The sequence below is a fragment of the Sphaerodactylus townsendi genome, linkage group LG12, assembly GCF_021028975.2.
Source record: "Sphaerodactylus townsendi isolate TG3544 linkage group LG12, MPM_Stown_v2.3, whole genome shotgun sequence".
Lineage (NCBI taxonomy): Eukaryota > Metazoa > Chordata > Lepidosauria > Squamata > Sphaerodactylidae > Sphaerodactylus > Sphaerodactylus townsendi.
The window spans coordinates 39,106,579-39,220,521 of NC_059436.1; the positions used below are offsets into that span (position 1 = coordinate 39,106,579).

A 113,943-nucleotide genomic window follows, 5' to 3' on the forward strand; every position below is an offset into this window, starting at 1 on the left:
CTTTAAAAGCAAGTTAGCTGGCCTTGCTCACTGGCCTTTGAGTGCTGCAAAAATTCAGATTGAGAATGCTGTGTCCTTTTTTTCTGACTGCCTTTTAACAGCTAATAGGATCTCTTCAACTGAAACTGTCCCTTGTGTGTGAAGCAGGGATGAAATGTTTCACTGGAAGACTTCCTGTCACTTGTGTAGTTAGGTTCAGTAACGTTCATAGGAAAACAAATGTTAATTTGTGTTCAGGTTTGTTTCCGACTTCTGTTGTTACTATTTATTTTCCAGATGCTGCACCCACTGCATACTGTTATACTTGGATCATCTCTTATACTGAAGGGCTAATTTCACTTAGGCCCCTTCCACACATGCAGGATAATGCCCTTTCAATCCACTTTCAGTGCACTTTGCAGCTGGATTTTACTGTGCGGAATACCAAAATCCACTTGCAAACAATTGTGAAAGTGGATTGAAAATGCATTATTCTGCATGTGCGGAAGGGGCCACAGTTTATATTCAGGAGACCAAAGCTCACAGGGCAAAAAGTCTTTGCACTTTTATACCCTTGCAATAGCGCATCTGTATTCCTCTGCTGTGGCAGCTGCCCATGCCAGCAGGAGAGGAATGAGGAACTGTAATCTGTCAATGAGCAAATTTTGTGCTCCTTTGGAAAACCACCATATGTATGCATGTAAATTGTCACCCTGAAAGGATGTTTTCCCACCTTAATATTGGAAAACTCTGCAAATATAATGTCTGGACTTCCTAAAACATATCATCTTTTCTAAATGCCCCTCTCCAATTTCCCACCACTTGGTGTGAATGGGGATTGTGCCCATAGCATTGCAAAGAAATCGACCATTCCGACAGGAAGCGTGCTTTGTGGTGGATTTTTCCAAGTCAACACATTTCTCCTCTAGTATCCTTAACCAAGTAATTGCGAATTAGGAAGGAAGAATACTCTACCCTCTCATACAAGATTACAGAGCGAGACAGACCTCAGAGCTTTTGTTAAAGGCCTGCCCACGAGAAGTGCTTTTAATGTGTGTAGAAATGCCGGCTGAAGAGAAAATAGAGAAACAGAGTTTAAATGAAGGGCAACCACGTATCCTTCAAGGTTGTCCTTGTTCACCTGATTATGCCTGTAATAAATAAACATTGAGTCTTTGTAGTCATCCCCGCAGGGTCGTCGCTAAGGAATAGGCGAGACGCGGAGGAGGTTTCATCTGGTGGAGAGCGTCAGCAACAGGAAGCGCGGGATTTCGTGATCCTGACAACTCTGCCCTGTGCTGGTCTCTGGCACCTTTTATTAGGGTTTCATTGTGGGCGTGTAAAGGAGGTGGGTAGGGATGTGAGCGGGGAGGCCGAGGAGACCTGGGAAGATCATCATGTGATGCATGATCTCACCACAATGCGTGCTTGGAGAGGAGCGTAAGCGTCTAAGCCTAATCCTCACCTGGGGGCAAGCCCATTGTCCCTGCGCCCGGTGACTGCGCCAGACAGTTCATGACCCGTGACTCATAGGGGGGGGATGAGTAGAGTGCGGTCGCGACCAGAAAGGTACGTAGGTCCGTTGGCGTTCCAACGTTCTACCACGGTGCTGCTGGGTCAGTAGTGCGTTACTACATCTCCTCCTTTTTTACATTTTAGAAGGGGGACCGAAATGCTAAGGGGTGATTTAAAGGGACGCTTGTCTCCTCCGCCGTCTGGTCCAGAGACTGGCCGAGCTGGCAATGTAACATTAGAACTTGGTTGCTGAGTAAGCAGAAGTGGGAGGAACTTCTTACACACGTTACACGAGCAATATTAGACACACATTGAACGAAGACGAAGATCCGATAGCAGAGGCACACAATTAAACCAATGCAGGAGCTGCACAATAGCACTCCTTACCATCCTCCCGGCAGCCAGCTCCAGAAGGCTGACCCACCAATGGGAGCAATACATACATTATTTCAGATTGGATGCAGCTTTCTTGCAACTCCGCGCCCTTTCATATGCGGTCAACAGGAATTATCAGAGAGATTAAAGCAACACATATTATGTACATTCTCACAGCCCTGGTGATGCAATAACAATAAATAATCAATGTGCACGATTATCTAAGAATTGCGGCAGCGAAGTTCCTGCTGCTTCGGAGGCCAGGGCATCCAGAGCAATGGAGGTGGAGTTGATGGACTTCGCATGAGACACAGGCCAGCCGGCCAATAGTCTTGGTGTTACAGGAAACAGAATCGGGGACTCCCACAAGGGAAGTTGCGAGGGAAACACACTCATAGAGCCGCAGCGTAAGCTCCGGCACGACGAAATTACGAAGGGCGGAGGCTGATGGCTGATACAGGCTTCCGGGGGAGTGAAGCCTGAGGCGGAACGATGGTGAGGCGGTAGCAGAGAGTTCCGGCGAAGACATACGAAGCGGAAATGCGGCAGCAACATAAATGTTTACTTAACTACAAAAATTAAGGCCGCAATAACTTCAGCAATAGTTGGTTCACAGTAAGCTTAATAAAAAACTGTGGCTAAGCGATACGCAAACTGGATGATGTATGCGGAAGGAAGGCAACCGGTGGTTGCATAATTTGATAATGCATGGCTCTTGCTGTTTGACTACCAAAGCTACGGAAGCGATGGCGTTAGAGTCCATGGAGTTCTCAAGAGCGTAGGGAGAAGCTACTGATAGTCTTTAGCATTGCGGGTTCAGTGATTCTGCGAAACAAGGTTGTGAGAGAAGAAGTGTTCCAACAATATTCAAGCGGCTGAGAACAGCTGGCGGAGTTCCAAGGGTTAATCTATCAGGAATGTCCCTGGCTGCAGCTCCAGAAAGCATCAGCCAGGGAGGCGGCAGAGAGGGAGAGAGAATATGGGTTGGCAGGTGAGGAGCAGCAACAGCGTGGCATCAGCCTCTGAGCCACAGCTGGCCCAGGCTGCCCGTTCCCCCCTGGGGGGGGGTGGCCCCAGCGGGGGCTGGGATCCTTGTGGAAGAATGGGTGTGCTGGCTCCAGAGAGATCCCTCCCACATCTTGCGGCCCAGGCTGGGGGGCAATCCGGGCCCCTCTCGACAGAGGCGGCTGGAGTTGGATCACTCCAGGGAGGCCCGCTCCATTTCCGGGATGGGGCTGGCCTGGCAGGGCGAGCTGGACCCCTGTATGGAAGAGAAAAACAAGCAACGCTTTTCCCCCAGGGGTTTTGCGCGCTGGCTGGGTTAGTAGATGACAATAGAGGGCCTGAGCCCTGAGTGGGGGGGGGGGGGGCGAGCAATTTTTTGAATGATTGATAGAGAACGATACTTTGGATATGGTCTGCTGGATGTGACCTTGATTGGGTCGATAGGGGGGGGGGACTACTCCCCTTTCTTTGCGTTTGTTTTAGCCAAGCTTTGGATTAGGAGCGGTTGGCTACATTCCGACAACGATCACTTGCAACATTCAAGGCGTTAAAGAAGATACAAGGCAGGGAAGTGCCCGAAGGCTTAGGAGAAGGGAGAGGTCCTTATCCAGGTCCGGGATGTTTGTTTGTAAAAACAATCCTAATCACCGTCCCCAAGGTGTGGGTTTTTTTTGCAAAGCAACTTAAACAATTCACAATTATAGTCATATCGTATTATAGCATCTATAGGAAAGATGTATAGAAGATGCAAAGAAAACAGTTCCTGGAAGCTTGAGTTTTGATCACCACGAGAGCAACTTGAAACCCTTTCCAAATCCTAGGTGTTGAGGTGGTGGAATGGCCCCATTTGAGAGAATGCGAAGGGGTACGTAGAAGAAAAGGAGGGGGGGGGGTTTGGAAGTTAACTCTACCTGCAGCACCTGTAATGAGACTTCCTGGCCAGTTTGAACTTGCTTCCTACCTTCACAGCGGAGGCTGTGTAAGGTAGGTGTGGCTGAGAGAGCCCCCAGGCACTGGCGAGCTAGCCCGGGAGGGCACTCAGCAGAAAATAATGGGAGAACGCGAATAATTCACGAGCCACCTGAAGCCTGTTCTTTCACGCCAATGTGGCAGTGTAGGCTCCAGGTAGACAAAGGAAAAAGTTCTCAAAAAAAAACTTGAAGAAGAATTTTGAGGGTTAAAACTAAAATGGAGGTGGCTTGAGGCAGAATGGGTGACACCTTTCAAACATTGGCACATATAATCAAAAGAAGAGAAACTTTAAATTGAAACATAAGAGCATAGCTTAGAGGCAATGGGGAAAATTCCTCTCATGAGGGGAAGGGCGTTAGGAGTCCCTTTTAAAAGGGCAAGACACACAAGGCCTATACATAAGCATACATGAGCATATATAATGTAATGGGGAGGGATTACTAACTTTGACTCAAGATCTTGCTCTCTCTCTCTTGCTGAAGATGGTTTTCTTGTGAGAACTTGTTTTTAACAAAATGACTCAAATCATAGTTGGGATTTCTGTGAGAACATTTTATCAATATAAGCGAGGGGGGTGAAAAAAAGGAAGTGGGAGTTAGTCCCTTGTCTTAATTCCATAGGAAGTGTTTCCAAACTGGATCATTTTCATTGAACAGACAATTGAGAACAAACCTAAGAGGAAATAACATGAGTTTAAACCTCCAGACTAGACCCGTAGGGAGGAGGTGTCGGGAGTTCCTCGTGTTGCTGTGGAAAGAAAAAGATTAGGAGTGGGGTCGATAGGAGAAGTGCTTGAAGCCTTTGTCCTCTACTTGGCGTGGTTCCAAACTAGCTCAAACAGGGTCCTAGAGGCAGGCACGTGTGGAATCTCTATGAGAATGGCTGCACCCAAGCTTCAGTACCATCTGGGTCTCGCAGAGGCGGCTCCTCCTCCAGGCTGGGGGGATCCCTGCTCCTTCTGAGGTACTGGCAATTTTGCTGTTACTGGGTGCTTTGAGCTTAGGGCCCTGCACGTGCTCAGAAGGCCATGAAAATCTGGCTTGAACCTTCACGGCTGGAGGGGGCCAAGGGGGCTTCCTCTTTATGAAGGACTCTAGGCTTAAGGCCATCGTGCGAACGTCTTTTCCTCTCCATGCCTCATTGTCCTGTATGTAGGCATTCTGAGGAGGGTTCAAAGCGGCAGTCCTCTTGGTTAGTGAGGCCGGACGGAGACTATAGTGCCAAGATGTTGGTGTTTTCTTCCGTCAACATTCCTTCCGGCTGCAAATCAGTGGTTTTTGCAGGGATTGTTTTGAAATCGCGGCGCCATTCTGTGGCACTGGCGGAGTACATGGTGATTTCCAGAAATAGCACGAGCGAGCAGAGCTGGAAGTGGAAAGGCATGAAGGAAGAGCAGCGAACAGCGAGATTTAGATCGGCTGAGCTTAGATTAGATTCAAGTGAAGGCATAGAGGCAGGAGGACGAGGAGGAAAGGCAGGCGTGAACACCGCATGAGGAAGGTTAGGCATCATCTTTCGTCAGGGTTTCCGGCCTCCGCAGATGAGTGATTAATATCTGCCAGAAGTTTTTTGAAACCAGCGCCATTCTACGATGGCGCTGACGCGAGTCGCGGTGGCTCCAGAAAATGAGGGAGGAAGCGGAGCGGAAAAGCGGAGCGAGAGGAGGAGGCGGCCGGGCCGCTGAGTGCGAAGCGGAGAGAGTTTGAAGGAGCTGAGGAAGCAAGTGAGGCAGAAGGAGGACAGGCGTCCAAATTAGTGGATAGAGAAAATTCCGGGGGGTGAAAGTGAAGGTGAAAAGATGTCGAAAGGAGAGGCGGCCTGCAGCAAAGGGGCCATAGGTCTGCAGGCTGATGGCGACATAACATTGTCTCCACGTCAGTAACGAGTGACACCGGCGCGCGAGGCTCTGTGCGAAGAGAGTGCGCCCGATGTTTTCCCAATCGCCAAGATTCAATGTCCCCCCCTCGAGGTACCATGGACCTGAGCTTCAATCTCCTCTCCAGCCAATTTCGCGCCAGCTCCCCTCTCTTTATGGGGGCCCTGCCGCATTTCGCATGCGCTTTTAGTTCGTTCGCGTGCTTTGTCCTCGCCCATAGCACAGCTCCCGCCTCACCGGTGTTCACGTCGGACGAGAGAGTGTCCTAGAGGCCTTGGCGGAGGAGTCTCTGGATGTCGCCCGATCCAGAAAGGACGAAGCGATACCGCAGCGGTGGTCCCTGGATGCGCCGATCCAGCGGACCCGGTACCGCTGACCCTTTCCCGAAGCGGCGGTGAGCAGGGTGGAGGTTCGAGGATTCCCGGGTTTCTGGCACCAGCTTATCGAATCATCCCGCGCAGGACCATTCGCTAAGGAATAAGCGAAGACCTTGAGGAGAGTTTCATCTGGTGGAGAGCGTCAGCAACAGGAAGCGCGGGATTTCGTGATCCTGACAACTCTGCCCTGTGCTGGTCTCTGGCACCTTTTATTAGGGTTTCATTGTGGGCGTGTAAAGGAGGTGGGTAGGGAGATGAGCGGGAGGCCGGGGGGCAAGATCATCATAGCGATGCATGATCTCACCTGGCTACGCGTCTTGAGAGAGGCGTAAGCGTCTGAGCCTAATCCTCACCTGGGGGCAAGACCATTGTCCCTGCGCCCGGTGACTGAGCCAGACAGTTCATGACCCGTGACTCATAGGGGGATGAGGAGTGGGGGTGCAGTGCGACCAGAAGGCCGTAGGTCCGTTGGCGTCCCAACGTTCTACCACGGCGCTGCTGGGTCAGCAGTGCATTGCTACAGAGGGATTTTCCATTGCCCCTTACTTAACATCTATCATTTTCTTTAAATTTCCACGGGCCTTCTCAAGAGTGCGCTTTAATGTCTTTCCATTGGCTCTGTTCAGATGGAGATTTCAGTGTTTACCTGCAGAGGTCCAATTTTGTCGTCATAATTCAGGAGCAATTGAAACGGTGGCTCACATTTTACTGCACTGTGAATCTTGTCATGATATTAGAGAACGTTTGATTTTTTTTTCCTTTGCTGACTAGAGTTTTTGGACTTTCAGATGAATTGAAGGTCAAGTGTTTTACTTGAGGATAAAGACAATATTATTTCTTGCACAGTGACTAAGTTTTGTTATTTAGCTAGTAGGGCGCAGAGATCTCTGGTTGATGTCACCAAAGCATAATCTTGTTGATGGTGGATTGATTAATGTTTAGTTGACTTTATTTTTTAAATAAACAGAACTGATCTTTCCAAGAAACATGGTTTGAGAACAATTTTTCTAGGAATCTAAATTCTTCATTAGTACAGGCTCCTCCCTCATTTACCGTGTATAACTTGAGGTTGTCTTCTGTGAGCTCTGTGGCGTAGGGCTCATAGAAAACCTCTTTTTCATGTTAGTGGGGAGGAATGACCACTTGAAGGATGCCAAAAATTAACCAAAACAAGATACATGAACAGATTCGCAAACATGTTCTCGGTTCCTCAAATGTTCCTTGTTAATGACACCTGCAATTTCATCACATCTTTCAAGAAAAGCAGATTTCTTCAGGAGAACAGCTGTACCCCAAATGGCCCCCAACCACTGTGCCAGCTGTTTGCTTAAATTCTACTCCAACCTTGTCCAGAATAAAAGTCCATCCAAACAGAATTATTTCTATGCTGGTTTCTGTGGCAACCCACATACTCAGCCACAGAATTAGATTGCGGGAAGAAAGCAGTTAAAAAAAATCAGCAACTAGTTTTTGTAGGATTTACTAAAAAAGACGTTCACTGCAATTGTTCTTATATTAAACATACCCGGGAGATTCAGGGATGGGTAATGGAAAACTCTTCCATGTGCACAATTAATTCCACCTAGAGTTCTGCAAAGGGTTCTGCTTCTTCCAAGCAAGCAAGCTTTTATAACTGTCCAAAGACTAGAAACACCAGTTTCCATAAGCCGAGTTACTGAGTTTTGCTTAAGCTCTGTGCAACGGAACAGGAAATGAGACAGTCTTAGTCCCAAACAACACATTTAACAAGAGGAAGGAGGGAACTGGAACTGGAACTCAAGACCAAGGGTGCCATCTAAGGTGAGTTACGGCCTTATTTCTCTTTTTCAAATATTTATGTGCTGCCTCTTCAGAGTCCTGCTGAAGGTGACATAAAAAATTAAAATAAGATAAAATCATTAAACTTAAAATTGTTGAAACCAGCAGCTATTTAAAACCCTGCAACAACAACAACAAAAATACACAACAGCCTAGAGCACAAAATGTTTGCCGTCCTAAATGATCCTCATGGCAACCCTTTGGCTAGAAGCAGCTTGTAAAATAATTGTAAAACATCAAATCCCCTTGTTAAAGGGAAATGTTTAGGCCTGACACCTAAAAGAGAGTTGGGCAGGCATAAGGCAAGCTTCAAGGTGAAGGACATTCCTCCGGCAAGGTGCCACCACTGAAAAAGCTCTGTCTCTGCTTGCCACCTGCCTTACCACTGCAGACAGGAGCACATAGATCAGATCTTGTAAGAAGGAACTTCACTAATGGGCTAGACAGACATCAGAGAGCTTGGAAGGGTGTAACTATGCTAAGGATGGATCTGCAAATCATGTGGGGCATGGATGTGTGGAAGTAACCTGGAAATTCCTATTTATTCTGAAGGGAATAGCCCAAATGCATTTGGTCAGCCCTGCTATAGCCACTGCTTAGTCGCTTGCTTTGATCTTACAAAGTCTTCCAAGTCTAGAATGAAGGTGATAAAGAGGCGATCCTCTTGCTAGGTGACTGTTGGTCACCTAGCTCAACAGAGAGAAGACGTGTTGGCCTTGACTGACTGAGTCTTTCTTAGCCCAGAGCACTAAGCCTGCTTAAATGTGGTTTTCATATATGCTTGGAAATGATGTGTTTCACTAACTAAAAGGAGTATAGTGGTTGATGTTTCCTCTTCTGGTCTGTGGCACCCTACTGTTAGCCTTCCCCAACTGGTTGTCCTGCACAAATAGAGAGGGGTATGTGACAGGCACCCCCACTTCTCGGCCCGCTCCCCACTCACCATAAGCCGCGGGGTCACCTCTTGATAAGACACGGGGATCCTGGACGTTCCCCACATCACCAGCGGCCACTGCGCAGCTGCCCTGAATTTGCCGCTCTCCCACCTCCTTGGTGCGCGTCAAATTAGGTCCTCTTCAAAGAGCAACATTTTCCAAAACCCCCCCCCCCCACCCCCCCCCCCCCCCAGCCCCCCCCCCCCCCACCCCCCCCCCCCCCCACCCCCCCCCCCCCCCACCCCCCCCCCCCCCCACCCCCCCCCCCCCCCATCCCCCCTCCCCCCACACCCCCCCCCCCCCCCACCCCCCCCCCCCCCCCCCCCCCCCCCCCCCCACCCCCCCCCCCCCCCACCCCCCCCCCCCCCCACCCCCCCCCCCCCCCACCCCCCCCCCCCCCCACCCCCCCCCCCCCCCACCCCCCCCCCCCCCCACCCCCCCCCCCCCCCACCCCCCCCCCCCCCCACCCCCCCCCCCCCCCACCCCCCCCCCCCCCCACCCCCCCCCCCCCCCACCCCCCCCCCCCCCCACCCCCCCCCCCCCCCACCCCCCCCCCCCCCCACCCCCCCCCCCCCCCACCCCCCCCCCCCCCCACCCCCCCCCCCCCCCACCCCCCCCCCCCCCCACCCCCCCCCCCCCCCACCCCCCCCCCCCCCCACCCCCCCCCCCCCCCACCCCCCCCCCCCCCCACCCCCCCCCCCCCCCACCCCCCCCCCCCCCCACCCCCCCCCCCCCCCACCCCCCCCCCCCCCCACCCCCCCCCCCCCCCACCCCCCCCCCCCCCCACCCCCCCCCCCCCCCACCCCCCCCCCCCCCCACCCCCCCCCCCCCCCACCCCCCCCCCCCCCCACCCCCCCCCCCCCCCACCCCCCCCCCCCCCCACCCCCCCCCCCCCCCACCCCCCCCCCCCCCCACCCCCCCCCCCCCCCACCCCCCCCCCCCCCCACCCCCCCCCCCCCCCACCCCCCCCCCCCCCCACCCCCCCCCCCCCCCACCCCCCCCCCCCCCCACCCCCCCCCCCCCCCACCCCCCCCCCCCCCCACCCCCCCCCCCCCCCACCCCCCCCCCCCCCCACCCCCCCCCCCCCCCACCCCCCCCCCCCCCCACCCCCCCCCCCCCCCACCCCCCCCCCCCCCCACCCCCCCCCCCCCCCACCCCCCCCCCCCCCCACCCCCCCCCCCCCCCACCCCCCCCCCCCCCCACCCCCCCCCCCCCCCACCCCCCCCCCCCCCCACCCCCCCCCCCCCCCACCCCCCCCCCCCCCCACCCCCCCCCCCCCCCACCCCCCCCCCCCCCCACCCCCCCCCCCCCCCACCCCCCCCCCCCCCCACCCCCCCCCCCCCCCACCCCCCCCCCCCCCCACCCCCCCCCCCCCCCACCCCCCCCCCCCCCCACCCCCCCCCCCCCCCACCCCCCCCCCCCCCCACCCCCCCCCCCCCCCACCCCCCCCCCCCCCCACCCCCCCCCCCCCCCACCCCCCCCCCCCCCCACCCCCCCCCCCCCCCACCCCCCCCCCCCCCCACCCCCCCCCCCCCCCACCCCCCCCCCCCCCCACCCCCCCCCCCCCCCACCCCCCCCCCCCCCCACCCCCCCCCCCCCCCACCCCCCCCCCCCCCCACCCCCCCCCCCCCCCACCCCCCCCCCCCCCCACCCCCCCCCCCCCCCACCCCCCCCCCCCCCCACCCCCCCCCCCCCCCACCCCCCCCCCCCCCCACCCCCCCCCCCCCCCACCCCCCCCCCCCCCCACCCCCCCCCCCCCCCACCCCCCCCCCCCCCCACCCCCCCCCCCCCCCACCCCCCCCCCCCCCCACCCCCCCCCCCCCCCACCCCCCCCCCCCCCCACCCCCCCCCCCCCCCACCCCCCCCCCCCCCCACCCCCCCCCCCCCCCACCCCCCCCCCCCCCCACCCCCCCCCCCCCCCACCCCCCCCCCCCCCCACCCCCCCCCCCCCCCACCCCCCCCCCCCCCCACCCCCCCCCCCCCCCACCCCCCCCCCCCCCCACCCCCCCCCCCCCCCACCCCCCCCCCCCCCCACCCCCCCCCCCCCCCACCCCCCCCCCCCCCCACCCCCCCCCCCCCCCACCCCCCCCCCCCCCCACCCCCCCCCCCCCCCACCCCCCCCCCCCCCCACCCCCCCCCCCCCCCACCCCCCCCCCCCCCCACCCCCCCCCCCCCCCACCCCCCCCCCCCCCCACCCCCCCCCCCCCCCACCCCCCCCCCCCCCCACCCCCCCCCCCCCCCACCCCCCCCCCCCCCCACCCCCCCCCCCCCCCACCCCCCCCCCCCCCCACCCCCCCCCCCCCCCACCCCCCCCCCCCCCCACCCCCCCCCCCCCCCACCCCCCCCCCCCCCCACCCCCCCCCCCCCCCACCCCCCCCCCCCCCCACCCCCCCCCCCCCCCACCCCCCCCCCCCCCCACCCCCCCCCCCCCCCACCCCCCCCCCCCCCCACCCCCCCCCCCCCCCACCCCCCCCCCCCCCCACCCCCCCCCCCCCCCACCCCCCCCCCCCCCCACCCCCCCCCCCCCCCACCCCCCCCCCCCCCCACCCCCCCCCCCCCCCACCCCCCCCCCCCCCCACCCCCCCCCCCCCCCACCCCCCCCCCCCCCCACCCCCCCCCCCCCCCACCCCCCCCCCCCCCCACCCCCCCCCCCCCCCACCCCCCCCCCCCCCCACCCCCCCCCCCCCCCACCCCCCCCCCCCCCCACCCCCCCCCCCCCCCACCCCCCCCCCCCCCCACCCCCCCCCCCCCCCACCCCCCCCCCCCCCCACCCCCCCCCCCCCCCACCCCCCCCCCCCCCCACCCCCCCCCCCCCCCACCCCCCCCCCCCCCCACCCCCCCCCCCCCCCACCCCCCCCCCCCCCCACCCCCCCCCCCCCCCACCCCCCCCCCCCCCCACCCCCCCCCCCCCCCACCCCCCCCCCCCCCCACCCCCCCCCCCCCCCACCCCCCCCCCCCCCCACCCCCCCCCCCCCCCACCCCCCCCCCCCCCCACCCCCCCCCCCCCCCACCCCCCCCCCCCCCCACCCCCCCCCCCCCCCACCCCCCCCCCCCCCCACCCCCCCCCCCCCCCACCCCCCCCCCCCCCCACCCCCCCCCCCCCCCACCCCCCCCCCCCCCCACCCCCCCCCCCCCCCACCCCCCCCCCCCCCCACCCCCCCCCCCCCCCACCCCCCCCCCCCCCCACCCCCCCCCCCCCCCACCCCCCCCCCCCCCCACCCCCCCCCCCCCCCACCCCCCCCCCCCCCCACCCCCCCCCCCCCCCACCCCCCCCCCCCCCCACCCCCCCCCCCCCCCACCCCCCCCCCCCCCCACCCCCCCCCCCCCCCACCCCCCCCCCCCCCCACCCCCCCCCCCCCCCACCCCCCCCCCCCCCCACCCCCCCCCCCCCCCACCCCCCCCCCCCCCCACCCCCCCCCCCCCCCACCCCCCCCCCCCCCCACCCCCCCCCCCCCCCACCCCCCCCCCCCCCCACCCCCCCCCCCCCCCACCCCCCCCCCCCCCCACCCCCCCCCCCCCCCACCCCCCCCCCCCCCCACCCCCCCCCCCCCCCACCCCCCCCCCCCCCCACCCCCCCCCCCCCCCACCCCCCCCCCCCCCCACCCCCCCCCCCCCCCACCCCCCCCCCCCCCCACCCCCCCCCCCCCCCACCCCCCCCCCCCCCCACCCCCCCCCCCCCCCACCCCCCCCCCCCCCCACCCCCCCCCCCCCCCACCCCCCCCCCCCCCCACCCCCCCCCCCCCCCACCCCCCCCCCCCCCCACCCCCCCCCCCCCCCACCCCCCCCCCCCCCCACCCCCCCCCCCCCCCACCCCCCCCCCCCCCCACCCCCCCCCCCCCCCACCCCCCCCCCCCCCCACCCCCCCCCCCCCCCACCCCCCCCCCCCCCCACCCCCCCCCCCCCCCACCCCCCCCCCCCCCCACCCCCCCCCCCCCCCACCCCCCCCCCCCCCCACCCCCCCCCCCCCCCACCCCCCCCCCCCCCCACCCCCCCCCCCCCCCACCCCCCCCCCCCCCCACCCCCCCCCCCCCCCACCCCCCCCCCCCCCCACCCCCCCCCCCCCCCACCCCCCCCCCCCCCCACCCCCCCCCCCCCCCACCCCCCCCCCCCCCCACCCCCCCCCCCCCCCACCCCCCCCCCCCCCCACCCCCCCCCCCCCCCACCCCCCCCCCCCCCCACCCCCCCCCCCCCCCACCCCCCCCCCCCCCCACCCCCCCCCCCCCCCACCCCCCCCCCCCCCCACCCCCCCCCCCCCCCACCCCCCCCCCCCCCCACCCCCCCCCCCCCCCACCCCCCCCCCCCCCCACCCCCCCCCCCCCCCACCCCCCCCCCCCCCCACCCCCCCCCCCCCCCACCCCCCCCCCCCCCCACCCCCCCCCCCCCCCACCCCCCCCCCCCCCCACCCCCCCCCCCCCCCACCCCCCCCCCCCCCCACCCCCCCCCCCCCCCACCCCCCCCCCCCCCCACCCCCCCCCCCCCCCACCCCCCCCCCCCCCCACCCCCCCCCCCCCCCACCCCCCCCCCCCCCCACCCCCCCCCCCCCCCACCCCCCCCCCCCCCCACCCCCCCCCCCCCCCACCCCCCCCCCCCCCCACCCCCCCCCCCCCCCACCCCCCCCCCCCCCCACCCCCCCCCCCCCCCACCCCCCCCCCCCCCCACCCCCCCCCCCCCCCACCCCCCCCCCCCCCCACCCCCCCCCCCCCCCACCCCCCCCCCCCCCCACCCCCCCCCCCCCCCACCCCCCCCCCCCCCCACCCCCCCCCCCCCCCACCCCCCCCCCCCCCCACCCCCCCCCCCCCCCACCCCCCCCCCCCCCCACCCCCCCCCCCCCCCACCCCCCCCCCCCCCCACCCCCCCCCCCCCCCACCCCCCCCCCCCCCCACCCCCCCCCCCCCCCACCCCCCCCCCCCCCCACCCCCCCCCCCCCCCACCCCCCCCCCCCCCCACCCCCCCCCCCCCCCACCCCCCCCCCCCCCCACCCCCCCCCCCCCCCACCCCCCCCCCCCCCCACCCCCCCCCCCCCCCACCCCCCCCCCCCCCCACCCCCCCCCCCCCCCACCCCCCCCCCCCCCCACCCCCCCCCCCCCCCACCCCCCCCCCCCCCCACCCCCCCCCCCCCCCACCCCCCCCCCCCCCCACCCCCCCCCCCCCCCACCCCCCCCCCCCCCCACCCCCCCCCCCCCCCACCCCCCCCCCCCCCCACCCCCCCCCCCCCCCACCCCCCCCCCCCCCCACCCCCCCCCCCCCCCACCCCCCCCCCCCCCCACCCCCCCCCCCCCCCACCCCCCCCCCCCCCCACCCCCCCCCCCCCCCACCCCCCCCCCCCCCCACCCCCCCCCCCCCCCACCCCCCCCCCCCCCCACCCCCCCCCCCCCCCACCCCCCCCCCCCCCCACCCCCCCCCCCCCCCACCCCCCCCCCCCCCCACCCCCCCCCCCCCCCACCCCCCCCCCCCCCCACCCCCCCCCCCCCCCACCCCCCCCCCCCCCCACCCCCCCCCCCCCCCACCCCCCCCCCCCCCCACCCCCCCCCCCCCCCACCCCCCCCCCCCCCCACCCCCCCCCCCCCCCACCCCCCCCCCCCCCCACCCCCCCCCCCCCCCACCCCCCCCCCCCCCCACCCCCCCCCCCCCCCACCCCCCCCCCCCCCCACCCCCCCCCCCCCCCACCCCCCCCCCCCCCCACCCCCCCCCCCCCCCACCCCCCCCCCCCCCCACCCCCCCCCCCCCCCACCCCCCCCCCCCCCCACCCCCCCCCCCCCCCACCCCCCCCCCCCCCCACCCCCCCCCCCCCCCACCCCCCCCCCCCCCCACCCCCCCCCCCCCCCACCCCCCCCCCCCCCCACCCCCCCCCCCCCCCACCCCCCCCCCCCCCCACCCCCCCCCCCCCCCACCCCCCCCCCCCCCCACCCCCCCCCCCCCCCACCCCCCCCCCCCCCCACCCCCCCCCCCCCCCACCCCCCCCCCCCCCCACCCCCCCCCCCCCCCACCCCCCCCCCCCCCCACCCCCCCCCCCCCCCACCCCCCCCCCCCCCCACCCCCCCCCCCCCCCACCCCCCCCCCCCCCCACCCCCCCCCCCCCCCACCCCCCCCCCCCCCCACCCCCCCCCCCCCCCACCCCCCCCCCCCCCCACCCCCCCCCCCCCCCACCCCCCCCCCCCCCCACCCCCCCCCCCCCCCACCCCCCCCCCCCCCCACCCCCCCCCCCCCCCACCCCCCCCCCCCCCCACCCCCCCCCCCCCCCACCCCCCCCCCCCCCCACCCCCCCCCCCCCCCACCCCCCCCCCCCCCCACCCCCCCCCCCCCCCACCCCCCCCCCCCCCCACCCCCCCCCCCCCCCACCCCCCCCCCCCCCCACCCCCCCCCCCCCCCACCCCCCCCCCCCCCCACCCCCCCCCCCCCCCACCCCCCCCCCCCCCCACCCCCCCCCCCCCCCACCCCCCCCCCCCCCCACCCCCCCCCCCCCCCACCCCCCCCCCCCCCCACCCCCCCCCCCCCCCACCCCCCCCCCCCCCCACCCCCCCCCCCCCCCACCCCCCCCCCCCCCCACCCCCCCCCCCCCCCACCCCCCCCCCCCCCCACCCCCCCCCCCCCCCACCCCCCCCCCCCCCCACCCCCCCCCCCCCCCACCCCCCCCCCCCCCCACCCCCCCCCCCCCCCACCCCCCCCCCCCCCCACCCCCCCCCCCCCCCACCCCCCCCCCCCCCCACCCCCCCCCCCCCCCACCCCCCCCCCCCCCCACCCCCCCCCCCCCCCACCCCCCCCCCCCCCCACCCCCCCCCCCCCCCACCCCCCCCCCCCCCCACCCCCCCCCCCCCCCACCCCCCCCCCCCCCCACCCCCCCCCCCCCCCACCCCCCCCCCCCCCCACCCCCCCCCCCCCCCACCCCCCCCCCCCCCCACCCCCCCCCCCCCCCACCCCCCCCCCCCCCCACCCCCCCCCCCCCCCACCCCCCCCCCCCCCCACCCCCCCCCCCCCCCACCCCCCCCCCCCCCCACCCCCCCCCCCCCCCACCCCCCCCCCCCCCCACCCCCCCCCCCCCCCACCCCCCCCCCCCCCCACCCCCCCCCCCCCCCACCCCCCCCCCCCCCCACCCCCCCCCCCCCCCACCCCCCCCCCCCCCCACCCCCCCCCCCCCCCACCCCCCCCCCCCCCCACCCCCCCCCCCCCCCACCCCCCCCCCCCCCCACCCCCCCCCCCCCCCACCCCCCCCCCCCCCCACCCCCCCCCCCCCCCACCCCCCCCCCCCCCCACCCCCCCCCCCCCCCACCCCCCCCCCCCCCCACCCCCCCCCCCCCCCACCCCCCCCCCCCCCCACCCCCCCCCCCCCCCACCCCCCCCCCCCCCCACCCCCCCCCCCCCCCACCCCCCCCCCCCCCCACCCCCCCCCCCCCCCACCCCCCCCCCCCCCCACCCCCCCCCCCCCCCACCCCCCCCCCCCCCCACCCCCCCCCCCCCCCACCCCCCCCCCCCCCCACCCCCCCCCCCCCCCACCCCCCCCCCCCCCCACCCCCCCCCCCCCCCACCCCCCCCCCCCCCCACCCCCCCCCCCCCCCACCCCCCCCCCCCCCCACCCCCCCCCCCCCCCACCCCCCCCCCCCCCCACCCCCCCCCCCCCCCACCCCCCCCCCCCCCCACCCCCCCCCCCCCCCACCCCCCCCCCCCCCCACCCCCCCCCCCCCCCACCCCCCCCCCCCCCCACCCCCCCCCCCCCCCACCCCCCCCCCCCCCCACCCCCCCCCCCCCCCACCCCCCCCCCCCCCCACCCCCCCCCCCCCCCACCCCCCCCCCCCCCCACCCCCCCCCCCCCCCACCCCCCCCCCCCCCCACCCCCCCCCCCCCCCACCCCCCCCCCCCCCCACCCCCCCCCCCCCCCACCCCCCCCCCCCCCCACCCCCCCCCCCCCCCACCCCCCCCCCCCCCCACCCCCCCCCCCCCCCACCCCCCCCCCCCCCCACCCCCCCCCCCCCCCACCCCCCCCCCCCCCCACCCCCCCCCCCCCCCACCCCCCCCCCCCCCCACCCCCCCCCCCCCCCACCCCCCCCCCCCCCCACCCCCCCCCCCCCCCACCCCCCCCCCCCCCCACCCCCCCCCCCCCCCACCCCCCCCCCCCCCCACCCCCCCCCCCCCCCACCCCCCCCCCCCCCCACCCCCCCCCCCCCCCACCCCCCCCCCCCCCCACCCCCCCCCCCCCCCACCCCCCCCCCCCCCCACCCCCCCCCCCCCCCACCCCCCCCCCCCCCCACCCCCCCCCCCCCCCACCCCCCCCCCCCCCCACCCCCCCCCCCCCCCACCCCCCCCCCCCCCCACCCCCCCCCCCCCCCACCCCCCCCCCCCCCCACCCCCCCCCCCCCCCACCCCCCCCCCCCCCCACCCCCCCCCCCCCCCACCCCCCCCCCCCCCCACCCCCCCCCCCCCCCACCCCCCCCCCCCCCCACCCCCCCCCCCCCCCACCCCCCCCCCCCCCCACCCCCCCCCCCCCCCACCCCCCCCCCCCCCCACCCCCCCCCCCCCCCACCCCCCCCCCCCCCCACCCCCCCCCCCCCCCACCCCCCCCCCCCCCCACCCCCCCCCCCCCCCACCCCCCCCCCCCCCCACCCCCCCCCCCCCCCACCCCCCCCCCCCCCCACCCCCCCCCCCCCCCACCCCCCCCCCCCCCCACCCCCCCCCCCCCCCACCCCCCCCCCCCCCCACCCCCCCCCCCCCCCACCCCCCCCCCCCCCCACCCCCCCCCCCCCCCACCCCCCCCCCCCCCCACCCCCCCCCCCCCCCACCCCCCCCCCCCCCCACCCCCCCCCCCCCCCACCCCCCCCCCCCCCCACCCCCCCCCCCCCCCACCCCCCCCCCCCCCCACCCCCCCCCCCCCCCACCCCCCCCCCCCCCCACCCCCCCCCCCCCCCACCCCCCCCCCCCCCCACCCCCCCCCCCCCCCACCCCCCCCCCCCCCCACCCCCCCCCCCCCCCACCCCCCCCCCCCCCCACCCCCCCCCCCCCCCACCCCCCCCCCCCCCCACCCCCCCCCCCCCCCACCCCCCCCCCCCCCCACCCCCCCCCCCCCCCACCCCCCCCCCCCCCCACCCCCCCCCCCCCCCACCCCCCCCCCCCCCCACCCCCCCCCCCCCCCACCCCCCCCCCCCCCCACCCCCCCCCCCCCCCACCCCCCCCCCCCCCCACCCCCCCCCCCCCCCACCCCCCCCCCCCCCCACCCCCCCCCCCCCCCACCCCCCCCCCCCCCCACCCCCCCCCCCCCCCACCCCCCCCCCCCCCCACCCCCCCCCCCCCCCACCCCCCCCCCCCCCCACCCCCCCCCCCCCCCACCCCCCCCCCCCCCCACCCCCCCCCCCCCCCACCCCCCCCCCCCCCCACCCCCCCCCCCCCCCACCCCCCCCCCCCCCCACCCCCCCCCCCCCCCACCCCCCCCCCCCCCCACCCCCCCCCCCCCCCACCCCCCCCCCCCCCCACCCCCCCCCCCCCCCACCCCCCCCCCCCCCCACCCCCCCCCCCCCCCACCCCCCCCCCCCCCCACCCCCCCCCCCCCCCACCCCCCCCCCCCCCCACCCCCCCCCCCCCCCACCCCCCCCCCCCCCCACCCCCCCCCCCCCCCACCCCCCCCCCCCCCCACCCCCCCCCCCCCCCACCCCCCCCCCCCCCCACCCCCCCCCCCCCCCACCCCCCCCCCCCCCCACCCCCCCCCCCCCCCACCCCCCCCCCCCCCCACCCCCCCCCCCCCCCACCCCCCCCCCCCCCCACCCCCCCCCCCCCCCACCCCCCCCCCCCCCCACCCCCCCCCCCCCCCACCCCCCCCCCCCCCCACCCCCCCCCCCCCCCACCCCCCCCCCCCCCCACCCCCCCCCCCCCCCACCCCCCCCCCCCCCCACCCCCCCCCCCCCCCACCCCCCCCCCCCCCCACCCCCCCCCCCCCCCACCCCCCCCCCCCCCCACCCCCCCCCCCCCCCACCCCCCCCCCCCCCCACCCCCCCCCCCCCCCACCCCCCCCCCCCCCCACCCCCCCCCCCCCCCACCCCCCCCCCCCCCCACCCCCCCCCCCCCCCACCCCCCCCCCCCCCCACCCCCCCCCCCCCCCACCCCCCCCCCCCCCCACCCCCCCCCCCCCCCACCCCCCCCCCCCCCCACCCCCCCCCCCCCCCACCCCCCCCCCCCCCCACCCATTGTAGTCATCCCCGCAGGGTCGTCGCTAAGGAATAGGCGAGACGCGGAGGAGGTTTCATCTGGTGGAGAGCGTCAGCAACAGGAAGCGCGGGATTTCGTGATCCTGACAACTCTGCCCTGTGCTGGTCTCTGGCACCTTTTATTAGGGTTTCATTGTGGGCGTGTAAAGGAGGTGGGTAGGGAGATGAGCGGGAGACCGGGAGACCTGGAGATCATCATGTGATGCATGATCTCACCTGGCTACGTGCGGAGAGGAGCGTAAGCGTCTGAGCCTAATCCTCACCTGGGGGCAAGACCATTGTCCCTGCGCCCGGTGACTGAGCCAGACAGTTCATGACCCGTGACTCATAGGGGGATGAGGAGTGGGGGTGCGGTGCGACCAGAAGGCCGTAGGTCCGTTGGCGTTCCAACGTTCTACCACGGTGCTGCTGGGTCAGCAGTGCATTACTACAAGTCTTTCTCCAAATCACCTCTCACTTTTGAGTTTTGTAAGAGTTCATTCAGGGGAAGAGAGGGCCTTGACTGGCATGCGAAAGAGCCTCAGTTCCATTTCTAGCATCTCCCCTTGCAAATAAAATAAAATAAGATCCAGTTGCAGATCAGCTGCTGGAGACCTCAGCTGCTTCCACGTGGAAGTTTGGTCTGGCCTGGCCTCCTCGTTGGGGTGAGTTTGGGGTTGAGAGAGGGTTTGACTCCAATGGAGGTCAGTTTCAGGGAGCCGGCTCAAGGCTGACTCACCCTTCCATCCCTTCAAGGTCTGTAAAATGAGTACTCCGCTTGCTGGGGCGAAAGTGTGGATGACTGGAGGAGGCAGTGGCAAACCACCCTGTCAACAAAGCCTGCCTAGTAAATATCGGGATGTACTGTCACCACATGGGTCAGAAATGACCTTTATCTTTTTAGGAATGCAGAGGAGCCAATAGAGTATGTCATTAGGTTGTTAAAACCTTGCTGTATTGTAGCCACCATTCTGTGGGCAGAATGTCCTGTGGGCAGGGAACGACAGCTGGCGGGGGTGATGGATGGTGGCTGAGACAAAGTGTGGAGGAAACATGGAATCCTCTCTGGGTAGAAGGAGCCCTGGAGAGCTGATGGCAGCCAGTACAGAGAAAGTACTGAGCTACCAGGACCAGCAATCTGTCTGGGAATGTCTCAGCTTCGGATTTCATGGGTATTGACATATGTATTCTGTGCCAGATTATATTTCTGGGGATAAACTATGCAAAAGTCCTCAACTTGTATGCCTCCGCATAATTTTGATTCCATTCAGATTTTTAGGGAGCTTTATTTTTAGCATGGACTTGAGCAGGCAAAGAAGGAGCGTGTAACAAATGTTGGGAAGTCAGCAAGAAGAAGAAGAAAAGTTTGGATTTATATCCCCCCCCCCTTTCTCTCCTGCAAGGAGACTCAAAGGGGCTGACAATCTCCTTTCCCTTCATCCCCCCACAACAAACACCCTGTGAGGTAGGTGGGGCTGAGAGAGCTCAGAAGAACTGTGACTAGCCCAAGGTCACCCAGCTGGCGCGTGTTGGAGTACACAGGCTAATCTGAATTCCCCAGATAAGCCTGCACAGCTCAAGCAGCAGAGCAGGGAATCAAACCCAATTCCTCCAGATTAGAATGCACCTGCTCTTAGCCACTATGCCATTGCTGCTCCTTAAAGCAGGATTTCAGGTTTAAGAAGCAGTGTGGCCTAGCATTAGAGTTTTGGATTAACAGTGGGGAGACTCAGGTTCAAATATCCCCTCCGGTTATGAAGCTCACCAGGTAACCTTGGCCCAGACTAATCTATCCTTGCGCTGTGAGAATAAAATGTAGGAGGAGAGAACTGTAGACCCACTCTGAAGGGTTGGATAAAATGTTATAGATTATTTTATTTATTTATTTATTTATTTATTTATTTATAATTGGTTTTATATACCGCCCCTCCCCCGAAGGGCTCTGGGCGGTGAACAACACAATAAAACAATAGTTACAATAAAACCCCATTAAAACAGCAATTAATAATGTTACATTGGCGTCCAATCGTAAAGCGCGGCCGCGGCTTACCCGCAGGCCGCCGTTGCGGGCCGGCCGGGACCCGGCTCAGGCGGCGTTGCCCTGGTCTGGGCGATGGCACGGCCTCAGAGCACGGCCGCGCATGCGCGTCGGCTGGCTCTGGCCGGCTCCGCGCTATCGCGGTACCAGCAGGCCGCGTCATAAGCAGGCGCCAGCAGGCGCTTGCTTATAAGAAGGCGGCCCACGTGGGCGAGCTCAGTCTCGCCCAGGACGCCGGAACGTGAACATCGTCGCTGGATCTCTCAGCCGGGGTGGGTCTTGCTAGGGGACGGGGACGGGGCTTCATCATTGGGCTTCACAACGCCCCCCCCCGGCGCGAGTTGAGGCTGCGGCCTTTTTCTCCGGCAGTGGCCGGGCGGGCCGGTGGCGAGGCCCTGGGGGCTTCCCGGATGGCCTAGCTTTGCGGGGCCTCCACCCCCCAAAAAAGGCCCAGGGTGGCATTTGCGCGGGGGTTCCGGACCGGGCCCCGCTCCCTTCCCGCGACCGCCCCCCCCCGCTGTCCGCGTTTGGCGGCTGGCGGCGCAGCGCCGTTCGCCCGAGCCGCGGGACCTTCAAGCCGCCCCAGGGGGCTTTAGGGCAGCCCATGCCTGGCTGGACACGTCCGGCGGGGACCCTAGGAGGGACCACGAAGTAGGGGGGGTGTGGGAGTTTTTTCCCCCCTGCCTGGCAATCACCGCTCCCGCCCTCAGCCCGTTGACCCAGCAGACGTGGCCCGGTTTGGGGTTGCAGGGGACCTGCTGGATCTTCCAGAGTGGCGCTCTGGGGCAGGGGCCGGATCATCACCCTCCCGCTGGTTTCCACATTAGCGGTGGCCTGTGGCAATATCAAGCTAGGTAGACTGGCGTGAGATTAACCGCGACTTCTTTCTCAATTTTTTCCTCAGGTATTTAGCGCTGCACTGCTTAGCGCAGGGGCTCGCGAGAGTCTTAGGTTGGTGGGTTGAGGGCTCAGGCGCTCCTAGCGGGTTGGTGTCCCCCAACTCAACTCATATTTCCCATTCATTGGCCCGGTTCCCATAACTGGGGAATGGCACCTAAGAAAGGGGAGCAGCATGTGCCCTCCACCAGTGGCCAGGGCACTAGGACTAGTGCCAGGCGCGCCGCGGCCTCCAGGGGTGACCGGCAGCGGGCGGTGGGGGAGGCGGCGTCCCGTAAGGCCAGCCCAAGAGCACGCGGCCCCGCCACGGGGCAGAGCAAGGGGCGCTCCTCCAGCACCACGGCCCGGAATAGGGCCACCCCGGCCCGTTCAGGGCCCAAGAATGCTTCTAAGGCCCAGGGGGCGAAACCTGCATCTAATAGGGGTGCGGCAGGCACGAGCAGGGCCCCTAGTTCTAAGCAAGCTAGGCGCTCAGATGCTGAGCCGTCCCAGCGGCACCCTCCCCAGTCGGGGGCCTGAGATGTCGAGCACAGCCTCATCTTTAGGAATTTGTGCGGACACCTTTAGTCAGTTGGCCCAAAAGGGGCACTGGGGGGCCCTACCCGCAGCCTCAACTGCATCCCACATCGAAGCGGCCCCACAGGCGCTGGTCACAAGACCCCAGCGGGAGCGGGGGAGTAATGCTTCACTTACGGAGTTGTCGAGGAGGAGGGGTCGGGTGGACCTCGTGGGCATTTCTCCGAGTGATGAGTCCGGACGCAGAAGGGGCCGGTCGTTCACCCACCACGCAAGAAGAATCCGAAGTCAGCGGAGGCGTCGGTGCGTCACACCGCCCGGAGACTCTTCGTCTTCATCGAAAGTGAGTATTCCTCGGACGGGGACTCCCTTCATGAGGATGGCGCTTTCTGGGAAAACAGGGCGACCATCCCCATGCTGCCACCTGTCTCAGCAGTCGCAGGGACAAGAGCCTGGGCTTTCCGGAAGGAGCCTCCCCTCCCCCCGCCCCCTTTTCGGGCACCAAAACAGTCAAAAATCCCCCGGGTCGCCATCTCACCAAGAAATTGGAAGGAGAGTGGGCACTCAATGGCTACTACGTGAATGTTTGACTTCATTCTCGCCCAGGGTCCTCCCTGGGATCCACTGGCTCCTCCTCGGCCACTGCCAAAAGGGAAGAGGGTGGACCGGTCGTTTGACAACTTGGCTTTCGGGTTTTGGGGAATACATGGCCTTGATTGTTGCGGCTTACCCGCTGAGGGGCCTGGCAGCTTGGCGACCCACCAGTGTCATCATGTTTTGAGAGCCAGGGTCATCGCGGGTGACCTGGCTGGCGATTTCTTATGATGAAGAGTGCCGCAGGGCAGTGTCACGACACCACCAGTAACATCCGGTTGGACACGATCAATAGCGAGGCCTGGACGACTATGGTCCAGCCCTTCGCGGCGTCCTGCAGAGTCAGGAGTTTCAAAAGGAGGGGCAATTTAGGGTGATGGCCCCCGCCTGGTCTGCTGGGAGTATAACCAGGGCAAGTGCCAGAGACAGAAATGTAAGTTTGAGCACTCATGTGAATCCTGCTTTGGCCCGCACGCCAGCCTGGCGTTTGTCCGAAGCGGGAAGAAGTCACACCTTTCGCGGAGCCCGGCCCCCCATTAACTTTCAGTCCCTTCTGGAAGGGATGGAGGGTCGGGCCTGCCACTCAGCTTTACCCACTTTCCTCGCTTAGCCCCACAGACCTGACCTCGCTACACCATGTCGCTTCTTACCCCCATTAAGATCACCCCATTACGCCGCTTTGCTTGCGACCTATCTGGCAACCGGGCAGTCACCAGCTTTCTTTTGAGCGGTTTTACTCATGGTTTCCTCAAGACCTCCCTTACACGGGCCCTCGTGACGGCAACTGTCTGCGGCAACTTAAAAATCGGCCCGTGACCTGCCCAGAAGTTGTGGCCGCCAAGTTAGCAAAGGAGGTGGTCAGCCGGCAGTATGCTGGCTGGCCCTTTTCCCAACCCAATCCCACTCCCAAACCTCAGGATTCTCCCCTCTGGGGGGTGGTTCCCAAAGAAAACCCGGGGCGAAGTTTGCGTCTTCATGCACACCACCATTTTGTCCCTACCCGCCAGGGGTTCCTCAGTTAACGATTTTATTGACCCCAAGCTCCAGCTCGGTGAGGTATAGCGTCGGCTGGACCAACGCCATCTCTCCTTGATCAGAGGCATGGCCAGCGGGAGCGATGTTGGCGAGAAGTGCTTGACATCCAGTCCGCTTTCCGATTGCATGCCCATTCACCCCAGCGATTTCTGCCTATTGGGCATTATTAAATTCTGACGGTTGCTAAGGTTCATTGACAAAGCCATGCCGATGCGAGCTGCTCAATGAACTAACTATGCGGCCTTCTCGAATGCTTCAGCTCCTTCCTGGAGTGGGCTGCCAAGGGCCCGGCAGCCAGCCCCCCATATCACACACTATCTGGACGCATTTTCTAAGTTAGAGTGGGCCGGGCTGGTTCCCAGCGAAAGTGCCTGGATAGGCTCCATACATTCGCAGGCCCTGGCATCCGAAAGCTGGGGGTCCCTCGCGAGGGGAGAAGACAGAGGGGCCGATCCACCTCTCTAAGCCTTCCTGAAGGGATTAACCTTGATACCGTCGCGAGGGCACGTCCAGCCTGCCCTATGGATAAGGTCAATAACCCTGGCTATTCGCGGTCTTAGCATGACACATGGCGAGCAAGCAGAAATGCACCCTTTAAGGACATACAGTTGTCGTGTTAGCACCTGAACTTCGCTTTGCCGGGTTATCGCCCCTGGCAGGCCTTTCTGTGCCAGATTGGCACAGGCCACACGGGGAGTTAGGGGTCACCACCACTATATCTTCCTCGGTCACCATAAGTATCAAGGCTGACCTGGCGGTGTGGCTAGAGTTCCTCAGGCATTTCAATGGGACTTCTTTATGGCAAGCTAGATTTACACCCGAAGCCACCTCTACAGGTACACTCTGATGCCGCAGGTAGTTCCCGGTTGGGAGTTCATTTCAGGGGCAGGTGGTGCTTCCAGCGCACGGGTGGAGTGGGAGGCTATGGGCCTCCTCCTCCGACCTCACCTTCCTGGAGTTGTTCCCCATTCTGCTCGCCAGTAACCTGTGGGGTTCCCTGACTTCGCGAACCGCGAAGGTGGTGTTCTGGTGTGATAACCCGGCCGTGGTGCTGGTCAATAACCGCCAGTCTTCACGCTTCTGAGCCGGTTATGCTTAATTAACAGGAGGTTCGTGGCGCTTTCCCTTTGCTTTTAACAACATCTCTTTTGTGGCCCAGTTAACGCTTCCAGGAGTCGACAACTAACTGGCGGACGCTTTTTTCTCGCTTTCAGATGGAAAAGTTTTGGCTTTTTTGGCTCCCGGGGCTGATCCACACCCTGACCCCTTCCCACAAGAGCTGTGGGATCTTGGCAACACCTAATTGCTGAGGGAGTGTTAAGTATCGATCGCACTCACACGCTGCTGGCGTGACAAGGAGCCATTAGGGGCCTTCATTTCCTTCCTTCCACCAGGCACAGGATGGGCAATGGGTTGAACCATTATTTGGTGAAACATCACTTCTGCGCTACCTTGCCCATCTCCACTCACAGGGTCGGGCAGCCAAGACCATGCGGCTGCATGTGTCAGCAGTATCCTTTTGCTGTAAGGCCTCGGGCATTAGCGACCCAACCGCCTCCTTCCTGACCAGGCATGCAATCAAAGGATGGGGCAGGGCCGCCCCCAGCAAGCCGGACGGGAGGCGCCCAGTCTCATTGAGCTTGCTGTCCCGCCTGGCGTCAGCCTTGCCCCGCATTTGCTCCTCCGGTTTTGAAGCGGTACTTTTTCGGACCACTTTTAGCCTGGCCTTTTTTGGGGCTTTCCGCCCGGGGGAACTCGTGAGCACGTCACGCAGCAGCTCCAGCTCCAGGCCCCTCCGGGTCGGGGACGTGCAGGTCACGGGCGCCACCCTGGGCATCACGCTGCGCCAGTCCAAAACCGACCAAACGGCCAGAGGGTCCTTTATCACCATGCATGCATCGGCTGCACGGGGTCCCTGCCCAGTGGCTGACACCGTGGCGTACCTCGCTGTTCGCCCCAAGCGGCCTGGTCCTTTACTCTTACATAAGGATGGGTCGTTTTTGTCTCGCTACCAACTTAGGGCAGTCTTCAAGCGCTGCCTGTCTGCTTTGGGAGAGCCACCCTCTTCCTATGGCCTTCATTCCTTCCGAATCGGTGCAGCATCCACACTTGCCGATCTGGGGGTCCCTGACAGCAGGGTCATGGACGTGGGGCGCTGGAGGTCAAGGGCATTCAGGACTTACATCAGGCCTCTTACCCAGGCATGATGCGACCACCTTAGTCACAGGCCCTCATTTCTTTTCTCTTAGTTTCTGCAGGTGCCAGAAAGGTCGTCTGGGTGGTAGGCCACAGTATCGTCTACTGGGCTTCCCAGTACGCTGCGTCGTCAGGCTGGAGTCAGGACCTGGGCCTCCATCGCCACCTGCGCATTTTCTGGTCTGGGTTCAGAGGCATGCGTTGGCATGACAATAAAACCCCATTAAAACAGCAATTAATAATGTTACATTGGCGTCCAATCGTAAAAAACAGAACTTCATAGATTCACCCTGGAAAATAAAACAGAGAAGCGGAGAACCCAGAATGTAAAGGAAAAGGAGGGGGAAAGGGGAGGGGGGGCATCAGCGGCCGGCCCCTCCAAACGCCCGGTGGAACAATTCGGTCTTACAGGCCCTGCGGAACTCTCCAAGATCCCGCAGGGCCCGGATAGCTGGTGGTAAAGTGTTCCACCAGGCAGGGGCCAGGCCGCATCATCGAGGGGCCAGCCGCATCATCGAGGGGCCAGGGACCACCAGTAAATTGGCCTTATCCGATAAGTCGACTGCATTGTCAAGTTCAGATCACTGCAAATGTTCCCCTTTGCGTTGCCGCTTTTCCCCGTCGATGGTGCGGGAGAGAACAGAGGATGGAAATTCATTTATATTCATGCCAGACAATAAAGCCTGCTTCCCAGTGGGGGTGTTCTGTTGTTTCTCCCAAGCAACACAGGAATAATGTTGACTTTCCTGGAAACATCTAACTTTACAAGCTACAATCTTCATTATGAATGCTGACTGGGTTTGAATGCCTGACTTTTGTTTTACAGCTGCAATGAGCTTCGTTTGACTCCAGAGGGGCCCTGTTTGTAGAGGAACGTACAGGATCTTGAGCCAAGTTTCAGGGGGGAGGGGGATTTCAGAGTAGCTGGGAACTGGAAAGCTGCCCAGAGAAGCTGCTGTTAGTCACATGGCCCACAGACCTGGTGCTAATCCTGATAACCGCCCCCCCACCCCTTGCAGAGTATGAACAATTCTGCTTGTTCCTTCTCCGCTGTTGGCTCGCTGCCTTTTCCCCTCAGCCAAGAGGTTTGTGCTTTTAACAGATTTGTGGCAATTATGAACTCTGCCAGGAGCCAGACTAAATGTGATCCATTCATGTGTCTGTCACAGGGGAAGGGTACCCTTTTTAAAGTGGTTTAAAAATGCCATGAGGGACCGATCTGGATCAGGTTCACCGTGTGGCTAGCCAAGGTGCTTCCCACCCCCCACATGCTTTATCAGGTGCCGAAAGGGCTGCCCACACCCATGGTTGTTTCAGCTTTTGAAAAGACATAGAGGGAAGGGTGAAGATTGCCTGGTCCTGCTGCACTGCGGACCCGACTGGGCCTTCACAGCATTCGTAAATGGCCTCTATAAAATGGTGTCAGTGGCTATGGAATGAACCCGTGGCCAGTGTAATGTCCAGTTTGGGCCCATGAGTGAAGACATCCCCCAGTCTCAACTTGCTAAATAACTGGAATCAATCTCTTCTTTTAATCACAGTCCCCTCCAATGCCTTATTTGTGCCCAGGGGGACATATTGGGGTCAAATGTCCCTGGGCTGCGGCCAGTTAGTCACGTGGGGGTGGGAAATTCCCCCCCCCCCGCGCCCCCTCCTCCTTCACCCCAGATTCATACACTAACTTCAAGACCTGGTGCAAAAAAAGTTGTTTGGTCGTGGTGGGGGAGGGCGGCCGCCCATATGGGGGGGGGGGGGAGCTGAAAACTCAGATTTTGCACCAGGCTACGTTTTCCCTAGATATGCCTCTGTGCCAGGGGAATAGTTCTACTGGTGTACCTTACGCATTGGTTGTGCATTCTGACAAAGCCCATCCCTAATATTTATGTAGCAGTTTCTCCTAAATAATTGCTGTTGTGCAGCTTGTTGAAGTACCAGAGCCGGGGCTGCCCAAAGCCGTTTGGTGTTTCTGCCGGAAAAGGCAAACTTTACACAAAAATGGTCCCTTGCACAAATCAAAGTGGGTGTAACGATAATGGCTAGTTTGGGGTGCCTTTTTCCAGGTGCTTACTCCAGCGGGCCAGTGAATTAAAGTTCTTCATAAGCCAGTTTGTTCAATATTGTTGAAATGAGTTTATCACAGTTCTGCAGGCCAAGGAACAGTTTGTCCAAAAGGGATCGAATGTTCATGGAATGACAGAGCTGCACTATGGGATGCTCTTTGTGGGATAAAATTTAACTCCCATTATTTGCCTCAGCGAAAGACAAGAATGGCACAACGCGGGAAGGTCTTCAGTGGAAAGCTAGAACCTTTTCCAGGTATTGCTAGAATACCAGATAGAACCGGCTTCTCTCTCCAGTCTTTGTGTGCTCTTCCCTTTCTCTGATCTGCAGCAGCACGTTTTGGCTGAAATCCAACACACTAATTTCAGGAATGAGGCAACAGTTTATGTTTCCTGCCTGGCTGCAACTCAGCAGGACTTAAATCTGCCTAAAGGGGCAGAGGGTTGGGCACTTTAAACCTTTTCCAGTTTGAAAGGGGAGGGCAGGCTGCATGAATCTAACACTGGAGAGAACAGACTATTCATCAGCAGCACAGGCTATGCAGGGCTTGCCCTCACCATGTTCACCTTTGACTTTCCTTGTGCAGCTTGCTCTCTACTTTGGCCACAGCTCTGCTCTGCTCCTGAGGCACAGCAGACAGAGCACTGTATTCAGTTGGTTGATCCCAAGAAATGAGCAACACCCCTCTACCCTTTCCCCTTCTCCATCAGCCTTGACTAAAGCAACAGCCTTCTGGCTTGATCCTGGTGTGGGCTGGGGGGAGAGGCAGCCCTTACAGCTGGCTTTGTTTCCATACACTGCACCATGGAGTTTATGGAGGAAACGTAGGTGACCGCATCATGCTCACACAAAGCAAGTCTCTCACTTAATGTCCCCTCACAGCTCCCCAAATCCAATTGAAATTGCCTCACAGCAGGGTTTCCTTTTGTGCCAGCTGTCTGCAGTGCCAAGACCTGAAAGGGCCTTTGGGCAGACCTCACAGGTGTATCTAGGGAAAATGTAGCCCGGTGCAAAATCTGAGTCCCCTCCAGTGGTGGGATCCAAAAATTTTAGTAACAGGTTCCCATGGTGGTGGGATTCAAACAGTGGCGTAGCGCCAATGGGGCTGGCTGGGGCACGACAGGGGCGTGGCCAGGCATTCCAGGGGCGGGGCATTGCTGGGCGGGGCTGTGGCAAGGACGCAGCTGCTGCGCCGGTCCTTGGGTGGGAAACGAATGCACGCAGGCGCAGGCTGCCACGCAAGCCGGTGCACCTCCTGCTAGACTGTTTCAAGTTCTGCGCGCTACTGCTGAGGAGTGAAGGAGGGGCGTAACTAAGGCAAAAATCATGTGGCAAAATCACCAATTAGTAACCCCCTCTTGGCACACACAAATAATTAGTAACCTACTCTTGGGAACCTGTGAGAACCTGCTGGATCCCACCTCTGGTCCCCTCCCCCATATGGGTAGCCACCCTCTCCCACCCCGACCAAACAACATTTTTTGCACCAGGTCATCAGGGAAGAAGGAGGGGTGTGGGGGCAATTTTCACCATCCACCCCTCATGACTAAATGGTCTCAGCCTGGGGACATTTAACCCCATATATCCCCCTGGGCAGTACACCCCTGACAGACCTGTATATTGAATATGTGGGGTCTCCCAAGGTTCGCATTGCCCACTTTGAAAGGCAACAGCTCACAGGAAGTATCTTTTGCATCGCCTACAACCTGGTCCTTTCGATGGAGAAGTTGGGGATTGAAACTGGGACTTTTTGCATGCAAAGCAGATGCTCTGCCATTGAGTCACAACTCCTGCCCATCCCTTTAAACACCAACTGCTGCGGGAATCCTTGGTGATGCCTCTGTTTTCTACTGCAAAGGGAAGGGAGGGTGAAACCTCCCTCTGCCCTCCCACACCACAGCACTTAGTGGCCATGCTGGAAGGGGCTGATGGGAATTGCAGTCCATACATCTGGAGTGCCAAAGGTTCGCCACCACGGTTCTATGGCATTATGCCCATTGATATCCCTCCACTCTGCAAAGCTCAAGCTCCACCCCCAAACCTCTAGGTATTTCTGGCAACCCTACGCAAGGGAGGGGTTGGCTTAAAACCTCCCTTGGGTGTTTCACTTTCAGTTAAAAATAGACTGTTCCTGCTTCTGTTTGATGCAGGTTTTCCTACGGCACAATTTCATCCTGACCTGAGGAACAAAGGACAGCCCCCGTGGTACTCCCCCTCCTCCACTTTTACTTTCACAAGCATTTGTGAGGTTGGATAAGCTGATGACTGAGGATTCTAACCCAAAGACCCACAAAGCCTAGTAAAGTAATCCCACTCCACTGACCCTAGTGGATCCTCCTGTCAACCATGCTTGTCTGTTTTGGTCCGAGCAAACCTAGTTCAAACCCAGAAATTCTGGACAATTCAGAAGCTTACTATGTCAGACTGCACAGGGAGGCCATTGAAATTCACAAACACCAGGACAACTTCAATAAGAAAGAAGAGAAGTTAAAAATTAGCAAAGCCTGGCTCCCAGTACTTAAAAAATGGACTGATAACCCCACCTGCAATACAATGCACTCAACCACACCTTTGCATAGCAAGTTCCACCCAAACACTTAATGATTGGTTCCCCACCCTGGGACATGGACAATATACCCCACTAAACTTTCCCTTCTCACTTAGACACAGTGTGAAACAAACTTCCCTCTGTGATACACCTCTGAAGATGCCAGCCACAGATGCAGGTGAAACGTTAGGAACAAAATCCACCAGACCACGGCCACAAAGCCCGGAAAACCCAACCCAACCACTAGTTCAAACAGATTTCCTGCACGGTTGCATACTGGTGTTTAAAGCTGCACACTCACTGGTTGTCTTTTTACCCTTCTGCTCTACATGTTGACAGCAGAAAACGACAGTACAATAGGAGCAGTTCTCTCAACACGTTTAACATGCAGCATTGGTGTCATTTCAGGAAGTTTGGAGCACAGGCGGCAGCGTGAGAAAAAAGCTTTTGCCAGTCAGCAAAAGAGCTGTTAGCCTGTCTTCACTTTAGATCTCTCTTCTCGTGAGTGTTTTTCTTGATTCCAGTCCCACTTCGAGGGAGGGGACTCTGATTGGTGAAGTTTTCTGTTGGAGATTCTTTCCCATTTGTAAGAATGAGTATTCCCTAGACATGACTTTACCATCACTGCTTATTTGTTTTGGATCTCTCCAACCTTGGGAGTTACATAGACATTTTCCTCTTCTGGATAAAAAAGAAAATCAATATTATTTTGGGAGCGGGTCCAGTTGTGATAAGGGTATGAAAAAAAAATCAGCTGCCAATCTCAGTATGAAAGATTGCAGTTTTCCAAACAGAAGTTCTTGATCTTTTCCCTCTGTCTCTCTCTCCCCTCCTCAGTGTTTATGTTGGGTGGTTGGAGGAAGATAAATCGCCATGGCATTGGCCTTTTGTTGGGAAATATTACTTATAAAACAGAGTTAGTGAAATAAGGAGGCAGAGACAGTTGCTTTTTACTGTAATAAAGTTTTCTTACTTACTAAGAATAAGGGTAAGGTAACTTGGGAGATAACACAAGAAATGTCTTACTAACTAACCAGCTCGTCAGCCAGCTTACTGCTTAGACTATCACAGTGATGGCGAACCTATGGCACGGGTGCCAGAGGTGGCACTCAGAGCCTTCTCTGTGGGCACGCACAAACAGAGTCACCTCCACCCACACACAGACAGACACATATCTAGGCTGGCCTGGGCCACTGGGCTCGATTATTAGTATTAAACCTAATACCTAATTTTGGGGAAGTAGTGTAGGTAACCCTGTTAAGCACTGTTAAACCCCACTGATTTTCATGCAAAGAAGAAAAGTGTGATCCTTTACCTGGGAGTAAGCTCGGTTGCTGGCAATGGGGCTTGCTTCTGAGTAAACCCTCCTAGGGTTGTGATTCACCCATTGGAAGAGTTGCACAATTGCTTCAAAGCAAAGCCACCTTCCACCACCAAGCTTACTTCCGAGTAACGCATGTCTTGGAGCCAACCATTTTTTGTTAACTAAAGCCTCAGTATTCAGGTTAAATTGCTGTGTTGGCACTTTGCGATAAATAAGTGGGTTTTGGGTTGCAATTTGGGCACTCGGTTTCGAAAAGGTTCGCCATCACTGGACTATCACATCGCTAACAAAAAACTGCTACTGAGCACGTGCAGAGTGTTACAAAGAATATACATCTAATGCCTATGTGTGCGACTGCATGTATCAGATGCCAGTCAGCTTAACCAATAGGTATCAATTACCTGGTCACGGACTTCTGACCTCACTAACTAATTAGCATGCAACAGTTAACTCCTTCATTGCTGGATTGTGTGACTGGCACTTTCCAAATCCCAGCACCTTTGCATGCATGAAGCCTGGCCTTGATTCCTGGCACTTGCTCTTAAAGGACAGAAGGCCTAGAGAAAGACCCAAAGGGCGACAGCCAGTCAGAGCAAACTCTACTCAGCGAAATGAACCAAAGGACTGACTCAATGTAAAGCAGTTTCATATATTCTACGACACCTGAAAGGTGGGTGGAAACAAATAAATGGAGCAATCAAAGCCAACAGGAAACTGAAAAGTTCTATAGACACAGCAGATGGAAGTGTCCCATTTGGATACGCCAGACTTTGTCACCACGTATAAATCATGCCCTGTTTTCACACTGAAGATCACGCCCAGAACCTTCTCTCCATTACAAGTTCTTGGAGGCAATTTTCAACGCCTTCCACAATTGCTTGGGTTTCTGAAGGAGTGTTAGACATTGACTATTCCATTTTGGGGAGGATCTAGCTGTACCTAATTTTCAGCAACTTGCTCAACTCTGCAGTTTGTGAAGTGTTAATCAATCAGAGAGCGGCTTTGCATATGTGCAGAGTGAATTCCCCTTCTCTGCCAGTAACGACACCCAGTTTGCATCTATGTGAGACTGTGGCCCTTTCCCCATTTACTGTTTGCGGCGCGCTATTCTCAGCGCGAGTGATTTCAGCCACGGGGTTGTGTTCCCCACTGCCCTGCGCTCTGCGCGGGGTCATCAGAAGGTGCCGTTTCTTCAGTGCCAGAAATGACGCGCGCTGAGGGGACGTGAGAGTGGCAGAGTCGGGGCAGCTGCGTTGTCGCCACCTGGACTCGTGGGGAGTGCTGCTGGACCCCGCGCTATTTGGGGAGAGTAGCGCACAGCAACGGTAAGGGGGGAAAGGGCCTGTGGGATGGAAGAACTCCCCCCAGGGTTTACAAGGTTACTATGGGGAGGTTGCAGTCCTAGAATCTCTCATTAGAACCAGTGCAGTCCAAGAGTTTAAGTGTCTGACCAGGACAGGATTGATCCCAACTTTAAATTCACATTCAACCATGAAACCCGAAGGGTAATTTTGAACCAGTCACCAGAGGTGTAGCAAGGGGGGAAAGCGCCTGGTGCACCAGTGCGTCCTCCACCCCTTCCACGTCAACGTCCGTCCCGCCCTGGAACGCCCCCGTCTCGCCTTGGAACGCCCCCGCCACACCCTCGCCATGCCCCCACAGGGTTATGTGCCCGTTGTGTCACGCTCCCCCCCGCTCGCTTGGAGTTACACCTCTGCCAATCACCCTTTCTCATGCTAGCGTGCCTCACAGTTTGTCGTAAGGGTAAAATAGAGTAGGACTGTGCATGCTGCCCTGTGCATGCTGCCCCTGACCCCTTTCAAGGAAAGGCACGGGGGAAGGGGAGAAGGAATGGATTCAACATTATTGGAACTCAACAGAAAAGGTTGTTCTTTGCAAGTTCCATGTAAGCTTTATTAAAGGTTGTTCTTCAAAGCAGCAACGTAACGATACAGTTTGTGGGCAGATCTCAGCTATGGCACAACTATTTGGCTATTTTTTTAAAAAAAACTAAAATCACAAAGGCCACATCTCTGTGCCTTGTGGAAGAAGAGGGCAGTTGTTCTTTGCAGGTAGTGAAGGCACTGGTTTTTGTTTTCAAAGAGAGAAGTACATTTTTTATTTATGCACCTAGCTCTGCCAGAGCCCTCTGCAAAGGATCCGTGTTCCAGTAATCGTCTTCCCAGCCCAGGAACCAGCCAGTGAAGGTAGGTGGTTCATGATTTTGCCGAATGATGGTGATGGGAGTTCTTCTGTCGCGGTTGGCAGGATCAGTCTCGATGTACCTTGTTGCTGTAAAGGTTAAAAAAAAGAGAGTACAGCTCTGATCTGAAGGCCCAACTGTACCCAGTGGCATACTGCCCTAGGGACATGGGGTCACCCATGTCCTTGGGCACACACTTTTTGGACACATGGGGGCACAGAGCATCCCCTCCAACGTGACAGAAGGCATGCGCCCCAGCTGCACACGCCTTAATTGGCAAATACAATAAAAGACCAAGAGAAGAATGTTTATGTTTATGCCAGGATGGTTCTATATATTCATTAGATCATCTTATGTAAGACTGTAAGAGTTTAGACCAGGAAAGAAGGAAGTTAATTAATCCTATTTTAAATAAATATCAAGGTAGAGACAGGAGGACTCTTATTTCCACATTGGTTGCTGGAACTGATATAGGTGTGACATGTGAGGTTGCTAAATTTGCCTGGATAATTTGTAAAAGGTATAAGGAAGGGTTTAGCTTTTGTAATAATATATTTAATAATTTAATTGTTTAGGATTTTGGCTTGTTGGTTTTATTAAGAACATAAGAGCCAGAGTCCATCTAATCCAGCATTCTGCCACTCGCAGTGGCCCACCAGATGCCTTTGGGAGCTCACATGCAGGATGTGAAAACAATGGCCTTCTGCTGCTGCTTCTGCCGCCAAGCACCTGGTCTGCTAAGGCATTTGCAATCTTAGATCAAGGAGGATCAAGATTGGTAGCCGTAGATCGACTTCTCCTCCATAAATCTGTCCAAGCCCCTTTTAAAGCTATCCTGGTTAGTGGCCATCATCACCTCCTGTGGCAACATATTCGAAACACCAATCACCAATTAGTCCTAATTCTTCCCCCCAGCATTTCCCATGTATGCCCCTGGTTCTAGTATTGTGAGAAAGAGAGAAAAATTTCTCTCTGTCAACATTTTCTACCACATGCATAATTTTATAGACTTCAATCATATCCCCCCTCAGACGTTTCCTCTCCAAACTAAAGTCTCCAAACGCTGCAGCCTCTCCTCATAAGGAAGGTGCTCCAATTAACTTAGTACTTAAGTTAATCTGACGTTTCAGTCTATAGTAATTTGTTGGATATTGTTATGATTTCGGTATATGACTGCAAATAAATTTCAATTCAATTCAATACAGAATGTTTAGAAAGCAGATAACAAAACCCTTTTCTCCCTTCCTGGAACTTAGGGACATTCAGTGTTTGTGGGCAGCAGATTCAGGACAAACCCAAAATAAGTGCTTCTTTACACAATGAGATATGCAGTCAGTCCAACTTACCTGATGCCTGAGCTTCGGTCTTTTCCTCTTCCTGGGCATCTTTTCCGATCCACACATAGACCTTTAAAAATAAAAAGGGGATAATGTGATAAGGAGGGCAGAACCCCAAAATATAAAGCAGCTGCAACAAGAAAGTTTGGGACAGTAGCATAAAGAAACACGAACAACTTCAGAACAACTTAAATAATCTGCAGAATCAAGCAGTAGTTTCTCTTGGGCTGAACTATTACAGGCAGCAGGTAAAGGGATGCAGCATGTGAATGTGTCCCGATGAAAAATACTTTTTTAAACACCCGCGCACACACAAAAATTGAATGTTGGGGTGAAGCGTGGACCAAATGCTTCTTCCTAATAGTTTTCTTCATACTAGGAACTATTCTCAGAAGGAGCAGTCAAACATGTTCAAATGTTCAAATTCAAAAAAAGAGCAGAAATGTATAAAATGCTTTGAAGTTATAAGACAGAACAGGAGGTTGCAAAAGACGTCATGTTAAAATGGGCCAGAGATATGGGCCGACAGATATATTTAGAAGAATGGGAGCAGACCTGGAAAAGACATAATATTTTTACATCGGCACTGAACTTAAAAGAAAACTTCGTAAAGATATTTTTAAGATGGTATTATACCCCTATGAGATTGGCTAGAACGGAGAACGGAGAACGGGAGAAAAGAAGGAAACAGATGTTGGAAATGTAACAGGAAAGAAGGTACCTTTATCCACATGTGGTGGGAATGTAAGGAAATAAGGAAATTTTGGGAAATGATCCTGACAGAAATAGATAAGATTTTTAAAACAAAAATTGGAAGAAAACCAGAAGTTGTCCTCTTGGGTTTGTTTAAAAACGATGTGGTTATTAAAAATACCAATCTATTTCTATATATTTTTTTCAACAACACAAGCCTTTATTGGCATATAACCTATTTCTATATTTACTAAAGATCCCCAAGATCGAAATAGAAAGAATCTGGAAATCAAAGGAACTACCAGAGCTTGAGGAATGGGAACAGAAGATAAAGAATATTATGTCAATTGATAGGCTAACCTGGAAGTCGAAAGAAAATCCAGAGAAGTTCGACAAAGTTTGGGAATTTTACTTACAATATTTGGAAAATTAAGAACCGTAGGAATACCCGACTCTTCTCTTTATCTCTCTCTCTTTCTACACTGTTATGACTAACTTAACATTAATGTTATTAAAATAATAACCCAATTGTATTAAATATACTTAGAAGGTAAATATATACTCTCTTCCGTTTTCTTCTCTATATATGATTGATGTTTAAAGAGTTTTGTATTAAAATACTTATGAAATTGCAGGATAAACCTAGTATACCCCCTCGGCTTTGTTTCTCCCATTACCTTTGTCTTCCTCATATCTGATTGAATTTTAAGTTTTAACAGTTAATGAATAGTTAAGGCTAAGTAAAAGAAATTGGTAAAATGCATTATAACATAGATAGTGTTTAGAAAGTTTTAAGGAATATATGTTGTGATAAATTTCTTCTTGTCGTTTTGTTACTACTTGTGGTGTAAGGGAAAAAGTTGTTGAACATGAAAAAAAAATGTTCCAATTCAAGCATCAGGAAGGAGAATTCAAACATGTTCAAATGTTAAGTTTATCACTTCAGATGACTGCATACATCAGAGCAGCAGCCTCAAGCCTCTCTCCTCCTTTGGGTTTCCAAGTCCAATAAAACAGCAAAGTCTTCTTCACTGTAAAAGGCTCAGTCTCTCTGGTGTGAAGCATGAACAGACTTTGCTGTAAAGGATGAGCTACATACCTGGTCCCAGGCGTCCAACAGCATCACATCATCAGTGGCCAAATCATCTTGGGTCAGCTCTCCAGGAACTTCTTCAATCTAAAAGTAATATTTTTAAAAAATATTTAAAGATAGTATATTTAAAGATAATGGGTAATGGGTATGACTCTTTCAAGTGAAACTGAAAGACACTCACATCCTTGGGTTGCTACCATGAAGAAGACCTCATACCTATTAACCAGCAGGCTAGCTATAAGAGGCATAAGGGGGATCCCTAACAAGATCCAGATCCCATCCCCAACAAGATCCCGATCCTCAGATTCTTGAAAGCAGAGCAACATTCCATGGGGTTGACCAACAAGATACTCACAACAAAGCGTCCACTCTTGTTGGAACAGGCAAAGAGCCGAGGTGGATGAGCGTCCATTTTCTTGTCCTTCAGCCGCGGGGAAGTGCGATATGGAGCTCTACCACCCAAAGCTTCCCAGAAGCTGGCTGCAAAATGGAACAGGAGAATCACAAAGGCTTTACCAGCCACGTCGCCACATTGTCTGCAAGAGGGTGGTACGCGCTGTGTGACACAGCTACAATGGGTGGTATGCACTGAGTGTACCAGCCCTTACTGGAAACATTTCTGCGGGGCTGCTTCTGGCAGCCAGGAGGAAGCCACACTGCACCAGTGCTGCTGGTGACAGCCAGTATGGATTCAGCCAGCAGCAATTGTGACGGGCTTGGGGTCTGGCTACAGGTCTGCTGCCAGACCTCCCCTCAGAGGTCTGACCTCTCAGGGTCAGAGATAGCTGAAGGATGGGGGCAGGGGCGGAGTGAGGGGGTACTGCGCCTGGGGCTCCAGAACATAGAAGACTTAGGCCCCTTCCGCACATGCAAAATAATGCGTTTTCAAACCACTTTCACAACTGTTTGCAAGTGGATTTTGCCATTCCGCACAAGCTTCAAAGAGCATTGAAAGCAGTTTGAAAGTGCATTATTTTGCATGTGCAGAATGAGCCTTAGAAAGGGCCACTATGGTTCAGAATACCACTTCTTACCTGGTTCTTGACCCTCAGCAACCTGGGTTGCCCTCACACCCAGGACCTTCAACAGCGCCTGCGCCCCAGACTTCTCGGCATCGCTGGCCCCTTGGCCAGCCCAGAGGTAAGCAGCAGAGGGAGTTTTTAACACAAAGGCATCGTTAGAATTGAGTTCTTTGGCTGCTGGATCCAGCTGCAAAGGAATAAGCACAGTTTGGCATCAGGGTTGACCATGCAGCTTCTTCTTGAAGCGCTGAGCCTTCTCCACAAAGGCATTCAAATGCCTTTGTTTCTTTTCGACTTCCAGAAAGGCAGACACCATTTACAACATATCTAAAATCATTAACCAAATCAACTCTAAAAATAAAAGCTTTCTTGGAGAGAAGCCCACAGAGCAAAAAAAAGTATTCTGGGAATAAATTACAAGTTAATGGGAACAGCTTGATAATTGGTCATTCTTATCAGCAGGAGAAGAGGAATCTCCCAGTAATGTATCTGGATCATGAAGCGCAATCTGACTTGATATACAAGTCCCAGCAAACTTCAACTCATCTAGGGCTGACTGGATGGCAGTTGAAACTCCCTTCAGTATATAACATTAACAAGATTGCCCCTTTGGACTCTACCAATAAATTATACTGACACCTTATGGCAGTGTTGATTGGAGGCAACTATCTGTCAACAGATCAAATGAAATCCAAGCAGATAACCTTTGAAATGCGCTACCAACTCCCTACAATATTTACATTTGGGTTGGTGGAAACTCCAGGGAAGAAGTCCATTTTCAAGGCCAACAGATTACTATGTAATATCTATTTCTCCTCCAAATGTAATATTGCCCTATCAGCTCTGACATTTGCACCATGTGATGGCTGAAAATTTGGCTTGGATTTAGGAGGCCTGGGTTCCAATCCATGTTAGGGCCACAAAGCTGAACTTGGATTAATAATTCTCTTTTGGCCTAGCCTACCTCATGGCATTGTTGTAAAAAAAAAAATGGGGTTGGGCCATCCTAAACTCCTCAGAGGAAGGGTGGGATATATATGCATGGAATAAATGAACAATTTAAAAGTCCTTTACATCTACATCTATGTACCTGTCACTCAAGTCGTACTATGCAATGCGTTACTACACAGTGGATTTTGTAGTCTTGTGTAACAGTTTTCAGGTATACATATTTTGCTCAGATTGCCTATGGCCACGTATACATTGCATTCCTTATTGTGTTCAAAGTGAATTTAGGTAAATATAGTTCCTGTTTTGATTCTATATTCACAGGACCCCAAATCCCATCATGAATGGAATTAAGCTGTAATACTAATTTGCAACCCACCATCAAGAGCTCCTAAGAAAAGCCCACTTAAGGTTGCAATGTCCTGCCAATGAATTCAGGTTTTATGGATCACTTACCTCTACTGCCCTGGTAGCTCCAGAAGTGCTGGACCGGACTTGGAACAGCCGTGTTGCTGCAGGGCTCGTCTGGCCACCTTCTCTGGAAGTGCCACCCTTGTACACAATCAGAGGTTTCCCGCCAAACAAGCTCATGAGATGAGGTGGTTCTTTGCCCTGGACCACTCGTTTCTGTTGAGAAAGAGGCCCAGAATCAAACTATAGAGGAGGAAAAACTTCAGAATTGATCCTCAGTCATGCAAAGAGTAGCCACTGGAACACATCAGACACTAGGCTTCCACAAAAATAAACCAGCAATTCTATGGATCACACTAAGGTCCTTTGGCTTGTCAACCAGTTACAGAATTTCTCATTCTGCTTTTTAACAAATGAGTCGGTTCAATAGAGATTCTCAACCAACTGGTTCTTGATCCTTTTGATTTCTCTAAGAACAGTCCTTCAAAATTCCATCTTGAAGTTCTTTTTCTTGATTTCTGGTGAAACAGGTGCCCAGCTTTCATCCTGTTTTGTTAGTAAACCCGCTCCTTCCAATGATGCTTGTCTATATGCATACTTTACATGCCGCTGCACTGCATAATGGGTTTTGTAGTCTCATGTCTGCCTAAGCAACAGCTCTCAAGATAAATATCCTCAGCTTTTTAAACAGTCTACTGTAGTGCTGTTCTCTTCAGATTTTATTCCTTCTCTAGTTTTGCTACACCTTAGCCTTAAACAACCTGAACAGTGCGAATGAGTCCAATTACCTGTACAGGAGTGCCGCCCAGTTCTTCATCCAGTTGGACACTAAGAAAAGCTGAAGTTGTGATCTCATCTTGGGAAGAATCAGCACCCTGCCTGGAAAAGACAGGATGAAAACTGAGATATAGCCTTCAGGCCTTTCAGAATTATTTATTTATTTATATTTGTTTGATTGTTTGTTTGTTTGTTTGATTTTGTATACCGACTCATCCCCAAAGAGCTCTAGGCAGTTAAAACAATAATAATATACTTATTTAATTTTTTACTACTACTACTACTACTACTACTACTACTACTACTACTACTACTACTACTACTACTAGTAGTAGTAGTAGTAGTAGTAGTAGCAGTGATGATGATGATGATGATGATGATGATGATGATGAAATCTACTACTATTGTCAACATCATCATCATCATCATCATCATCATCATCATCATCATCTCACATGGGGCTAGAAAGATAGGACAGAAAGGTTTGAACTTACAGATGCAACAAAGGGAATCTACTTACCAAGTATAGATGATTTTCCCCTGCTTGTTTCCATGCCTGTAATCATACAAGATGATATAGCTGTCTCCCCCGTAGAACTGGCCGTAATGCGAAGGATCTACGGGCACCTTGGCAGAACCTTCTATTCTCCAGATCTGTATGGGAAAGAGGGAACAGTGTTTCAAGTAAATACAAGAACAGCTTTTTTTCTTACAAAAATGAACTGCTTATTTCCTGAGTTGTAGAAGCAGAACTGGACAGTGAGTGGAATCAAAAGGCAAATCAAGTAGAATCAAAAGGCAAAAACATGATGCTCCATTTCCTCAATCAAAAACAGCGTTCCCAGAGTGCCTGAGGCCCTGACAGGGCAAAAGGAAGGAGCATCCTGCCCTTTAAAATGAACTCGCTCTGCCTAGCATGTGTCACCAGCAAAGCTCTTGCTATGCTAACATCCCATTTTTGTGGTATGTGCTCGCCCACAGTGCCATCCTAAGAGCACACTGAACAGATCTGAGTAGGACTCTGAGTAGACCTGCTCATGATGACACTGCCCTGGATTAGTATCTCCACTGTGCTGTGGAAGTCTGCTGGGTGACCTTGGGTCGGCCACACTTTCTCAGTTTAACCTATCCTGCAGGGTTGTTGTGAGGATAAAATGGAGGAAGAGGAAGAAGAAAAGTTGGATTTATATTCCCCCCTTTCTCTCCTGTAAGGAGACTCAAAGGGGCTGATCCTCTTACAGATCCTCTGAAGATGCCAGCCACAGATGCAGGCGAAACGTCGGGAGAGAATGCTGCTAGAACATGGCCATACAGCCCGGAAACCACACAGCACCCAATCTCCTTTTCCTTCCCCGCTCACAACAAACACCCTGTGTGGTAGGTGGGACTGAGAGAGATCCGAAGAACTGTGACTAGCCCAAGGAGAAGAGAACAGTGTTGTAAGCCACTTTGGATCCCATTGGAGACGAAAGCAGGACATAAATATCAAAATTAAAAGAAGCCGCCGGAGATGGAGAAACGTCTTGAGTTTTTCGACAAATGCTGCACCCCTTGTTGAATTGTGCGTGTGTGTGCAGTTACTGTACTGTCTTTCCAGGATGGTTTTCTGCACTCAGCATTATGCTTTCTGTTGTCTGCTGTTTTCAGCTACAGACTAGAAGCATCTCCCTAAAGTAGAGTTAAACCCTTCTAAGTCCATTGACTTCTATGAACTTAGAAAAGTGTAGCTCTGCTTACAGTTGCACTGTAGGATGTTACAATGGGGCCAGCAAAATGCATAAAGTTTAACTGGAGGATTGGCTAGGAACTGCAGCAACAGAAACACTGCACAACTTTGAAATGTCCTCTGTTTACCCCTTCCCTCCCCACCTCCCGCCCGCCCAAACAGCTTCTTATACTGCTGGCTTAGTTCTCCAGCACAACCATTAGCAATGATGTAGCTCTCTGGACACAGAGCTCTCTGGACACAGAGCACTCCCTGCTCTTTCAATATTTGCTTCATCTTCCCAGAGTGCAAGGGCTGTAATCTAATACCTGTAGCAATCAAACTGTGAGCCTGCCGCTTTCAAATGTCCACGGCTGGTACGACTGGGTCTTAAGAATGGAACCTAGAATATTTGCTTCTTTCTTCCTTCATTTCTAAAATTTTGCAACTTTTGCCTGGTGAAGGGCTCTGTAGAACTCAAAAGCTTGCACAGCATTTTGCGTCATTTGGATTGGCCTCAGTACAAATGATATTACGTTTTGAGGGTGGTCTGGATTTTCCCTGGGCCGATACAGCTGTTTACAACTTTTTTTCCTTGCAAAATAGCCCTGCAGCACCACCTTCCGGGGGAAAATGGTAAAGCCGGTAAAAATGGCTCTCTGACTTTCCTTGGCTGAATATAAAACTTAGCAGAGACATAAACGTCCAGAGCAAAACAAGCTTGGTCATGAGACAGAGGAGTGGGGAATGAAGCCCAGTTCTCCAGATTAGAGTCTACTTGATCTTAACCATTATACCATGCTGGCCCAGCTTTATCTGTTCTGCAAGTATCTCAAATAACTTTGTTCTTTACCCTCTTCCAGCTGAGAAGGTCAGTCAATAAAACTCTGTGGCTTTTCCCAGCCTCTGCTACAAACAGGATATTGGTCTAGATCACAGGTGTCAAACTCACGCCCCTCCAGATGTTATGGACTACAGTTCCCATCATCCCCTGACAGCATGGTGCTGGCAGGGGATGATGGGAACTGTAGTTCGTAACATCTGGAGGGGTGCAAGTTTGACACCTGTGATCTCGATCAGGGGTGAGCAATTGTTTTTTCCATGGGGCCGCATAAGAAACAGAAAATATTGTGGAGGGCCGGGCCAAAAGGCAGGGGGCGAGGCGCTTTTGAAAGCCCTGTAGAAGCTGGCAGCCAAGGCAACCGGCTTCTGCGGGGCTTTCAAAGGCACCTCGCTCCCCAGCAAGGCAGGAGGGCCAGTCAGGGTCATCCGGCAGGCCGGATGTGGCCCGCGGGCCGTATAATACCCAGGTCTGGTCTAGATGGACCATTAGCCTGATCTGGGATGGTTACTCAGAGCAACACTCTTATTATTCTCATTGCGTTGCCTTTCTTAGGATGTGGAATGGTATAGTATAGCCTGATCTTGCTAAGTACTGGGGTCAGTACTTGTATGGGAGACCACTAAGGAAGGCTCTGCTGAGGAAGGCAGTGGCAAACCACCTCTGTTTCAAAAACCACCATGGTACTGATCTTTTCTAAAACAAGCAATCTCAAACACAGTGTGAAAGCGGGCCTCCTTCCGCCTCAGTTACCTGCTTGTTCCCAGAGCCATCATCTTCCATGCCGTGCTGGGCTGCCATAGTTGGCGTGGTGTGCAGTGTGGCAGCATCGAAAGGCACCTTCTCAATCTTGGCCACATGACCAGAGATGTACGCCACTCCCAAGCCCTCCGTCTGGTCCCTTTCCCGCCAATTCTTGAAGAACTGCTTGAATAGGGGAGTCTCCCCACTCTCCGGAAGGACTTGGATCTGAAATAAAGAAAAGAAGTCTGAGCAGGGACGGACTCACCCTGAGCTAATTTCCTAAGTGCTTTGAACAGCTTGCTGATGAGGTGGCATATACATGTTTTAAATGCATAAATAAGTTTTCTCAAACAGATCTGGGGCTAATCAATAAGTAACTGAGTTCTAAGACTGAAAATCCAAACATGTAATGTAATGTAGCTCTAAAAACAACTATGAGAGACACCAACATGGATATGTACCATGGCACTAGAGAAAAGGCACTTAACTCTCCCCACATCTTGCCATTTCTCTGATCTAAAAAGGTCCCCTCATTGAGGGCTGTTTTAAGTTCCCGCAGGGGGAAAAGACTGCTATTGTGCCTTCCGAGGCTGAAAGCAGCAGAAAGCAGCTTTTTTGATTTGGGAAATGGAGCAGAGGAAAGAGTGAAACCCTCCCACCCTCCCCCTAGCATCATGGCCACAGTTCTTGAATCACCCTGCAGCTGATTTTCAAGGTCAAATAAACACATTTTGGCATTCCTGTCATGGAACTCCAATGTCACATGTAACTATGGCTATTAAGTTTATAACCAGCAAGGATGAAGCAATTCAAGGGTACATTGATACTGCAAAGCTAGATGGGTTTTAGACCAATTTAACACTCACAGTCTTCTGCAATTAATCCAAACAACTGACATTTGAGGGGGAGCTGAGATGCGGCTCTGAAACAAAGCTACAATTCCCAGAGACCACTGTGGAGATGGCATAACTGTTAATCAGGTTTAAGTCTGTGGGGCAGACAGACCATGCCTGAGGTGAATTCCAGATGTTCTGGAGAAAGAAAGCATTGGCTTTTGGATAACATGGGGATAAATTCCCACAGAGGTTGATATAATTAAACATTTGAGGGAATGGTCAGATTTAACTCATTGGCCAAACTGTTTTCTGAGGCAGAAGCCTCCATTTTGTGATAAGAACAGAGGAGCCGCCAGGGGTATTGCCCATGACGTAATCTCCAAAATGTTATAAGGGTGAGAGGTCCACAGTCCTTATTCATCTTTCATTATAAAGTCCTTCACATCTTAGCTACTATGGAAGAAGCAACTAGACATGCCCACCACTGTATTTTGTGAGGAGGTAATGAATCATTATCATTTTACGAGCAGGAAATCAAGAAAGAGAGAGAGGAGAATTGCCTCAGAAACACCCTTTACTTGTACTGCTGAGCCAGTCAGTCAGCTAGTAGTATAACAAAGCTAGGCTGCATTAGGAGTCCAATTTCATAGCCCCATGCAGTGTTTCAATTTCAGATGTGCTATTTTACTAAATTAGATTAGAATGTCAAAGGGCATTCATGATGGTTATCTTTACCCAATGTCATCTTCACAACAAACCTGTGAAGTAGGTTAGGCCGAGAGGTCGAAGGTCACCCAGCAGGCTTCATGACTGAGTAGGGATCTGAATGACGATCTAGGCAGATACTCTACCCGCTACACCATATTGACATCTCACTGTCTCTTCCCACCATATTCTTCCTTTAAGAGGGACTTTAGAGATTTCTTAGGAGATTCTCTGTCCACAGTGTTTGTTTAAGCTTAGCTTCAATCTGTAACTGAACTGAAAACTGTAGTTGAACTACAACCAACTTTCCTTTGATCCTCACCTGTGTGTGCCGGGGATAGCCCATCTTGGTGATAAAATCAGAAGCGGTTTTCAGTGCTGCTTTCCTTTCTTCAGCATTGGCGTTTTTTCCTATGGTCAGAACAGGTATGTGAGAATCCTGGCATCTTTTAGGCAATCACAGAATTAGTTGATCAACCACATAAGGGTGAGCCAACTTATTAACTGATCGAATCAGCATACCTTTGAATTCAAACAAAACATTTGTTCTGTGGAAAAAATTGCTTTTAGTCAGAGCAGGCACCATCTTAGAAGAAAGTGTAACAGAATGCAAGAACATAAAAAGAGCCATGCTGGATCAGACCAAGGGCCCACCTAGTTCTGAATTCTGTTCACATAAAGGCCCCACCTAGTTCTGAATTCTGTTCACATAAAGAAACGTCTCATCTAACATGATACCAAAAAAGGGACATGAGAAAGGTTTATAAAATCATGCATGAGGTGGAGACAACGAGAACTTCTTTTCTCTCTCCCTTGCTACAAGTTAGGGTCACTCAATGAATTTGAAGGGTAGTAGATGCAGAACAGACAACAGGAACTAGTTCTCCACTCAAGACACAAATAACACAGGAAACTACTTCCTTAGGATGTAAATCAGGGTGCCTTGCAGAGGTGGCTTTTTAAAAGGATCAGGCAAATCCACGGAAGACTGGTCTACTGATAGCTATTAGGCATGATAACAAAATGAAACCTCCATATACAGAGCAAGTATACACCCATGAAACAGAAAATGAGGATAAGCAATTGAGATGACTATCACTATTGCATACGCAAGCTTCCAGGGGCATCTATCTGGCCGCTACTGTCAACAAAATCCTAAAATAAGACAGATGGTTGCAAGGTCCAGTCTGGCAATGTTAATGTTTATTCACAAAAAGTAACTCTACTAAAACACAAACAGGAAATTCACATCCATGCTCAGTAAAGCACATGCGTACATAGGAAACCATAGGAAACCACAACGCGTACACTCTGGTTCAGCCATACCTTTCCAGACAAAGATCTTTCCATCGGTGCCATGGTCAAGAATAAAGCAGTCATCTGAGTTCAAGGCTGCCTGGGAGAACGGGTTCTCATCGGCCACCAGAGAAACTGCCATAGTCCCTGCGCCATTGGACACCTGTTGACATAATGGCAGAGGAGGCTCTTTTAAGAAGAAGAGGAGGAGGAGGAGTTTGGATTTATATCCCACTTTTCTCAGCAGTGAGGAGTCTCAAAGCAGCTTATGAACTCCCTCCCTTCCTCTCCCCACAATAGACACCTGGTGAGGTAGGTGGGACTGAGAGATTTCTGAAAGAACAGTGAGTAGTCCAAGGTCACGGCTTCATGTGGAAGAGTGAGGAAACAAATCCAGTTCACCAGATAAGAGTCCACCACTCATGTGGAGGTGTGAGGAATCAAACCCGATTCTCAAGATTAAAGTCTACCACTCTTAACTACTACACCACGCTGGCTCTCAACTATTTCAAAAAGATAATCATAACCTTCCTCCACACTGGCAAATTCCTCCCCACTTCCTGCCCCAGACTTTAGCCAATCAGTGAATAGGAGTAATGGCACTCTGCAGAAACTCAGAGATGGGTTTTTTCTATCTCTCTTTGCATTTTCCAAAGGTGACACTCAGAAGTATGCCCTAGAACTGACAGCGATGTCAAATTAAGCCAGAACCTGCCTCATATTTGGAAAGACTTTCTCTGAAAAGCCTTTGATACCATTTCTTTTATGAGACCCTGTTCGCATACCCAGGAGAGTGAGGTGGTAAAATGGACTGAGTAATTTCAGACTTCCATGGCTGAATTCCAGTTCAGAATGCTTCTTTGTGTGGGGCAAAACTCCATGCGATGAGGAACCCAGAACAGCGAGGAGAAAAGTTCTACGCATTCTCTTTGATAGTTATGCTATTTGTGAGGATTTTTCAACATGGGGAACATTTCAAAGTACTACTATTAATAAAAAAATAATGTATATTTTGCTTTTCTTCCCATTGAGGACACAAAGCAGCTTACAAAATTGATCCTCCATTATATCCTTACAACAAGAAGGCAGGTTAAGCTGAGAGAGAATAATGGCCCAAAGTCAACCGCTGGGATTTATGACAGAGTGGGCGTTTGTACCAGGGTCTCTCATACCTGGGATTATAATAAGATACTCTATTGAATGCATATTCTTCCCAATAAACCTATTTCCATGTCCCTCGTGTTGTTTCAGATTTCAGATTGTAAGCTTCTCTGGGAAGGGACCACTTGCCTTTCGTCAAGCGGCATGCATTGATAGCACTATATATACCCAAATTTTAAAAAATGCCCTTATGCACACAATTGGCATTATGTTCATATCATCAAGAGTCAAATTCAACAGGCTCTGGCTAAAAATTGCCAAAGTTGAGTTGGAAGAAATAATAAACTAATGAAGGGCTCTGTTGACTGTTTTCCCAGAATGCACTCTGCTCAGAGCCTATCATGGAGACTCTCAGGCTGCCCTTTGTACCTATCAGTGATAAATCCCCATCCCCACACCAGTATATCTTTCCTATTTGCTTTGGCTGCCCCACCCCCACACCAGTATATCTTTGCTTTGGCGGATACCTTGTACAGCTTGGCCAACCTTCGATTGGATGCATCGGCCTGTACATCATCAGTGGTACCTGCAGGAAGGCTAGGCTTGGGCCCCAAGACCTGAAAGTCCAAGAGCAGGAAGGAAGGAAAGTAAGAATTATCAAACCTGCTGGGTCTTTGCTCTCTGGATGCTCTCACAAAAGATACAATTAAGACCCACATGAGAAAATCAACAGCAAATTCATGTCCAGGGACCAGATGTATGCATGCTGCATCAGAGGCTAACTATGAAAAGTGTTGTGCATGGAGGGGGGCTAAATAACCAACACAGAAACTTTAGGAAAACTTATTTTAGGAAGAATTGATTTTTAAAAGTTGATTCCAGGATGGAGACTTAAGTTGCATTCAGGACATCATGGTAAATTGTGGCTAGATTAAACCGTGGTTTGTAAAACAAGATTTGGTTTTTCTACCAGTTGGAAATAACTCAGAGGCTTAGCGATGTGAGTTGGTAGTAGCAAAATAAAGCAGGAGTCCAGTGACACCTTAAAAGACTGAGGCCCCTTCCGCACACGCAAAATAATGTGTTTTCAAACCACTTTCACAACTGTTTGCAAGTGGATTTTGCCATTCCGCACAGCTTCAAAGAGCATTGAAAGCAGTTTGAAAGTGCATTATTCTGCATGTGCGGAATGAGCCTAACTAAATTATTCCAGCATAATCTTTCAAGATTCAGAGCTCCCTTCATTAGATACATGAAGTATATATTCACAGCAGATGTATTTATACTTAAAATTACAAGCAACAGAATGTTGCAACAAAGTATTGCTTGTAACTTTAAGCCCAAACACTTCTGATATGGAGTTACACTCCAGTACATCTGATAAAGGAAATTCTGACTGATAAAGGAAATTCTGGATTGAGAACTGGGGTGTTACAATCATGTCCCCATTTTCATTTTTTGCAGTTTTGGAAGAGAGCAGGTTTGTAAGGCAGAGATGAGAAGGGACTTGGTCCATTACCTTCAAGTCCTGCCTTCAATTGATCTGTTGGCTGCAATCACTTTCTAAAGACGGGAGGTCGAAGGGACCGTATGGTCCACTTTCACAAGCATAACAAGGCATGTTGCCAGAGAGGAAATGGATGTGTTGCTAGGAGTTATCACAAGCTTTAAAGTGGAAAGTCAATCTTTAGTTCCTGTTTGAGCCAACCTGACTTGGGGACAAACCACACTCTACATGAAAGATCAATGACCTAAAAAGAATATACCGCTACTTAGCTCAGTATTGTGAATCTCCTTTTTGTTTTCCTACTGAAATATGTTGTTGCAATTTTTTTCAAAGAGGTGGCAGTGAATCCTTAACCCTTTCCTTTCTAGCAATTTAAAATCTAAATGGTCTCTTCCAAGCTGCAGGATAAAATGCAGGCGCTTGTAGATCCAATTGGAGGATTTCATTTGGTTGGGGAGAAATGGTTCAACGTTCCCTCCAAAGTACCAACTGCCTAAAAACTGGTCTTCTTCGGCTGCATTTCAGCGAACAAACCTACCAACAACATTTGCGTGATCCACTCACAACTCTTCCATGTAATGGTTTGGCCTCAAAGTTATTTTCATCCACCCATTTATATTATTTCTACAAGGAGCTCAAAGCAGTCTGCGCTCTCATTATAAGAAACCCCTGAAGTAGCTGACAGACAGAAAAGGGCTTGCCCAAGGTCATCCAGCAAGATCTGCAACTGAGCAGATTTTGATTTGAAGCTCCTTTAACCTCCACTAAAATGGCATCGAGTAAATCACACTGGCTTCTGTGTTGAGTTACAGTGCAAAATGAAGATGAGTTTGAAATGAAAATGAAAGCCATGAAGGAATAAACAATGACCTGGAGCATCTCTTCCCTTTCGGCACCTTCATCTGTGACGTAGACACTCGCACGGCCACTTCGCTCGTTGTCCCGGATACCCTTAGCGACCTGCGTGGCCTTCAGCCTTTCAAACCGGTTGCTCTGAGAGCCGCACCACTGATGAATATTCTGTAGGACACAAAGCGAGTTCCAAAGGATGAATGCTGCCACCATGTGAGACAGGAAGACTTGGTTAACACATGATGCAAAGAGTATGTCATTGCCTCAAGAAACACACCCAGCCAAGGAAGACACGTTAAAGCAGTGGGATGATGGAGTCTAATAATCTGTAGCTGGTAAAAGCTCTGGCCAACCCCCATCCCTCCCCTGCACCTGTTTACTCAAAACAGTTATTTGTTGCCTTTCCATAATTCAAGGTAGTCCCCCCCAAATAGCCACATAACTGTCCACCCTAGAAATCAATATATAATAAAGGTTAAAAAAATTGGCCTGACCAGTTGCATATGCTCAAAGCCAACATATGCCTCAAGCTTAGGATGTTTCTTAGATACTTGCTTCAGGCTGGAACATTTTATAGGATGAACTAGAAAGGAATGCCTACTTTGTAAAGAGGTTGGATAGGGTTGCCGATCTCCAGGTGATGCCTGAAGATCTTCTGGAATTACCACTGATCTCCAAATGGCAAAGATCGGATCGCTTGGCTGTTTGGAAGGTGGATTCTACAGAATCACATCCCTGTTGAGCTTCCTCTGCAAATCCTGCCCTTCCCAGACTCCATTCCTAAATCGCTAGCAATTTCCAAACCTGGAATTGGCAACCCTACACTTGCACCGAGCTGTGACTCTGGGTTTTTTGGAAAGCATCAAATGCAGGATGCAAATCTAATTGATGATTGCATTTTTCTAACATTTAGTCATTGTACAGTTGCAAGCAGCCTGTTTGAGTGCCATATCTGATAATAATAATGAAGTGTTTGTCCCGCAGCCTTGCCTTAATTCATGCAGGGTCAGCATCAGGGATTGGCAACCCAGGGCACCTCTTAAGGTCTCTGGGCCTCTAGGCCAAATGCAATGAGTGGTAGTGGAGTAAGCTGCACACAAGGCAATTCTGGTCCATTGCCTCCTTCAGGAACTGCTTGCATTTGGCCTAGAAACTTCCATGATTGTGTGGTGACTGTCTTGTTTCGTTTAGACTGGCCAGCACTTGTGGGGCTGAAAGCATTGGAAGGAAGACACATTCTCCTCTCTCATTTTGCCTCAAAAGAGGGCAGTGGATGGGGCTGTAACTAGAAGAGAAATAAAGCCATGGGGATGGGATGTTCCATGATTGTGGGGGAGAGACATGAGCCATGAATGGAGAGGAAACTGGCAGCAGTTGTAAGGAGGAAAATGTGATGGAAAAACCAACAGAAATTTTGTGTTCCCAAAGCTCCCTGAAAACTTCCAGCCGAACCTGAGTTCAAACTCCAAGATGTTGCTCTGTGCAGAAGCTACAAGAAACTCACACTGCCAAGATCCAAGATGAAGCAATCGCCGGTGTTGAAGCTGTCCCAGTTGACGGGGACTTCCGTGGCTCGTGCCGTTCGCCTGCCTTTGACCTGGAGAAGCCTCTGAACAGTCACTTCATTGGGAACGACATGCCGGAAGCCAGAAGCCACCCCACCAGCCTGGAGAGGTAAAAAGAAAATGCATTAGTTCTCCAACAAGACAAGGAACTTGGATTTGCCTGCCTGAATATCAGCCAGCTCAGATGGAGAGGGCCTTTGATGGCAGAATAACTGGGGATTTGCAGATTCTCACTTTGATGGCTACTTCTTCTGTGAAATAAATGGTCACTGGGTCTTTAAGAGCAAAGTGGATTGAAAGTCTCTTGAACTTTCAGTCCACTTTGCAGCTGGATTTTACTATGCGATATGCAATTCTCTCCATGAGATTGCATTAGCCAAAGTTTTGCAAGATGAAGTGGCAAACAGAACAAAGGATCAAAAAGAAGCACTGACAGCTAACTGGCAAGTAGGTTATCCACCAAATTAACATTTTAAAGCCCCAATAAAAGCAACAATAAAGAAGCAAAGGACAGTTCAATGATATTGTGAAACATCTGTTCAGATAAGCCACTGAAAAAAAATTAGAGTGCTTCCACATACTTTGAGAATGACATGCCAAAACTACACAAAATAAACTGTCAAATACATCCCTAGCAGGGATTTTTGTTAATATTTTTATCTATTATTTTATGCTAGAGCTTTTGAATAAGTCTGTGTACCTCATAAGAACATAAGAAAGAGCCTGCTGGATCAGACCAGAGTCCATCTAGTCCAGCACTCTGCTACTCGCAGTGGCCCACCAGATGCCTTTGGGAGCTCACATGCAGGATGTGAAAGCAATGGCCTTCTGCTGCTGCTGCTCCCGAGTACCTGGTCTGCTCAGGTATTTGCAGTCTCAGATCAAGGAGGATCAAGACCTCCTATGCTGTATATTAATTTTAACTGGACCAATAAAGGTGTCTGGCTGTCTTTTGTCTGTCCACATTGGATTGGGGGCAACTGGCAAATCTCAGCACACACACATGCTCTGTTGCAGACCCTAAATTTGCAGAGGATCTTCAATGGCATTCACATCACTACCAACCCAGATAGTTTGACCAGGCTGGCACTAGTCCAGCATGCTCAGGGATTGGACTAGGTGAGACACAAACACATGGTACCGCCTTATAGACAAAGTGTGTCTGGTTTACTCTGACTGGCAGCAGCTCTCCACGATTTCAGAGAGAGCTTTTTCATGTTACCTGCTACCTGATCTTTTTGACTGGAGATGCCAGAACTTGAACCTGGGGCTTTCAGCATGCAAGGCAAATGCTCTGCCACTGAGCTACTGTCCCTCCCCTAAATCAGATTCTTTCCTGTTTCCTGTCAGTCCTACAGTCCCTAACTGTAAATACCTGGCAATAGAATGTCCCCCACTGAGCAAGACTCCAGTGCACATTTCATTCAACAGGAGTGCATGCAAATGATTGGTTGGTGTTACAGGCCATTTACGCACTTGTCTCCTTCACACTGAGTGTTCATTTGCTTCAGGTTGGATTCTTGGTTACGCACACATTTCTTCCTCTTTAGAATTTAGTGCACTCTCAGATCACAGAAACCTTGCGGCTTCCTAAACCTGTGAAAGTGTGACTTTTTGTCTCTCTTCACGGGGAGAGTGAAGGACAGCAGTATGCATTCAGCTTTCTTCAGGTTTTCCCATTCCTCCCCATCCTTCCCTGCCCACACAGCAGCAGTTCCACCCACTCTTCAGGCCAGCTTTTCAGGAGGATCAAAGGGCTTCTTCTTTTTTTTTCCTATACTGTAGGTCTATCACAGGGGTGACAGACCATTGAAATGGTGGGGGGGGGGAGTGGCAGGCTTCCTGCCCAATTGGAGGTTGCAGAAACAACAAGGAAGCGCGGGGTGGGGTAGTGGGATGGGTTGCGGGCTCGGCTTGGTAGATATTTCCAGTGAAAACAAACAAAAGCAGGAAAACTCCACTGAGGAGCAAATAGCCACAGAGTAAGCACTGCATGCATAAATAGCCGCAGTGTCAATACACTGTATTGTTTTCTGGTTGTTTTACAAGAGCACACTTCTGAAACAAATACAATCAATGTGATTATTCCAAAATAAGAAGATGGCATTGGTAAAAGAGGCAGGGAGAAATGCAGTGGGGATGCATACAGAAACGATCCACATCAGCACATTCACCGTACAGAATCTAATTTCCAAATTGGCTGTGTGAGATCCGAACCAGCTGCCTCCTCCTCTGCCAGCAGCTCAGACCCATATTGCTTCCTTGGACAACTGGAAAATCTCCCCAGCACTCTCCCACTGGATACTGCTTTTCTCTACCCTCTCCATTTCAGCTTATTGAAAATATTTGGACAGGCATTTATGACCTACCATTAGCAAATTAAGCAACAATTATTCAGCCCCCCATAAGAAGACTAGCAAGCCAGTAACTCTGTGCTAAAGAAATACAGGCCCCCTGACCCGAGTGGCACTCACTTTGTACTTGATGCTTGGTTTAAAGTACCCCAGAAAGGTTGAAGACTCGTGTCCTTGCACCTCCCGATGCTGCACTGCCTTGCCGCCAAGGTAATCATCCAACTGGACTGTGAAGATGGCCGCAGATCCGCTCTCATCTTGGCTGCACTGTTCCCCTAGGAATCAGAAAAGAAGGAAACGCAAGAGTCAACAAGACATCAGATCACTGCCAGTCAGACAGACTCAGCAAGATCCACTATTGGTTGTTGTGGGTTCTCTGGGCTGTGTGGCCATGGTCTGGTATATTTGGTAGATCTTGTTCCTAACGTTTCGCCTGCATGTGTGGCTGGCATCTTCAGAAGTCAGACTTCCCTCTGTGATACATCTCTGATGCCAGCCACAGATGCAGGCGAAACATTAGGAACAAGATCTACCAGACCACGGCCACACAGCCAGGAAAACACACAACAACCAGGTGAATCCGGCCGTGAAAGCCTTCAACAATACAAAGATCCACTATGTTTGTATTACCTGAATTTTTCAGCACTTGGATACTTACGAGGCTAATTTGCCCATTTCTTTTGCATGCCATTTGCAAAGGGTTACCTGCATCCACTTTTTTATTTTGCTTGGAGGGTCCTTAGGGACCCTAAATTGGGTGGAAAGTTGGCGTAGGCATGTTTTAAATCAATAAATCACAGAAAACTGTAATTTTACTTTTTTTAAATACAGAAAGCAGGGGACCAAGTTGTAGGAGAATTCCTTCTGTGTAGGGAAGGGGGTGACAAAAAGAAGTACCAGATCTTGCAGCCAGTCCCAATCTTGTAACTGCAATGGAGAGCCAAGCAGCCCCACATCTGCATGACCCTATAGGAGGAGTTTCCCTTACCCAGCCAGAAATGAAGATCGTACTGCAGATTCCCACTGCGCTGCCGGATAGTGTTCAGGACCACGTAGGCATCTCCGGTAAAGAAATCCCCATAAGAGTTTCTTGGAACTGGCACCAGGTCGAACCTCTCGATCCGCCAGATCTGAAGGCCAGGCTCCCTTCCAGCTTTCAGGAATTCGGCGTGCTCCACCATGCTAACGGGCTGAGAGGTGGCAAGGAATGAAAAACAACTCAGTCCGGTTCGCTCTGCACAAGGAGGCCTTTGTACTCTGTTGCTCTTCTATGCTGCCTCCAGGGAAAGATTGCTGGATTTTTCCAGCAACCAATTTCCACCAATGAGAGATGACAAAAGCAGAAATTTGCCCATAAGAAGCTGCTTGCTGGATTGGACCACGTAGTTTAGCATCCTGCTTTCCACAGTGGCCAATCAGAAGGCCTCCAAACCTCCCTCTAATATCTTTCCCTACAACTGGCAGTTAGAAGTATGCTGCCTTTGAGTACTGGAAACCCCATTTAGCAACTGAAGGATCTATGTCTGGTTCTCTTTTTAAAAGTTTGAGGCTATCCCTATGTTCTGCGGCAGAAATAATGACGTTTTTAAAAAGCGGTCTTCTTTTCTAAACTAAAAAGCACCGTATGTTTTAACCTCAATATGTGGAGGATCGATATTTGAGCGGCACGTTGGGGGAAGTGGAGAAGTGCAAGAACCTCAAGGATTTCCAAAGCATATTCTTGTATGGAACAAAAATATGTTAATTACATTTTAAGATAGCCATCCAGTTTCTGCAACAACATATTCACAAATGTACAGGCTGAGCAGATATTAGAAGGGCACAGAAGCAAGTACACAGAAAGCAACTGATTCATGGCGACGTAATTCCAATTTCCAAAATCTCAGATTCAAAACCAGTTATCCCACCACCACACCCCCAGTTCTGCTCCAGCTCAGACTGAGCATGACAGTTTTAGCCTTCATATGTGATTTGGTTCCAAGTACATTGCAAAATGCCTTCGGTCAAACAATAACCCAACCTATGCACATGTATGCAGAGGCGTATCTAGGGAAAATATAGCCTGGTGCAAAATCTGAGTTTTCCGTCCCCATCCCCAGTCTGGGCAGCCGCCCTCCCCCACCACAACCAAACAACGTTTTTTGTACCAGGTCTTGAATTCAGTATATGGACCTGGGGGGGGAGGGGAAAGAGGAAGGATGTGGGGGGGGATTTTCTGTGCCCCACATGACTAAATGGCCACAGCCCGGGGACATTTGATCCCACATGTCCCTCTGGGCAGTACGCCCCTGCACGTATGTGCTGCCAAGTCGCTTCCAACTTATGACAACCTTATGAATTAATGACCTCCAAAACCCCAATTCATTAACAGCCTTGTTCAGTTCTTGTCTACGTTGCATAATAAATCAGCATGACTCTAAGAGCGATTCATAACCATATGTTTACTTATTATTTTTTTTACAATTCTCTTATATAAAATAACATGCAATATATTACTCTCCATAGGAGGAGCTGGAAGCAGCTCTGTTGGCAAACTGTGCTAAATGCTGCCAACACTGATTGAACTTTCCATGCTGGCAGGGAGACAGGGAGGTTACCTAGCAGTGATTTGATGCTATCGACACCCAATTTAATTCCACCAGTTATTTATATTGCAAGCTATATTCGCTGTTGCCAGCTACTGCTAACTCCCTTCAGCTCCTTAAACAAGCCTGTTTCCTAACTCCTCCCTGTGGAGGGGAACAAACTGTCATTAACTCCTAGCTTACAATTCACTCACACAATATAGAAAAGGCTGGATGATAAATGACGAAACAGACACAAGATTAGCAGACACTGCTAATCTTTTGTAACTGGGGACTCTTTCTTGACTAAAGAGTGCTATGTTGTTTATATGCAAGAGAAATCAATGGAGAGTCAGCATGGTGCAATAGTTAGATGAATACTCTTTTTTAACGTAACATGTTTATTCGTACTTATCTTTCCAACACAGAGAAAAATAAAAATTCACCAGGTTACATAGTACTTATTCCACACAGACTCCCAGTTCTTTCTGCACTTAAAAGTAACTCTTAAAAACTTGGGGTTTTTTTAGTGTTTGGCCATTTTGGCTCATTCTGCACATGCAGAATAATGCACTTTCAAACTGCTTTCAGTGCTCTTTGAAGCTGTGCGGAATAGCAAAATCCACCTGCAAGCAGTTGTGAAAGTGGTTTGAAAGTGCATTATTTTGCATGTGCGGAAGGGGCCTAAATTAACTTTTCTCTATTGGTGGTTTTGGAATAATCTCCCTTAAGAGGTTCGCTAGGCACCTACCCTGCATGGCCTTAGGTGCATGGCAAAGACTTTCCTCTTCCCCCAGGCATCTGGTTAGACCTGCTGGATGCCCCCTTTAGGATGCTGCTGGTTGCGGGGGTGTGTGTGTGTGTGTGTGTGTGTGTGTGTTGAGGATTAGGATTGGATTTTTAACTTTTGTGTGTTGGGTTTTTAACAGATGTATTTATTTAATGAGATGCTTTTAATGCTGTAGCAGCCTAGAGATCCTGTGTATAGGTGAGGTATAAATGTAAATAAATAAATAAATAACTTCAAGCAAAATTAGGGAGACCCGGGATCAAATTCTCACTGCGCCACAGAACCTTACTTGGTGACTTTCGACCAGTCACTGTCTCGCAGACTATCCAGGGTTATTGATGTGAGAATGAAACTAAAAGAATGGAGAATAATGTCAGCTGCTTTGGGTGCCCACTTGGGAGAAAAAGTGGGGTATAAGTATCTAAATAAATAAAAATCAGTAACCCATCCTGCTTTTATCCCACCCTTCCTCCTAGAACAGTGGTTCTCAACCTTCCTAACGCCACGACCCTTTCATACAGTTCCTCATGTTGTGGAGACCCCCAACCATAAAATCTAGTGAGGAGGATTTTAGTCCCCTTTTCAAGTAAAAAGGGGAAGTTGCCAAGATCTTAGGGAAGGATCTTTTCCAGGTCATGATCGCTAATGAGAACTTGACCTTCATTTTGTTTGCTAATTGCATTTTATATCACCCTTTCTCAAAGGAGATTTGGGAAAGCAAATTACGCTCTCCTCTCCTTCATTTTATCTTTCCCACAGCCCAGGAAAGTAAATGAAGTTGATACAACTGACTCAAGGTCACCTGGTGAGTTTAGCAGCAGAGTAGGGAGTTAAACCTGGGTCTCCACAGGCCTGGGCCATCTATCTTATCCCCAAACCACGGTACCTGACCATTTTGCTTACTTGCTTGCCCCTCAACTTGCACTGCAGCCTTGCACGGCTTCTAAAAAAAAAAGATCATCAAATCTACTGTGGAGGTAAAAGAGCAGCCTTTGCATAATAATAATAATAATAATAATAATAATAATAATAATAATAATAATAATAATAATAATAATAATAATAATAATAATAAATTAACATCTGTCAAATTCAGAAGGCAGCCCTGCTGGGATCCGCACGAATACTACGCCAATACATTACAACCTCCTAGCTTCTGGGTGAGGCTCGAATTGTAATGAAGGCCAACAACCAGCTAAAGATCTGGCAGCTATGAAATCTATAATAATAATAATAATAATAATAATAATAATAATAATAATAATAATAATAATAATAATAATAATAATAATAGCAGCAGTCTCTGGGTGAGGCTCGAATTGTAATGAAGGCCAACAACCAGCTAAAGATCTGGCAGCTGTGAAATCTACAATAATAATAATAATAGAACCACCTTAGCAGTGATGTAGAGCCTTGTGAACATATACTTTAGGGAAATGATCCTTACAACAAGCCTATGAGGTAGAACAAGTCTTCATATCCCCCTGTTACAGACAGTGGGGCTGAGGCTTGCCAGAGCCATCTAAGAAGGTTGCAATCTACGGATGTAGCTCTCACCGTATTCTCTTAGCCTTCCCACTACACCAGATGTCAAAAACTGTCTCCAGAGAGAGATGGTCACTTACCATGGCAGACAGCACGGCAACAGCCATTACGAGGGAGGCAAATCCCTGGACAGGCATCATGTTCACACCACTTAATCGCACCAATTTTTCTTTATAAAAAACCTCCCACCAAGCTTCCTCTGCACTACAGTTAGCCCAGCTTCCTTCTTGAGCCTGCCTTCACCCGGAGCTGTCAGAGGAAAGAGGGACCGGGAAGATCCTGCGCCTGCCTTTTATCTCCCGTCCCAAGAAGATCTGCAATTCTTGGCAGGGATTCAATCCCAGACACGCCCAACCCCTGCTGAAATGCAACACTGGGGAACGCCTCTGTACAGTCTCTGTTCTTGGAGGAGGCTTCAAGCAGGCCAGAGGCCATTTATGTGGCCGACAGGACCAGCAGGGCGTAAACTAATGCACTGTTATGCTGAGGCAGCAGTCATGCCAAACAGGCACTGCTAGCCAGTACATTCTGTAGCATCACAATACACCTTTGGCAGCAGACCAAAGATTGGGAACCCGGGTCTGTGCCAAGCAGGGTCACATTAAGCTAGTGCAGGGCCTGTAGCATATGTTATAAAGGGGCCCTAAATTTTTAAAAAATACACATAAATATTAAAACATACATTGCTCATTTGCATAGTAAAGTAATTCAGTTTTTTCATTTGCTGTACAGCCAGATAACACAATAAATGTCTGACGCTTCAGTAATACTGCTTCCATGTAGGTTTCAATTTCAAATGTCAAAAGTAAGAAAACCACAATTTAAAAGTTACGTTTTCAACAGGGTTGCTCAGTTGTGAGAATACGGTGAGATGCTGATTTCACCTGACAGCTTGCAAATCCAATCAAACATTTAGTGTGGAGTCCTCGATAATGTGAGACCCATAGAGTATGCCACTTTGGCTATTAGGTGGTGGCAAACAGATGATCCACAAAATAGAAGCAGCAGACCGAAGACGATGCAGAACCTTTCCCGTTTGGTAGTCCTTAAAATTTTTACCTCCAGCTCCAGTCCTCATTCCCCTCCCCCGCCAAGAGTAGCAAGCATGTGTCATAACCTGCCTAGAAGAGGAAGTAACAGATATTTAAGGGATAAGGAGGATACATATCCGGCATGTTTGCCCTATCTCTGCTGCAAATCACCTCTTTGCCAGATGCTTTGCAGCTCAGCAGAGATCGGGTTTTCCAGATGCAGGCCTGCTGCTGCACAGGATTAGAACTTCCTTGGAGAACAAGCTTCAGTTCAAAAGCATACAAAGTTTTGCAAGAACCCGGAGACAATCAAGGCCTAGCAAACTGAGTAGGGCTACAGTTTGCACATCTGAGCAAGGAGACGGCCCTGCCTGTCCAAAGAGTCATATTGTTAAAGGCTAGCCCGAAACATTCCCCATCAAGCTGACAGCACAAGCATCACTCTGAACTTCTGGCTTCTTTGCGCTGGATCCACCATTGCAAAAGATAATAATAATGGGAAAACAGTTAGGAAGGGAACTTAGGTAAAAGATAAAGGTAGCACGGAGTCATTGTTGACCCTTGGGCTGACATCACATCACAACATTTACCAGGCAGACTATGTGTACGAAGTGGTTGGCCATTGCCTTCCCCAGACATCTACACTTCACCCCCAGCGACCTGGGTGCTCATTTTACCGACCTCAGAAGGATGGAAGGCTGAGTCAACCTTGAGCCGGCTACCTGAAACTGACTTCTGTTGGGATCGAACTCAGGTCATAAGCAGATCTTTGGCTGCAGTACTGCAGCTTATCATTCTGCACCAAAGGGCTCTCTAAAAACTAAACTTAACTGGTAAATGAAGTGGCCCTGGAAAATTATTTTCCTTGAACTAGTTTTTCTTTCATTTGAGCATGCATGATACCCTCTGACTAATCAAAAGGTACCTCAGTGGCCACTAATGAGGCAAATAAGGCTGAACTAATGGTGTGGATTATCGTATTTGCATCCACACACATGTAGCTGTGTAGTGCTGGACAGCTGGCTACAAGAGTTTTCTTCTTCAAGGGAAGCTTTGGGGTTCAATTAACTGTGACCTTTCTTCTATGCTCATGGGGGTGTCGTTTCTAGAACACTGTGTTTATCTTGCTCAATTGTTCCCCTCTGAGTTGGCAAAAGTGTTGAAACATAGTTCAAATCAAAAATTGGCCATCGGCGTTTTAAAGACGTTTCGTAATAAGTTAACAAAACAGCCTTGTTCTCAGATTTTCCTTCTTTTCTCCATTTGTGCCTGGATCTTCCTTGGGTTCCTTCCATACACCCCATGGAGACAAAGAATTCATGGGTGGGTCATGACTTGCAAACTAACAGAGACATCTTCCCACAACATATACTATCAAAGGAACAAAATTTGGCATGACAGTCATATACAGCAGCAGAGATGCAACAAGTTTGCCATGTTTGCTGGGGAATACTGCGGTTTATGTTAACCCTGTCTCTCCTATAATTTCTATGCCAAAAGCAGATGTACGTATTTTTAGAACCATCTAAATATATACAGAATTGCACAAGTATTTAGTGTGTCCATCCATATATTTATGGGAATATACATTTATTTATTTATTTATTTATTTATTTATGTTTCAAATTTCTATCCCGCCCCGTCCCCGAAGGGCTCTGGGCGGCGCACAACATATAATGGATACAATCATAAATCAGGATACAAAGTGATGGTTGTTTATAGCTTACCAACTAACTCCCCCAGTTTGTTGCTGGATTACCTACTTTGATGCAATGGAATGTTCACAAACATTCTAATCAACGATGGGGAAGGTGAAGTCATAATTATTGACAAAAAGAGTAGATGCAGTATTGGTAGGCATGATAACTTCTCCTCTCATTTTCTGTTAGTTGCAAGCACAGTGATTGGTTCTCCCTGAAAGGACAACTCCAAATCCTTCTTCAGCTTTCTCAAGCTTATAAAAAACCTGTTGAAACACACATGTCGCTACAGTATTAGATAGTGGAAACTTCCTGGATCATAAAGGTTTCCTGCGGTCATTCCATTGGCAGGTAATCATACCAAGGATGTATAGTTCTCAATAGTCATATCCCACTTGCTGGAATCCAACATCTGGATTTAATAATAAGCTAAAAGTCTTCAGTTGTTTGTTACTAACATTCACCTTTCCTCCAGTTTTTAACAAGGCAGTCTGAGTTTGTAAGATGCTGGCATATTTAAGTAATCCAGTTGCCTAGATGACCTCTCATAATGGTTCAAAACCGTGGCCTTATAAGGGCAGGGCAGGCCTTCCCAAGCCTCTCTTCTGCTCGAGCTATGACTGCTTCTCCTCCCCCCCCCCTCGTTTTTGAACCTTGTAGTGTTGCCCTATTGTTTTTTGGGCTTTGCTGTTCTTTACAGTCATCCATCACAGCCTGGTGGGTTGCGCATGGGGACTGATCCATTTGGGGAGGAACAGCGTGCATGCTGGGCCTCCCCTTTTGGTGGGAGCCTCCATAAGAGGCCTGGGGTGGTAGCAAGCATGTATACCGCATGCCCAAGCGGGGGCTGCTGGTGGCTCGTGCCCAGTGGTGGGATCCAAAAATTTTATTAACAGGTTCTGATGGTGGTGGGATTCAAACAATGGCATCACCGCACACACGCGCCTCCAGTCCCTATTGGGCAGGGAGGTTGCTTTAGTAACCCCTTCTCGGCACTCAGAAAAATTTAATAATCACTTCTAGAGAAGTGGTGAGAACTGGTTGGATCCCACCTCTGCTCGTACCCCCTGGCAGTAAGGGGAGTTCATCCAGAGGCCAGAACTCAGATGACTCCCACTATCTTGCTGCTCCGGGTGTTGGCTTCCCTCCAAGCATCAGGCTGGGGGAAGGTGATTACTGGGGGACAGCAGATGTGCTGCCCAGTGCCGGATCTGTCCCCTATGTTGTGCTTCTGCTTCTTTCAGCCAGCATATCAATAAACAGGCTGTGGCCAAATTTTATTCCACACAAGGTGGTTGTCTGTGTTGTCTTTCTGCACCCTCAAGCTCATTCTCCCCCCCCCCCCCCAGGCGGCAAGGGGTAAGGCCAGTGGTGGGATTAAAATAATTTAACAACCGGTTGTTTACAAGCACCATTTTAGCAAGTGACTCTGCAGAAGTGGTGCGAACCTGATAAATCCCACCACTGGATAGGCCGATTAGTTCTCTGACTAAGCTCATGTGAATCCTGGACAGCTCCCCACAGGAAGGTTTTAGCTCCTCCATCCAGGTTCTGCTGTTGATCTTGGCTGCCTTCCAGAGGAAGAGAAGAAGAGGAACGTGTTGCAAGTCACCAGCACCTTCAGCCGCCATGGAGCTTTCAAGGCAAGGGAGGAGCAGAGGTGGTGGCCCACGGCCTTCTTCTGCACGGCAACCTTGGTCTTGCTTGGTGATTCCCCATCCAAGTACTAATTGTGGCCATCCCTGCTTAGCTCGAGCTAAACTGAGCTATGCAGGCTGAGAGTCTGCTCTAGGCCATTTCCCACAGCTGGCCAAGTGGAGGACAGCACATGGACAGTAAATTTGAAAAACAAACCAGTTAAGCAATATTGTGAAATGATGACGTTCACGTTTTTTAAAAGTAATGAATTACAATACCCTTGAAAAATTTTGCGTAGGGTAATTGTTTTGAGCAATTCTGCTCGTTGGCTTTTATCCTGGAACACCATTTTTTTAAAAAAATGACATTAAAATTAGAGAAAATTCATCAGCAGCTTGACTTTTTTCTGGGTGGCTGAGAGAGGGTTTGATTCCTCTTGGAAATGGTGCAGAGGTAAAGAGTTAAGGTGCCACAGCCTTGACCCAAAATGCCTTCCACAAGGGTATTTAAATGACATGAACAACATGAGGAGATCCAACCACGCACCTCTCCTACTTCATCTAGTTAAGTTCCCCAGGCCAAAGGGCACATTTCATTTCAGTCTCCCACAAACTGCAGTAATATTTTCAGAACTTTGCAGTGATGGGGGGTAGGACTTAAAGGTCTTTTTGCTAAGGCCTCTTCCAGAAGAATCATAGCAAAACCCACTTGAAACTTCATGGTTCCACAATGCATCTGCTAGTTTTTCATGCTGTGAAATGTTACAAAAATTACCTAGGTTTGTTCAATATCCCACTTTTGAAGTACTCTCTCCCAAGCTATCCCATATCCTACCCTCCACCCCAAACATACAGTCCTTTTTCCTTTCCACAACAGGAGGCACATGCTCTGTGAAGCAGGCACACCTCTCTCTCTCTCCCCCCCTTTTTGTTGCCAAGTAACACTCAACTTATGGCAACCCTGTAAGGATTAACAAGGCCGCAGATTTCAGAGGTTGTTTGCCATTGTCTGGTTCTGTCTAATGACCTGGCATTCCTTGGTGGTCTCCAATCCAAACACTGACCAGGATGACCCTGCTAAGCATCCAAGATCTCACCAGTTGGGGCTAGCCTGGTCACCCAGGTCACAGAAAACCATACAATACAGGGTTCAAACTTCAATATCTTGAGAACCTCAGGATTAACAAAAATCGCAGGGCTCCATTGATAAGAAAATAGGGAGAATGCCACTATACTTGATTTGCATGATGCATACATAGCCAAGAGTATAAATTCTGAAAGCCAAGGGATCTTTTAAAGGGGACATGACTTCTGCCAGCATCCTTCCCCCCAAGAGATCAATTGTCTCCCCACCATCTGTCTGGCCAGCTGGAATACCATTTACGACTTGACAACAGGGCAGAGCTGAAATTGCAGAGGCTGAGTAAGCAGAGAAGCTTTTTCATTCCCCTGCCTTAACTACAAAATCTGCTCTTCTCCTGACCTTTCTTCCGAATAATTTCTTCTAGCTCCCTGCAGCCCATACGCCCCAAGAGCCATCTGACAAACAATCCCCAAATGTAAGTGTAATCCAACTGTGGAGCGTGGGTGTCTGCTTAAGGAGGTTGTGCCTCAAACAGCCTTTTGCTGGCTGTGGCTCAAAACTTCAATATGGATAGTATAGCTCAGGGCTAGCCTTGTCTGGTCAGACCTGGGAAGGTATGCAGGGTTGGTACTTGGGTGGGAGACTACCAAGGAAGTCCAGAGCTGCTATGTAGAGAAAGGCAATGGCAAACCACCTCTATACCCCACTTGCCTTGAAAACTCTACAGGGTTGCCACAAGCCAGCTGCAACTTGATAGTACTTTCCACCACAGCTCCTTAGAAGAAGGTACTGGACCTGTGCCTACGAACTTGGCTACCAATGAAAGGCAGCTTTGAAGTTCAGGTCAGACATCAGAATTGGAAGTGGTGTAGTGGTTAAGAGCAGGTGTACTCTAATCTGGAGGAACTGGGTTTGATTCCCCGCTCTGCCGCCTAAGCTGAGGAGGTTTATCTGGGGAATTCAGATTATCCTGTGCACTCCCACACACGCCAGCTGGGTGGCCTTGGGCTACTCACAGTTCTTCTGAGCTCTCTCAGCCTCACAGGGTGTTTGTTGTGAGGGGGGAGGGAAAGGAGTGTGTAAGCTCCTTTGAGCAGTGGTGGGATCCAAAAATTTTAGTAACAGGTTCCCATGGTGGTGGGATTCAAACAGTGGCGTAGTGACAATGGGGCTGGGCGGGGCATGATGGGGGTGGGGCATTAATAATTTCTCAGTTACTGTAAAAAACTCTTACTGAAAAAAAAAAGTTCCTAATTTCCAGCTGGTATCTTTCTGTCCATAATTTAAACTCATTATAGCAAGTCCTATCGTTTACTGCCAACAAAAACAACTACTTCTCCTCTAATTGACTGCCTGTCGAACACTTAATACTTTCAAATACTTAATTTTGTTTCTAGAAATCAAAAGAAGGATACTTTCCTGAAACAAGGAACTTTACCATATTTCTAAAACATGTTTCTAAAACAGCCCAACAGGGAGAATTATCCCATTTTCTACCTTCGCTAACCAGCCACATAGGAAAAAACAGGACTTTATGATTTTTGGACCTAGTGGAAAAGCAGACCTAATTAGTAACCCCCTCTCGGCACACACAAATAATTAGTAACCCACTCTCGGGAACTGGTTAGAACCTGCTGGATCCCACCTCTGCCTTTGAGTCTCCTACAGGAGAGAAAGGGGGGATATAAATCCAACTCTTCTTCTTCTTCTTCTTCTTCTTCTTCTTCTTCTTCTTCTTCTTCTTCTTCTTCTTCTTCTTCTTCTTCTTCTTCTTCTTCTTCTTCTTCTTCTTCTTCTTCTTCTTCTTCTTCTTCTTCTTCTTCTTCTTCTTCTTCTTCTTCTTCTTCTTCTTCTTCTTCTTCTTCTTCTTCTTCTTCTTCTTCTTCTTCGAGATAGAAAAATCATGATACCCTTTGGTTTTCAGTTTGATTTGGAAAATCCACCAGTTGCTATTTGATCTACCTGCTGGGTGGAGTTTGCCCTGTCCTCTGTAGAAGCAACAACAGGGAAAATGGCCGGGTATGGTGGGGGAGGGTTGACCGTGATCAGAGATTTAGGCTGCAAACTTGGTAAATACAAAGGTGCTGTTCTACACTGTTGATGTTACACCTATGGCTTCCAACTTCTTGATTTTGTTTAAGAACAAGGAAACTCCTTGGATCTATATAGATTCCACTGTGATATCAGCCAATCAGTTTTGCTGATAACCCTCAGGGGAATTCCCACAGCAGGAACAGAGACGTTTCAAGAGATGTTGGCTTAAAGACGTGCCCCATGAGACTGAAATCATTGCACTGGAATGGTTGCAGCGATTTTAATTAACTGCTCTGCCAAGTAGCAGCCGCAGCTTCAAAAACAGAAAAAGGCAAATGAATTTCAGAGCAATCCTATGCACAGTTATTCAGTTCTCAGCCCACTTGAATCAATGGGCCTCAACAGGAGTAATTTTGCATAGGATTGCATTGAAATTTTGTTACGGCGAACCACACTGACAGATTTATTATGGCACAATAGCTTCTCATTCACAAACTGCATCTCTCCACGGAGAAGAGAGGGTCACACAACAATGACGTGCAAAAACACCAGTGGTGACATTTCTCGTAAAAAGCACAGAAGCTGAGCACAGCAAGTATTAATACGGTCATCTTAGATTTGCTACTAGTGCAACAGGAAACCATTATTGCGACTGAGGCCTAACTGGACAGCATCATACTTCCTCATACATACTGATTCGGCAAATTTTCAGCTCTGTGGCACAATGTCTAGACCAGAGGTGGGATCCAACTAGTTCTCACCACTTCTCTAGAAGAGGTTACTAATTTTTTCTGAGTGCCGAGAAGGGGTTACTAAAGCAACCTCCCTGCCCAATAGGGACTGGAGGTGCGGGTGTGCAGCGGGGCCACTGTTTGAATCCCACCACCATCGGAACCTGTTATTAAAATTTTTGGATCCCACCACTGGTCTAGACCGACTGAGATGTTCTCCAATTGCATTTCAGAATGTTGCTGTTATTTATGTCAGACTTGTCTCCATTTATCAGATATGTGCAGAAAGACAGCTTGGGTTGTCCTCTGTCAGCAGCAAGGATGACATTGGTGGCATGTGACCTTGCAGTAAGAGGCGCTGATAGGACAGCTCCTTTTTTCAGGCCCTATAATAATAATGTCAATGCAACATGGACATGGAAATCAGTAAAGCAACGTTCTTCCAGAAAGGCACTATTCCTTGGAGAACAAGCAGGAAGCTTACAAGTACATGCTACCATCTCATGATGCCATCCTTTCCCCAAGGAGATCAGGGCAGAATGCCTGTATCTCTTCTCCTACGTTTTATCCTCACAACACTGTGAAGTGGGTTAGGCTGAAGTCGGCCCAGGTCATCTGAGTAGCTTCATGGTCAGATGAAGATTTGAGGACAAGTCTCCTCAGTCCTAGCTTGGTACTCTGATCACTACATATTGCTGGCCACGCGATGCATAAATGTATTGTTTGTACAGTGATTCCAGTCTACAGTGTGCTTCAGAAGAATCAACCAGTAAGGGGAGAGATGGGATCCTGTCCCGAAGAAGTTAAATACAAAATTCAACACTGCATGATGCCATTGCAGGAAAAGCTTATCCCTGGCCCTTTCCCCACTCACCTTAAGCCCCACGCTACTCTCCTCAAGTCGCGCGGGGTCCCCCGGCACTCCACACTACAGGGGCGGCTGCACAACGCAGCCGTCCCGATGCTGCCACTCTCGCGCCCCCTCAGCGCATGGCATCCCTGGTGCTCCTCGAAACGGCACCTTTTGATGACCCCGCGACTATTGCAGAGCACGAAGTCGCGGGGAACCGCTTCCAGACACGCATGTAGAGATGGCCTTGCACGCTGAGAGTAGCGCGCAGCAAAGGGCAGCAAAGATAAGTGGGGAAACGCCCACACTCTTCAAGTGAAATCCACTGGACTTCAAATTGCCTAATTTTGGAGCCCTCATGATCTAAATTTATTTCTGCTTGCATGTAGATTTCCAAGGGGCATCTATTCTGGACCAATTAATGTCTTAAGTTATTGTCTCTTTTAAAAAAACAGACAGTTACTAGAGCTACAGAATGCAATCCAAATATTTTGCAACCCTTGAAACAGGGGTATTTAAAGCAAACAGCTACATCCTGCATGCTCCTGATAGGTAACTCTTCACAATGGAGTGTCATCGATTGCATAGATTGCTAGCCCCTGCTTGAATACAAAGGGGATATAGCTGGAAGAATGAGACCCAACTAACTGAGGTCTGCATCAAAGCCAGTCCAAAATCCTTTGTAGTTTTCAACTGAACATCAGCTTATTTCATTTCTTACATATGTAAGTACTGTCAAGATGCAACTGACTTATAGTCACCCCATAAGGGGTTTTCAAGGCAAGGAAAAAGCAGAGGTAGTTTGCTCTATCTAACAACACAAAGCAATTTAACAGCACTGCCTTCCTCTGCAGATTCTTCCTTGGTAGTCAGTCTCCTATGCAAGCACTGACTCTGCTTAGCTTGCAAGATCAGTCAAGATAGGACTATACCGCACAACCTTTCTTCATTTCATTTTTCAGGATCAGCAAACAGTTCCCGTCAGCATTTGACCAGCAGGGGGCAAACAAACACAATTGGTTTTCATTTTTACAAGGTTGCATAATAACTGCTTTTCCAGACAGAAATAAAACCAGCTCTTGCAAAAGGCAAGAATTTGATGCGTGTATGGGACACCATACTGTGTACTTGTGGCAAATGCTGCCATACATCTTAATGCATGTATCCTAGGCTGATGGAAAACTGTTTTTAAATTCCTTGCATGCAAAAGGCCAGCATGATAAGGGTTCTAGTCCTTCTCCTGAAATGCTAGTATTCTGCATGCAGGGTGCTTGGTATAGAGGAAAATTCAGTCTCATGTGCCCCCATTTGCAATGATGAACTCCAGACAATAAAAGCAAACCACTGGCCACATTCCTCAAGAAGAATTATCAGAGTTAGGAATCGGGTCATCAGATGGAATCTTGTCAGAGCTGAGGACTTCAAAAGTTAATATGCAGTTTATTCTAAAACTTCTTATGCAATAACTGATACATAGGAAGTACCACCAATTCAGTTTCTTGATTAGTATCAGTTCCACTTTAATTCCCTTCTGTGTAAGCAAGACAGTGTTTACCATAAGTGATATCAAAGTTGGATCATAGTTTAAATGGTCTTTCCTGAGATCCTGTAGATCTACAATGGTAGGTTGTTCAGATCGCGGGGAATTTATGGATTAGCTTCTGATGGTACATGTTGGAGATTTGACTTGTATTGGTTCTTCAGCATTGGACGAAACAGTAGGTTGGGAATTTGTTTTATTCCCAAGGGGCTGCTCTGAAGCCAGTGGATATCATTCTTTGCTTTCTAATAGGCTAGTCTTGAGTAGATCCAGCTGTTTGATGATCTGCTTTTGATCCAATTTCGATAGACTCAAAAAGGACTCAAGTGTTTACCATCTGAAATTACATTCATGAAAAATTATTTTTTTTAAAAAAACTGCTTAATTAGTCTTTTGTGGATCAAAGGGTTTTTGTAATTAATCTAACACACACTGGTACCCTAAGATTCTCATATAGGATGAATCGCCATCTAAGACAAAGGAAGTCCTATTGTCTGCTAATGGTTGTGGATGCTTCCTGAATAGGATCTGATTTTTCGGATATGGTTTTCCTGATAGCTCAGCCCAAGTATCCTACAGGAGCTGTAGGAGAGGTTTCTGTAGGAGAGGAGCAGCAGTGGCGTAGGAGGTTAAGATCTTGTGTATCTAATCTGGAGGAACCGGGTTTGATTCTCCGCTCTGCCGCCTGAGCTGTGGAGGCTTATCTGGGGAATTCAGATTAGCCTGTACACTCCCACACACACCAGCTGGGCGACCTTGGGCTAGTCACAGCTTTTCAGAGCTCTCTCAGCCCCACCTACCTCACAGGGTATTTGTTGTGAAGGGGGAAGGGCAAAGAGATTGTAAGCCCCTTTAAGTCTCCTGCAGGAGAGAAAGGGGGGATATAAATCCAAACTCTTCTTCTTCTTCTTCTTCTGCCCTCCCAAGAGGAGAGGAGCAACTGTGAGTGAGCGGATGTGGAAACAGCAATTTTGAGTTTGGGACAGACCAAATGAGAGAAGAAACTATGAGTTGGCTGAAGAGGGCGCACCTCAGAGAGCAGACTGCTTTCCGCTAAAACTACTGTCTTGTGGAGGATCTTCTGTGCTATACTGCATACACCTGGATTCTACTTATGTCTCTTCCCAATTTTTTTTCGCAAAAATACCATGAGTCCCTTCATATCTCCTACAAAGGGAACCAACCACGATCTCACCCCTAGGGGGAAGTAGAACATTAACAATAGCTAGATCAGAAAACCTTAGCTTGACTAATAGAAGATATTTAAAGGGTAGTCTTGTAACCCAGGTTAGAAAGGATTAAAACTTGAACAAAATTGTATTGTCAAAGACTTTCATGGCCGGAATCACTGGGGTGTTGTGTGGTTTCCAGGCTGTATTCTAGCAGCATTTTCTCCTGATGTGTTGCCTGCATCTGTGGCTGGCATCTTCAGAGGATCCGTCAGGAGAAAATGCTACTAGAACACGGCCATACAGCCCGGAAACCATACAACACCCCACTGAACAAAATTCAATTAGGGTTTTTTTAATGATAGTGCAATAACTCTCTTGATTAAGATAACAGATGAAACTTTTTTGATAATTAATGTGTACGTTCCTTGCTTAAAAGTCCTAGCCCTTATTGCAAAATTCTGGTTAACTTTTGATAAATATGTTGAAAATGTGGTGATTAGATATTCACAGATTATTCTCATAGGTGATATGAATGCACGTTTTGGTGCTAGTGACATGTATTTATTGAAATCTAGGTTCGGAGAAGGTTTGGAGAATATCTTTGGATAGAAAATCTGCTTTAGTATCTGATGTACTTTTGCATAACTTAGCAGATGTCTGATTTATACAAGTTCAGCTAAGATCACTGAAGTCTCTGCTGTTTGGTAGGTAAGGCAAATGGATGTTGGGTTAGGTTGCAAAACACAAATTAATATGTATTTGTTCAGGCTTGCTGCAACATCTATTTATATATATATATATATATATATATTCCCTTACAGGGAGCAAAACCTGATAAAGAAGCTGTATCTATGAAATCTCAAATCTACATAGCTGTGAACCTATCATATTTTTATCTCTCTGTCCAACAAGGACTCTGGACAGCATACATCATTATTCCCTCCGTTTCATTCTCACAACAATCTTGTGAGGTAGGTTCGGCTGAGAGAGAGCAACTGGCCCAAACTCACCCATTATGCTGCAATGGTTGAGGAGGCATCTGAACCCAGAACTCCCTAGGAAAGTGAGGCAACAGGTATGCTCATCACTACATGCTCCAGTGATGATTTTCAAGTGTCTATGAGACTTCTCTTACATATACAATTGCTGAGGATCATGATGGAAGCCACTCTGGCACTCTGGTTTAGCCGGTTTATGGATCACGACCTAGGTAAATATCCAAGCCCAACACAAAACGTTCTCTCAGAGACACCCCACCCACTGCCACAGCTGTGAGCTCTGTGAGTCAGCCAACTATACAGCCAGCCATCCCTCTGAATAAATCTATGCAGCACACCCTTCAATTCAGGTCAAAATTCACATCCTACTGAGCAGAGAGACTTGGCATGTGAAAGGTCCTATGTTCAAGGCCCCTCCAGTGACAAGTATCAGAGAGGAGGTGATATGAAATACCCTCTGCCTGAGACCCTGGACAGCAGCTGCCCATCAGAGTAGACAATACTGATTTTGCCGAACCAAGAGTCTGGTTCAATAGAAGGAAGTTTCATGGGTGCCTGAGAAAACTGCCTAGATCAGGATGACAAACTAGCCTCACTACCAAATTTTGGCCCTAAGTAATTTGGTCTTGTTTATCTAGTTCTACTCAGGAAAGCGATATTAGTGGGTTAAATCCTGGGCCGATGAGGGAAGCCATCAATTGGAGGGCTTTTTAAAAAAATCAGTGCATTACAGAAAAGTACCGATCTTTTTAACCACACAAAAATCCCTCTGTTGGTGCCTTAAGGAAATGACAGTCACAAGGGATGGACAGAAGGAAAATCGAGACAGCGTGGGTTGGATTTTCAAAAAAGGACTAGACGGTACACTAAAATGCTTGGGTTGCATTCTTTCCAAAAAGATTGCAGCAGAGCTGGTCTGAGAAGCAACATACAAGGATCGAGAAAACCTGGAAAGTGGTTGATCACAGGACAACGCTCAGCTGATGAACTCTCAAAAAAATCCCAGCGTTCCACTTTGGCAGAAAAGAAAAATATGTGGAATCGGCTCCCTATGCCTCTTCAAGAATGTTTGACTGAGTGAGCAGAGTAAGTGTTTTGAAAACAAAAAGTGCACCTCCCATTTGGCATCTTGCAGGTTTTGTGAGCTGGGAATTCCCTGCTGAAACTTGGGATTCTCAACCATATGGGGGCCCAATTTGGAACCAGAGAGCTATTTGATATGTTAAATAAAACCCAACATGCAGGTTCTCAGTATACCTACATTTCCCAAATGTTTCAAATTGGGGAAATGGTGCAGGAGGAAGATTTAGCCCCCCACTCAACCACATGTCATGCCCCCTTCACATGCCTGGTATTCTTACTTTCAACAGGACCGCAGAGATAAGGGGAGAACCTATTAACACTATTGTGTGTAATTAGGCCGTACAAGCTACTTCACAGCTGCAAGATAATACAGTTCTTAGTGTTTAAGGTAATGTTCTAATACAGTACAACTGCTGTTAAATTAAAGGGAGTCTGAAAATAATCTGTCCTTTCACTGACATATGGACAAAAAAAATATACTTTTAATCAGCAAATGTTTCCACTTGCTGCAACATTGGGCTTGAGACAGCCCTGTTAAAGTAACCCACTCATACAAAGTTAGGCCCCTTCCACATGTGCAGAATAATGCACTTTCAATCCACTTTCAATCCACTTTGCAGCTGGATTTTACTGTGCGGAATAGCAAGATCCACTTTCAAACTATTGTGAAAGTGGATTGAAAGTCCATTATTCTGCATGTGCAGAAGGAGCCTTACTGTAAACATCTCAATAAAGTAATATATGGTACAGCTTTCAAGCAGTAGATAAAAGCATTGCCATATTCTTAGGCACTCCCAGGGGTTTTTTTGTTGACAACAAGGACTAGAAACTTGTACTTTAAAACAAATAACATTCTCCAGATCCACACAAATATGACAAGCTCAGAAGTCTGATTATCCGTTGCAAATCTATCTTGCGCACAACCTCTCAGTATGTCTATCCTTTGACAGCATCACATAGCATTTGCTTAAAAATACAGTAACTATGTGCATACGCTATGAGCAAACACAAAGGCCATACAGTCTAGGAAGGCTTAGAAATGGAAAGAATGCGGTTCAATTGTCTCGGCAGCTTGCTTTCCAAACTGAGAGTTGCCAGCTCAAGATTCCAAAGAGAGAGAGAATGAGAGAGAGAAAGAAAGAAAGAAGAATCTGGTGCATTCATGTTACAGAGCAGCAGTGCTGACAAAGTACATACCGGTATTTATATCTACCTTTTCAAAGCAGGAACATGATTTTCTCCTGATTTTCAATTCTGTTCCTCTACCAATTTTACCCTGAAATGCAGCTGTATTTTTTTTTAAGTTCAGTGGAAACATTGACTAAATTCAGCTGTTAAAATGAATGATTTCCAATTCTGTTCCTCTACCAATTTTATCCTGAAATACATCTGTATTTTTTTTAAAGTTCAGTGGAAACATTTACTAAATTCAGCTGTTAAAATGCAGCTCTTATTCAAAATCCCTAATATGGACAAATGCTTTTCTCTCCTCCCCTTGTGCATGACTCTTCACAGAGCTGATATTTCCAGAGTCCGAATGTCTCTGGATTAGGCAGATTCTTGTGGTCGGAATCAGATGGTTTTGATATTCTTGGTCCAGAATGAGAAAAAAAATCCTCTACAGTTTTCGAAACAATTTATCTTCAAAAAAGACAACTTGGTTTAGAGCTGAAACTGCCAAGACATGCACTTGAATTACCCATCCACAAAGAGGTGGCCTGTTGCAACTTTGAATGATTTACTGCTCTGGCTTTGCAACCGTGTATTAGACGAGAGTGGATCACTCAACCACTCCTGTTGCAAAGATCTGGTAGAACTACCTGTTCTCAGAGGAGGAGGAGGAGGAGGAGGAGGAGGAGGAGAAGAAGAAGAAGAAGAAGAAGAAGAAGAAGAAGAAGAAGAAGAAGAAGAAGAAGAAGAAGAAGAAGAAGAAGAAGAAGAAGAAGAAGAAGAAGAAGAAGAAGAAGAAGAAGCAGCAGCAGCAGCAGCAGAAGAAGAAGAAGAAGAAGAAGAAGAAGAAGAAGAAGAAGCAGCAGCAGAAGCAGCAGCAGCAGCAGCAGCAGAAGCAGAAGCAGCAGCAGCAGCAGCAGCATTGTATGTTTGAATGACCTTGTTACCTTCCAGTCAGAAAGTATAATGCCCTGGCATAGCAGGGGGAGTGCTTATTCACAGGTATCCCTGGCCACACGCCAGCCTAAAGGGTGATGCTGGCGTTGCACAGATGGGAAGCCCATTCTCTGGCAATAGCCAGGTCTACCTACAAGGAACTTCCAAGACATTTTTTTCGTTCTGCTCTCAGGCTCTCAGCTTGCTTGCCACAGCAGAACATTTTCGGTTCCACAGCCAAAGAAGAATGTATCCTCAACACAATACAGTAGCCCTGCTGAATGGATACTCCTGGTGTCAATACCTCCTCTGATTATCATAACCCAGATACTCCCTTCTGTAACTTCTTCTGACTACCTTACAACGCACTCAATTGTTTCTCTAACTATCCAACCGGACACCTCCCAGAGGCTATCCTAGTAGAAGAAGAAGAAGAGGAGGAGTTTGGATTTACATCCCCCCTTTCTCTCCTGCAGGAGACTCAAAGGGGCTTACAATCTCCTTGCCCTTCCCCCCTCACAACAAAAGGTAGGTGGGGCTGAGAGAGCTCCGTAGAGCTGTGACTAGCCCAAGGTCACCCAGCTGGCGTGTGTGGGAGTGTACAGGCTAATCTGAATAAGCCTCCACAGCTCAGGTGGCAGAGCCAGGAATCAAATCCGGTTCCTCCAGATTAAATACACGAGCTCTTAACCTCCTATGCCACTGCTGCTCCTCCCAAAGTACCTCCCAAAGATCATTGTGACACCCCCCTCAGGTGGTTCTTCACCCTATACATATCCTATCCTCCAAAGGGCCAATCGCCCAGTACCACTGACACCCAGGCTGGAGCCTGGAGCGAGGGGAAACTGTGCCGGGGGCACACGTGCGTCCTGTGCCCCTGCCACACCCCCGCCCTGCCACCTGTCCAGTGCGCACACACCCCTCTGCTCTCTTGGTGCTATGCCACTGATTGATACCTTTCCATCTTTGTCACTGTGCCCAATGCGTTGCCTCCTGGAACCAGATGCTGGCTTTTGGATCTGAACTAGGAAATCAGTGTGTGTGTTTATTGCATTGAATCAAGTGCCTGTGAACCTCTTATCCCTACAAACAAAGATTGTCAAATTTGCATTATATTCCTCTCTGTGGATTTTCTTCCAGGAGCTGATCTTTGTATACATTGGTATTAAAGATTTCCTAATTTCCCCCACATTATTTAGAGACTGTGTCTCCATCCTGGGTAACAGGATGCAGCAGCGAGCACTGCAAAGATTTAAGGGCACTATTAAAATGGAACAGTTCCCTGGACCCTGCAGAGTTTCAGTGAACATATCTGGATTATCTAAGTAAACAGTGGGGTTTTTTTTAATGGAAAGAAGCAACAGGAGCAAGCGTTGGCCAATTCTGGCTATAAATAGTAAGTTAGGAGTAAGAGGATAGCTTTTGCAAAGGAAATGTTATTTTCCCTTGCATAGCTCTGATTCACATGGACATATGTGAAATTTGCAGAACTAAATCAGGAAGTTTGTCACTATTGAGTCAGGCCTCAATTATGACCATAGTTCCCACTATATGTATTACATTAGTTTAGCAAATTTAGGAAGAACAACGTTGCAGTCAATTCGTGATTATGTAAATGGTCACTGTGCTTTTAGCATGTATTTAAATGTTGTCGACAGATGTCAGAGGTTTTCCTTCTTACATTTCATCGCTTTTCAGTTCCACTGTTTACCATTTATCTTTCTGTACTTACATATATACGTCTGCCAACTGAGAACACACTTCATGCATCTGATGAAGTTGGCTCTTCTTCAGGCAATAATCATTCTGGAAGTCTGCAAGGTGCGACGGCATTTTTGAAAAATTCACACGAAAGATCTGTTCCTTCAGCATCAATGAGTGAACTTTATGGTGGTGTGTGTTTTATTTTCTAAAGTACCATCCTATATCAAACTGACAGCTCCTCTAGCTCAGGACTCTGCATCTGGGAAGATCCAGATGTGCATTTTTAAAACTAAGGCTGCAAATGATTTGATCCATTTGAAAGGTTATTTGAGATAAGAAATAATTGCATCCAGCTCAGAGAGCTTCAGAAAACTTGATTGCAGGGGCGGGGTACGGGCAGAGGTGGGATCCAGCAGGTTCTCACAGGTTCCCAAGAATAGGTTACTAATTATTTGTGTGTGCCGAGAGGGGGTTACTAACTGGTGATTTTGCTACGTGATTTTTGCCTTAGTTACGCCCCTCCTCTCAGCAGTAGCACGTAGAACTTGAAGCAGTCTAGCAGGAGGTGCACCGGTGTGCATGGCAGCCTGCGCCTGCGTGCATTCGTTTCCCGCCCAAGGACCGGCGCAGCGGCTGCGTCCTTGCCACAGCCTCACCCAGGAATGCCCCACCCCCGGAATGCCCGGCCACGCCCCCGTCATGCCCCACCCAGCCCCACTGGCGCTACGCCACAGTTTGAATCCCACCACCATGGGAACCTGTTACTAAAATTTTTGGATCCCACCACTAGGTACGGGAGTTTTCAATCCTCAAATTTCAAAAATATGTATAGTAATTATTTCTGACTAGTAACTTATAGGGATTCATTTGCACCCCTGGTTTGGTATATTCATTTACTAAAAAATCATCAGCTAGGAAGAGCACAAGGGGCATGTGAGCTGAAGATATCGCTACCTTTTAGAGAGATGTACAAAACAGGCCAGATCAGCAGTCAGTCCCAATTTTATTCTGTGGGGCTTACTCTCGGGAAAAAAAGTTTCATGCTTATATCCTTAGTTCTGTTGGGGAATATGATGCTGCACCAAATAGGCCTTCTCTCAACATAGTAATTTTTGCTGTCTTACATTTAAACTTCTCATCCATCTGTCTACTAAGTTGCCTCCTTCTATGTAGCATTTTTTTGCCCTTCTACTAAATGGATTACATAATGTTATACTGAGAAAAACCATAGCTCTCTTGAAAATGTTTACCTTCAAGGCTGTGGAAGGCACTCGGGATGATTAATAAGATATTGCTAGAACCACACCTTCCTGGCTTGGGGCCAGTAGTTTCCACTTCACTCATCCCGTTTAACTTTAGGAAAATAATCCCTAGTATTTTTGGAACTGCAGGATGAAACCCATAGATGGTCACAAGAAAATTCCCATCATCTACTTGCTGTTCTTACTGCTGCGTAGGAAGTTACAGCATGAATTACAGCTGTGATTTGTCAATTGTGGCAAACCTGATTAGAGGAACAAACTTCGGCTGCAACTTCCCTACGCTTACACGAGATGTTTCCCTTTCCACACTGTCTTGTCTGCCACTGAAATGCCTGTATCACAAAAGAGTCTGGGAACAGTTCTAGGACAAACAGATTGAGGAGCAGACTGGCTAAGCAGGCCAAGACTTAGTGACAATCCACGCACTCATCCCATAATTCTCCAGCAGCTGCACCCTGCAGGGAAGGAACAGTGCTGGTCGCCAACGGTCTATTCTTGCAACAAAGCCTCTCTGTTATTACTGATCTTATCAAGACATTCCTGATCAGCTTGAGAAATCCTAGCATTCCTTCAGGAGCAGGTTGAAAGCTACATATATGCTAAAGCAGTGGTGCCCTCTCTGTGGGCACGCGTGCACAGAGTTCATCATGTGGGGCCCCCCAGAAAATCGCCCCCCACACACACATCTAGGCTGGCCTGGGCCGCTGGGCATGATGTGTAGGTAACCCTGTTATGTGCTGTTAAACCCCACTAATTTTCATGGGAAGAACTAAAGCGCAATCCTTTTCCTGGGAGTAAGCTCAGTCGCTGGCAATGGGGCTTGCTTCTAAACCCTCCTAGGGTCGTGATTAACCCATTCAAGGCGTTGCACGGTTGCTTCAAAGCAAAGCCTCCGACTACCACCAAGCTAACTCCTGAGTAATGCGTGCCTTGGAGCCAACTGTTTTTTTCTAAACCAAAACCTCAGTATTCAGGTTAATTTGCCGTGTTGGCACTTTGCGATAAATAAGTGGGTTTTCGGTTGCAGTTTGGGCACTCGGTCTCGAAAAGGTTCCCCATCACTGTGCTAAAGAGTCATACGCATGTCCAGTACATGTGACACATTATCCAGAGGATTCACGTCTTTTCCCACAATGGAGTAGTTTCCATGTGAGAAACAGTCTTGAACAAAACAGCCAAAACTGAGACTCCAACAAAAGGCAACACTGGGGATGCATTTATTTATATCCCACTTCTCCCCCTGCTCCCAAGGAGGACTCACAGTAACTTAGGCCCCTTCCACACATGCAAAATAATGCGTTTTCAAACCACTTTCACAACTGTTTGCAAGTAGATTTTGCCATTCCGTACAGCTTCAAAGAGCACTGAAAGCAGTTTGAAAGTGCATTATTCTGCATGTGCGGAATGAGCCTTACAAAACCATTCTCCTCTCCTCCATTTTATCCTCACAACAATCTTGTGAGGAAGGTTAGGCTCAGAGAAAGAAACTGGTCCAAACGCAGCCAGCAAGTTTCCACACCAGAGCAGGGATCTAAACCGGATTCACCCAGATCCTAGTCCAAGCACCCTAATCACTACACCAATGCAACTCTGATCTATGGTAGGATTCCTGCTGTGTCATTTAGTTGTATTTAGCAGTGCAGGTATATGGGGTGGGGGAAGAGATGTGGTTTTAGGTTGCAGTGCTGGGGAATGAGGGTGTGTTAAACTATTTCCCCCCCACATGCCCTGTTTCTCTAAACAAAATTAGCATTTTTGGACTGCTCCCAGTCCTGGCAGGGAAATAAGACAGAGGAGTCCATAACACGCCTGTCTTTTTCCCTAGCCTGTCTTTTTCCCTAGCTGGGGGAGTACAGTTTCAGTGAGGTGCTAACCAACTAATCGTGTTCTGTGAATGCAGGCATCACAACAAACTGCAGCTAGTACAAATGGCATACAAACCAGCTTCAGAACCTATTTTGATGGCAACCAACAACACTGCAGGATGTCTGAACAAAGTCCAAATGGCTTTTCCCCTAAAAAGCACATTCTTTATAGATATGGTCCAGTATGCTTCCGTTGTGCAACTCTACTATCATAGAACAGGAGCGGTCAACCGGTTTTTCTGCTTTAAAAACAGCCGGTTTGTTCTGGTCACTGTCAGAGTCTTCCAAGACAAGTTGCTCCACCAAGCACTCCATGGTGTGCCTATCCAGATAAGTGACTCCATCTCAAGACTTGAACAGGTCCAATACAACTTTGTTCGCCACCTGCTGGGAATTCCCAGCTGTGTTGCCTATCCCACCCTTTGCCTAGAAATGGATCTAAATCTGCTGGAAACGAAAGCGTGGCTATTTACACTTACATTCTGGCTGTGCCTCCATTTCCGATCCAAGTCAGGGAGCCTTGCTCAGCTCATGCTGTCTGACTTCTTTCAACCTAAGTGGTCGAAACTAGTCATTCACAACTTCAACTTCCCCTGGATTCCCTCCACACCTCTGAGGAATCTCACAGCTTTAAGACGCTGAAGCAAAGGGTTCTGGGCATTGAAAGGAAAAGTGCTGTACTCAGGGTTTGTTCACCATTGAGTCTTGGAACAATCCCCGAACATGGAACTTTTCCTTCTAACTTTACCCATCTCACAACCCCTGAGCTCCAATGATCTTTTATGTTGGCTCGCCTTAATAGCCTCCTTACAGCCACACTGCAGGGAAGATATCTACACACACCTCACAGTGAAAGACTCTACCTGTGTTGACTGAGACGACCCGAACCACAGAGTATGTGCTGCTCCACTGGGAGCTTTATGTAGCCCTGCAAGGAACATGTATAAGATCTCTGCTTAAAGGTGGTACATCGTTTACTGATAGGCAAACAGCACACACTCCTCTAGGTGATCAGAAGAAGAATAGTTGGATTTATATCCCCCTTTCTCTCCTGTAGGAGACTCAAAGGGGCTTACATATTCCTTTCCCTTCCCCCCGCCACAACAAAGACCATGTGAGGTGGGTGAGGCTGAGAGCTCCAAAGAACTGTGACCAGCCCAAGATCACCCAGTTGGCATGCGTTGGAGTGCACACGCTAATCTGGTTCACCAGATAAGCCTCCATAGCTCAAGTGGCAGAGTGAGGAATCAAATCCGGTTCTCCATATTAGAGTGCACCTGCTCTTAACCACTACACCATGCTGGCTCATCAGCATTCTCAAACAAGAGTTTCTCTCAGTCGCGATGAGGATACGTGACTCAAAGGGCAATACTCTGTAACTTTTAACGGTCAATGCCAATAACAATTGTTATTGTTCTTGTTACAATAGATATGCGCATGTTTCCCCAATTTTTGCGTTGCAGGACTATTCGTGGAGAGCCAAGTTGACCCTGCTGACAGTAACTGAATAAGAAATACAACGCAGTCTGGTGGAATTTGCTTCCTGAAGAAGGTGGCAATCATGAGCAGCCAAGTTGAAATGTCATTAAAGGTTTCTGATTGCTGAAGGTAAGTCCCTTTGAATTCAGGAGGAGGACTCTATTCCCAGACAGCATGCAAAGGATCAGGCTACGGGGGTGCTTAGGAATGCAGCCAGCTATATTCCATGCTCCCATCCTCAGGCAAAAACCATTGGTATTGTTGAAGGCTTTAACAGTCAGAATCACTAGGATGTTGTGGGTTTTCTGAGTTGTATGGCCGTGTTCCAGTAGTATTTTCTCCTGATGTTTCGCCTGCATCTGTGGCTGCCAGCCACAGATGCAGGCGAAATGTCAGGAGAAAATATTACTGGAACACGGCCATACAACCTGGAAAACCCACAACATCCTAGAAACTCCACTGGCTTGACAGAATACTCATATGCAGAATATGAACACTAAACTGATCTGCTTTTCGCCTTTAGGCCAAACTGCCCATTACAACAAGCTTAGATAAAAACTCTTCATTGTTTCCCACTGTTGCTGCCTTTGGGTACTGTTCTTGCAACAAGCTTAGAACTCATCTCCTTCTCTCTGTGACATTTTGCACACAAATCCGCTGCCGAAGGGAGATGCAGAGCTTAAATTGGACACTTGTATTCTCCATCTGCCCCAGCTGGGTATCCATCAGATCTTGGCAGCAGGTTTATTGTCTTCATCTAAGGTCAGCCTTGCCCATTCGGGTTGCTTTTCTCAGCTGCTTTCACTTCTCATCTTACCTATAAACCTTGTGGGATGGGAGGAGGGGGTCCCTGATTCCCATTTAGCCACTATTTCTTGGGAGGGCGGGTTCATGCTTCCTTTTATTCCTTTGATCACTGTCAGATTAAAAGGAGGGTTTATAGGACAGGCTTTGTTGTTTGGTTGTCACAACTCTGCGGCCAGTTTTGGGATGAACAGCGACATCTGGCTAGATCAGTGATGGCGAACCTTTTCGAGACCAAGTGCCCAAACTGCAACCGAAAACCCACTTATTTATCGCAAAGTGCCAACACGGCAAATTAACCTGAATACTGAGGTTTTGGTTTAGAAAAAAACAGTTGGCTCCAAGGCACGCATTACTCAGGAGTTAGCTTGGTGGTAGTCGGAGGCTTTGCTTTGAAGCAACCGTGCAACGCCTTGAATGGGTTAATCACGACCCTAGGAGGGTTTAGAAGCAAGCCCCATTGCCAGCGACTGAGCTTACTCCCAGGAAAAGGATTGCGCTTTAGTTCTTCCCATGAAAATTAGTGGGGTTTAACAGCGCATAACAGCATTACCTATACATCATGCCCAGCGACCCAGGCCAACCTAGATGTGTGTGTGTGGGGGGGATTTTCTGGGGGCCCCCACATGATGAACTCTGTGCACGCATGGCCACAGAGAGGGCTCTGAGTGCCACCTCTGGCACCCGTGCCATAGGTTCGCCACCACTGGGCTAGATGCCTCGATCTTTTAATAATGGGCTTGATGTGATCTAGGGTTTTAAGGGATAGTTCAGGCTCCCTGAGGGGTTTTGAAGAAGGAGGAGGAAAAGGAGGAGGAGGAGGAGGAGGAGGAGGAGGAGGAGGAGGAGGAGAAGGAGAAGAGTTTGGATTTATATCCCCCCTTTCTCTCCTGCAGGAGACTCAAAGGGGCTTACAATCTCCTTGCCCTTCCCCCCTCACAACAAACACCCTGTGAGGTAGGTGGGGCTCAGAGAGCTCCGAGAAGCTGTGACTAGCCCAAGGTCACCCAGCTGGTGTGTGTTGGAGTGTACAGGCTAATCTGAATTCCCCAGATAAGCCTCCACAGATCAGGTGGCAGAGCTGGGAATCAAACCCAGCTCCTCCAGATTAGATACACGAGCTCTTAACCTCCTACACCACTGCTGCTCCTAAAGGACTTCAAGGGACTGCACTTGCTCATTCTGTACTTGTGTTCCAATTTTATTATTCTATCCAGAGTTATCTGTTCTTGGCATACTTTTGCACCTGCAGGTTTGACTACTGTAATGGGTTATAGACGAGGCTAATCTTGAAAGGACCCTAGAAGCGTCATTTGGCGCAGAAGACATCAGATGATGGTCTCAACTCCAATTTGGGAAATGCCTGGAGGTTTGGGGGTAGAGCCTCAGTGTGACAGAACACTATTGAGCCCACTCTCCAAAGCAGTTGTTTCCTCCTGGCGAACTAATCTGGAAATCAGTTGTAATTCTAGGAAATTTCCAGGCCACATCGGGAGGTTGGGATCCTTACACCCTAATAATTAGGCAGTAAAAACCTGATTGTCCTTAAAGACCTCTCTGGAAGGGCCCTGTGTCACAACTGCTCAGTGGTGATTCAGCATTAAAGTCTGTGATCTCATACACTGAAGTGAATTTAACATCAAACGTGGAGCTGCTTCAGTTGAAGGACCTCGGGCAGGCTTTCTTTTTGACTGTTTTTGGGCAGCCTGTGTTGTTGACGTGTGTTTTGAAACACCTGTACATAAATAAACCAACAGTGTAATTTTCCTTCAACTTTTATCACAATGTTCCGCTTGCTTACCACAACGTTTACCTCACAGCAGCAAACCCCAAAGACATTACACGTGCTGCCATAACTATATATTATAAATGTGGGAAAGGCTTTATTTTTAAATACATTGATTTGGGTCACTGCAGAGCCACAGAAGACCAATTTAAGGACATGTGGAAAAACTAATGCCTTTTTTTAATTGTGTGGATTAGTAACTTCTGTGGAACAATCTGAGAATCTGGTTTAGCAGACCTCCAGATCAACTCATCTGAGGTAGCTGCCTCTGCTCAATTTGCCAGTGTGGTGTATGGATTAGTGTCAGCCTGCGATGAGGAAACTGTGTTGGAAATTCACAATCTGATACACTAGGAGCATTTGGATCAGTTATGATCACTCATTCTAATCTACTTCACAAGGCTGCTGTAAGACAGACAGTGTCTGATATGGCACACACACACATCTCTTTAGAGTAACAATGGGATGAAAACAGCGGCAGGATCAGCAATGGATATTGTGGAATAAATCTTCTTATAGGCTAATTTAACTGGGATGGTATTTTAGGTAGTTTAGTTGTGTGGTATGTTATCGGTGGGTTCATTTGCTCTTGTGTGCTAAAAAATGTGATCAAAATATCATTTCATTTAGCATTTGGGAAATCCTAGAAGGACAAAGAGTTGCCAGAAGAGGTCCCCACCCACCCACCACCCTTTTCTAGAAGATGAATTTCCAACCCTCCTCCAGCCACGCCCGAAGAAGATGTCATGAATCATGCACAAAGGCAAGTTTTGGAAATGAGAAGAATTTAGACCATCAGATGGAGGAAACGAGGTTCAATTGAGATTATCAAATGGCAGAAACGAGGGGGCTGCATAGAAAAGGAGGGGGCAGAAGGGGGCTGAATGGAAAGTCCTGTGTTAGCAAAGTTGGATTGATTCATATCATTAAAAAAAAGCAAGTTAACATTCCAAGCGATTAATTTAAAGCGGGTCTTACTTACTACCTTGGCTTCTTTGACACATGTCATCCCCATAACCTTTTTATAACACTCTCCCTAGGAAAATTTTAAATAGGGTTTCAGTTGCTACAGTTTGAAATCATGTGGTTTGCAGAATGCTGAGATAATTGTGCTTGACAAACATATAATCTATAAATGAAATCACTTATATAACATTGCATTGTCGAAGGCTCTCACGGCCGGAATCACTGGGGTGTTGTGTGGTTTCCGGGCTGTATGGCCGTGTTCTAGCGGCATTTTCTCCTGACGTTTCGCCTGCATCTGGCATCTTCAGAGGTTCCTCTGAAGATGCCCGTCACAGATGCAGGTGAAATGTCCGGAGAAAATGCTGCTAGAACACGGCCAAACAGCCCGGAAACCACACAACACCCCAGTTATATAACATTGTGTTTGGGGGAGAAAAAGTTTTAAACTTAACTGTCTGTTCAATCCAGGCTTCTTGTTCTTAGCATTAAGTAGTTCACTGCTATTTTTACCCACTGCTGGCAGGTGACTTGAAGTGGTCATAAGATCAGGGGGGAATGAGGATCTGCCATCTCTCCATCAAGCATTCCAAAACAGAAGGAGGCTATTTGAATCTTTATCAAGGAAACGGCATGGCAGTTCTGACCTGGGCTAGCAGTGATTTTGTCCCCCAGGAATGGTGATTCCCAAATTCTCGAAACCTGCAGCTCATTTCTTCTTCTGGATTACAATTTTTGTCTTGATTTTTCCAAAGCATGTTTTGGAGCCTATTCACAACATGTTGTTGCATCCTGGGACACGGTTTGGGAATTGCTGCTTCTGAGTTCAAAAATGATGTTTGGAGAGGCTTTGGAAGGTTAACTTTAGAATTTCAGCTCTCTGGGATACCAACCAAAACAGCATAAAATATGAAAGGAATGGAACAGCAAACCAGACAGTATGCTCAGCTTTTAATCTTGCAACCACAAAATATTCTTAAGGGAATTCCTGTATGGATTTTTTTGCTCAGAGAAGGAAACTTTTCCTTCCCCCTAACCAAGCTTTCCCTGTTTCATCTCAGATTCTGGAAGAATACCACTTAACCACCGGGTCTAGCATTTGAGAGGGTGCGGCTGCTCTTATCTTCCCTATAATAATTGCCTCTGATCCTGTCTCCTTAGTAATGGTTTTGCCTCCGTTGCATCCCTGCACTGCTATTAGCTGCAATGTAAACAGTTCCTCCCTTCTTGCTTCTCACACTAGAGTCTCTCTTCATATGTCTATCCACTGAACTGGGGACAAGGCTTTGCTCAGAGTCCAGTCATTAAGGACCCTTCCGTACGAGCAGAATAATGCACTTTCAATCCACTTTCACAATGGTTTGCTATTCAGTCAAATCCAGCTGCAGTTTGCTATTGTTTGCTATTCAGTTAAATCCAGCTGCAAAGTAGATTGAAAGTGGATTGAAAGTGCATTATTCTGCAGGTGCGGAAGGGCCTAAGGGAGGTGACCCTGGCTAGGACTTTGGACAGCACTGTTGCAGTAGCAGTCCTAAACTGAAATAAGGCCCATCTCAGGGAGTGTTACTTCAAAGGGCCACACTCTAAGGCTCATTCCGCACATGCAGAATAATGCACTTTCAAACTGCTTTCAATGCTCTCTGAAGCTGTGCGGAATGGCAAAATCCAGTTGCAAACAGTTGTGAAAGTGGTTTGAAAACACATTATTTTGCATGTGTGGAAGGGGCCTAAGAATTCCTTCTCCACTAGTCTCTTTTACCCCTGCTGGAATTCTAGGTGTGTGATTACTAATATTCCATACAATTATATTGCGGTTTGGCCTAAAGGAAACATGCTTAGGAACATTTTGCCCCTCCAATTCTTCAGGTATTCTTTTTAAAGCTTTCTTTATTGAGTCAAACATTTAAGTTGGTCTCCGGGTTATCCAGATGATTTAACACCAGGAATTTCTTCAAAATGTATTTTATAGGTTACTGCTTTACTTTCTGGTTCATTGCAAGTTACCAGAGGAAAAAATCTAACTAGCAGTCACTCCATAAATTCCTACAGTGGATAAGGAAGTTTGACTATAATGTTCTGTCAGCCCCTCTGTTTGCATGAAGACAGAATGAATTGGGGCTCCTTTATCACTGCTTCTGTGAATGTTCTAGGACAGTGGTGGTGAACCTATGGCACGGGTGCCAGAGGTGGCACTCAGAGCCCTCTCAGGGCATCGCCAAGAAACAGAGTGCCCCCCTCACACATCTAGGGCTGGCCTGGGGTCATTGGGCTCACCTTATTAGCATTAAACCTCAGACCAAGTTTGGGGGAAGCAGTGTAGGTAACCCTGTTAAGTGCTGTTAAACCCCACTGATTTCCATGTGAAGAACAAAAGCGCGACCCTTTACCTGGGAGTAAGCTCGGTTGCTGGCAATGGGGCTTGCTTCTGAGTAAACCCTCCTAGGGTCGTGAATCACCATGGAAGAGATGCACGCCGTTGCTTCCAAAGCAAAGCCAACCGACTAATGCCTTTCGCTTACTCCCCGAAAGTAACGCACGCCTCGGAGCCAACCATTTTTTCTAAACGAAAACCTCTGTATTCAGGTTAAATTGCCGTGTTGGCACTTTGCGATAAATAAGTGGGTTTTGGGTTGCAGTTTGGGCACTCGGTCTCGAAAAGGTTCGCCATCACTGTTCTAGGAAGCACTGCTAGATATTTCAGGGACAACTCAATCAGCTGTAATGATAGGATATCACTGGGAATGGGAGAACTCCACAGCATTTCAGGAATCTCCAGAGCAATAAAATGTGGGTAAAATATTTGTATGAATGCATCCACAAACCAAACCAACCCTTTTCTCTTGCTGCCCTTTCTTTTCAAAGTTCATAATTTATTACAGTCCGGTCCTATGTCTATGTATTCAGATACCGGGTTGAGCTAACGGAGCTTACTTCTGAGTATTGGTCTGCAAGATTTAGCAACTTCAGGGGTTCTTTTAAAAGCTTTAAAAGCCTATAGTTTGATCATTGCCTTTAGTTTGGAATTTGATGCCACAAGAGGTGGTGATGGCCACTAACCTGGATAGCTTTAAAGGGGGCTTGGGCAGATGTATGGAGGAGAAGTTGATCTATGGCTACCAATCTTGATCCTCCTTGATCTGAGATTCCAAATGCCTTAGCAGACCAGGTGCTTGGGAGCAGCAGCAGCAGCAGAAGGCCATTGCTTTCACATCCTGCATGTGAGCTCCCGAAGGCATCTGGTGGGCCACTACGAGTAGCTGGACTAGATGGACTCTGGTCTGATCCAGCAGGCTCGTTCTTATGTTCTTATGTTCTAACTTTTAAAGGATTCTTTTCACATTGCCTTTAGTTTGATCAATTGGCAGCTTTAATGACTATTCCAGAGACAGGACATTGGTCTTGTCTCAATTAGGACTTGGTTTCAGTTTACACTGTGTGGAGTTTTCCAAACTTCTAATCCAATGACAATTCTGAAAAAAAATATCACTTGTTCCATGGGATAAAGAGGCACCTCAAGGATACTGAAAGACAGGCATTAGACTCAGATGGACAAAAAAGTTGATCACCTCGTTATCTTGGCTGATAACCTTCCAGCAGTGGTGGCGAACGTTTGGCACTCCAGATGTTATGGACTACAATTCCCATCAGCCCCTGCTAGCATTGGCAGGGGCTGATGGGAATTGTAGTCCATAACATCTGGAGTGCCAAACGTTCACTGCCACGGCCTTACAGGGACCTACAGCTCAGTATTTTACATCCTTAACAATTCCAACCCACCAGCAAGACTTTGTGCAGGTAAAATTGAATATTTTTCCCTCTGCAAGGACAACCGGCAGATACATGCAAATTCCACATGAAGGCAGAATATGTCCATATCAGTTAAGGATACCCGAAATTATGAAACATATGTTATTATATTGTCCAAGATATGAAGGCAGGCAAATCCAACAAATTTTGCCATTGTAACCAGATATGCACTGGCCAGATGAAAGGAAAATCAAATCTGTCTTATCAGATAAGAACCCTGACATTACATTGAAAGCGGATTAATTTTTAGCATATGTTAAGAACATAAGAACATAAGAACATAAGAACATAAGAACAAGCCAGCTGGATCAGACCAAAGTCCATCTAGTCCAGCTCTCTGCTACTCGCAGTGGCCCACCAGGTGCCTTTGGGAGCTCACATGTAGGATGTGAATGCAATGGCCTTCTGCGGCTGTTGCTCCCGATCACCTGGTCTGTTAAGGCATTTGCAATCTCAGATCAAAGAGGATCAAGATTGGTAGCCATAAATCGACTTCTCCTCCATAAATCTGTCCAAGCCCCTTTTAAAGCTATAAAGGTTAGTGGCCATCACCACCTCCTGTGGCAGCATATTCCAAACACCAATCACACGTTGTGTGAAGAAGTGTTTCCTTTTATTAGTCCTAATTCTTCCCCCCAGCATTTTCAATGAATGCCCCCTGGTTCTAGTATTGTGAGAAAGAGAGAAAAATTTCTCTCTGTCAACATTTTCACCCCATGCATAATTTTTCTTTGTAGACTTCAATCATATCCCCTCAGCTGCCTCCCTCTCCAAAACTAAAAGAGTCCCAAACGCTGCAGCCTCTCCTCATAGGGAAGGTGCTCCAGTCCCTCAATCATCCTTGTTGCCCTTCTCTTCACTTTTTCTATCTCCTCAATATCCTTTTTGAGATGCGGCGACCAGAACTGGACACAGTACTCCAAGTGCGGTCGCACCACTGCTTTATATAAGGGCATGGCAATCTTTGCAGTTTTATTATCAATTCCTTTTCTAATGATCCCCAGCATAGAGTTTGCCTTTTTCACAGCTGCCATGCATTGAGTTGACATTCCCATGGAACTATCACCAACTAAGACGCTTCTTAAATCCTCTTTCCTGGTCTGTGACTGATAGCACTGACCCCTGTAGCGCAGTATGTGAAGCTTTGGATTTTTTGCCCCTATGTGCATCATATCACTCTTACATTTTGCTACATTGAACTGCATTTTGCCATTTCTGAGCCCACTCATCTAATTTATCAAGGTCCGCTTTGGAGCTCTTCGCAATCCTTTGTGGTTCTCACCACCCTACATAATTTGGTATCATCTGCAAATCCTAATTACCACGCCAATACTCCACCCCTACTTCCAGGTCATTTATGAATAGGTTAAAGAGCACTGGTCCCAAAACGGGATCCTTTGGGGACACCCACCCTCCGACATCTCTCCATTGTGAGAACTTCCCATTTTTTGGTTACACCCACTCTTTGTTTCCTGTTTCTCAACCAGTTTTAATCCATAGGGAGGGACTTCTCCTCTTATTCCTTCATTGCTGAGTTTCTTTCTCAACAGTCTCTGGTGAGGAACTTTGTCAAAAAGCCTTTTTGGAAATCCAAGTAGACAATGTCCACCGGTTCACCCCTGTCCACATGCCTGTTTACACCCTCAAAAAAATCCTCTAGTAAGTTTTGTAAGACAGGATTTTGTTTCTGCAAAAGCCACATGCTGACTCTTTCTCAGCTAGGTCTTGCTTTTCTACATGTTTTATAATTCTTATCTTTAATGATAGATTCTACTAATTTACCAGGAACAGATGTCAAACTGACTGGCTCTGTAATTTCCCGGGTCCCCCCTAGGATCCTTTCTTAAAGATTGGTGTGACATTGGCAATATCTTCCAGTCTTCAGGATGGAGCCTGGATTTCAGGGATAAGTTGCATATTAAAGTGAGAAGATCAGCAATTTCATGCTTGAGCTTCCTTTTAAGAACTCTTGGGTGAATGCAATCTGGACCAGGGATTTGGTAACATTTAGTTTATCAATGGCTGCCAGAACTTCTTTCCTTTGTCTACCACTATCTTCGCTTAGTTCCTCGGATTCGGGCCTCCTAAGAAGCTTGGGTTCAGGTGTGCAGGAATGTTCCTCACCTCCTCCTTGGGTGAAGACAGATGCAAAGTAAATTCATTCCCAGCTTCTCTGCACCTCTCCTGCCATCTTTTAGCACACCCTTTGTTCCTTTGTCATCTAACGGGCCTATCGCCTTCCCTTGCTGGCTTCCTGCTTTTGATGTGTACTTCTGTGAAGAACTGTTTGTTGCTGGTCTGTGATGTTCATAGGCCATGCGTTCCTCATAACTTCCTTTTTTTTGCCTCCCCCCCTTTACAGCTAACTTGCTTCTCTTTTGGGCCACCATTTGTGTTCCTCTCTCATATTCTTCATCAGCCAAACTGGACTTCATTTCTAAAAAAGACATTTTCTTTTTTTCTGATAATTTCTCAACCTCTCTTGTTAACCATGGTGGCTTTCTTTTGGACTGGGTGCTGCCTTTTCTAACCTGTGGAACACATTCCAGCTGAGCTTTATTACTGTGTTTTTAAATAACCTCCAAGCATCCTGGACAGTTTTGACTCCTCTTCTTTGATTTTCCCTTTCAGCTTCCCTAAGCATCTATCCCCTCATCTTTGAGAAATTTCCTTCTTCTGAAGGCGTAATGTAACTACATTAGTGAAGTTGCCACTTGTTCGCAGATGCTGAGATATCATGCGGAATCTGACAGCATTGTGGTCGCTGTTCCCTATAGGCTCAACAACACTGACTTCCTGCACCAGGTCCTGGGTCCCACATAGAATTAGATCTAGGATCACCTCTCCCCTGGTTGGTTCCACAACCATCTGCTCTAAGCCACAGTTGTTGGATGAAGGAACCTGAATTAGCATTATCTGCATTTTTTTGCATTTGTTACTGCTTTTATTAGTTTGATCATTTTATTAGTTTGATCATTTTATACCACTAAATTGTTGCTGTTGTTGGTCGATTCCCCACGGTCGATTAATCACGTGATACTCACACAAAATAACACGGAATATGGATCAACTCCCCACTGCCTGAGCGACTAACATGGCTTCTTCCAGGTTCTGTCACTCATTCTCCCCCTTATTCATATGTTTAAAAATGCATACGTCATAAAACATATGGTTGAGAAACCCTTTGGGAAAGGGAATCTCTGTGCACTGCAGAGAATTCTGGGTCATGTCTTGGAACATAACCTGCTCCATTTATGCAGGTTACTGGCCAGGTCTGATGGATGTTGTGTCACATGACTCAGATTTTACACATCATTCCCTCTAGAACTCCATATTACTAGGGAAGTCAATGACGGGTGGCCCAGCTGTCTTAATCATCATAAATGATTGAGGAAACCCTGGCAATTTTCCACAACAGATCTAGATTTGAGTCTGAGGGTGTGTTATGAGCAACTGTGACTCACATTCTCTCACTCTTTCCTGCCCATGGGGACTAGTCTAGATAACATTTACAGCTGTAGCAGCGTGAAGCTTCCTGCAATTATGAGAAACAGGCCCTGCAGGTTTCCAAAAAGGAGTTGGGCAGTTGTAAGTCTGAGATGCCTTCAGGTACTTCACGGCCAGAATCACTAGGGCGTTGTGGGTTTTCCAGGCTGTATGGCAGTGTTCCAGTAGCATTTTCTCCCAATGTTTTGCCTACATCTGAGGCTGGCATCTTCATCCTCTGAAGATGCCAGTGACAGATGTAGGTAAAACGTCAGGAGAAAATGCTACTGGAACACGGCCATACAATCCGGACAACCCCAATACCCCAATATATTTTTTAATCAACCATAAGTTACAGAAAGGGAAAAGTTAAAATTAAAAAATGAATAAACATGGGCAAACATAATAATGATAACAGTAATACATAAAAGAGATAGAAAGGAAAATATTTTTTAAAAAGAAAATGAAGATTAATGAGAAGAAAAGCAAAGATAAGGGGGAGGCTGTTTCCGAGAGCTCAACGGCTCCCTCACACTGCTGATTCTGGATTTTTTTCACAACTCGTGTGTCTAAATCCAGACCCTTCCAGTCCACCTGTCAAATTTGAAGGTCCTCAATGTCTGGGGAGGCAAGAGCTACGAAAAACTTGCTCTGCAGTCAGCAAAAATAGCCCTTATCAGCAATGAGTAGTCTGGGAGCACTCAGAGGCTCAACGAGACTGAAACGCCATTCTGCCAGAATCTCCTTTTCAGGTATTCTCATAAAGGGAAGTTGAACTCCATGATCTCTCAAGTCCCATTCCATAAAAATAACCCCCCATCACTGTGAAAGACAACATATGGTATGATTTAGAAGCAGAATTGTTCAGCGCTTGCCTTATACAGAACACAAACTTTAAATGCTTGAGGTCTCAGGTTCAAAAGCCAGCATCTTCTGTTGCAAGATCTCAGGTCTTGGGAAATACTTTTCTCTGTCCAACCGCAGCCAGACACAGCAGCCAGTACTGAATTAGGTAAACCAATAGTCTGACTTAGTATGAAGCAGACTCGTATATTCATAAGTACAGGGCGCTGAAGCCCCATACCCCAACCACAAGAAATCAATTTCAGCATTTCCTTCTGGCTGCTGAGATTTTCATCAGGCATCAATCTCTTTGCAAACATACAGGACTAGAAACTTGCTTTGCGTTTCAGACAAAAGGTTAGATTCCTAAGAAGGTGAATTCTGCAAACAGAGGCACGTTTGGGAGGTTTTCTCCAGAATCATATACATTCCTAATCTGCTTTTGTATTCAGTTGAAGGAATGACTCCTGAAGCTATCTCACTGGTGGAAAGTACTACCAATTCACAGCCAAATTATGGCAACCTGTTGTACTGCAATGAATTAGCAGAGCAAATAATAGGGCAGAGATATGAGTGAGTCGTTTTGTACTTTACTAGATAACAAATGAATTCACACTAAATATAGAACAGAAAACTATCTATGCAAGTGTTCAATCTGGGTGTCTGTTCAGTCAGTCTATTTGTGCCTGTGTGTTTGCTGGAAGAAGAAAGGAGAGATTTTTCCAGAAGCATGTAATCCTAGGCATGTGACTTCAGGCGGTTAACTCTTGCTTGACTGAATGAAGCAGGCACTTGTGAAATCCTAACAAACCCCTTCTCAAGTGTCAGCTTCTGAAGTCAACCAGGCATCATTTCTGACGGAGATTCTCAAATTTCATCCTGGCAAGTGGTTTTGTCACTAGGTCCGCTATCATTCCCTTGTGTAAAGAGTCTAATTTTTCTTTTACTGCCATCGCCCATTTTTCTTTTTCATGTGGAGGCCACTTCAATATTTTAGCCCAGCTTTTAGGTTCATTATAGGTTTGCACATTCGTGTTGTAGGTGTATCTCTTTGGTGCCACCCCCTTTGTGCTTTTTTCTGACCTCCTTAGCCGTTATTACAGTCTCACTTTCTGTTGGTTTGGCTCCATCTTCTTCCCCGTCTGGTTGGGAAGTCTCTTCTCACCAATGAATGTGGAAATTCCATTTGTACAGGGAAAACCAGCCTACTACTTGGCAGCACTTGCCAATCCCATTCATAGGCGAGCCTATATGCTGGCTAGATTCAATATTATGCCATCCCCGCTCCATAGAGGAAGACTCAAGGGCTTACCGAGCAATAAGAGGCTATGTTCCTGCAATCCGGGGCAGCTGCATTCTATTTTGCATATCCTTCTACACTGCCCGTTATATCAGAAATTAAGATCCAGTTTGTTAACCCAGGTCATCGATCCTATCGAGGCCCTCCCAGAGTCAGGTAAAGTAATTCTTCTCTTAAACTGTAGTGATTTTAATGGTTGTCTCGCAGCGGCAAAGTTCCTGGCCGAGGTCTGTAAATTGAACTCTTGATCAATGTGAAGTTATCTTTACTATTTTAATTGTATTTCAAATTAATCTGTTTTGTATGCCAATAAAGGCTTTCGAGTCGTTGGGAAGTCTCTTGTTGAAACACAATACAGGCAGGCAATGCTGTTATCCACTTTGTAAATGCAGTATTGTCAGTTTCGCGTTTGCTTTCTTTTGTGGCATCATCTTGTTTTGAAGCACACAGAATGCTTCTTTCACCTACATGGGCAACTTTGCATATCTGGACATCATACCTCTTAGGATCCTTGATTCTGTAGCCTCTAGAATTTGGATTGCAGCCAACTAATATTCCAACTTCAGCTTTTGGGTGTAGTTTTCTTCTTCTCTCTTTGGGAATTTGTACATAGGTTTTTGCTCCAAATGACTTCGAGTGTTTACATTTGGTTTCTTCTTGTGCCATATTTCGAAAGTAAACAAGCAAATATTTGCACACAATGTGGCTTGCAGTCATAGACTGCATGATTTGTCAGTTGACTAAATCTACAATATATACATTAAAGGGGCTGTGTCTTATTATGCCCCAGTACATCTTCAAGTAAGTCTCACACACAGACAAGGATGCATTCATAAGAACTAATCGGCATTTTTACAATTGCTTTCCTAATCTTTACAGAGATGCTACTGACTAAATATTGAGAACTGAAAACTCAGCATGAGCAACCAGCTTCCAGATATATTCTGGCTTCGAAAATCTTCAGTGAATGGTATTTTCAGAGCAGGTCAGTGAGTCATATATACATTTGTTCTTGCAACATTTGGCTTTGCAAAGCTTTCTCTTGCTGCAAAAATGTCCTTGCTTGACTAAATGAAGCAGGCCTTTGTAAAATTCTAACACGACCTCATAGGATTTTCAAGGCAAGAGACAGAGGTGGTTTGCCACTGTGTAGCAGTCTTAGACTTCCTTAGTAGTGTCCCTTCCTGGTATTAACTTTGGTCAATCTTTTTAAGCTTCAGAGATCTGACAAGTTTGGGCTAGCTTGGGCCATTCAGGTCAAGGAGAAGCTATCAGAGGCCGGGGGGGGGGGGGGGAAAAAAAATTCACTTGCAGCATCTGGCAGAATGTGATCTTTCCAAAAAATAAATGTCGGTTTCATGGCTTTTAGGACAAATCTCTGCAAAATATCACTTTGCAAGCTATAGTGAAGGCAGACAAGCAGCCTTCCTACACATACAGTATTGTCATGCTGCTTTCTGGCCCTGAATCACTCAGCACCTGTTTGAAATGCAGAAATTACACAAGTGAGGTTTTCCTGTCACTGGACTGAGCCCAAATGGACACCAGGAAATGTGCAGACCAGCTGTTTGACGGAGAAGGGGAAGGGAAGCGGATTAAATCCCGACTGCTCCTGAACAGCTAATCTGTTGCATTCGTCATTTTAAACAGGAATGCGATGCATATAGTCGCAGCAGAAAACCACACATGCAGGACACATCTGCACATGCGGAGGATCAAGCGATTACTCACACATTTGTGGTTACATTTTTACTGTCAAGTAGGAACAAAAAAAATTTTTTAAGCCTAGTTTTTTTTTAAGCCATAACTTTGCCTTGTTGAAGGCTTTCACAGCCAGAATCACTGGGGTGCTGTGTGGTGTCCGGGCTGTCTGACCGTGTTCTAGTAGCATTTTCTCCTGACTTTTCACCTGCATCTGTGGCTGGCATCTTTAGAGGATCCTCTGAAGACGCCAGCCACAGATGCAGATGAAACGTCAGGAGAAAATGCTACTAGAACATGGCCATACGGCCCGGAAACCACACAACACCCCATAACTTTGCCATTTAGCAAAATTGTATGTCTTCCTTAGAGCAGAGTTTTTGCACGTATACTGAACAGTCTTGAATGCAGCCTAAGCAATAGATTCTTAAAATCTGTGATTATTTTTCCCTTCTTTAAAAACAAAGAAAACAAAACTGTATGGCCCCAGGGATTGTGTTTCCAATTGACTTAATTTCTAAGAAATCTTTCCGCAAACCTCAAATTTGGCTTATTTTTGCTTTACATTCAGGAACCCTCCAGAGTTTAACTTGAGGCAAATGGGACAGATGGAAACAAGGATGTCTCTTGATGCACTGTAGGCATTTTGTTTTCAGAAATGGGAGATTCTATTCCAGACTTCTTCTACCATTGCTCAAAAAGTGACACCAATAAATTCTTAGAAGATGCAATATCCAGCTCTGACATCTTTCTGCTCTGCATCTAATAGCAGCTTCAGGCAGGCAATATGATAAGGTAAACGGTGTGGAGCAAAGTTTTTGAAAACCCTCTTCCAGCATCAAATTCATGCGTCTCCGATTAGGGAACTCCTGTTTAATGTGTAGCCTGGCGCTAGCATTCATCCTACACAATACCACATTATAATGCTGCTGAACAGTGCAATACTTAACAGAGTTACCCCTTTCTAAGCCCTCTGACTCCAATGGATGCAGAAAGCTGTAACTTTGTTCAGGATTGTATTGTTGTTCCAGAGACTGACACAGGGGTGGCATGAACTGCCAAGGTTCACATCTGGAATCATATGCACGCCTACTGGGAGTTATTAACTATGATGGAAAACTGTGGGATTTATTTCTGTGTAAGCTTGCACAGGACTAGATTATTTTATCCCCCATCCATCCAGTGCTTTCCCATTTCCAGAGTCAGGAGCTACCTTTTAATCCTGAATTACAACATGGCACACAGTTCCTTTATTTTATTTTTTATTTCAATAAACTGTATATTCCTGTTTGTTTGTTCCTCTTTGGACAGAAAGAGACAGACCTTCCCCCTATGCTTAAGAATTGCATCGAAGAGGAAGTTTTGCAGGTGTGAAAGAAACCACACCTATTACAACAGTGAACAATTGAGACATTCTGAATCTGGCACCCTTTGCCTCTATTTCCCCCGACTGCCTCTTTGGCTCCCTAGTTTATAGGGAACTCCAAAGGAAATATCACACAAACAGACTCCTCTGGGGTCATCTTTACAGTATGATCCATTTGTAGCTTAATGAAAGCCGAACCCTGTTGGATCGCAGGAAGAATTCCCCTCAGTCCAGGCCACCTGTTTTTCCTTAGTGACCAATCAAAGGGCTCTCGGGAGCTACAAACAGTCCTAGGAGATAACAGTACTTCCCCCACTATATGTCCCCAGCATTTTGCATTCAGGTCTATACTGCCTCTCACTATGGAGGTTCCATTTTTAGTTCTGGTGGATCATAGCAGTTGACAGTCCCAGGGACCAGAGAGGTTTCTACTCCTTTGCAAGGAGGCATTTGATGGCTCAGACCAAAGGGCCAGGGGGCAGTCTGCAACAGATGGGTGGGGGAAGTAGACAGTAACTGTCCCCGGGTGCCATCACCCATTAAAACCCTAACACAGAAGCATAGTAGGTGCAAATCTCTGAAGAAGGTATCGGTCCCGTCAGGATCACACCCACTTCTGAAGAAAAAAACTCTGGTCACTTTGCTAAACAAGGACTTGTGGACCAGAGGAGGAGAATCGCGCTTCAGTCGCCCCCACCACACGGTACACTCCGACTCCCCGCCCACCCACCCCCCTTACCAAGGGCTCCTAGCCCTCTACTTCCACACGTCATCTCCTGCTCTGGTTGCAGAGATCTCGTCTAAAGTTGCGCCCCCAGCTCCATCCATCAGCCCCCCCCCCCCCAGGGCGCCCAAAACTAACCCCGCCGCACCCAACCTGCACCCTGGTCTAGAATCCCTGCTGCACCTCCCCCTTGGCGCCGGAGTAGAGGGCAACTTGCCTTCCCCCTGCCTGGCCGGCTGAAAAACGCGCAACTCCAATCGCTGCCCCTGCGGGATTCCGCTGCGCTCCCTCCTCCCCGGGAATCCTCTCGGGGATCTTACCTGGCGCTGCCTGCGGTGCAAAAGCAACGGGAAGTCCTGGCGCTTGCAAGGCAGCGAAGGCAGCAGTGGGCCAGCAGGCAGGGCTGCGCAGGAGGAGAGGGAGCGGCGCAGGGATAGGGGCCGGGCATCCTCCCCGGGTCCCGCCCAGCTAAGCGGAGAGCTGGAGGCCACTCAGGAGCGGCTGGGGGTGGAGTCCTGCCCAGCCTGGGAAGGGCAGCCGGGATCCTGCCTCCTCCCTCCACTGGCTTTGGGAACTGGGAAGGCTGGGGAAACCCAGGGCGCGGCCAGCGGGCGCACCAGAGCGTGGGCAGAGTTTTGCAGCCAACGTGCGCCTCTCTCCTGCGCCCTGGAGAAGCAGCCTCCGCATCTGGGGTGCAGGGGCGCGTTGCCTTCCTGTGCTCGGGATCAATAGCTGCTTATCTAGCGCCGGAGCAGAACTGTCCGACTGCAATTATGCGAACTGCAAACTAGATGAGACCGGCCCACGCTGGCATCCTCTTTCTCAAAGCGTTCAGTGCCAGGCTAGTAGTTGTTGTGTGTGAGAGAGATATACGCACACACACACATACATATATACATATATGTATATATATTAGCAGAGTTGAACAGAAGAGACAGATTCTCAGTTGCTTTTTATATATGAATTTACTAATTATAAAGGGAGGGTTACATGGAGATGAAATAAATCCTTTCCTGCCACACACTGTACGTTTGGTTGCATCATGGTACCTATCTGCTGTTTCTTGGTCATGGTCGAGGTGGTGCTGGTGTGTTCAAACAAAGAAACAGAGGCCCCTTCCACACACGTAGAATAATGCACTTTCAATCCACTTTCACAACTGTTTGCAAGTGGATTTTGTTATTCCGCACAGCTGCAAAGTGGATTGAAAGTGGATTGAAACTGCATTCTTCTGCATGTGTGGAAGGGGCCAGAGTTAACTTTATAACTGTTCTCATCAACATGTAAGCAATGGCTATCTGACTGATCAATACCTAATCAATAGACCAGGATCATTAACAGTGACTTCAGCAACTTGTTTACCTACAAACAGTTAACCCTTTTATGACAGAGTTGTGACAGACACTTGCAAAATGCCAACGTTATTCCCCTTGTTAGCTCCCCCCCCATCCCCCACCCTCAAGACTAGAGGAAAATGGGGCCTTTAACAGAAAAAGGAAGGACTGAATCAATACAGAAATAAATGCTAGTGTCGGGTCATCGGCTTCAGACTGTGTTATTCCGCAATGGAGTGCAAGAAAAATTACTTAAACATTGTATAGAGACTACAGCATGTTATGACATCGTATGAAAGGAAGGCTTATGGCAGTGTCAAAAATATTATACACCTTGGCTGGAGGCTGGGTTTTGAAGGCCAAGGGTTCAGCCTGCCAAGCCCATAAGTAAATCTGGCACTGAAGGTATGGATCAATTTATCTCCAAACCTGCCCACCCCCGCCCCTTGCTTTAACACAAGAAACAAACATCCTCTTGGCGCAGCACTCAGTTGTGCTCCAAATGTTCATGGACTACAATTCCCATCAGTCCCTGCCCACATGGCCCCAGGGGCTAAAGGGAATTGTTCTAGATGTTCATAAACATCTAGAACACCATAGGTTGGCCACCTCCAGTGCAGAATGTATAATGCTGGGCTATGTGGGAGCCCTTTATTTGAAAAGAGGGATGGGATGATTGAATCCCTTTTTCCACCTTTAATCTGCTGGCAGGTATGGTAAAGCATAAATTGATCCCAGAAAAGGGGAGGAAAGGCATTAAAAATAAATAAATAGGTTTGTTCAGCCATTTATTTTGTCCCCTAAGATCAGCCCCAACGACCTTCCTTAAAGGAGCTGTATTTAATATTTAAAACTTTTCTGAAGCTAGGTGAAGAGAATGGAAACAATAAATCATGGTTTGTAGGCAATAAATCATTGTTTGGAGGAAATTAATAAATCATGGTTGGCACACCTGCCTGTTGGGCTCATGTTTTGCAAGGAGCTAATTTTCAAACAGGCTCAGCTGCTTATGAGCAGTTCGACCCCCATTAGTCAGATTACTTTTTGCATATTAAAACAGTACAGTACAATGCAATTGGCAGCATTCACAGGCGCAGGTTGTCACAAGTGATCCCAGCAATCACTGTGTTCGTTTGTCAGATCTGTTCACTGTGTTTCACAATGTTCCTGCTTTTCAAAGAAATTAGGGGAACTGCAAACTAGCCTGGTTTGTAGGCAAGAGAACAAACCACAGTTTGCCATTTCACCTCATTCAACTGTGATGACAAACTGCAGTTTCTTGAAAACTTCAGTTTTTTAGCTGTGTGAATGGGATGGTGTTGGGTGGTAGAATAGAGGGCAAGAGGATTTCCAAGGCTTGTTCCCATGATGCCAAATAGCCCTCTGTAATTTCCTCTGAGTGCAACCTAAGTGCAGAGGCGTAGCAAGGGGGGAAAGCGCCTGGTGCACTGGTGCGTCCTCCACCCCTGCCGCACCCCGTCCATCCTTGCCCCGCCCCAGAATGCTCCTGCCATGCCCCCACCACGCCCCCACAGGAGCATGAACCTGGTGTGTCGCGCACCCCTCCGTCCCCTTGGAACTATGCCTCTGCCTAAGTGCCCTTTATGTGATCTGAGATTAGGCTTGTAGATTCCTTTGTACTTTTTCAGAGGATTCTGGGGTGCAGTCTACCTTGCATGATAAAGCTGGCTATGGGCAGGGAGCTACTGGGTAAAACTTCTGGATTGCATGTAGTAAGACTTCAAGAGGTGCTTTTGGCCAAGGAAGGATTGTATCTGACTGGTTCACCAACATCCACACTCATTTTGTCAATGCAAAGGTGTTTATTTTTAACAAGCCAGGCTGGTAACCTGAAATGCTGTCTTTGTTCTAAAAAAGTGACTGTGGGGCTTTCCCCATGACAGAAGGGAGCTAAGGTCGACTCAGTTCCCTTCAGTGGAGGGCAATTCCAGGCTTTCCCCACAACAACTGAGTTGGCCCCCTGGAACAGAGCTACGTGGGCGGGATCATCTTGGTGCCTGTTTAGCTCCTCGATCGTGATTGGTGCTTGTGTTATGGCAGGAAACGGGAGCGTTCCTTTTTTTTTTTTTACAGTTTTTACAGTTTAAAGTTACATGCGCTTTCTGCCTGCCACGACTCTCGCATTCTGCGCATGCCACAAAAGCGGCTCGTGATTGGTTGAACAGATGAGGTGTCGTTTTGATGCTTCCCCACTTCGAAGCTTTCAGTTGCATCGAATCTTGTTCCGGCAGAAAAGTGTAGTTCATAACTGCGATACAGTCGCAGTTCTGAGGTGGGGGGGGGGGGAACTGAGACAAAACAATGTTGAGCTCAGTGGCAGTGGGGATTCACTGATTATGATGTCTTGAACATGCTTGCAGCCTGGTCCTGCTGCATACTTTGCTTCAGAAGGAACTCTCACTGGGTTCAATGACACTTACTCTCAAGATGGTGTGCATAGGATCAGAGCATCAAAAACACATTTCCAAAGGATTAAATTCAATTGAATTCAGAACTGATTTCTTCATAGGACAGACAGCAATATAGACGTGCAAATGTATTGTTAGTTCCCCCATTCTTGCTCAGGAGTCTATCTTGGACTTCTTGCTCCAGCTAAATGCTGACATCAGGGTTTTTTTAAAAAACAAATGTGGTCTCAGATCTCGCTTGGAGATCAGTGAATTTTTAGAACTCGGAGAGGAAGTGGCTCTGGTGTTTTGCAGATAGTTGTCATGCATTTACAAGCTGTAGACTGTTCATAACACAAGACAGGATGACTCATGAAGCTGCTACATTTGGAGGGAGGGGTGTCATCTGGCAAGCTTCCTGTATCTGTGGAGGTAGTATATCCAGCAGGTGAAACTTTGCTGTTTCATTTTTTCCTGTTAAAGGCCAAAGAACTCTGTTGGGGGGGGGGGGAGGACCAAGACAACCCTGTTATGTTACCATGTCTTGGGGAAATATTTTACATTGCTTGTTATAGTCTAAAGCAGAGGTGTCCAAGTCTGGCCTCCAGATGTTCATGAACTACGACTCCCATGGGGCTGATGTGAATCGTCGCCCATAAACACCTGCCAGCAGGGGCTGATGGGAATCGTCGCCCATGAACATCTGGAGGGGCAGAATTGGACACCCCTGGTCTAAAGGATGATTAGAATGGGAACTAAAAACAAACAATCCAGGACCTTACTCACTACAAGGGTTAACCTTAGCGAAACCTGGAAACCCCAACCACCCTTGACAGGTGTTAACTTCCTTAGCAAAAGTAGTAAATGAAGAAGAAGAAGAAGAAGAAGAAGTAGAAGAAGAAGAAGAAGAAGAAGAAGAAGAAGAAGAAGAAGAAGAAGAAGAAGAAGAAGAAGAAGAAGAAGAAGAAGAGTTTGGATTTAAATCCCCCCTTTCTCTCCTGCAGGAGACTCAAAGGGGCTTACAATCTCCTTGCCCTTCCCCCCTCACAACAAACACCCTGTGAGGTAGGTGGGGCTGAGAGAGCTTCAAGAAGCCGTGACTAGCCCAAGGTCACCCAGCTGGCATGTGTGGGAGTGCACAGGCTAATCTGAATTCCCCAGATAAGCCTCCACAGCTCAGGTGGCAGAGCTGGGAATCAAACCCGGTTCCTCCAGATTAGATACATGAGCTCTTAACCTCCTACGCCACTGACAGGTGTTAACTTCCTTAGCAAAAGTAGTAAATGGTCTTTAGATCCAGCCAGTCTGTTGCAGAGGTACAACAGGAAAGAGGTATGTCTACAGCAAAAAGGACTGCTGACAAATGGGGTAGGGGTGGGGGGTTAAGCTGGCAATTTAAAGGAATTAACAGGTTGTAGCAGTCAATTATTATAACGCTAGAGTAATCTAGAGAGAGACAACATGGTGTAGGATCCCAGGTTTAAATTCCCCCTCTGCCGTGGAAACTTGCTGGGTGACTTACTGCCAGTCTCACGCTATTAGCCTCAACCATGGCAAGTATTTGGATGGGAGAACTCCAAGGAATACCTGGCTGTGATGCAGAGGTTGGGAATGGTAAACCACCCCTGAAATCTTTTGCTTTGAAAACCACCCAAGGTTGCCGTAAGTCAGCTCTGACTTGGTGGCCAAAAAAAAGTACTCTCTAACAATTGCCAATTTTTAAAGACTGAATTAAGCCTTCCACTGGCAGGAGGGAATGGCCATCACAGAACATAAGGCAGGAAAAAAACATTGCTGAAGTGGTAGGACAGGACCTGAGAAAACGCACACCTTCGCATTCACACTTTACGCAAAAATGCTTGGACTGTGATCACAGCAAAGCCAGGTGAATCACAGAAAGTAGATGATTAGGGAAGGTATTGAGTGGGTGCTCCAAAAATCCCCACGCCAGTTTGGATATGAAGCTGGTGTAAAACCTCCACGTGCAAGCAGCCTACAACAGAGCCTAAATGATCCCAATTTAAGTCAACCTTTGGGTTACAATTTACACAGAAAACTATTTGGTTTTTAGCCCACCTTTCTTCTAGCTAGTTCAAAGCAGGATACATTCTTACTGCTGTGTGAGGTAAGGCAAACTGAGAGTCCCAGGAAACAGAATTTGGATCTGAAGCTACTCCGGCACTCTAGTGACTATAATGTCTAAATGCTCATCATCTTTAACATCATCTTGCTTTTTTTTGTTTTAAGGAACATGGAAAGAGTGAGTCATGTCTCAGAGAGAGAGAGAGGGAGAGAGAACAGAGAATCCAGCTCACAGGGGAATGACTTGAGAGGAACCACAAGACTAATAATGGTGGAACGAAAGCCTGAGAAAGTCATTCACAGAAGAGGGAAACACTTTGACCAGGACAGAATGTATTTCATGGGCTTCAAGGGTTTAGTCAACATTTATAGCTTTTTCAATCATCTTACATAATACTTCCTTTGTGTTGGCCTTCCTTTTATTCCCCCAAGAAGGACCCCATGATTTATACTGTCTTAAAGGATTCACTACTGTTTGATTGATTTTCAGTGCTTGATATTATATTCTCTAGTCTAGTAGACGCCTTTAAAGGCAGGAAGAGGAATGCCTTTGCAGGGAAAGTTCCGGTTAGCCAGAGTGTAGCAGAGAGCCACAAAGTTCTATACATTAATAACTTGTATCTTCTGAGTTGTTGGGGAGTACCCATTGGGCAGCTGTAAGTCTCATTCTCTGGCTCATTCCGCACATGCAGAATAACGCACTGTCAAACTGCTTTCAGTGCTCTTTGGAGCTGTGCGGAATGGCAAAATCCACTTGCAAACAGTTGTGAAAGTGGTTTGAAAACGCATTATTTTGCGTGTGCGGAAGGGGCCTCTGTTAAGTGGTCATGGGCTAAATGCTTTTGGATATTTTGTTTGGGCCTGCTTCCAGTTAGGGGGGGCCAGCCCTATGGTGCCAACCATTGGGAGCAGACTGTGGGGAGGGGAAAATGTTGCTAATGCAGTGATGTCAGTCCTGAGTGATCACATGGAAATGATATTACCATGCCAACAACATTCTAGGAATTTCTCCAATCTCCATGGTATGGACTATAGGGATTGGAAAATTCCTAGAGCATCAAAGACATAGAGACCAGACATTATATTACTACATCTACAATATCACCCTCTTTCTTTTTCTCCTACTGCTCAATTGCCTGAGAGCAGGTGAGAACAGGTGGTTGCCTGCCAGAGGGAGGTAATTGGTAGCCATACTTCCAATTCTGTGTTCAGAGGAAGCCTTAATGAACACAGAGGAAGTAAATATAAGTTCAAGTTGCATGAGTCAAAACCATTTTAACCATTCTTATATTTCTCCTTTCCTCCTACTGAAAATCTTTTCAGGATTAAATCCTGACCAAGCCAGGGGGTATAGTTTGTGCTTTCCAGTCTAGTCTGATTGCATAAGTATTCCGCTTCATTTTGTTTTGTATGTGTACCATAAAAAATAAAAACTGAAAAGCAAAAGAACCAAACCAGTCCCCAATTAAGAGAACATAATTATCTCTCCACTGCCTTTATTAATTTTTTCATCAAGATTGTTCATTGCCTTTGTTTCAGCTTACTGCCTGTGGAAGCAGTCAAAACATACAGTTTCAGTTTACCAACGCTGGAAGTAGTCAACATTCACATTTATGGGAGAAAAAAACACAAGTTTTGGCGCTGGCCTAAAATCTGGTATTTTAAAAAATGGTTTGCAAAGGAAAATTGAACCATTTTTAAAGGGATGGGCTTAGGAGGCTAAGAGCTCGTGTATCTAATCTGGAGGAACCAGGTTTGATTCTCCGCTCTGCCGCCTGAGCTGTGGAGGCTTATCTGGGGAATTCAGATTAGCCTGTACACTCCCACACATGCCAGCTGGGTGACCTTGGGCTAATCACAGCTTCTCGGAGCTCTCTCAGCCCCCCTTACTCACAGGGTGTTTGTTGTGAGGGGGAAGGGCAAGGAGATTGTAAGCCCCTTTGAGTCTCCTACAGGAGAGAAAGGGGGGATATAAATCCAAACTCCTCTTCCTCTTCCTCTTCTTCTCATTTATTTATTTATTATTATTAGGTATTTATACTGTCTCCTTTCAGGCTCAGGACGGTTTATGACTATAGACTTTTAATACAAATAAGATCAAATATAAATAATCCACACAATGAACACCCTAAAATCAACAATTTAAAAAATGGTGAAAATTTTAGGCAAATTCTAGTGGCCCTAACACAACCTGTAAACAATACTGATCAGAGGGACAGAGATCAGAGAAGTTGAAGGCGATCCGTGGGGTGGTCCAAAGAGAGGAGGGGGAGTCCCGGATGGTAAACCGTCACTACCTCAACCATGTGCCTGGTTATATATTATATTATTTCATATAATAAATTATTTGGAAACAAGACAATGCATTTCTTGCAGTATGATAAATAATTGTGGGTATTTTCCTGTTGATTACATGGTATTGGCTACAGTAAATTGATAGCCAGCATAGGGCTTTGTGCAGTAGACTAGAGTCAAAGATCAATTCCTAATTTAGCTATGAAGCTCCCTGTGTGAGCTATTGCCGCACACAACACAAATCACATCTGCAACACTGCACATCAGATTTGTGAAATGGGTAATGAAAAATGACACTAAGAAGTTGAACATATAGGGGAGGGAAGAGTGTGCCGAAAAGACTCTAGTCCTGGGGAGGGGGCACGTGTTCTTGGGCTGCCTCCATTAAGACCTTTAATGCAACTGTGAAAACAGAGACTTGGAATTACACCAATTACTAAGAAAATGAGGCAAGCATGGCTCCGGTGGTACGGGCATAGTATGCACCTGAAGGAGACTTCTATTGCAAAAATGGCCCTAAACTTTGACCCTGGAGGCCACCGTCCATGTGGAAGACCAAATAAATGGTGGATGGACAGCATTGCTGAAGACAAGCATGCTGTCAACCTTACCCCTGAAAATGCCTCAAATCAAGCTATTTGGTGAAGAAAATGTCAGTGTTGCCCCCCTCAAGGGGAATACAGCTCAAGGAAGAATGCAACTGTGAAAACAGCAGGAAGTCAGCTGAAAATCATTAGGAAGAATCTAAAGGACAGCCAGTGCTGGTTTTGCGACAAGAATAATATTAAATACATTGTACCATAAATGCATTTGTAATTGTATGCATAAATGGCTATATGCACATAGTCCATGATACATTTACTATCTATATGTATTTGTTTACAATGTATTCAATATTGCTACACTGTCATTTTCAAACTTGCTCTGGCAATGATTTACACACTTCTTTTTCGACTTTAAGAGTAGTCATAAAGGTTTCTTTGTTCATGGTGTGTACTTGACTTCGCAACTTTTGTGAACACACTCAATCTGTCATTCCTGCCCTCCCCATCAGGCACATATCCTTATCCTATCCAGTTTTTTTAAAAAAAAATGATAAGAAGCTCATAAATTTGTGTATACATCAGTCCTTCACTTTGTTTAAAAATAGTTTAGATCTGTTAAACTCTTGTGACGTTGATGACACAGGTACTAGCCAGTAGGCACCCTTTGTTGCCAGCTTTTCCCCATTTCAAATCAATTACACTAAAACATGTAGGAAAAGGAACGCTTTTACTGAGCGCAGTGAAAAGGCCAGCACTCCTGCTCTGCAATATTTTACTTAAGTTCAACTGAATTCTGCCGTTGGTTTTTTGTGCTGTATTTTAAGGACAGAATCTCATTATGTGAAGACAAAGCTGGAGTTAAACACTCATAGGCTGATTCTGCACAGGAAACTGAAACGGGTTACATGAGCCCGTGTTGCTTGTGCTACCATTTGCACAGCGGGTGCAGAGGCCAGCCGGGATCACTGGTATCCCAGTGGCCCTCACACAGGAAATGCTGTTTCCGTGTGAACCTTGCAGCCGAGAATCCCCCCACCCAAGAATCCACCCCCAGAATTCTCACCCACCCACCCACTGGCACAGCACAGCAGCTGCTTAGGATCCACTCTAATGGCAGCCACCTGGGGAATCCATCATAATGGTGGACGGAAGGGGGTGAGCATGGAATGTTTCCTGCTTGCCAAAGTCCACACAGGCAAACAGGAAGTGTTGGAAACCCCAGGTTAAAGGGGGAAAGTCGCTAATTTAAACTGGGTTCAAGCAAATATAACAGGTCAGAAGTGTTGGGAGGGGGTGAGTTCTGTGGGACCTTCTCCCCATATTGCTTTCAAAAAGTGCCAGAACCAGTTGCATTGGCCCTGTGCAGAATCACCCATTGATTGCCCTGCCTCCATGTGCCCTAGGAGGCTGACAGAAACTCTATTTGGACTAGTAGGCATGCTGTGCATTTCATGGCAAACTTGTTCAACAGTCGAAATTACCATATTTAAGAGTGATTGCTTGTGAGACCGAGTCTCTTCAGTTTGGCACCAAATAACTCCAATGCTTGTTGCATTAAGTTTTCTTTCTTTTTTTAAAAAAAAATGGTGCATGCCTGAAAATTCTGCTGATCCAAATGGATCAGTGGCTATCAGCATTGCTAAGGACTACTTAGCTGAAGACCAAACTGTAGCATTTTTTTAAAAAAAATTATTTATATGAATTGTTAATGATTTAACTGACTTTAAAGGAGAAGTGTCTCAGCAAGGGGGTGGGGAGTAGAACTTAGTAGGGCTTGTTTGAGAGCACACATGACAAGCTCGTTGTGCTGTGTTGCACTATTGGGAAGGAAGTTGATGCAGCATCCTCCTGAACACTCAAGATTCAGTACTTTGGCATCTCACTACATTTAGCACCCCGGGTCTTGCTTACAGTGCCTCTTGGCGCTGTGCAACACCTAAAAAAGCCCATTTGGTCCATGTGTCCTACAATATCCCTAAATTGCACATTTCTGGCAAAATTGATCTCAGATCAATCTAAAATCATCTACTGGTTGGTATCTCACAGCTAATAATTTAATCCTAAAGTATATACCATTTCTAAGGTCCCTTCCCAAATATCACATGGTATGAATGAAAAGAGCAGTCTTGGTTGCTAAGTGAATTATCTTGCAGCACTGGATATCTCGTATTCCTTCTTCTCTGGATGATTGGCTCCACGATACGTTTGATCCAGTGGTGGGATTCAGCAGGTTCGCACCACTTCGGCAGAACCGGTTGTTAAAATAGTGCTTGCAAACAACCGGTTGTTAAATTATTTGAATCCTACCACCGGAACCGGTTGTTAAATTATTTGAATCCCACCACTGGTTTGATCCCTGTGAAAAGGAGAGAGTCGCATATGACAGGAAGCTCCTGAAATCTTTCAGATCTATCTAACAAGGTTTCTTGTATCTCCAAGCAATGATGCCTTATTTTCTCCATTCTTTGTTTAGCTGGATTCATTGTATTGCCTTTAACCCCTCTCAGTTTTCACTCTCCCTTTTATTATGTTTTTAAAATCTGTACTTTTAGCTGTCTGTTTGAATGCGGTCCTTACTTTGGTCTCTTGTTGATGGGCAGGGTTGCCAATCTCCAGATGGGGGCCTGGAGATCTTCCAGAATTACAAGGGATCTCCCAACTACACCGATCAGTTCCCCTACTTAAAATAGCTGCTGCGGAAAGTGGACCCTTTTGAAGTCCTTCCTTTGACTGAATCTCATTCCTCCTTGGCTCCACCCCCAAATCATTTTTAGTTGTCCACCCTAGGGGGGAGACGGTGAGCAGTAGGGTTACTTGGAGTTTGTTGTTATATTTACTACCTGATGTGGAAAAACAATTTTGAAAATCTTAGTGGGCGGAGGGGGAGGCAAAACAACCAGAAAGAGTCCATTGACAAAATCAGCTTAGAACCAGCAAACAGGATGTGAGCATTCTTACTTTGGCCCTGCACAGTTTGAACATATAATTCATTCCGTCTGTATGACGCGGTGATTCTTTGTGCCTGGTGGAAACACTTTGTTCTTGAATGACCTGGAATATTGTTAATTATTGTGTTCTTATTATACAATCCCAAGAAGACTTGCTTCTAAATTCATTGTATTCTGTTTAAAACTGTGCTGGTAATTGCAGAGTAGTTCCTCATCACTCCACCTGTCATTCTGACTGTACAATGGGAGTCATCTATTAGTGTTGGCATGTCTTCTGATAAAGAAAAAGAACTGGTTTTTATACCCTGCTTTTCTCTATCTTTAAGCAGATTACAATTGCCTTTCCTTCCCCTCCCAAAGCAGACACCTTGTGAGGTAGGTGGCAGGGAGAGTTTTGAGAGAACTGTGGCTGCTAGCCCAAGGTTACCCAGCAGCCTTCATTTGCAGGAGTGGAGAAAACAAACCTGGTTCACCAAATTAGAGTGGGTAATTGAGTGGGTAATCGAACCCAGTTCTCCGGATTAGAGCCCACTGCTCTTAACCTGTATCCCTCACTGGCTCTCAAGTGACCCATTAAACATGATTTTTGTCTGTTTCAAAATCCCTCCTTTGGTCTAACTTTCTCCCTAGCCTATTTTTGAGTGTATGCAGCAAAATTATTAAGGGGGTTGGGGACCATTCAAACATGCGTCTTCAAATCCTTACTATCTGAAGTGGTTCAGAGACCGATAAAAAGCATTACTTTTCGATAGTGCCGGTATATAACTGGTCCAGAGGAGCCTACATTTAATCATGTTGGATTTCGTTGTTTAATCTGTGTTTTGGTAAAGGAGGTCTGCAATCTTTTGCAGTCTGATCCAACGTAGCTAACTCAAATGGAAGTCGCTATTAGTTTGTAAAGGAAACACGTTTCCTAGTAAGTCTGCTTACTGATGATTGATGCTCCCTTACTTCTAGCATTTTTAAATCATTTTCTTACTCATTCATTTATAGTCTGGAGAGAAGATTAGGGGCTGGATCCTGCAGTAAATCTGAGTTTAGCAAATGGATTTTCCTGAGCAGAATGGGATTTTCCTGCCTCTGCTGCCAAAAGTGACCCTGGAAAATAAGGGCTACTCAGAAACGGCAAGTTGGAAATCTGCATCAAGATGAGGGGACTCATAATTTAAGAACATAAGAACATAAGAACAGAGCCTGCTGGATCAGACCAGAGTCCACCTAGTCCAGCTCTCTGCTACTCGCAGTGGCCCACCAGGTGCCTTTGGGAGCTCAGATGCAGGAGGTGAAAGCAATGGCCTTCTGCGGCTGTTGCTCCCGAGCACCTGGTCTGTTAAGGCATTTGCAATCTCAGATCAAAGAGGATCAAGATTGGTAGCCATAAATCGACTTCTCCTCCATAAATCTGTCCAAGCCCCTTTTAAAGCTATCCAGGTTAGTGGCCATCACCACCTCCTGTGGCAGCATATTCCAAACACCAATCACACGTTGCGTGAAGAAGTGTTTCCTTTTATTAGTCCTAATTCTTCCCCCCAGCATTTTCAATGAATGCCCCCTGGTTCTAGTATTGTGAGAAAGTATTGTGCCCCCTGTCAACATTTAAAAACACCTCCCTACACCTAGGGTTGCCAGTTTCCCCCTGGTTACTCACAGGGGATTGTGGTCCACTTATCTTCAGTCAAGAACCATTTTGTCTAACATAGTTGTTGGAACTGAACACCCACCCCATTTCTCTCTCTCTTTTTCATGTTGAATCTAACTAGTGGAATCCCTTTGCTCATCTTAGCTCAAATTTTAATCTGATTTTTCTCTGGGTACGAGCCTATCAGAATCTTAAGTGGCTTCTTAAACAACCCTGCCATGCAGTCAGGGGCATAAGAAGGCAAACTGGTAACTTTTTTTTAAATCATCCCACCCTGAAACAGCATCACTTTCAATGTGGCGTAGTGGTTAAGAGCAGGTGCATTCTAATCTGGCACTTGAGCTGTGGAGGTTTATCTGGGGAATTCAGATTAGCCTGTGCACTCCCACACATGCCAGCTGGATGACCTTGGACTTGTCACAGTTTTTCGGAGCTCTCTCAGCCCCACCCACCTCACAGGTGTTTGTTGTGAGGGGGGAAGGGCAAGGAGATTGTAAGCCCCTTTGAGTCTCCTACAGGAGAGAAAGGGGGGATATAAATCCAAACTCTTCCTCTTCTTCTAAACTGAGGACCTCAGATTCTCCCTTTAAATCCATGCCGAAGGGGTGGATTTAAAAGGAGAATCTGGGGAAATTTGGGGGGTGCCTGCTGTCAGGGGTGCAATTGTTAAGCTAGAAGCACCAAACTTTCAGGGTATCTTTAGGAGTCTCTCCTAATGATACCACCCAGGTTTGGTGAAGTTTGGTTCAGGGGAGTCCAAAATTATGGACCCTCAAAGGTGTAGCCCCCATCTCCTATTAGCTCCCATTGGAAACAATGGGGGGATGGGGGCATTCCCTTTGGGAGTCCATATCTTTGGACTCCCTGGACCAAACTTCACAAAACCTGGGTGGTATCAATAAGTGACTCTCCTGATAATACATCCCAGGTTTGGTGAAATTTGGTCCAGGGGGTCCAAAGTTATGGACCCTCAAAGGTGTAGCCCCCATCTTCTATTAGCTCCCATTGGAAACAATGAAGGATGGGGGCAGTCCCTTTGGACTCCCTGAACCAAACCTCACCAAATCTGGGTAGTATCATCAGGAGAGTCCCCCAAACAATCCCTGAAAGTTTGGTGCTGCTCGCAGCCCAAACAATGCGCCCCCTGCAGGCCAAAAACCGAAAAAGCACTAAAATGTTTTAAAAACCCACAAACAGAGGGGTGGAGCTTCGGACATGAATGGGGGGGTTCAAACCCGAGAAACCCCCCCCTTACCTACATCCATGGTTTTAGGTATATAGGACCAGGTGTCTGTGTCAGGAAACAGATGAGCACAGCGACCGCACGAGACCTTCGCACGAGACCGCCTGTGGATGCTATGGGGTGATTCCACTATCTTCCCAAGCCTCTTTGAGCTTGACAGCCCGTTGGGACAATGTAGCCGAGAGCCTAGGGCACCACCTTCGCACGAAGCCCCCACGTCGATGTTGTGGCGTGTCCGAGCCTCTTTGGGCAGGGGAGCCACTGGGGATGCTGCTGCCCTCCAGTGGCCAAAGGTGTGCATTACAAGCGCAACCGCTTCCCCCACCCACCCACGCGGCATTTCTCAGGTTATAGTTGGTATACTGTGGCGTGTCAAAAAAAGTACTAAAAATAATATGACAGCAAATCAAAACCATGGAAGGGGTGATTAAAAAAAATCAAAAACAGCCAAAGCCAAATAGGTTATCAGCTCTTACCTGGGTTAAAATATGAGTTGCAGATATAGGTCATCAAATAGCTATTTGGCAATGTGGCTGTATGAAATCCCCATTTTCACAGGCAATAGATGTATAACTGAATATCAACTGGCAGCGGCAATGGGAAATAAAGCCTTTGGCCTCTATGCCTTACCGATAGTATAATTTCTGGGGCATCTGGTTGTCCACTGCAGGAAAGAGGGTTCTGGATGAGATGGACTTTTGATCTGATCCGGCAGGGCTTTTCTTAGGGTCCACCCAGAGCTCAGAGTCAGTTCAAATCAACCCTAATCTGAAGATCAAACACAACAGGAAAGTCATGTACCTACCCACCAACCAATGAAGCTGTCTGGCAAACATAATGCAGAAGGGTCTCATTGCCACCACCATCTGCCTCACATCATCTGTACACTCCAACACATGCCAGCTGAGTGACCTTGGGCTAGTCACAGTTCTTCTGAGCTCTCTCAGCCCCACCTACCCTACAGGGTGCTTGCTGTGAGGAGGGAAGGGAAAGGAGTTTGTAAGCCCCTTTGAGTCTCCTTGCAGGAGAGAAAGGGGGGATATAAATCCAACTGTTCTTCTCATTTCTAACTACTACTACTACTACTATTATTATTATTATTATTATTATTATTATTAATTGTATTTATAAACCACCCTCCTGTAGTCGTGCCCGCGAGGTCAGCGCAAGAACGAGACGAGACGCGGTGATGACATCTGGTGGAGAGTGCCAGCAGCCCCTGAGCTTGCCGAAAGTGTCCGTGCTCCTAGCTTAACTCTACCCGCGATGCTGGTTCT

The 113,943-nt window shown here is 49.8% G+C and overlaps 1 protein-coding gene across 2 annotated transcripts; it reads right to left on the minus strand.

Annotated features, from left to right (window-relative positions):
• Nucleotides 1–34,116: 34,116 nt before the first annotated feature.
• Nucleotides 34,117–98,635, minus strand: GSN (gelsolin). Of its 2 annotated transcripts, none has more exons than XM_048512790.1 (17): nt 98,493–98,635; nt 55,206–55,407; nt 54,338–54,492; nt 51,803–51,964; nt 50,317–50,466; nt 48,467–48,556; nt 46,869–47,001; nt 45,865–45,953; nt 44,011–44,226; nt 41,232–41,365; nt 40,723–40,813; nt 39,980–40,150; nt 38,588–38,762; nt 37,909–38,033; nt 37,560–37,637; nt 35,777–35,837; nt 34,117–34,519 (listed from the first exon to the last, which is right to left on the minus strand). In XM_048512790.1, exons 2-17 carry the CDS (start codon nt 55,396–55,398, stop codon nt 34,350–34,352), a joined length of 2,193 nt encoding a protein of 730 aa, XP_048368747.1. In that variant the 5' UTR covers nt 55,399–55,407; nt 98,493–98,635; the 3' UTR covers nt 34,117–34,349. The 2 variants fall into 2 exon arrangements, with proteins under 2 accessions (XP_048368747.1, XP_048368746.1); XM_048512789.1 differs by lacking the exon at nt 98,493–98,635 and adding an exon at nt 59,197–59,497.
• Between the last annotated feature and the right edge of the window lie 15,308 nt (nt 98,636–113,943).

Bases quoted from the DNA above. Each gene is read 5' to 3' on its own strand.
- GSN (XM_048512789.1), bottom strand. From the start codon at position 59,256: ATGATGCCTGTCCAGGGATTTGCCTCCCTCGTAATGGCTGTTGCCGTG. The intron at 37,638-37,908 runs GTGAGTATCTTG...TATTACTTTTAG, and splicing joins ACAAGAGTGGACGCTTTGTT to ATTGAAGAAGTTCCTGGAGA. The intron at 34,520-35,776 runs GTAAGTTGGACT...TAACCTTTACAG, and splicing joins GACCGAAGCTCAGGCATCAG to CAACAAGGTACATCGAGACT.